This window comes from Falco cherrug, chromosome 4, assembly GCF_023634085.1.
Source record: "Falco cherrug isolate bFalChe1 chromosome 4, bFalChe1.pri, whole genome shotgun sequence".
NCBI lineage: Eukaryota > Metazoa > Chordata > Aves > Falconiformes > Falconidae > Falco > Falco cherrug.
Genome location: NC_073700.1, coordinates 66,274,648 through 66,418,826, shown reverse-complemented (window position 1 = coordinate 66,418,826; position 144,179 = coordinate 66,274,648). Strand labels below are relative to the sequence as shown.

General features: G+C 40.5%; 1 protein-coding gene across 1 annotated transcript; it reads right to left on the bottom strand.

Annotated features, from left to right (window-relative positions):
• Nucleotides 1–26,928: 26,928 nt before the first annotated feature.
• Nucleotides 26,929–141,675, bottom strand: NRP1 (neuropilin 1). Its single transcript, XM_055707233.1, is given in 19 exon segments — nucleotides 26,929–30,454; nucleotides 30,457–30,711; nucleotides 31,952–32,011; nucleotides 33,611–33,704; nucleotides 34,209–34,480; nucleotides 38,343–38,480; nucleotides 45,660–45,719; nucleotides 48,717–48,821; nucleotides 51,767–51,911; nucleotides 56,374–56,705; nucleotides 58,332–58,476; nucleotides 61,310–61,465; nucleotides 78,839–79,005; nucleotides 81,689–81,844; nucleotides 89,534–89,761; nucleotides 94,442–94,623; nucleotides 137,377–137,551; nucleotides 140,838–141,354; nucleotides 141,523–141,675. Coding segments are annotated over 18 exon segments (2,778 nt in total). The 5' UTR covers nucleotides 140,905–141,354; nucleotides 141,523–141,675; the 3' UTR covers nucleotides 26,929–30,413.
• Between the last annotated feature and the right edge of the window lie 2,504 nt (nucleotides 141,676–144,179).

Here is a 144,179-nt window from a genome sequence, read left to right as displayed (position 1 = left end):
CATGAATCCACAGCCATCCACATGTGGCCCATGTGGCCGCAGGGCTGGAGAGAGCATACGAGATTGTTCTGAATGAACTGTGAAGAAAATGTCTAAATGTGATGTTTCTGCTTTGCTCTGGCAGAACAGGTGAGTGTGCTGTGAAACTGAGGATGTTTTGAGTGCTGGTTCACAAGCTACTGTGTATGTGATGCAGTGCAATTAAACAGACCTCGGTGTTTTTGAATTAATGCTGAAATTTTCAGAATATTCTAGGGAATTTGAATAACTAGCCCCAAAGCGCTCATGAGAGAGTTTTCTATGCTTTTCCTCCCAGAACAAATAGAAAATGTTCTTATTTTCTGTGTTCTCATTATACACAGAAGTAAACCCCTTTAGAGCTGGTGAGTGTGGCGATGAGCTTTCATTCCAGGGAAGCATAAACTACAGATGAGCTCCTTTGGGGCACTAGATAACTGAAACATATAAACAATATACAGGCACATTGAGTGAAAACTGAACTTCGTGGCTCACATAATTTCCACAGGAATAAGCATGGGGGCTAGGGCTTTAGTGGGAAAGAAAACATCATGGAAACAAAGAGAGGGAAAAAAGCCACAGAGGAAAAACAGAGTATGGTGTAGGAAAAATAGCTGATGGAAAGCTTTCCAAGCAGAGAGTTGGCTGAAAGGAGGTTTGGAGCTGTGACAGAAGAACGTAATTCCTTTTTGACTCTTTTTCTGTTCAGGAAGACAGGCAGTTATATATTATTTCTAAATAAGGAGGCTTGCATCATAGGAATACTTTATTTTCCCCTTAGAAAAGAAGAAAAAAAAATCCATGTAAGACTCCAGTTTGGCTCAAATAATTTAGGTCAAATAGATAAAAAATATTTATCAAGGCTTTGCTACTTGTGTCTTTACAGTGTGCCCTTGCTGGGGTTTATCAATGCCAAGAGCATGTTATAATTCTAGAAGAAGGGAGGCAAGGGAGCCCTAATAAATAAGTTACAGGGAAATTTATGCTTCCAGCCACCTGCTACCCAGTCAACTGTGTTAATGCCTGGCAAAATCGAAGTCCCTGTGAGATTTCCTGTCTCCTGAATATTAGTTTCCCCTGTAGTAGGTAGATACCTCTCTAATGGGTTTCTGGCCACCTGCAGACCTGTCCAGCTGGGTAAATTGCATTGCATGGTAATGAACCTGCTTAAGCAGCCAGGAGGAAAGTTGAGTCAAAATTATTTCCATAATGGGGGAAATCCCCCCCCCTCCCCCAATTAAAATATTAAGTATCAAATAGAACCATTAGAAAACTGAAAACACTTAATAGTAGCTTGCTTTTTTGTCCCATCTTAAATGGTAATGAATGTGGCCAACGATACCTATTGCAGTTCAGGACATACTAAGTTGTGTGATCTGTGTAGTGAGACATATGGGGACATTGCGGGCATTATCTGGACATGCTGTTTGGATATTTTATTAAAATAAGTTTTCTAGACATTTGTTATGCACCTGGAGCCTAATGTATTCATAGTTAATAAATTCTAATGGATATATAAATGTGCAAAGGAGGCAAGGTCAGTGAGAAGGTAGATGTGCCCTATAAATAGCACACTCCAGAGACTTTTGTCGATGAGATGACAAATTTCACCCTCCTTTCCTTTTCACCCTCCTCCCTCTAAAAATAACTCTCATGGGAAAAGTAGCAGGGGGATTCAATGGATATGTGACTTATGGAAACATCAAGGAGGGATGGAAAGGATAATAACCTAGTTTTTCACATTGCAATGTGACTTGTCACAGAAAATGAAGTGGCAAACCCTGATAGAAAAGGAGATTTTCCCAGCATGGCAAAGGTGACAGGCAGGGACAGCCATCTCTAACCATAACAATTTAGAAGGTGTTGTCCTTTCTGGAAAACCCCAGCCCTCTGGGTGAGGAGGTGAATAGCCCAGCCTCACAGGCTAGCTCCTGCACACAAGCAGCGAGGAAATCTTGACTGCCAAGTATAACCTAGAAGGATATATTCCTGCCTTGTATTTTTCTACTGCAATTTATTATTGCAGATCTCTGTTTTAATCAGTGTATTACAAAATGAAATGATCCTTATCTTTCATCCCTATCTGTATAGTAATAAACTTATTCACTATTACCAGGTAGACACCGGGTACTGTAATTGTGGTCATTACAAATGCTGGATTTCTCCCAGATTACCACACGCTGTAGGCATGGTTACAAGTTGATCCCCCCAAAGCCTGTAGGGTAGTGTCCATTTGTCTGCAAATGCATGCTGTAAGCTGGTAAGTTTGACTATCTGTTTGACTGGACAAACTGGATTGTTTGACTGGAGAGGAAGAGAGTTTTCCACGGTCTGGATCTGGACAGCACTTCATTTGTGTTGAAATGCCTCACTGGGGCTGGGATGCTCACAGCTCCCATGGCTCTCCTAGCAGCTAAGATTTTAGGGTGTCTCTGGATAGCAGAGATGCCCTGTGAGATGGAAAGGATGTTATGTTTGCAGAGGGGAAGCTATTTTGCAACTTTTTCCATAATCATAAGAAAGCGAGAAAAAAGGTCAGAACTATGAGCTCTCCTGAACCTCCTGTGTGGCAAGATCACCTTATGACCACAGTAAATACCTGCCTCTTCTGTGTGTTATGTCATTGCATTGGAGCTTTTGCATTTGAATTTGGCTCTGGTTGAGTAAATATTGTGATTCTGTCTGGGCTTGCCATCCGTCTAGCTTCTTTTGAGTTTTTGAATGAACCTCTGTGTTAAGGCATTGCTCACTGGGCACATACTCCTGAATGCCAGAATGAAACAGTCAGCAGTTAGTGATAGCAATTACAAACAAAATCCATGCTAACTGTGGCTTTGAAAGTTAAAATATAGCAGCTTTTGCTACCATTTCTGAGTCTCTGCTCCTTTTGTGATCTTCCTACAGCTACATGAAATGTGGTTAATTAACCTGCCATCACCTTCTTTTATGTGAATCCGTAGTCACACTATCTACTTACTATGCTGAAGTTTTCCAGTGATGTATGTTCCTCCCTGTGCTGACATTTTATTTAACCTCTTCATAATCTACTATGTTAATTCAGCTTTGCGTGATTTTTTTTTTTTCTTGTATGCTGGTATTTCTAGTGCTCCTGGTCTTTCTATTAATTTTGAAGTAGATAACCCACATTACTGTAAGGTGACCCAAATGGTCATTCTTTCAGTTTGATTCCTAGCCCTGGTCTGGACTTGGCTATGCTTTTGTAGAAGGTTAGGCTTCTCTGTCTTTGCAGAATATACCTTACAATGGGAGCTCACTAATTAGCATTTTTTGGTTAGATAGTTAGTTTGTCTGTTATCTTAATTTTTAAAGGTAAAGGAAAACTACAAAAGGAGAAAATTTGCATTTAATAAAGAAGCTATGAAAAACTGAAGCTTGAAAATGTCCTGTAGTTTGAGGCAGCCTTAGGATAGTGAAATTAATAAGTAAAATTTAGATAAAATGGAGAAAGATAGCTACCACTGCAATGCAGTGAAATGGAATTAAGGAGTCTGAGTGATTCTTTCTTGTAAAGGTCAACATCATCGACTGAATTTTTGTGAACCTAATAAATTCTAAGATATGCTATAAATAGGAGCATCTCAAGGGCAATACTTAAGTCATTCAATTGAAAAATGGGACTAAATAAATAGTAAAATGATAATGAGAAATGGCAAATCAAGTTAAAATGGTACCTTTAGACCTGGCTTTCTTGATAATACAATTTTAAAATGTTACCAAATCAATTCTTATTTATAATGCATTTTGGAAAGAGATTAACTGACTTTGGATACAAACCAGGTTTCTACACAGGTTTTCAATAACACCAACACTATATGTACTTGACTGTTTTTAAAGACTGCACTACAATGAAAATCTGTATTTACATATTTGCAATTTGATTCATATTTTAACCTGTAAATTCAATGTTTTGTGAGAAAAGCGACTAATGTTTTACTCTGTTACACTCACTACAGAACTACAACATTTTATCTCAAATTTCACTGATAAAAGTACAATTTATTAGTAAGGAGGATAATTAGTCAACAGGCTTGTAATAAATTTTGTCAAGCTATTTTTTTTAGATCAAGAATTCAGGAGATTCCAATAGATTATCTCTGTAGGAAATCAAATTAGATGTTCACAGTGGTCCATTCCCGCTTTAAACTACATTCATAGCTTTATAGCAAGTACCTCACAATTGTATATTCATATGTAATTTTTATTTTTATATAATGAATCAGGTTTCAGAAGAAGAATGTAGTCAGTGCTCAGCATCCAAAAATGTTCTGTTCCCAGCTCTGTCCTGACTGTAAAAGCTCCTTGTGTGCTTTGTCCTGACTGTAAAAACTTCACTGTCCTGAGAGAATGTCAGAGTTCAGAGATCAAGTTTGTCTTTGATGTAGTTGGGGCTTGATCAAATGATCGTGTTGTCAGGAGATGAGAAGGAGCTGGAGAAGGGATTTGAGCTGGTGACTGTTCTCTGCATCGATGTAGAGGAGACGGCTGCCTCCTGGCCTGGCTGGCTCCTCTCTGTGTTCTGCCTCCCATGGAGGACGCGCTAGTTCTGCCAGCCAGCCAGCCACACGCTACCCTCCAGCAAAACAAAGGCTTTGAGCTGGTGAGATGGAGAGTGAAAATTTGAACAAATGGTGGCAGCCCTAGGCCTGTAGATGAATGTTTTCCGAAGCGGTCTCTAGTAACAGTTTAGGTAATATTTAGCCACTTTCCTGAGCTACTGCTCACTGAACAGAGCGGTGAATTACAGCACCCAGATCGTCCCTGTAAACTGCACTGTCATATTAAGCTACATCAGAAGTAGTACAGGAACCTGTGGACATACTCTTCTGTATCTAGTACACTTTTTTTTGGTTTTGAGGTCTCTTTCATTCCCCTGCCCCTCAGATATAATATACTTCCAAATTAATGTGTTTTGACTACAGCTTCAGCCTTCTCCCACTTGTATTTTGCCTGCTGGGAGCACATGCAACAGATCAAGGTAAAGCAATAACAGGAAAGCATCCGAGCATAGATGCACAATAGCCAGAGGCACTCACATAGAGCAAGTGGTAAGGTCATCGAGAAGTCACAAGGAGGGCAGAACCTGAAAGAAAAAGGGACCAAAACAGGATACTTACACAGAAATAATGCTGATAGCATCTTCATCTGGTGTTCAAGGCACTCTGCCCCCTAACAAACAAGAGCAGCATGACTCGATGCATAGGAAATAAAGGATAAAAGAGCAGCAGGTAATGCAGCACTGTGGCCCTGGGTGTCTGTAATTCCTGCCTAGCAGAAGCCAGGGTGGTGATGGATAGCTACTCGCGCAGGCCAAAAGGATGCAGTATCCCAGCAGCTGTGCAAGGTGCAGCACAACGCCTGAGAGCACTGTAGGGAACAGCTGGTGTGGCTGTGGGTGTTGCAGGAGTAAAGAACCAGGACCAGCAGCTGGCAAGTAACGAGCCAGGTGAAGAGCTGTTCCTGCAGCAAACCGCACCAGTTAAGCTGGCTCTTGTTCCTCACACTGGAAACCTTTATTCAAATATATTTGACCTAATGTTGTGAGTGAATTGTACTTGCTTTCCGTCTACTGAAGGTCATATGAGGTGAACCAATGATCCTTTGGGATCTTCAGCTCTGTGAAATGAAGTCAAGGGTGACTGAAACAGCAAAAAAAGTGGAGTAAGTTGTTAGACATTAACCTTGGTAGGCATGGTAGGCAGCTGCCTACACAGGTGCTTGCTCACCCCAGTGCCCCCAGCAACATGGGAGGAGAGCATCAGAAGGAAGAAGGTGAGAAAACTCGCACACCGTGATGCAGGAGTACAACCAGACCCCAGGTACCTCCAGACCCCAGTGGAGTTTGCCTGTTATATACATCTTGCAAAACAGAAAAGAAACCACTAAGAAATGGTCTTTTTCACTTTTGTAAAGCATTAGGAAAACTTGTGGATTTCTTTCAACATCTTTAGGACGGTTTGCAATGAGATACTCTAAAGAAGAAACTAAATACTCAAACTACTCGCTTTTGGCATGTATCAAGGAATCTAACAGTCAGAGCTGTGCTCTATAATTATGGTATCCAAGACAGATGAACCGAAATAGTTTTTGTATAGATTTCTGAAAGATCAATATTTCTGCTGCTTTTTTAAGCCTGTCTTATGACATAGATAGATACATTGCTGGAAAAGTTGTGTATTTGGCTGCTGCAGATGTGGGAGAACTTCTGACAGGTTCCCTGAAGATACTGAAAGAAACAGAGGTTTCATTATATTCTTTGACATGTAGGAGTTTAAGATGTTACCTATAAATGTAGCATACTAGTTTCTTTTATAAAAGCGGTCTAGTTTTTGGAGGAAAAATAATCCTTTAAGTGTTAAGTCTTTGGATACCTGAACTTGTAACACATAATTTGAAGGGGTATGTGTAATGGTGAGTGATTTCTTTTCTCTCTCACAAACCCCAGGAGCAATAGAAGTGAAGGTCATCATGGCTATAATGAAGACCTGCTCTTATTTCTGAGACCTGCTATTACTGACATATTTTCTTGGGCTCTGAATTTTAACAACAAACTAAAATGCAGTTTGAATGGCACTGTTCTTTTTCCCTCATAGGCGGAATACAGAAGACCAGAAAACAATGTCAGGAAACCCTTGCATTTATTTTTAGACTTATTCGTTAACAGTTTTGCCTCTTCCCTTCCAGACAGACTCCTGTTGAAGTCGATGACTAAGGATTATAAGGCCTGTCCTTTTCTTGTGTGTTTTGCTTTTGGTGGAACTGAAGGCTCGGTGAAGTTCAACAGTTCAGTGAAGCAAATAGCAACCCCTTCCCCAAAAGGGTAATGCAAGCGCTCACACGAAACTGTGATTGTGATTAAAACAGAAAAGTGGTAGCTGGAAAGAATCTAAATGTACATTTCTTCCTGTCACTGTGCGGTTTTTGCACTTACCAGCCGGCAGTTTCATGCACACTCTAAATCCAGCCGTGTGCCCTGAGGCCAAAAGAGGCAGTCCCGCCTTTCCTCTATGCTCCTAGCCCTGCTCTCTCCCTTGGGCAGGCATTATCTGATCTGCCTGAAAACTTACCTTACCAAAAAAAGCACAAAACTGAAAGTAGAGTTGTGGTCTGGCTGACCATATAGTTGCATAAGCGGTAACGACAGTGCCAGCAATGGGGTGGGAACATGCACCCAGGGATGCTGGGATGGCAGGATAATGCTTTCTTGGGGGCTACATACCCTTCAGGGGGCTTAAACCATTTGTGAAAGTACATCCTGAAATATATAGTCAGGTAGAGAGACTTAGGAGTTGGTGATGTGAATTACTGGTGAGGTGAGTAGTGGAAGAGCATAGCCCCACAGGAATTCAAGAGTAGATGCCAATTAAAGGACCAAAGAGCAAAGATTCAAATTAGGTGATGATATTTGAAACAGAGAATTATTAGAATGGTGAGGTGTTAATATATGCAGCTGGAAGAGAACTTTAGAGAAGTAAAGGTGAAGTAAAAATAATTAAAATTCTATTTAATGAGGGAAGCAGGAAAGCAGGTTAGCACTGTTTGCTCTCCAAGGAAATGAGAAGCAAGATAAATGAGAGTGAATAAGAAGGTAAAAAAGCAAAAAAACAGTTAATGGGGGAAAACCAAAAATCCCTAATTTGTTTTCTTTGTCTAATGGTATTATAAAAAGAAATAAGAAAAATATAATTATGACATTAGGGGAGTTTCGTATTCCTTGATGATGCATCAGTCTTAGTTCCAGCAGTATTTGATCATCTGGATAGCTATCAGTAGGTAGATCAAAATTATTCAGGTTTAAGCAAGCAAGGTTTAAAAAGCTGTTCTATAGAGGCTTATCTGTAGTGGAGGTAAAATTTGCTTTCTCTGGCTGTGTAGCACTGTATTTCTGCCAATATGTTGTGGAAAAGCATCTGGCTTATTCTTGCTCACAGAGAAGGACACAACAGTGTATTGTATTGTATGGTGAACTACTGACTTGAGCATCTGTTACAGTTAGCGAGGAATTTATTGATATATTAATATCAACACCATATGGCATTTAGAGTTCCTTGGTCTTAAAGTTACTGGTGTTTTTATGGGGCTGGTCAAATGTAACCAGCGAGTCCTTCCAATTGTGCAAGCGTTACAATCTTCTGTATGCACGAGGAGGGTGAGAGCCCTGAGGAAATGCCAATGGCATGGAGGGAGGCAGTGCCAGAACTGGGAAAGAACTGGGAACAGAAAGAAAAGCTTTCGATTTCCTGGCTACAGTGTTTTGTATTAACCAGCTACCTTTCTTGGGAAAATAATGACAGAGATAACTGGGAGGTACAAACAGCAAAATCAGCGCACTCTGATAAATTTCAAGTTATGAGCATGAGAAGCCAGTAGGAGAAATGTCAGGGGGGGCCAAGTGCTCAGCTGTTTGCACAACGTTTCTCAGAAGAGTATAAAATCCTTCTTTGCAGACACACAGAGGGGCTCACGTGGCTACAGACACTCTTCTGTAGCTCGTCCCTGTGCTCCTAATAGCTCCTCACACCCTGGAGTCTCATATCTGAATACCATCTGAAGAAGGCATCTTATTCATCAGAGGAGACCATGAGTTTCAAGGACTGTCTGGCAATATGCTTGGCCACAGACAGTGTAATACAGTTGTTGATGTATGCATGAGATTGTTCAGTATAAATCTTTAGAATGTGCATCTGTTTTTTTCCACAGGCTAAGTAGCTGTCCTTATCTCCTAAGCACCAGAAGGCTCTGCAGTTCAGACTTCCAGCAACATGGGCTGACAGTTCTGCTTGCCAGCTGGGGAGCAAAGCAGGAGCATGGCAGCCTTTACAAGGACAAGTCCTTTCTGTTTTATTCCACAAGTTTCTGTGGAGGTGGCTGGTTGTCTTTTCCACACTCGTGGCAGCTGGCCCTGGTGCAGAGGCCGCTCCCAGGCTAAGTCTGATGTCTTCAGAGGAGACCTTTGATGCTTCTAGGCAAACAGCATACATGTACCTGAAAGGTGGTCATCTACATTGATCTGTTTGTCCATTAAGAACCAGTGTGTGGGAGGAGGGAGAATAATTAACATGAAACTCATGAGGCACTTTACTTGAGCTCTGCATTTATATTTATCTGGTGGTTTCCTGTCCGTGTGTTATCTCATGCCTTTAGGGAGGACAGAGACCAGCACAACATACTCCTAGCCCTCTTAGCTTCAATAGTGTCATAAAGAATTTATAATTTGCATGTTTTAAAATACAATTAAAGATCCAATTTGATCTATGGCCTATCTAGAATCACTATGTCTGCAACAGAATAGTCTTATTAATATATTATTAATATTAATTAAGGTAGGTTAACAAAGAAACAGTTTAGGTGTTTAGGTGAGCCTGAAGAAGCAGAATGCTTGCGAAGAGAAATTTATTATTGTCTTTCCTGATAAAAGGGCTTGTCGGGTGTGAACACATCTTGTCACACAGAAACACAAGTTAACAAACAACAGCTATATACACACATGCGCATATATATATACATATGTACAGATAGGTGTGAACATTTTCAGAGATCTTAGAAGAAAAATCTGCAGTGTAACTTCCTGTTTAGAAGTAAGAGAACTAAGAGACTATCAGACAAATATTTTCAATTTAAAAAGCCCCCAAAGAGTATCAAAATAGAATAAGATGTTTTATAATTTCAGACAAAATTTGCAGGAAATATTAGGCCATATTAGTAATGTGAATTGCACTGTGTACAATTACGTTATAATGTTGGCACACTGATGCCTTCCTATAATTTTAGCTGAGGTCTTAAATTTGGATCTCCTTGATTTTAATCCTACAGGAGGATTTCCTACTCCTTATAGCTGATAACTGAATTTGTCTTGTTAGATTAAATAACCTTTACTGTGTTCAGAAAAAGGTAGTGAGAGAGCGTTGACAGCTTGAAGATAAGATGGTTGTCTCTGTGTACAGTTCTACAGCTGCTGAAAGTCCGTGATTCTGCTAGTGATAAAGCAAAGACTTTTTGATTTCAAATGTGTATGTGCTGTAAAGGGTATGCTGTTATTGCATATGGGGCATGTTACAGACCTGAACTAGTTTGTCTTCAATCTTTTGCTGTTACGGCTCTGGATAATATTTTTATAAGGTAGACTGTGCCACCTGACTGTGAGAGGTTTCATCTCTTGTCCTCTGAAACTGCTAATGTTAGCATTTCTCAGAGACACAGAATACCAGACTAGATGGAAAAACAGCAACAGCCAGGTCAGATCGGCCTATAAACTTTGCAAAATACAGTAGGAATATTTTTAGACAAGCTTCAGCACAGCTTTCACAAGTGCACCCATAATACTGTGTGACAAAAATTAGGCTTGATTGCAGTTTCTATTTGTCGTGACACAGTTTTTCATGTGAAATTTTTTTCAGATGTGGAGAATGATGAACATAGAATAATGTTCACTTCAAAATAAGTTTGCCAGGGAGAGAGGGAGGTTGTTTCCAGGTCTGCACCCTTGTGAAGCATGACTTCTTTTGTGCTCCATTTGGGACAGCGAAGTTCATCCCATGAGCCGTCAGCAGTTCTCTGCCTTTCCTATGTCTCTTTCCATGCTCCTGGTGGTTCTCTTAAATGTCCAATGGACACCGAATCATCTTCTTATTGAATCTGGCTTCCATGCACACTTCTTGCATGTTCCTGTTAATGCATTTATTGGCCTTTGGAGGCTAAAAGAGATGCAAGTAGCACATACAGCTTTTGGCTGTAAATTTTTCTATTTTGGCTCTGTCTAGAGCAGGGTTCAAATGTTTGAGCTTGCACTGAATCAACTTAGTATTTACTGGTAATAAAAAAAGTAAAACAGGACCTCTAATCTCATTGTGCTGACTTGATTGGTTTAAACAATCAAGAGGCTTGTTTTTAATGAACACTTTTTGATGCTTTTCTGAGTCTTCAGGTGCAAATTCTTTGACTTTCCCAGGGTTTCTTCTCTGCAAAGACGGCTGGAAATGTCCCTGTGCAATGTCTGGAGTCCAGCAGCTGAACTCCTGGGAGAAATGCCAAATGTACGGTGCATGGTAAAATTGTGAATTGGAAATACTACTAACTAGGCCAATCTAATTAATATCTCCTAAACCCAAGAGTTTACAAAATGCAGCATGTAATTAGAAGTAATACTGGTCCTTTGAAATCCTGGCCTTGAGAGGCGGGGATGTTATGTGGTACAACTACAAACCAGGATTGTGATCATTAACAATATTCCTAAAAGAAAAGACAAGGCGGTGAATAGAAAGGACCAGGCTTAGGAGTCTTTGATGGTGGTGGGTAGAAGTGCCTAACGGTCAGGAGTCCTCGAGTCTTGTGGCTGTGTTCAATGAGTTGTGTGGGAGCCAGTATGAGGCAGCGGTTTCTGCGTGTCTTGAGCCCCTCTTTTACTACTTAAGCTATGAACCTTCAGCCTGAAAAATATACGTCCCGGTTTACAGGGAACCTGTGCGCTTTGACTTTATCATCTGGAAGGTGCAACAGGTATTGCTGGCAGGAATCTGTGGCATCCTTCATAGCTTCAGTATGATTTCATGGAGGCAGAGATTCCTTCTTGGACTGCACAGGCTTAGGCTACAAATATTTGAGGGGCAGCAAACTGGGTCAAGATTTTCCTTTTCAGGGAGAAATCCTGTTGGTAGGATAATTCAAAGTGGAAATCACTGGCGCAATGATATTTTCTTTTTGACATCTCTTAGCACATAGCCTGCACTTGGCTTCAGTTTCCTTGAAATGGCACGGTAATAAACTATGCACAGGAAAGCCCTATCTTAGGCTGTCTCTGCTGCAGCATCCTCTGTTTCTAGGATGCATGGAAAATACAAAAAGATGCAAATGACCATGAGCTTTTTCTCCTCTCTTAGTCCTTGTGTTTTCCACACCAGATCGCCTCAGTTCAAAGACCTCCTGCCTGTCTGGTCTAAAAGGGGAGCTTTGCCATTAACTTTCCCCGTGCAGTTGCTTGGCAACACAAGGTAAAGATCTAAACAAAAGGACAAAGAAAAATGATTTAGTTCATAAAACAGCCTGAACAGCTTTGGAGGTAGTTGCTTGGTAGTAGGCTTTCTGTGGTTTGGCTTAGGCTACAAAATTTTGCTCACAAAACAGCGTGACACCCTCAGTTATCACTGGTATGCTGAAAAAAAACCCCCTTGCTGCAGACACACATATGTCTACAGAAAAGGGTGTTTCCTGGCTTGGCTCTTGCTCTTTGGGGAGGAGGTGTGAATAGATCAACAGGAAAATGCATCTTGTTGGCATATGTTACCCCCACCCTGGGGGCTCTGACAGAAGAGTCCTCAGCTACTCTGCGCAGAGTCGCACCCCAAACATGTCTGCTGCAACCCCTCATGTCCCCACTCCTCTCATCTCTGGCCAGGAGAAAACATCGGGGGCCAACTCATTCATGTCAAGGATGCTGTCCCCAGTGCCAGGTGACATGTCCCATTATGTACCGTGGTGGCAACTGGCACTTCCACTCAGTGCTGGAATGAGATGCAAGTCCTCACAAGGCACGTAATGTATGCGCTATTGGTGCCAAAGTGGAGCCTATCTCTTGTAAAATGGCTTTGATACATCAATAAATGGAGCTAGCTGACAAAAATTCCTTAAGAATGAACTATCATTTCAAAGCCAATATTTTTTTAGAGTGCTGAAGGTACAAGGAGCCCTAATGACTAACAGAGGATCGTTATGTATGCAGGTGAAAAAGAAAGATGACAAGGATTTTAAATCAATCTATCACATTATGCATTTACCTGCCAGCAGCGAGTTTTTCACCCCTTTCATTTTACAGTGCCAAATACCACAGATTCAGGCTGGTAAGCAGAGCATTTGGGGGCAGAATTTACATTAAAAATGAACCTTTTACATAAATTATGACCTCTTTTGTTTCCCTGCTGACTGATGCACTTTAGCTGTCACATGCCCATTGTAGAGGGACTATTCTTTCCCTGATGTGTGCCTGTAATTCTCATTAACATCAAGGCGACTTACAAGTACTCATTTGGGAAAGACAGAACCCAAAGTGCCTCTAAATGCTTATGACAGGGGTGCCCAGATTGCCAGGTCCTGCAAACTGCAATCCAAAATTTTCATCTGGCTGAGAGACTCTCCTTCCTCTGAGTTCCCCTCAGCCACCCTGTGAGTCCCACTGCCCTAACCCAGGCGTGCCCCCAGACCCTGCTGCAATCCCCCCCACGCCTCCCCAAATCCTCCCAACAACCTGAACCCCTCACTGTCTCTCCCAAACTCCCACCTCTCCAAACAGCCTGGGCGATCACACCCGGCAGTTGCCAGCCCACCACCGCTGCTGTAGACCCCTGCCCACTCCCTGCTTCCCCCGTCAGTGGCCATGGGCCGTGGGCTGCAGCAGCACCTGTGTCCCCACAGTGCCACATGCGTCCTTCTGTCGGGCAGTGGGCAGCGGCACCGGCATGTTTTGCAATCTGCTGGCTCCTTGCATGTCTCATGGAACTCTGGAGCTGGAGAAAGGCAAATGTGTGAATCATCCTTCCTGCTTCTAGCAGGCCTCCATGAGCAAAGGGGCCTCCTTACCAGCTGCAGCCTTCCCCGTCTTGCGGCGTGACCTGCTGTTCTCCCCCACAGCTCTAGCACATCTGGAGTAAGAGAATGAGAGCAGGCTGGGGATGCCGGCAAGCTGCGTGTGGATCACGGAGAGCTGTTTGGCCACCCTGTATTGTGGTCCTGAAATGCTGGGACTGCAAAGCGAAGGCGCCGCTGTGGGAGGTTACCTCGGAAAGAGAGGAGGCTATTTGCACTTCGAGAAGTGCTTTCATCTTCATGTGTAGCTAGCACGATCTCTGTGTTAGGCTCAGGCAGGGAATCTGGCTGTCGGTGGCTTCTCTCATTCCCAGATCCTTTTGCGGTCTTAGTGCTGTCACAGAAGGTGTGGGATCAAAGCTGGGTCTCCTGCAGGCATGGTGGGATTAGTAGGTGGGGAAGGAGGGGAAAAACTGCATAGTTTTCCCAAAAGCAAGGGAATAATGACTGATGGTAATTTGATGGGACTCATGTTTAGTGTCTGTAACTTGCTTATTGGTCTTGGTGGGTGAAAGCTCACAGAGACTTCTTAGGTCGTCATTTGATTAGGGCTATCAGTTTCTCCTTTGTGACACCTCCCCATATCAGTACAAAATAAAAAACAGCCCAGCTAACAGTCAAAGTAATGTTAAAGGACCTTAAAGAATAAAAATAATTCTAAATCATTTATCTCTAAGGGGCAGTTAGCCCCTATTCTAGCCTTCCAAGAAGCTGAAGACTAATCACAACAATAAAGTGACTCATGAAGTAACAAGATGTCTGCAGCTTGATATAAAGGCGGAAACCGCCTCACTGAGGAAAACAAAATTGACTGCCAGTGGCATTGGTATTTCTTAAAAGTAGAAGTTATGAAAGAGAGAAGTATGGCAAACCCACGTTCGTTCACCTTTGGGAAGATGCCTCCAGTGGCTGTGTGCAGAAGGGAGCAGCGAGCTGACTGCTCCCTGGACCACCTGGTTGCATACCGAGACCAGGGCGTTTCCTAGCAGCATGGCGTTATTGGGAACTTGAAGTTTAGATGACTTGAGAAGGTGCTTTTTAATCTCCAGAATTTGCTCGCTATGAAGCCTTGTGGACCTATCAGCTTTTGCAAACCCTAAATTAACACAACAAAAAAAACCCATGCCTCTGGCTATTTTATAATTTTCTATAAAGATGAATCTGGGCACATGCAACTTTGAGTTAGCCATTTACCTCCTGCCAGCTAACTGAATGCATTTAGTTTCATAATGTGCCAGAGTCACACAAGTTCAACAAGCCTAACAATGCACATTATAGTGTGCTTTACTCCCTTCTTATGCAGTTATTTTCAGTAAAAAATGCTTTTTCTTCCCCCCCCCCCCCCCCCCTCCCCCTTAATATATCCTTCTGGGGCACTAATGTACTTTGTCTGGCAAAAAGTCTTTTTAACAGCAGGACGGGTAGGCAAACCGGGAGTGGCGAAATGCTCTTTGCAGAGAGTGAAACTGGCAAGTGCCTGACAGCTTGCAGCGGTATTATGTGGCACAACTTTCAGGCTGGTAAACATGTGCATTTCTCAGTATTTGCTTTCATGTGGGGAGGGGGTGTAGTCTCAATATTTCACACATCTCACCTAAGGGGAAACAGAGCCATCATACTGGTACAGGCTGGTGTCTGTGCTGAGACCAGTCTGTTTTTCAGTAGTTCTAAAATACAATGAATCACATGCTCTGTGCTTTCACCTTACCGGCAATATTCTCTCTAAAAGTTCAGATATCTTTCAACAGTTGTTTCCTATGCCTGAAGAAAGGAGTAAAAAGATAAGCAGTAACAGTTAGATGTGAGACAGGATTAAGACTGCAGGAGTGGCGAGTGATGCATATGTTTTCAACTCAATTAACTAAGAAGCCTTGAGTCGGTGGTGGCGTAAAGCTACATGGCTGCTGGAGCACACAGGGATTTGTCTTTTACTAACATAGGCAACCAAGAACTGTGAGCTGAATTGCAATCTGGAGATGCCCATCTCTACTTACAGAAGAAAACTAGCTGGCTGGCTTAGAGTTCACTTTTGGATGACTAGAGAGGATGAAGATGAATCCCACTGCTGTGACTCAATGCTTTGTCTCTTTCTCTGGTGTTTCGCAGGAGGATGTTAACTCACTCCTTTCAAGCTGCCTTCTTCCAAGCATCTTTCCTTGCTTCCTCCTACCCTTGTCCTCTTCTCTTCCCCATGATATACCTGAACAACTCTTTGGCAAGAGACAGCAAATGACCAAGGCTTTTGTTTTTAGAATAATGTCAGGGCTTAAAATTCATTGCATGCAGTGGAAGAAAATGAGACTGCCATTTTGTGTTGCTTTGTTTTCTTTTTGGTGAGAGAACGATAGCCTGGAGACTGTACTTACCCACATGATACTTACCCTTTCCACCATAAGATCAAACAAACTGTGACCTTGGGTCACAAGCAGTTGTTCGCCACTACTAGGAGGCTATAGATTACTGACATGGGAATTTTAATAGCAGAAGTTTTGTAACTTCCTTGTTACAACCCTGCCCTCAAGAAATCTTCTCTGAGAGCTTTTGTGTTTAACTAGTTACGATTTTCAAAGACGGGTAAATGGAGCTGCAAGATACTGCCCACCATCAATACATTCAGGGTTTTGGTTTCACCCTCTCTGCTACTCTGGGTGGGAAATCTCTGTCTCCTCTGTAATTCATAAGTCACCGCACCTTATATCAACTTGTCCAGTACAATTCTGAAGTGAGAACTTGGATTTTGCTCGCAGTGCAGATGATGCCTTTCCAAACTAATTTTGGTAGTCTGTGCTGAGCTCCATGCGTGGCTACACCATCACACTTGGTATGGGATCAGTGTGAACACAGCTGCCTGCCTCAGACAATTTGAACATGTAAATGGTGTGACACTTTAGTCTTTAATAGTAGCTTTGATGTTAGGTCCCTTTTATGCAAGAGGCTTTCTGTATTTCAGGACTGCACTCAATGAAATGAGAGAATCACTACAGCAGCTCAATGGGAGCAGGCAACGATAATGTCTGGAGCAAGAAGGAAAGAGAACTATATCCAATTGAATCCAGACAGGTGGACTTGTGCCAAGCTAGAATTTAATTAAAACAGTCTGATTAAATCCACTTTTCTAGTAGCACCCTCTTTCATTAAGTGCTTGAAGGCAGCAATATGACTAAGCTGTGTATCTTCTTGTTAAGCCTTCAGTGCAAAGTCTTCAGAAAAGAGACAGCTGAACCTGTATACTGAATGGTTAGAGAAAGCGGACAATTTGCCACAGCCAAATGCTCTGTTTCACTGAAAAGGCTACAGCATTGGTGACAACTGGTTCTATTTCACAAGCTAAAGAAAAGAATAGAAACCATCATCTGTAGAGAGATGAAGACATATGTTAGGAAACTGCAGTCACACTTTTTGCTTCATGAACTATTTCACTTTTATTTAATCATTGTCTCCATGTAGAATATAGGGTCACATACAAAATATACAGTATTTTAAGTGCTCTTCAGCAACTTTTTCAGTATACTTGAATTTGTGTTCTAGCATTTTTCAAACCAAGCTTTAAAAATGTTCTCACAATGCCAAACCCCTGCTTTGGGGGATTATTTCATCTTGATTGGCTGATGAGATATATTTTTATTCAGTCCACAGGGGTAGCTTGTTTTAAAGGGCTAAAAATATCAATGATCTTTGGAATATTAATTTTCAGAATTGGACCTGTGTTGCTTTTCAGTGTTTGGAAAAGAGTGAAGTCTTTACAATCAAATGATAATGATGTATCGGAAGGTGGAACTTGAGCTTCTATCAGCTGCACTGGAGTTCAATTACTCTAGAGATGAGACGGAATTTAGAAAGACAAGTCCTGTCACTACCAATGGCCATCAAATACATTTTACAGTCATATAGTTTTGTTGTGTGTGGAATATTGAGATAATGCCAAATGTTACAGATGCATTTTAAAGTATTACTTATTTATGCTGCTGCACACAATGGCCACCAGGTTCTTTGGTCAAAAATCCTGGAGAGATCCTATATGCATGTTAATCAATTGCCTCTGTTTTCATTCTTTCCAGTGAAATTAAGAGCAGAATAGTTCCAAGAGAACAGAAAAACTGCTGAATGATCATAATGTTTGCCAGCAGCAAACAAGCCAGCAAGTTCTTGAGACTTTGACTTACACTGAAGAGTAATTTACAGCAGGAGCTGAGCATTGGAACTCATTTGGGGGAGAGGAGGAGACTTGTCTTCCAGTGTTCTGTATTGAGAGGAATAAGCTCTCACAGACAGTAATTCAGAACACCTAAACCGGACATTTACTGAGTTCTGTGAGTTGGGTGCCTGAAGTGAACTAGTGTCTGCATGCTGTTATGCACCAATGTGTGTAGGAATCACAAGTTGTTTCAACTGCCTGGGGAATGAGGAGTTACTAAATTTAGGAAATGATGTAGAAAGTGGCTTTATGAATTTGTTAGCAACAGTAGTTGTTTGAAACTTGCCATCTGGGTTTGTTTTACATTCTGAGTGTATATTATGAACTTACAGGTCCTGGTTTTCATACAGTAGCATCAACTGCTATACTGCATTTAATGTAAAAACCAGTTTCAGTACTGGGAGCTATATCTAGGCTGTAATGATAAAAGCTAAATTTATGTTCTGTGCAAAAGATGATAATGATTATTTCTTATCTGAAAGTCTGTGTGAATTACTAATGACCAGTTTTCTCTGCTTCTGCAATTAGTTAACATTTACTTTGCATTTTTCAACTTTTTCTACAGTCTTCTGCTGCTGTGGCACTTATTACTTCTATGCTAATAGTCCTCTAAGTCACTGGCATTGTTTTTCAGCTGGCAACAACGGACAGTGGCCCTGAACACTTCTCCTTCATACAGAGCTCCATCTGATTTTCTGGACTGTTTTACTTGAGTCAGGCCCATAGAATTGGGTCTGGAAGCGCTATTAGCAGGAGAAGCAGGGACATTTAGATTGTGCAGTGCTTGCTTCAGCTACAGCATGGCTTAGCAGATTTCAGCATATCTGATTACTCATATTTAAAGGGCTTGGAAATGATGAGCTATTTCCCATTTCTCTATTGTTTGCACATTTTGTTTGTGCAATATCTTCTAGCCATTTGATAACATGCATCTAAGGGATCACAGCTGTCTCTTGTATGCATTCATACTTGTTTCAGAACATGCACTGACCCAAGGCAATAATCATAAAAGAAAAAAGTATTTTTTTAGAATGATTGAAGAAAAACTTAAAAAACCTTTATCTTCATTCATATGCTATCAATCATGTCTTCCAAGTGAAGATGAAGAAACACAAAATGTGTTTGGAAGGGATGAAAATCAAAGAATCTGAAACGTAAGGATTCCTAAATATATTGAAGAGTAACATGAAGATAAATATGGATGCCTCTGTCTCTTTGGTGTAGCAAGTACTGAAAAATCAGAACAAACTTCACCAAGATGGTGATTTACGTGGCATATACTGGGTCCTGTCCTGTTTGCCAACGTAAATGCGAAAAGGAGGAAGGCATGTCATAACCCTTTTGTTAAAATGTATATTCAGATAAGAAATACGAATTTTCCTAATAAAAACTAATCAGAAAAGATCTTGAGGTTCACTGCAAGCACAGTGGTGTCAATAACAATAGTTGTAACAATGCTTGCTAACACTTCTGATAGTTTCTTCCAGGTCATTTCAAGGTTCTGTCAGGTTTCATTAGTATGTTCACTAGGACTCCTTTTGCATCAAAAGCAGACAGTGATTTTGGGTCATCCTTCATGCTGCCTGTCATGGACATAAGTGTGTTTCTTGCTGAAAAAAATACTTAACAAAGCACCTAAAATTAATAAAAAATGCATGGGAAGTTCTGAAATACAGCTGTAAGTTGCAGAAATTTGAAACTTCCTAAAGAGAATGAAGAGCTGCACTTCTGAAATATACGCTTTTTATTTGCAAAGTCACAAGGGGTACCAGAGAATAAAATTGTAGGTAGATGACTAAGACTGCTCCCCCCCGCAACCCCCTCAGCATTGTGTGAAGTTATATATGTAGAACAGAATAAACCAAAACACAAGATCCAGAAGTGAGAAAATGAATAGATGACTGTGAGGTAGGCAATGCTCAGTCTAAACTGCAGCACTGTAGCAATACAGTATAATCAGCTTGTAGCAGCCAGAGCAAAAACAATTGAAGAAGCAAATTTAGCAAGCCTATAAAATTCCAGGTTTAATGCTTAGTTCTAGACCCTGAATAAAGACGTGACCAGACACAAGTCTGCCTAAGTGTGAGGGCAGGATAAGACTTCTTTCAGGAATATCATAATTCTGTAGGCAGCAGCAGATGACACAGTGATAAAGGAGACAAGGTTCTACCTACTTTCACACTGCCTGTTTGCCTCCACTGCTGAAATCGAATCAGTGGGTTTTAAGAGTCCTGCTGTAACCTAAATGGTTAAATTTTGCTTCTGCTAGCTGGTTAGCAGGTGGATCAATGCTTTCAGATGTCAAAAACAACTACGATAAATATCAGTGAAAGCTGTTCATATCTTTGTCCCTGGGAAAACCAAACAAAACCACTGCTAGTTTGTTCATAATTAGAAATAGGAAATTTGACTAATTTCATTTCACCCATCTAAAATATAGACTTTAAAATCTGAACTATTAATTTAAAGTATTCTGTAGACAAAAGAAACTGATACTGTAAGAGGAAAAGTCATCCCATCCTCAGGTAGGTGTTTGAAGCAGCGGATATAACTTGCACTTTGGAGATGATGTCCAGCTTAGCTGGTGGTAGATAAGCTGAATGCTACCCTTGAAGGCTAATTGACCACATTTGTAGTAGCATCACATACTTTTGATGTATTGATCATAAAAACCAGTAACAGCTCAGGAAAATACAAAAGGCAGAGCTGGCAATAAAGGCTCTTGATGAAGATACTGGGTTCAGAACCATCCACACTCACAGCAGCCACATTACAGCTCCTGTCTTTGAGGCAGGCATGTGCATTTTCTGTATCTTTTCATGTTTTGCACTATGGGACCACATTTTGTTATCCTGTAGGTGCTATCACAATATAAACATGGAACAAAAATTCCTTAACTTAATAAATATTATATGCAAAAAGTAGTAGGAGAAATTATTAGTGGAATATTAAAAACTCTTTCCTTAGCCTGCAGAATCTGAGCTAGGAAGCAAGCTAGAAGAGCAACATGAGAACAGCCTGAAAATACTTCTGCCTGTAGAGATGCTCTTTGCATTTCTAAGTGCATTACACTGTCACAAGGAATCACTAAACCTGACTAAAACCTTCAGATGTTTAATAATCACACAGACCTTTACCTCCAGGCAAACTCTCTATTCTAGTACTTCTAGTGCTTCTTCACCTTCTGTTCTAATCATGGCTGCATCTCAGGAGACATGTGTGCTTACTATATTTAATATACACACAATGTGTTATTGGTTAAAATGTATATATTGGTAATCATCAGCAGCTCCAAAGAAAGCTGGTGAAAAAGCTGAAATCTCTATCACCATGGGTGCTTAATTAAGTGCCTCCAGCAAGTATGTGCTGATATGAAACCACAAAGGTCAGTCTTGTGCTGAGCTGTGCATTATATTTGAAGCCCAGAAGAAATGGCAATCTGTATTAAAGTTCACAACCTGTCTGAAATGAGACTGGATTAAAATAATACAAGTTGTTAGCTCTGAGATAGCTCTTTATGTGAAAAGAACAAAACTCACCACACATAACTGTGCAGTATAAAAAGCACTGAAATCTTCTCATGTGCATTTAAAGCAGTGCTTAGCACTGTAATAAAACACATGGTTCAGTTATAATGTGGGGTCAGTAATGCAAGGAGCAAGAAGAATAGCATTAAATTAAAGAAAATGAGAGCTCTGACTGACTATCAGTTTAGCCCTATTACTCATGATGAGAAGTAAAATGAAGTTCATGACCCCATCTACTCTGCCTCTACTCTCTGCTCCTTCATGTCCTTCATCAGAAGGCACTTCCTCAAGGAGATTCATAAATCCATAGTTTTCTCCAATGAACTAGCACATATTTATTCTAGCTGTTCTACCCACCATACTTCTATAAACAGAAAAAGAAAAGCTGCTACTCTAAGGCAGGTTACTACATCCTCTGCTTGTGACTGACAGATGTTTAGTATCTTTCTCTTAAACTAGGTCATGACATCTTCAAGGAATTTCTTCAATCTGTTTGTCTTTATAGTGCTGTGCACATTTACATTATTACATACAGTAAGTACATAGCAAAGAAGAACCGAACAGTGCTCACAATGAACCTGCTTATTACTGGTAGTGGTAAGCTGGTAGCAGTTCACTTCAGCTTGGAGAGTAACCTGATCTTTTCCAGAAAGCAGCTACCACTTAACTCTTCATAAGCAAGAGTGCTAACAGGATCTTTGGTAAGACACTTATGCTATAGAGAAATCCATCTTTTCCAATAATAGCTATTAAGAGCCATAAACTAATTGTAGATAATGGCCCACCCTTCAGCAGCAGTAGTTCAGCCACTTTATCAAGATATATGGATTTAAGTTGACCACTTTAAGACCTCAGTATGCATGAGGAAAAGGGAATATATTGTGAAAAGACTTCTTAAAAGTAGCAAAGATGCTCCTGAGTCACCTACACATTTTGGCATTGAAATAAGAGTCTAGATTTCAAGGGAACTTGCAGTGACCTCCTATTGCAAAGAAGGTCGTGATGCAAAACAACCCGCAGGCTGGGGCAGCGGGGCAGCATCCGCTGAGTGAATGGGAGGTCTGGCCCCACGCTCGGCTTCCTCAGCTGATAAAGGGCAACTGGGTTGCCCTGCACCATGCAAAACAGTCTGGGGAAACATGGGTTATTTGGCAGGCCTTGTCTTAAGAAGAAGAAAATGCCAAAGAAATTGAAAAGGTAATATGGCCTACAGTGAGAAAAAAATACATTTAAATATGTGAGCAATGGGTAGTATCACTTCCTGCATTTAACAGTCCAAAGGACACGCAAAGGAGTTGGCTCTGGGGGTCAGAGATCCTTCAGACAAAGGGTGGTGGCAACTGACTTCTCCTTGCCTCAGTCCCAGAGCTGTATGATAACGGTAGACACGAATTAGTTAACATGAGCGGCCCGTGGGACTGAGTTGTAGTTGAGTTCATTCCTTGCTTTGCTTCCCACCTTCTGAGGACTAATTAAAAGAGAAACTAGTAGAACCTAGAATAAGGAGGCCCTTCCTGATGTACTCTCAACACCTTTTCCTGCTTTTCTTCCATTTTGTCAACCATGCTTGGGGTAACCCAAAACCTTCCTAGCCTGCCTACTTTGATAATCCTGTGCTCCCATCACTTTGCAGAGCTCTTAGGCCTTTCCAAATGTTACAGGACCATTTTCAGGGGGCTCCAATGGCTGTCTCCTTACTGCTTCTCAGACATCTCAAATGCCACCTCCAACCAGACTGGTGCCTTTCCTCTTCACTCCACAAAAATACATTTCAAAATAAAAAGAAATTTAATTTTTTTTTATATACACAATGTTTTTTTCAGTCACACAGATAGAAAGTAGACACAACTATGCCTTCATTTTAGGTTTTCTCTTTTTTCTTTTCCTTGCTGATAAAGCGATGGGAAACAGAATCTGGTTAGAAGGTTAAAGGAGAGAAAGATAGAACACCAGAGTCTAGTTAGTGGTCTCAAAAGGCAAAATGAGAACGATCCACTCTGGTATGCCAACATTTATGAAGCTGGTAAGTAAATATTTAGTAGGAAGTTGGATATCAATATTTAATTAATGAATTAATGCAAAGATATCAGGCCTGATGTAGAAAACATTGAGGCTTCCTGAAAGGTAGATTATTTATTAAAGGCATAGCATCTGGGTCCCTGACATGGTGAACACAGCCCTGGCAGGGATGTGGAAGAGGAGGGGTGGGATGAAGTGGGCTTTTCTCTCTTCTGACACAGGGTATGTGTGACACCGAGTGGGGCTATTTCATGCTATGCATGCCTTAGTAATGCTTAGGGAGATGTTTAAAAAAGTTTTTGAGCAGTGAGGGCAGCATAAATTGCACTAAGGAAAAGTATAGTAACAGCAGGAAGTCATAAAAAGCAGTAGTTCAGCCCAGGCAATTAACTTCTGAAACAAATGGCATAAAAACACATGTTACAGAGGAAAGGGAATAAAGGTGCTCAGGATGAAGATGATGCAAGAAGAATGCCAATCTTATAGTCTTGAGATGCTGCCTGGCTCTTCAAAGACACACATCCACACCTGTTGCCTCTTTTTGAGTGTAGAAGTCCACCATTTAGGTTCAGCTAACAGATGGGTTGGTACCCCCACTCCCTTCTTCCATGCCTGAGGATTTAAAAGTGCATGACAGCTGCAAGAGACATTTCTGTAATGCAGACATTTTTGGAGAATTGTGAAGGGCTTTTTTTTTTTTTTTTTTGAGGAAAAAATGAAGGAACTGAACAAGGGAGTTTTCTGTTAATTCCCTTTGCAGCTCATGTCACCTGAAATACTTGTTTCCTCAGGCAAGCCCTTCATCCTCTCATTAAATCCCTCAGTCTTTGTCACGGCAACATCTGCCAAACCCTGCCAAACCTTCTCCTTCTTCTCCTAGCCTTGTTCCCCTGAGGGCACCACCTGACCTCTCTCTCTCTGGTATCAACAGTGCTCCAGTAAGACTGCAATTCCTTTTTCAATTGATCCCACCTCACCCACTATGGAAACACAACTGTCGGTAATAAAACACAGTGCATGGTGCATAGTGATGCTGTACAATGACAGGGACATGAATCAAATTTCTGAAAGACAAATAAAAACAATATAAATTTAAATAGGAGAATATGATTACTGAAGGTGGAATTAGGTTTGGACACATTGTAAGACTCCATCCATCTGTGAAAAATGCTGGAAGATTTTTTAATGAGATTTTCAGTTATAAATGTTGAGACACCATCAGTCCTGAGGTGATAAGATTAGAGTTTGATTGTGTGTTGCTATGAGAAGAGTATGTAGAGAACTGACCTACTGTAGAAAAGCAATTAGGATCTACGGGGGGACTAATCGGCAAATGAAATAGCTATACAAAGTATCCCGTGGCAAAAAAAAAATCAGATACATTCTGTTATAATTTAACAAACACTTGTAGATAAAATTGTTGTTATGGGCTACTTGAGGCACAAAATCGTATTAAAGGAAGAAATTAAAGCTCTAATCTCTAATAAATTAATGTTGCTTGAACTAATATTCTGTTAGGAATAATGCATTGCAAAGGACAGTACAATTAAGGAATGGAAAGGGAATTAATTCTGTGATGTAAGGACTAGACGCCATGATCTGAAAATCAAAACCAGCTTTGACATTTGACTTTAGCAAAGTGGGCTGGGAGAATTGACTTAGAAATGGACTAATTGTACGTAAGAAAAGACTTATGAGGGTCAAATTTAGAGCTATATTAATATGCACCTGTTAAGTCTTCATATGCCTCATTAAAGGTAGTTTATGAGGACTGATGAGCCTTCATCACCACTGGGACTGGCAGAGGGAAAGTTTGTATGGGCAGGCACTGCTGCCATTTCCATGATGCCAGCGGGCCTTACCCAACTATACGTCAGCTGTTCTGCCCCTGCCTCTCCTGTACATCTGCCTTTTGCTGTGTAATTGTATTTTACATCCTGCCAAAGGCAAGGAAATGGGACCGGACTCAGCACTGTGACCGCATGGCAGGTGGCTCAAGGCTGGTACATTTGATGAAATAATAACAGGGTTTGCTTGTCACTACCTGCCAAAGACCCTTTTCACAGACCATGACCCTAATATCTGCACCTCACAGTTACGCACTTCTGGCACTGGATGTCTGTAGCTGACCCATCTGTTACTTCCATCTGCTCTTCTTTTTCTTTCAAGTTTACAAGTTATGCTCTGAAATGTTATTCAGATCCCATTGCACCATTTTTGTCTTTGTCAGCTTTTTGTCAGCCTATCCAGCGTGGAAAACTGAAGGTTCAGTGGTAAGTACTTGTTAGCTTCTAGGCTAATTAATTTCCCCTAAATGAAAGAAAGAGACTTTTCTTAATGTAAGATATTTGTGACTCTCCTCTGAACTTCATTCTCAGTGGATTCACTTTATAGATTCTTCTATTTTTCACTAATTAATTCCATTGCCATTTATTTTCCCTCAAAGAGCCCCCCACGGCTGGTTATCACAGAACCAAACGGAGTGCAATGAGGTACATAACATTTCTAAGGAAGTTAGATGCAGTGATTGTATGGACAACGACCATCACAAATGTCTTTTGGCAGCAATCCTTACCCTGACCGCAACGCAGAGTTTTGCTCAGGTGCCTTGCTGTAGTTAACATCTCATATTTTAAACCCACAATGCTGCTCTCTCAAGGAGGCAAAATATGGTGCTTTCTCTTCAAGAGTAAGTCATCAAATATGTGGTAATAAGTACAATATTTTTCCCAGGAGTAGTAAAGTATCTATCAGAAGTAAAATGTTTGTCCATGAATACTCAGCCTAATGACATACTGACAGTACGTGCATCGTTCGTGTATTCAGCATAAGGAAAGGATTTCACAAACTTTAATGTGCAGAGTGATCAGTGTTAAAAAGAAACAAATAAGCAAGTATTGCATAAAAGAGGAAATGTGCAATCTAAAGTTTCTGATCTGGATGCAAACCTCTTGACGGACTTCCTACCCACACTCATATGTTCCACAGATGAGTTCAGCCCCCAGCTGAATGCAGAATTAGGCCCAATGGGCTGCCCTTGCAGCATTTGCTCCTGTCAACAACTTGTGCTCTGCATTGGGAGATCTGGGTATGTCCTGATAGCTTCAGTGGAAATTGGAAGGGACCTCATCTGTATCAACCTTACTACCGGAGCAGAGACACAGTGGGGAACTTGTCAGAAATGGACGTTACTCTGCAGCACATCTCACCCTACTAAGAGCAACAAGGGGCACATATGACCCACAGAGGGTGTGCAGCTTGGGCTTCCCATGGCAGCGAGGTGAATTACAACCTAAAAGCATTGGTGACAGATTTCTCCTCTTAAATTTCTGCTGTTTAGCTACAAGTTAGGAATGTAGTGGGAGTGTCTTCCAGCAGGGAGAAAGAAGCGGGGGGCAGGCAGAGGGTGAATGCCTCCTTAAACCATGAATGGTCCCACCAAGGTGCTTGTTGGAGTTGCCTACCAACAAATGTAACCATGATTAAAACACCGTGCTTGTTGCAAGATGCTAAACAAAACCAGCCATTTAATAAAACCAATCCATTTTAGCATAATAAAATACATCCGGTATGGGATATTTTATGAAAATGTTTAATTCAACTGTTTCTTTGGAATGTAGTAGTCATAGTTTGAAAATTTAAGTTACAGTTCAGTTCTATGTGGTTTTTTTTATGCTACTCAGTGTCTGAGAATACAAATGTCATTTAAAGTTAAGGCTTCGCTGTTCATTTTGAAACAACAATTTACAAGTGTCATATTGTCATAGAAAATAAAAATTTCTGTAAAAAAAATTTGCACAAAGTTTTATGATGGTACAAAACATGAAGCAATAATATACCAGTAAAATGAAATCATTTTACTACAGAAGATTTTTATAGTTTTTCAATAAAGAAAAAAATATGTTATTTTACACTTTAAAAATTATGAAACAATCTAAAACAATATAAACTGAACATTTTGTAACACTGCCTTTACAAATTAATAACTTTATAAACATATAATTTTTTTAAATATATTTATCAGTGCAAGATACTTTTCAATGTAAAGTTGCAGTATCATTTTTCCTTTATTGAAGGGCAACTTTCATTCTATGACCTTCAGAGAAATCGAATCTTCAGTGCTAGATCCTCATTATCATAGTAAGGTCTGAAGACCGCAAAGGAGATATATTTCTTTTTACGTTCACTATTCTCAGTATGTTAAAAGAAGGAAAAAACCCACCAACTACCAGCTTTGCTCTTCAAATAGATCAAGACCAAGAGCTGGCCCAGAATCTATTGAAATCCATGTGAATATTTCGAAAGCTTGGGCTCCCCAGTGGGATTTCCTCTTCAAGGCAATATATGCATGTAACTCTCAAGTTAGTGGACTAGAAGTTTTTCCCACTGAGGAGAACAGACCCTAACACCTGGATCACACAGTGGTGGTGTGCCGAAAATAGTTTTGAAAAAAACCTTTTTTTCTTTGGGTTAATTAACTAGCTGCTGTGATACCATTATGGTCAAATTACAGTGTTAGATACAACTAAAATTCTACCTCTGCCAAAGTGAGTTTGTCACTTGGGACATTTCATGGACTAACTTTTAGGCAAAACTTTCAGGCCCTAGGTGCTCTGTCTCGCCTTCTGGAGGACCCAAGGTCTAGAGCCTGGGGAGGTAACTCATCTAATTTAGGCATCTAAGGCTTGATGACCTGAAGTGGGTGTTTGAATTTTCACTATAGTCTTTGCCTTTAGGACTCCTTTGAAGTAGCAACTGTCCACTGCTTTTTTTCTTTTGGGTCTTCCTTTAAAAGATTTTCAACTTCAAAACTCATATTTTTACCTTCAGTCTCCCTCTCTTTTGTTCAATTTCTAGGTTACTGGTGGTTTTTCTGCAGATTTTTCTGGTTTATGGTTTATATTGGTGAGATTATGTGCTTCAAAATATTTAATTGATAAACAGGGGTGGATTCTGTTGCTCTGTGTAATTCGAGGCTGAACTGGCCCTTCTTTAGCCCTAATCCTGGACAGGATACTTCATTTGCTCTACTGCAAAACCAACTTTGGAAAAGACTAACTCAGAAAGCCACAGTCTCTTCCCTGACTCTGTTTGGAGATTTCAGTGAGGAAAAACACGAGTTCAGCACTTTGAGGGATGTCCCTTTCCCCGTGTTTGCACTGGTTTTACCTGCTAGTTGGTGGATACCCAGGGGAAGGTTAAAGCTGCCTTCTTCCACTGCCCCCCCCCCAGTTATGGCTGTGCTGTGTGTGGGTCACTGCAGAAAACCCAGGGGCTCCCCTCACACCTGCAGGAGGGGAGTGATCCCTCTGGTCCCCCACCTCCTTCTGTGGACCCCTGTGGGAAACATACTCTTGTTTCCTTTTACCCTGTTGGACCAGCTGCATAGGCTGTTGAATATTATTTGTCCAATAATATTTGTCCTAAAATGTTAAAAAATTGCCACATAATTGTCAGACACATTTTTCTGACAGCTTACATTACTCAGCTCACTGAATCTGTCACTATCTGCACTTCTGGTCAAACAGAAACCTCCTGCTATGAAATGCCAATTGGATGTAACAGGATGGTAAGAATATACCCTACATACACTGTGGGATTTTATTCTGCCCTCAGTACCCATGTGTAAGCTCAATTAGCATTGATTAGTATGAAAATGCACATTCACTGAGAGAACAGAACTCTGGGTTCAGGTAGGGGCAGGAGGAGGAAAGTTTCTTAGTTTAAAGGCAATCTTTTGAGTAAGGGAATCGTTTTCCCCGGTGTAATTAACAGGCAAGCTGTTCAGGATAAACGACATGGTTCATGACTTCAGGAAAAAAGATACTGTCACTTTATGCTGTTAAGAAGAAACCCAAAGTTCGACTTTGGAGGGTAAAGTTAAGAATTTTCCCTTATTTTTTAACACAAACTCTAATAAAATCCTTTGCCATTACCAGCAAGTTAAAGCTGCAGTTTTCTTTCCTTGGCAACGGCAAATGCTTATGCAATCTACTCAGAGAGAGAAAGAAAGAGAGAAAGAGAAGAGAAAGGGAGAGAGATTTTACATTTGAAAATACATTCTATATGAAAGAACAATAAAAGGGGATATTGCAGCTCTATACAAAAGGGTCAAGAGACATGAAGTTGAAATACAGGAAGCAGAACAATCGAGCCAGGTTGTCAGATCTGATTAGCCCTTGCCTTGCTGAGGCTACTTTCTTACACTAAAATATACTTTTCTTTTAGTCAGTGAGCCATCAGAATATGATCAAAGACAAGGGCCTAACTGCAGAGAAGCAGAGCTGTACTTAATGTTAACACAATGAGAAGCAGTACAAACAAAAAGGCACTTGAGAGGACATACACTAGCCAGTGCCAAGGACTTTTTTGTTTAGTTTTTAGGCAGTACACTTGGTTACCAGTTGTGTCTGATGATGGCACATATTCTTTTATGGAGTTCACAAGCACAAAATTTAGTACAACACTGAAAAACATCAATAAAATTTGACTGTATTGCTTCGTAAACAGAGCTGACACACTATATTGGTACTGATGCAGCAGTACTTTCAAAAACATCCTAACCCTTCTTTGCCTATGCACAACACGAGCAATTATACACAAATACAGGTGCAGGAGTCCACTAAATTGCTGTTACTCCAATATGTTCTGGGCACTGAGCTACAGACAGCATGTCCATCCAAAGGACCCCACTGAATACATTTTGTGACAGCATCTTGGATTTTGCACAGTTAAAACAAAATTATCCATTAAAGGAAAATGAAAGAGGGAGAGAAAGAAAGACAAAATGAATTATAAGTCAATCATACTTGGTCTCAACACCAGCATTTGATTATTTCAAATAAAACCAACAGAAAAAGCAGACTGTACATGATTCAGATTGTTAACACAGATTGTTGTCCATGTTTATCGGTTACACACTCATTGAAGCTCCTGAGAAAAGCTTGGCTCAGTGTCATCAATGCACTTTTCAGCCTGTACAGTAAAAGAAGATCAACAGTTCCCCAGCATGACCGAGCTATGTCCTTCCATCCCAATTCTCTGAAACTTCTCCAGTCGCTTTATACCTTCATGCTTCTGAGTATGAATTCTGTGTGTTTAGTTTATCTTTTTTCAGTTTTACACCATCGACCAGTTCAAAATTGTAGTTCTCCAGTGCAGACAAGTTCCTCTCTGACATCCCATTGTGCCAACAGGCACAGTACAGGACGACTCCACAGATGGCTCCTAAAAGCACCCCGAGTGCACTCATGGCTATGATGGTAATAAGGATTGGATCTAGGGTCTTCAGGACATTGCCTGGTTTCCTGGAGATGTTATCATCGTAGTCCTCGCCTGTATGGTATGGAGGTGTAAACCCTGAAATGGAGTAAAGAATTGCGAAATTTTCAGAGCCGACTCTGGTTAGAAATTTGTTTTACGAGTTGTAAATTTGGAGAAAGGACATAAAGTTTTTGAGATGAGTTGCTACATAATTTGAAAACCTAGCTTCTTGGAGGTAGTCATAAATAGCTGAAAACTATAATGGGGCCCAAACAGTTGATTTTTTTTCAAACCGTTCTCCAAACCTTGAATCTGCTGCCGGTTAGTAGGGGTCTGATTCTGCCTTGGATTAAGTGGGAGTCTTGGGAATGAATAACCAGACTTTTTGATTATATTTTACCAGCTTGCAGTAGTTAGTTCAGAATTATTAATTAAATCTTATTCAGCTCGGTCTGGATGTTTATAGCCTTAGATATTAGCTGGGAATCTCCAGCCATTTTGCATCCATCTCCACTTCACTGACTTCAGGATTGGACCTTGAAATGGAAACAGTGGCAAAACTGACACAGAAGAGCACTCTTTCCCCTTCGGTAAAATATTCACTGGGTATGATAATGTTTTCCCTCAACCCTTTCAGTTTATGAAAGAGATCCAATAGGCTTGCAAATCCTGCTAACTGTTGCAGGAGAAGCCAAAAAGTCTTTCTGGACAAACCCTGCTGTCGCTGAAATCAATGATACCAATCCTGTTGACTGTAACAGAAAAAAAATAAGCTCATTGCCTGAAAAATGCAAGTATATTTTATTATTGGGACAGTATGACAATTATGATCCGTTTAATGATCCATTTACAGCCATCACCATAGAAAATGATAATGCTTTGGTAGACTGGTCATAAAATGACATTTTCAGCCAGGTCTGTGAAACAATTAGCCTGAAGAGTTTTGAGTTTAATTGTGCGAGTCATAAATGGTAAGATATAATGATAGCTGTTTCCTCAGCTGTGGACAAGCCTTCTAGATAACAAAATATTAAGGAGCTATAGTGTGCATGCATATATATATATACCATATACCAAATTATGTATATAAAATTTGGAAGAAATGAGACAGGTATAAATAATACAAAGTTCATACGATTATATAACATAGAAGAATAAGACTATTACATCCATCAAGTAAGTGTAAGCCTCTTTAGCATCTGATCTAGATAAAGCAAAAAACTGTGATACAATATGCAGTTAGAGAACTATCTACAAATAAATAAATGGAATACACAAAATCACAAGAAAATACATTTTAAAATTAATTCCTTTTTAACAATAACACAATTTTTACCTGTTTGATTACTTTCTGGGTCGTCTTCTTCATCTATTTCATTCTCCACATCAGTTGACTCTAATGAAGCAGAGAGAATTGACATTGATTATTAGGGTTACAAACACTGATTGACTATCGTGCTGGCAATAATGGTATAGCAGATTTTCCTGTGTCAGAGCATCATTATGTCAGCTTGACAGAATTGTTCATTATGATAGGCTCTGAAAATTAATGGAGAAAAAAGAAAGATTTAAAAACTCCTCTCCGCCCAGTCTTGGCACAGTTTTAGTTATCAGCAGGGGTTTTCCATGCCTGGGAAAGAGAAATCAGTGTAATGAATTAGCATCTCATTCATTGTATTTACAATTTTGGAGCCCAATTCCATAACACTTCATCAGTGTAGGCATAGTTAATCACAAGAACAGTTTCACTGACTGCAGCAAGATGACTTGTGTTTGGGTTTCAGACAGCTTTTGGCTTTAGCTCCCACAGGCCAAAATCTTTGCTCAGCATTCAGTTTGAACAACCAAAACATGTGGAGGTAGGAAGGAACTTGTTTCCCTCTCTCATTCTGGAGCCACGTAAATACAATCGCTGTGGTCCCAGCATCTTTCTTGTCACTGAGGGCACTGCAGGAGGACCAAACAGTGTGTCCTGCCTCTCTTTCCTGGTAACTGTCATTCTGATGGTGTACACTGAACCACAGAAGATGGACTGTGTGATAAAATGAGACTGTACAGTTTTCTCATCCTGCAGTGAAACTATCATGTAGCTGAAGTCTGACATGTTACTCTCCAAAGGATATTAACTACAAAATGTGAGGAACATCCTCTATTATTGCTCTCAGTTGTGCTGCCAACTCATATGGCATAAGTTTATCTTTCTAAAGCTGAGGGTTCTCAGTTCTGTTCCGTCTCCTACATAAAAGTCATTGCTTCATCTCTGTCATGAAGGACAGGGTTCAGTTGCTTGTTTATCTGGGGTTGCTGCTGCCAAATTACATGCAGTATGCAATGTGTGTATGATCAGCAGTGACTGGAATAACTCAAGACTGGCCAGAAATAAAAGGACTCAGATAGCATCTCAGCAATAGCCTGGCTCAGGTGTGGAAAAGGCTATGTTCTAACATTACTTTGTGTCCTGTATGTCTGGGAGCTGGTGACTACAGCAAATGAGTCACAGAAAACTCAGAATTACAGGACAGCAGAGGACAGAGAAGGAGTTATTTTACCTTGCCTGTGTATCCTGTAAGGGTTTGATATGTTCCTTTAAAATAGAAATCAAGTAGGCCTGGTAGTTAAGTAATCTAAAAAAGGTGAGGAAATGAAATTGGATCTTGAGCGTTAGGTAAACCAGGGAAGAACATTATAAAAACCAGAAAAAATTAAAGATGGAAGCAATATGAACTGCAGGGAGAGATGTGAGAATGTGAACATGCTGTGACTCGTGTCAGTAGGATGCCAGTTCTGATCCAAAAGACTGCAGTTGCTGCAGTACTGAGATGATACCAGTAGCATTTACTATGAATAAAGCTATGGGCCAGATCAGGATGTTTTCAGTGCAAAACTTCCTATATAGCTAATAATTATGTATCCCTTTCTCACAGATAAAAAAGCTATCAAAAGAAAATAAATGTTTTTGATGAGTTCTCTGTATGTTTTTGCTGTTCATACTTACTTCGGCAGTCCTCCTGTGCTACGTGATTGTCAATTTTAATATCATCCACAGCAATTCCTCCAGTTCCTTTTCCAATTTCTCCCTCAATAACCACCTGGCAAAATAAGATAATGTTCACATTGTTTTCATGTTAACACACAATTGCAGCATTCAGGACATCTTATTTAGTTGTTATCACACATCTTCACTTGTCATGATGCCATAGCTACATGTACTTTGATTGTGGCCTGCCAATATGCCCTGCATGCCTTTATGAACTTGCATATGCAAATGTGAATTTATATAATGTCATAACTTCATTAAAGACTGTTACATCAGCAGCAAAATGGTGGCAAGGATGCAGTTTTGTGACAGATGAGAAATCATTTCTAAAGTATTTTATTTGGCCTTTGATAACAAATTGCTTGTATCACTGTCATCTGAGATACCATGAAATATGTCACTATTATTACCGTCACAGCAACAGCACCTCATCTGTAGGTATAGGTACTGTCTGAGTAAATCCTTCAGTGACATCTTCTGCTATGGTGTATAAAACATGACCAGCCAGGTCTTAGTGGCCTCAGTTCTGTTAGTTCAGTGAGGTGCAGCCACTCACCTGATAGTGTTTCACAGACTTGTGAAGAAGAACACGTCCTTCCTTCCAGCAGTTTGCTTGGTGCCCGCTCAGGGTCCACAGCACCTGGTCGTATTCATCTGGCTTTTGGTACCGCAGTTTGATCTTCAGGGTGCCGACGTGTGCACCGGACATGTGGTACCAGAAAGTCATGCAGTGGGCAGAGTTCTGCGAGTAAATCACAGGGCTCAGCAGTCGGGCGACTTTGCCTTTCTGGCTTTCGTCAGCTTGTGAGTAAATGAAATTGCCATCTCCTACTGTGACAGAAGGACTGTGTTAGGAATTGCCACCAGTTTTCATTTGCTTTGTTTACCGAAGAAGCCCCGGCCACCCCTGATCATTTTGCTTTCTTTCCATGCTGGTGGGTCAAGCCTCACAACCAAGAGTCTCAGAGGGTGTTGGTTTGGGAGCTCTAGGAAAGCTGATGTGCTCTAAGGAGAGGGCCACAAAAATGATCAGAGAGATGGAGCACCTCTCTTAGGAGGAAAGGCTGAGAGGGTTGGAGCTGTTCAGCCTGCAGAAGAGAAGGCTCCAGGGAGACCCTACTGCAGCCTTTCAATACTTAAAGGGGGCTTATAAAGAAAGAAGGGGACAGAATTTTAGCAGGGCTTGTAGCAATAGGACAAGGAGTAATACTTTTAAACTAAAAGAGCATTGATTTAGACTAGATATAAGGGAGAATTTTTTATGATGAGGGTGGTGAAACACTGGAATAGGTTGCCCAGAGCGGTGGTAGATGCCCCATCCCTGGAAATATTTAAAGTCAGTTTGGATGGGGCTCTGAGTAACCTGATCTATCTGAAGCTGTCCCTGCTCATTGCAAGGGGGCTGGACTATATGACCTTTAAAGGTCCCTTCCAACCCACACCGTACTATGATTGTATGATTTCCTCTGGCAGTCTTCTTCATTGTTCACTGGGGTGCTTCTTGCTAAGAGTGAGCCATAGCAACACGTACACTACATGGCACACACAAGGCACTTGCTTTTGTTCAGGGAAGGAGGCAAAAGCATGTTTGATGTGACAGCATATGTATCATTAGCCAGTGTACACCTCCTGAAGGGAGCCAGCCCTAGTTCAGCAGGCTAGGCAGAAATCTAGGGCCCTACTCTACACTAATTGTGCAAAGAGCTATTTTTAATCTCCCTTTAAGGTAATCTGTGCTTGAGAAGGCAAGATTAGTACGGGAAGAACACTGGAGGATGAAATAGCTTTGAACAGACACGGTCAGAGATCAGGAACTGAGATCTAAGCAGTGCTTCTAAATAGAGTCTGAGCATTGTCACAAACGGTGCCAGAGCTGTTCCCTTGATTTTTGTAATAATATATTGGACTCTGTATATTTGTGAGCTGTTTCCTGAATGGAAAGGATTATGGCTGGTATTTTCTGAAGAGCATAATGGATTTATACACGTTGAAACCTGAACGCCTAATGCCCTTAACTTGGAAAATTACTTGCTTAATCACACTGGGAGAGGAGCATGAGAGGGTGGGATTAGTTTGGTAACAGAAAATTGCTAAGTAAGATACTGACTACAGAGAAGTGCTTCTGATTTACACCACCCAGGCATCCATTCCAGACAGCTTTTGAACCGCTTCTTTGCACAGAATTATGATGGAAAAATATGAAGTTCATACTTGTACGTGTAAGAATAGATTGCACGTGTAATGCACTCACACAAAGGATGGAGACAGTGTTTACTGGCATGTGTATAAAGTTATTTTGAAAGTAAGAAGGAGAAAAGTAATAATAAGAAATACTACTCCTCAAATGCTGAAATAAGTATACGTATCTGTTTATATCAATGTTTAAACATAAGAAAAGTAAAAAAAGGCAAAAAGGTGTTTTGAAGTGTGGTGTTTTATCAACATTGGTTTTTGCTTACAGATGATAGTCTTGAATTTCGTTTGAAATAATGTATAATTGAGACTTGCTGGATTGTAATGGTATAGTCCTGCACCAATGAAGAAGAAAGGGTAAGTGTTGCTACTCTGGGAAGCACTGGAAGGACAGGGCAGTAAATAGTGAACCAGGAACAAAGATGAGTAGGGTAAACCCAGTGGCCGGAAGGAGTGGGCCTAATAAATGAGAAAGAGAAATATTGCTTCTAACATGAGGCAAAGACACTTTCTTTGTTTGGATTTTGCTGCGGGTAGTCAGAGGTACTCTGGCCAATATGCACATGGAAATATCTGGTCATTGAAAGAATTCTATAGGGGAAGACGATGTTAAATTGCTGAAAAAAAATTAGGCTTTTTTTTTTTCTTTCTTTTTTTTTTATATCTTACTGTAGTATCATCTTGTCCAGCTTCTTCAGCAGGACTGCTTGTGACTGTATGTTCTTTCCAACTTTGCTTCTATGCAGAGGGCAGCACAACATGTGCAAATCTCATCAAAGAATGGTGATAGGGAAATCCAAATGGAGGAAAATAATCACAGCATCAGGATGGCTGTCTCAGTTGGAAAACCTAACTCTGGCCAGATTTAATCATAACATGTATAATTTGAAGTGACATAAAGCATATCCCACTGTCTTAAAGCAATTGCTGTTGAAGATCACTTCTGTGGAGTTCCTTTAGCATTATACATATGCAGCTGAGAGCAAGATACGCCTGGGAGTTGCTTTTTGTTGTTCTCTCAATATATAGGGTAGCCTTGCTGTGTAGCGGTGACACTGAGGGGCTTGTTTGGGACATCAGTGCCATTCAGATTGCCCGTGGTCTGTGTTCACACCCAACCCTACTCGTCCCCTACCTGCTGGCAGGTGAATGGCAAACCTGGCATGTAAAGGTGCCCTTGAAGTTGAAGAAAAGATTTGAAAGAGTTCAAGGAAATTTTTAGAAAATATTGAAAGTTAGTGCACTATGGAGAAAAAGGGGCTGCCTGTAAGACTTACTGACGCTACTGCTAATGGAACAAATAAGTCTTCTGCACTAGCAGGGCCCATTGGAACCAACAAAATCTCATTTGAAGAATATCATTTCTTCACCTCTTGATTGAAGACAGGTTCAGTCTCTCTATAATCCTTGGTGGCAAAGTGCAGATAGCTCTTATTTCCAGAATATTATTGCAGTGCTGGGTCAGGAACTCTGTCTTCATTGTCTTAATTAGAGCTTTACTTATGCATGCCTTTTAAATTTTGTCAGTCTCTGGCTAACATAGCTTTTAACCTCCTTTCAATGTCAGATCCTACTGAGCCATTTCACTTTACTCTACGTCAATTTTTCCACCATTACAGCCTTCACTTCAGCTAACTGCATTTAGTTAATTTGATGCCATTTATTTGTACAATGCCATTTATAGTCAAAGTATTATAAGTTTTTTTTCCCTGTAACTACTGTACTTGTCTTAAGATTCAATTGAAAGTGTCTCAGAATTTAAAAAGTCCAATTTTGTCTAATTTCCTTGTCATTCTCATTAGGCAAAGGGGTTGCAGAAGTGGGAAGGGGGATTCATCTCAACACATTTGATTAATCTGCACGTATGCAAGAAAGAACACTAAAGCAAGAGGCTGTGCAGGTCATGCAGCGCCCTCCCTTCTCCACTAGCCAGCAGCATATTTACTGCCTAATTATGCAGAGCCATGAGTTAGGTACTACAAAACCAACTAATCAATTTCCCAGGGTGATATTTCTGGAATAACTGTGTGAGTAAAGGGATGGCTATAATCTCCAGCTGGAGAGGACGAGGGCGTGGAATTACATCCATCTGGGAAGTTTCACTTACAATACCTTTCTGTGGTGGGCAGTCCCTGTAACTACAAACAGGAATAATGTGATATTTGCTCACAACTGGCTCACTTGGTGAATGATACTTGCAGAATATTTGGTCATTCAGATTTTTTTTTTTTCTACCCCAGATGATGGTTATCCAAAGACAAGTCAGGGGAAGGGAATATCTTCAGTTCCTGACAATAAATGATCTTTATTCCCCAACAGAAAGGACAATTATGGTCAGTTGTGACTACATATAATGGATTAGATTGCCTAGAGAATCACTGTTGTGACTATGTATTTTAGGTATAATTCACTCTTCTGTGGTTTTGGAAGGCATGTTGGTATTAAACAGAACAACCTCTTCCCATGTAAAATGGCTAAATCATGAACTCATGATTACCTGTGTGGTCTTGAATCGGCCCAGTTTTGCTGGTCAGGATTGCCCACTTTAAATCCACCTGGTTGTCGTGCTCCCAGTGGCACAGAGTCTTTTGGGATCCCCAGCCAAAGGCACAGTTGAAGTTGTATAGTGGCAGCTCTGCAAGGAAAGAAGGAAAAGGAGGGACAAAATATGATGATTAATTGTGTAATTCAGATTTTGTACTTCAGAACCAAATGCATGCATTTGACCGTTAACAGAACCATTCATCCTTGAAACTCTGAGAATCCATAGCAAGAGCAGCCCTGCTGGGAAACAGATGAAGACCCATATTTTGGGATTTTTTTGTGGTTTGATTAATTCTTCTGATTTGCCCACATTAGCTGATAATTGTGCTGTAACACATATGACTCAAACCAAAAGCTCTAGCTTAATGATCAGATACATTTTCTGGTTGTTAATATCTACTTGTACCATAACAGTGCAAGGTTTTGCAACAGCTCACAATAAGATTTGGACAAAAATAAGAAAGGGCTGAAACGCTAATGGAATGTCCTTGGCAGGGAAGGATTTCTGGTGAAATGTATAGTACGTGGCTTCAATAAGGAACTTATTTCAGGATCTTCCAGACAGTTAAACAGGCCCACAAGATGGCAGCATTGAAATGAACAAATTGAGACAGAAAAGGGACAAATGTGGCTGATTGCCAAATGAACTCAAAATAAGCTTCAAAACAAGCTCCACGTAAAACAAGGGAAGTCTGGTATTATGGTCAGGATGAGATCATATCTTGTTTTCAGCTTCTCTTAAATTCTGCCCAAAGGTTTAATACATAGTAGCTTATTTTCTTCAATAGCACTTGGAATTTGAATGGAAAGATTACACAAAGATAGCATATAAATCTCTTGCATTTCTTATTTTCAGAAGCAGTTTGAAATCTTTTGCGCTTTTGGTTCCTGTCCCACTGGTATGAACTTTTACCTCACCTTGAGCACTGACAACTCCCAGTAGAGCAGTACCCTTCCCACAGCAATGTGACCAAATCCTGAAGTCTTTTCTCAGGCATGACTCACGCCTTATTAGAGGAATAACTTAGGTTTACTTTTAATGAGTACTTTGTGCAAGTATGAACTAAGAACAAAGGACTCTGTGCTCCCATCAATATCAGCTCTGGGGTAAGAATTGTGTTTCTTGCCCATTATTAAAAAAAAAAAACAAAACCACAAAACAACCAGGAAAGATAATGCAACCCCCTAGAATGGGTTTTGTTTATTGTGGGAAAATATGGAGAAATATGGGAAGTCTGTTGGGACCTGTGGCTGGCCAGAGGTGGAACATTTCCAGCCTGAAGAGGCAAAGACCTCCTCCACATAGTGAGCTGCCCAGGGAAGGTGGAAAGGCTTTTGAACTCACAACCCAGATTTTAATGGAAAGTAGACTAGAACAATCATTTTATCAACACAGAGAAAACCTCAGGTGAGTAGGTTGAAGACAGAACGGATATAAAAAGGGTTCATCTATCATTCTCTCTTTTCCTGATGTCTCCTTGTTTGGCAGGTCTTTGCTCCCACACACAGTTTTAACAACTCACTGGATCCCTGTGTTGCAGCCCCTGTACCCCATCCCCTCTGGCCCCTAGAAAATTTCTTTCTGTCAGCACAGAGGTCTGAGTGTGCGGCAGCTCCTGCCCCTCTTCTCTGCCTGTCAGTACCTCAGCTGTGCTGCGGCATCTCTCTGCACTGAGCCCTCATTCTTCACTCCCTCCTTTCATCTGCCTCATCCCGCCTGCCGACCCGCTCCCTCCTGCTGGCCTCCGGAGGGGTCTACTCCACATTGTCACGAATACAGCATCCTAGCTGGGAACAAATGAATTAAACAGATAATGTCTGGCACAGGAATTCAATGTGGAGAAAACATGTTTCCTGGAGGACCCTAGCCCTTTCTAGGAAAGGGCCAGATTGCCGTGGATAATCTCTCTTTGGACTCAAAATGCTGAAAAAGCAGGACTCAGCCTGTGTGCACATGAGTTGTGTGACATGCATGTGCACATGCAGAACGGCAATCCATTATGGTTCTTTTTTCAATATATGTTTTTGTTTTTTCTAGACAATGGGGTCATGATCAAAGGCATCTTGCCCAAAAGGGGACATCTGAAAATAAAGGGGAGTTTTTAAAGAAACAGAGTGACATTGAAATTAATTAAAGGGTTTTAAGTTTGTGAAAAATAGCCTTTAATTGTCAAGGAGGCCTAGTGAGAGCTATATTGCATGGCTTTGATATCAGAGCCATGAAACAGAACTTTAGAAAAGGTCTTAGGAAACATAAAGCAAAATTAATCTTATTAATCCCAAAGGTTTATATCATACAAAGCTAGCGATAGCCGGTGTGGTATTCAAACCACAAGCAAGGAGAACAGTGGTAGATAGATCACATCAATCTGAAGATATCACACAGAATAAATGAGCACTTAGCACAAAGAGACTGAAAGACTAGTATTGTTCAACATTGAATAAAAATAAATAGCAGAAGACACAGGGTAAGTATGTAAACGGGTGAGGAATCCAGAGAAGGAAGATTACAATATTCTATTTTCTCAATTTCATAGCCTGAGAACTGTGAGATATCCAGTGAAGTTCAACGTGGATCAAAGGAAAAAAATTCTCATGTGATATGAGCGATACTTGCTTCCCTTGTATGGGAAGCAAGCTGCTAAGGCTGAGCACAATTCAAAGAGAACTGGACACTGAAATGGATAAGGACAATATCCAGAATGTAATTGTTAATTCTAAAATGCAGGGAGTGACAAAAGCCTTTTGCTTCATGGTCTGAAGCCAGCTCTGAACATTGGGATTAGAAGGAGGGTTTCAAAACATAGATAAATTTCACAGTACCATCTAAAAAAGAATTTCTTACACGCTCATTTGACATATAGTCCAGGAAACTGGCAAAGAGCCTAAGTCTGATATGCTTTGGCCATGCCTGTGTTCCTTGGCTTTGGACGCACAGACAACATGGTGTAGCATAAAAATGAACTTCTTTTCCATGCAGAAGACAGCAAGAATCCCCTGAAGTTTAGAAGAATTTGACCACTAACCTGCTCTCAGTTAGCTATTTCTTGCTAGGTTCCTGTTGTTTTCTTAAAAGTGATTGTGTTAATACATTCCTTAGACAATCACAGCAACAGGATTGAAGGTCAAAGGCAAGGCATTTCAGAGTGCTCTTATTTTATGGGCTCCTTAAACATGCCATCTCTTATTGTCTATTCTTATATCTCTTCCAATGCTTCTCCCAGGGACTCATAAAAAGAAAAAAATAGACCTGCTAGCCAATTAATAATAGACACTTGTAGCATCAGGATAGGTTCATTAGTTGAATGGACAATGGATCTGCCCCAGCAAAAGACAGAAGAGTTCAACGCTTCTATTAAAGGTCCCCAGGGAGCTGGTACAGTAGCTCGCAGTAAGCTACAGGCGATCTGTCCTTTTCTTTGTCCTTGAACTATAGCTTGGCATCTCTGGTGGAAGGAAGGAAAATAGGGCTGAGTAGCATTTGGTGGGCTGCCTCTGCAGTGCTGGCCCATTCCTCTGCTAGGATAATTCTCCTGCCAATAGGTGACTGATCTCTGGGTTTGTGTGTATACAGAAGATGAAGAAACCCTGCTATTCTGTAACCAAATAGCAGCAGTTCAGATGAGAATCTGAGAGGGAGGTGTGACGAAATCCCATATGTCTTTTTCAAAATGTAGGGTACGTGATACTGAATTAAAACAGATTTATCCTCTCAAAGAATAACCAACAGCTGTACTTTTTGACCACATCTTGCTCACAGCTGGAACCATTACTGCACATGAACAAGAAAGTAATTTGAAAATCTAGTTGAGTGAGTTTCTTGCAAGTCCATTAATCTTTCGTGGCCCACAGACTTTGACATATTTTTATAACTTCTCCAACAAGAGGCAAGAAGGAGCATGATGGCATTAAAGATGCTATGAAAATTCTCTATGGGATGCCCTTGCCAAAGGGTTAATCAACACTAAAATGGGAAATTACAAACATAATTTGGACCACTTTAAAGTAGCGTATTGGGTCTGATTTGTATTTGCTTTTCACCTTTTTATACCACTCTGTGCTGGTATAATTAATTATATAATTCTGGCAGCACAGAATTACCTTAAATGATAATAAAAGATAATTTAACTCCTTTAGTATCCCTTTATTGATGCAAAGCTGTCCCACTGTAAATGAGAATCAGACCTATTCTACCTTTAAACGGATTCTTAGCATAGATTTTAACCTCAGGATTTCTTAGTTATTTTTTCTGAAAACGCTGTTATATATGTGAAAAACAAGGTATTTCTTGAACAGTCTGCTTTACAAAGGACTGAGTTTACAAGCTGAGAGCACATAATGTAAATGAATAGCTTGCTCTGTATGTAAATAGCTAAATCAAACACTTCAAATAGTCCTTTAGGATCGAAAACGCTGTGTTCAAAAAGACTAGATGTTGGTGAGTCTTAGAACTGAAGCCCAAAAGGTATTTAACTTGACAGACAGATTTGGTAAAGGCATCTTTTTTAAGTTTTAGAAGGAAAGTAGATCCTCTCTTAAAAAAAAAAAAATCCAAACCTTTAAACATTATTAGCAGTTTGAAATCATGATTCTTTTTTATTTTCTTACAATTCAGTCCCCTTGAAATGAACTGTAAAAGTCTCCTTGATGGAAAGCTTGTTTATACATGGAGGCTTTCCAGCTATTTGCTCTTAACTGTTTCCATAGTGTGTGAAAGCTGGCTGGAATAGGATAATCTCAGGCTTTGACACACACAAGCATGTTAGTCTGGGATAACAAGATTAGGGGTGTTTGCAGGCTTGAATGCAGGCAGGAGGACAGTAATACATGGTGTTAGCACCTATTGCAGAAGCACCTGTGGCACAGCAGGTGCTGCTACTGAGGGGGCTGGTAAATCTCTGTCCCCAGTCACTGTGGCACAAGCTGTTGTGGCCAGCACTGGCACGGTGTAGCTCATACAGGGTTACCCACTGGAGCCTACAACCTGCAACTGATCTGGAATAGCTCTTTGGCTTGGAGTTCATCATTTACCTCAACGTGTATTAACATCTTAAGGTAAACCAGCCCTTAAAGGGAATTAAGGCTGAAGCTGAAGGCTCAGTCCTTGCTGTGTTAAATTCATACCTTGTTCAGCTTGAGAATAGCTGAAAGAGCTGGAGTGCACTTATCCTCAGCCAGCTGAGAGCTAGGGGGGCCCCTGAGCAGCTCTGTAACTACAAGGCCAGTTTAAACTACGTTATTCGTGGCTGCTGTAGCACACGCTCGCTCCCAGCCACATGGCCCTTTGCTCTGATTTGCTTTGTTATGCCAGCCAGGTCCAGCCATGCCCCTTTAGCACTTTATAGCACCTTCATGCCAGGAAGGGTTTCTCTGTGTTGAGGGGAATTTCTGTCTGCCCCTTTTTGGGAGTTTTCTGGCTGATTTTCAGTGAGGGATTATGAAGCAGCTGGAAGCCTTTATGTCTTAAACTGGAGATTCTGGAAACCTTATTCTTACTTATTAACATCTGAATGATCTCTATCTATGATCTTTGTAATGTGCTGCCATGTGGGAGCCTGGAGTTTGGGATGTGAACTTGTCCCTTACTCCCCGGAAGGAAACAGTTCCTACCAGCACAATGCAGGGAAGTTACATTGGCATGGTCTGAAGGGAATCTCAGAAACTCCTTTACTAGAGAAAAAAACTTGGCTCATCATGGAGTAAGCAAAGGTGGTGCAGGAGGGAAGTAAGGAGAGAAAATGAGGATATCTTAATCTCTGGCAGAAGCAGTCAGTCTGTTACTGGAGAGTCCCACCCAAGCCAAGGGGATTAAACATAACCTGCAAATGCAACTGGCACAGGGAGGAGGGAGGAAACTGTGTTGCACAGAGGCACTTAATGAATTTGCAGTTTGTTTAAACACATGAAGATAGTTAAAAACCCTGTAAAAAAATTCCTTCATTTCAGTAAAAAGAGAAAGCTAGGTCATTTCAGACATAAAAATTAAAATGTTTTACTCTAAAACCACTGCACAGCATCCTTTCTTCCTTTGCACCCCCCACCCCCTTCCGAACTGTGGGATCACCAGCAGCCCCCTAGCCCTTCAGCAAAGCTGACTGTGGAAGAGCAGTGTGGAGAGGTGTCCCATGAGGGTGGGCCAGCCTGCCGTCACGTTTCTCATTGCATGGTACTCCACAACCTCCCTCTGCTCATAAAGCAGGGCAGAGCTAGAAATAGTGTATGCTGACTAAGCCAACTGGATGACCCTGGAGACAAATTCTGAGGGGAGTAAGAGCAGTTGCCTCTGCAGTACCAGAACGCAGAGGCAGAGTGGGAGCAACGTCTGAGATGTCAGCTCTATCTCTTTAATCAGGTCAACACCATTAGTCCTTTAGGAAACTTTTACATTATTAGATACTTTCTTTTGCTTGAAGCAAAAGTGGATTGTGTCACATGATTGAGGAAACAATGATAAACACTTACCCACCCTGTTAATAAATCACTTGCAAGACTGTGCCTGACTGTGCTTTAATGGAGGAAATGGGAGCAACTGAAAACTGACCTTTTACTGTTCCACAATTACTAATGCAAAGGATTTTAAACTGATGCTCATACGTTTTGGAGTTTGGGTTTTCTGCCCAAATCTATCCTCTCCCTCACTCCCTGTAAATTGTACAGGATATTAAAAAATGCTATGAAAGCTGTGGAAGCAGCAAACTAAGGTTTTTTTAAAGCTGCTAGTTATTGTATTGATTAAGTAGAAAGGACCTGCTGCCAGTGACAACTTGTTTTTTACTTTTTCAAGTTCATGGTAGCAGTTTATGTAACCCCATTTTGAGAAAACTTGCTAGAAAACAATATTGTAAAACTGCCAGCTCCCTGGTGGAGAAACCCAGCAAACTTTACTTGTCTTAGTTTTGTAAATCCATGGATATAAATGGTGAGTGGGCCCGTGTGGTTCTGTTTTTGTTTGCCTGGAGTTTGCAAACACATTTTGTGTCACTGACATGCCACATTTAAACAGAGTGCACTGTGTGATTAAGTTTAATTTTGTCAGCATTTGGCATTTGCTGATGTAGAAGGAAAACTTGTTCTCTGCTGTGTCTACATGTGGATGAAAGGAATAAAATATTTACTGTACAGAGCTGAGAGACCAGATGCTTCTTTACTTCAGAGACTTTTAGGGAATGGGAAGTCAGGAAGTGCTGCAATTCATTGTTTGGTCCCTGGCATGAAATTTGGGTATGGAATTTATTATGTTTTTAATAAGAAAAAAACTTTTTTTTTTTACCTGGTTGTAATGTATTGTCTATTACTGTTGGCTTTTCTGTATTCAGCACTGTAGTACCACCTGGAAAAGAAATTACGCATATCATGATACATGGGACACAGCAAAGGACACAGCAGTCATTAGGAATACCCTATATATAAATCTGAAATATTACCATCTTTATTAGACATGTAGGTAACTGAGTATGTGAGCTTAAGCATGAAAATAGGGCATTAAAGATCTGGTTTCCTTTACCAAAAAATAAAACAAAACCTCACTATTACATAAAGCTGTATATCTTTGGAATCCTTGCAAACACCAGCTGATCAATCCTTACCATGTCCCTCTGGCCATCCTTGTTTTATAGACACTGATTTGCTCCAAATCACACGGGAAGTCAACGACTGATCCCCATAACAGCTCCTAACAGTCACCAGTTTGTGCATTCACCCGTGAAATGTTCTTTCTCACACCAGGGATGTGAGGTCCTCCAACCCCTGCCACTCTGGGTCCTCCCTGTGCATTGTTTTATAGCTGCGTTGTGAGACCAGCTCCCAAGAGCAGTGCATGGGAACTGCCTGACTTTAGGCTGTAGTCTAAGGCAGGTTTCAGTTCTGTCTCAAAGAGCAGGAGGAATTAAGGACTTCCCCTTTGTCTTCATCTTCAAGCAGATGAACAAGAGGTGAGCGAGGTCATGGTCCTCTCCTAAGCTCACTAATTGATATTTTTAAAATACATGACTTTTTAAAGCAAGCCTCATATTGATAAAGGAAACAAAAAGTAAATTAGCACAATTATAAGTGCGCAGTGGGGTGCTGATTACCAGTCAATGGCTTTTCTTTTCTCCAGCAAGCAAGTGCTTAAAGCATTATAGAAAGGATGACTATGATGACTTCCAATAAGAACGAACGCCCAAGCTATACCAGCTTGATGTTTGTGAGAATGATCTGATGGGAAAAGCTATACGCCATGCAAATAGAATTGCTCTGTATGGGGTCCAAATAGAGCAGGAAGGAATCTGGCCTATAGCACAATTACAGTTAATTGCAAGGGAGTCTTCATTGTGATACTCACATATGTGCAAATGCTATCAGGGAAGCGACTCTTAAGAGTCATACCCATGAGAATGCGGGCACCACACTTGCATCGGGAGTGGATAAAAGAAGGTAAGGCACTGATGAAATCCTGCCTGCACTGCCCTGGTATCCCTAGCGAGCCACGATATTTACATCCTTCTATGCATTTTGGAGGAAGAAAAGAATGATTACAATGAAATTATTGGTAAAACCACTGCTGTGCATTTTAGCATTACAAATAACATCATATGTACAATGCAGTGTTTCTACAGTGTCCAGAACAACCGGGCATGCACTGCTCAGAGTTTCTAGATGGTGTAGTTTATAAATTATGCTAAAGTCTCTGCATTTTTGTAGAAAGGTAATGTAGTGATTTTCAATTTTAGCACTGAAATAGGTTCAGTTCTCCAAAAGAGCGCGTGTGCAGGAAGGCTGGTGTCTGTTCCCTTGTCTTAGAGATTATAAACTGCTCCCTAAGCACCACCTGCAAAAATTGGCAGAGGGAGTTTCTTCTGCTCAATAAGCTTTCCCTAAGGGACATGTGGGATGCAGTCCTGAGCTCCCTGAAGTGCCGAGACTATGACTAAACATGGAAGGTGCTTGCATAGATTTGCCTCCTTCCCCTCATGCAGCTTCTATCTATGTGAAATATGTCTCTACCTATTGGGCTCTGCAAGGCAGCCTTCAGTGTAGGGCTTTGCAGGAAGCCCCAGCATTTCCTGACCTAGCTCTTTCCTTCCAGAAAAATAAATAAATTACAATATTTAGTAACGTTGAAAACTTTCTGAGCTACCTTAACACAAAACAGACTATTTATCAGACTCCTTGCACAGCTGATTTCAAAAAGAGTAAGATTCATCTGGGACACTGATTTGAAAAGCAGTGACAATGTCCATGCAGTGTCTTTTCCACTCAAGAATTATTTTTCAATTTATGATTTGCAACATGCATTTACAGTAGACTTTGGCAAAGCTCAGAAAGGGTTTGATGCTGAAAATGCATTTTAATTTGTGTCTGCTGTCAGATGTTCTACTTGGCTCCTTACAAAAAGCCAATCTCTTACCTAAGGTTTCTCAATGCCCTCTTGGACATCTATTGCCAGATTTTAATGCTATATTATATCATGGATATAAGAAGAAATAAACATTTATTAGATAAGCACACCAGGGAGCAGTGATGAAATAACTTGTGTCACTATGTCCAAAAATAAGCTCAGTTACTGTAGATGTATGTATCCGCTACAGGAAGAGATCGACAAACAGGCCCAGTGCTCTGCGGAGCAAGTGACCTCCAAGAAGAGATCAAAAACGTAGTGGTGCAGTGTCAGCTCTCTCAGAAGGACAGCGGTTCTGTGCAAAACCGGGAGAATATGAAAACTAGCAAGCTTCCTCTGTTCCAGATGAGGGCTATGTTATGTCTCTCCCTTTTATTTTTCTGCTAGAGATGGCAGCTTGGAGAAAACCAGACCCTCTGTGGCTGTAATGCAACGTTGGTGAGGATGCCCATAGAAATATTTCTGGCTGTATATATGTGAATATGCTTTGATGAAATAAATCTGCTCTGTTTCTGTCTGGGAAAGGTTTGAGGCTGAGATTTGAGTCCTATGCTAAATTTTAGGGATTGAAGCATACACGTATCTTGAGCCTAAATAATATTTCATTTTGAGTTCTTCAGTTTCAGACTATAAACCTCAAAAGGTTTGTCTAGCTTTTTTTCTTAATAAGAAAAAGTTTGATTAGACACAATTCCTGCTCAAAAAAATTGCCCTCTCTTCCAGCTAGTCACTATTATTTGCTTCAAAAATTACATAGCTGAGAAAACAATCAAAAGTATTGTCATATGTAAAAGGCAGATGCCTATGTTTTGACAGCACTGACAATACAAACTGCATAACAATGTCCATTTATGCTGAGGGATTAAATCAGTGCAAACATTTAGCTTGTAACTGGTGATGGATATGAGCTACAATGAAGCTGCAATGGAATGAGGATGGTTTCTGCACCTGTCAGTTGGTAGTCATCACCTGTGCCACTGTGACAGTTTGCCTGGTCGTCATCACATTCATCCACAGGTTTGCCTTCAGAAACCGTAGGGACAGCGGTAGGAACTGAAACAAAATCCAGTCATTTAGTTAAAACATATGCTGGAGAATCAGTATGCAATTGGCAGTATCATTTTGATGAGCACCATATGCTGTCTTCATGTGTTGTATCTGAGGAAGGAAGCTGCAGGTTAGTATTTCTTTGCAACGGGATGTATCTGTTCTGCTTCCTTGCACTAAGGCACTCTGCTGTATCCGAGCTCAAGGGCTGAGCGGAATTGGGCAGCAAAGCTCCGGACTGTCTGTTCACTGGCTGATGGGTGTTTGTTGTTCCTACCAACAAAGAGTGAAAGCCTGGCAAGGCAGAATGGAAGTCTTGTGGGGGTGAAGTGAGGTAGAAAACCCCGTCATTTTATTGTAGGCCAAAGTGCCTGTGAGTGGGCCTGTACAGCAGAGCTGCAGGGGTGCATGCTCAAGGTGGTAATTCTGCAGCACCCACCACCTTGCTGAAGAAACTTCTCTGCAGAGCACATGTAAGAGAGGAAACGTCTGAGCAGAGTCCTGGTAACAGTGGGCAGGAAGGCAGTGTGATGTAGAATCACTTTAAGCTTGATGAGGAGATCTGGAAGGAGTTTCTTTTGTTTTTGTTGAAGTTATAAATAAATAAGCCATCAGTGATGTCAGTCATCCCTCCTGGCCACCTGCCTGTTTCTCATTGGTGATGATTTTCCAGTAGCTGCTGCACAACCAGTAAAAGTCTGACCTTTGTTATTGTAGTTAAAAGCTTGAGATTTGTGCAAGATGCCAGAAAATACATCTATACCTCAATATTTGCAAAACATACATCTGGAAAATCGGAATACAGATACTTGGTGTTATGTTTAGATTTATCTTTTATGCTGCAGGTATAGTTCCCTGGCTTAAGATAACCACTCTGGGAATGTGATCCAGGTTTTTGTCTGTTCTCACCTACTGTTATTTTCATTAACATTCTTTTATTCTCATTATAAGCTATGCAATAATGTATCCCTTTCTCACATTCTTCTTTGCTCTTCAACTGCCTCCCAAGCCTGCTGGCCACATAAGATCACATGCACTGACTTCTCACCTGAAAATGTCAGGAGGACTGGTAGTTTCTGAAGTAGCTATATTCTGGGATGAAACATGTCTCTTTAGGACCCTGACCTGTGCTTTACACGTACAATCTATCCCCAGTTTAAGAAACAGTTCTGTACCTCTTATGAATTATGCAGAGTGTTTGTTCCCCAGATCACTTTAAAACCCCCTCTGGGAGCTCCCTCCAGCTTTCTACATCCAGTTAAGTTTCTTATCTTGATCTTCGTGCCCCTGTACAGCCTCAAGGTTGCCTATAGCTCTGTCATCATTTCACATAAGCCCCCCTGGGATGCTTTGAGCACACAAAACTTCCCCTTGCTCATTACTGCTGGAGAGCTGATTTCTACTCCTGTCTGTGCTTGCCTCCATGCTTCTTTTCTCATCTCAACTCCTTTCTTGCTCAGTAAATCTCAAGTGACTTCTCTTCATTCAACTCCCTCCTTAGATACAGTTATACAACAGGTTTCTTATTATGCTTCTCCCATGGGTAAATGGGAACTGACCTCAACTGTCCATGGGTGACCTACGGGTGAGCACCCTTCAAAAGTACACCGCAGCAGAAACACAAATGTAAGAAGATGTGTCCCAGAGAAAAATTGTACTTGCTGTTGCAGTTTGCCTAAAAGCAAAGGTGTTTTGCCTGGTCAGTCTCCTCTTTGGCTCCTCCATCTCACTGAACAATGTATAGTTGTGAGATGGTCCATGAACTCATTCCTTGATGTCTAGGTGGCTACAGGAGCCCTGCGGCCAAAGGACTTTGCCCACAGGTTGTGAGTTTACATAAGGCAGGTGCTGAGTTTTCTTTTTTCTGAGCAAGTAGCACAATAGTCTGCAGGAACTAAGTATTCCCACAGGAAATGAGGACTTCCTGCATGAACTAAGAAGTATTTCCAACTTCCCCACTTTCCGGGCCAAGTAAATAGCATACTTATTCAATTTGGCCTTCACTAAAAAAACAACACAGAACTCATCAGTTCTCACAGCAAATGCCTCCCACTCTTCCGCCTTGGGGGAGAAATGGTGAGAAAGAAATGGAGGCAGAGCAGTCAGTTCCATTCATCTTGGGAGCCTGTTGAGCTACTTCTATATGAGGTATCATATGAAACCCTGAATAACATGGTTTGTTATTCGGTGTATTGTTAAGCTGTGTGGTTTATAAGCCATGCCACTATACCATCATCCACCAGATAAAATTTCGAAACTCATGTAGTATTATCTGTAGTTATCTATGAAGTTAAATAATTATTGTTTATATAACAAGAATCAAAGCTTGACTTCATGTCACAGTCCAAGGATAAATGTCTAAACTTTGCTTTTCCTGGTCTTTCATCTCCTACATACTCTTGCAAAAGTAAAGTTTGCTAAGGAAGAAAGAGGCCCCCTTCACCCCCTAAAAAGAACCAGCACAGACACAATCCAGCAAAGTAATCATTGCCCACCGTATGGTCTGGTGTGACTTTCCATATCCTTTGAAGGAGCAAGGGACATAATTGCTATATTTAGTGCAAAGCTCCCTCTGCATTCTCAGAAAACATCTCTTCCAGGGTTGTAGCATGGTAACATAAAAATTAAGTTCCTGTCTTTACTCTTTCCTAATAGCACTATGCTTCTCGAAAGTATAATCGTAAGATTACTTAAGGGAACAGAAAACCATGTGAACAATATCACTGTGATTCAATGAAGGCATGGGAGAAAGAATAATATTTGTGCCTTGGGCATATTCAAATATCTGCAGAGAAGGAACTGATTAGGCCAAGAAACAGCACTAATGGCAGTCATGGAAGTGAGAGTCCAATGTCCTGCTTGTACAGACACAGCAGTGTTCAGCGGTAGTCCAAGCAGAGAATGTATTTATGAATATAATAAAGTGCATTCATCTCTAGCAGAGCAATTACCTTCGAGTTCACAGCCCAGCAGCTCCATTCGCAGCCCCAGCCCTCCGTGTGTGGCTCTCTCAGGGTAGACGCGGATGAATCTTGTCGATACAGGTTCAAAAGTCCGCAGTTCAGGTGTGTCATAGTTGGTGTTGCCTTCAAAAGTCTGCAAAGCATGAAAAATGCTACTTGTTAAAGAAAAAAAAAAGAAAAAAAGAAAAAAACATTTTCAACAATCATCTTTTTTCCTCATTCTCTAGTCTTTGAATTAGGTGAGCAGTAGGCCAGATTCTAACTGCTTAATAAGTGTCAGGCACTCCTGTCCTAAATGAGAATGGAAAATATATAGTTAAAGCTTCTTGGAAAAGTAATGCATTTCATTTTTCATAAACTCAGTAGCAACCAATCCATCAGGGTCATAACAAGAGCTGAGTGTTTAATGAGACATGTTTTTAAATGACACTCTGATCTGCGGTTTAACTGGGTGACATTTTCAACACTTCTCAGGGAAAAAAAATAGCTGAGGTGAAGATCCTGTCACCTTTTAAGTGGTTACAATAATAATCCAACTATTCAAGAGAAAATTTCAATCTGATTTCCCCCAGTGACAGAGTTTCACAAGTTGTAGTTATTTCAAAAGGCATAAATTAAACTCCAGGAACAGTAGCTGCAAGAGTTCTTCCAGCGAGCCTGCTATTGAGTAAGAATAAAAAGAAAGAAAGAAAGAAAGTAGAAAGCTGCTTCCTGACAGAACTGCAGTATAATCCAACAGGCAAGGCAGGTCAGCAAATGTACATTTCAGACAAAAATCTCTTCTCTGAGGTGCACTCTGGGTTCTTCAGCCATAATGCAGCTCTCAATGGCATTTGTTTGATACCTTCAGCTTCTCTTGTCAGTGATCTGTTGCATATAGAACAAGTTATAATTTGTACTTATAGCACACCCCAGGTGCCTCCATGGAGATGATTGGTCCTTTGAATGAATTAACTGCACAAAGAAACAGCCTTTGCCTTGAAGAGTTTATAAACCAAGGCAAAAGGAGTGATTTTTACCCTATTTTATGGTAAAAAATTACTTTGGAATATCATGTATAGAACTCTCTTAAATACAAAATATGAAAATGTATATAACAGTGAAGTAAAGGTGAAGTATTTTCAACTTTTCTATGAATTAGTTAAATGGCAAAACATTAAAAAATATCTTCTTTGAACTAGAGCTCAAATTTGGGATTAGAATCACCATAATAAGGTACTTCCAACTCATAGCTGCAAAGCTTGAAGCCTTCTTCATTTTGAGTGAGAACAAAACCCAGCCTGCAATGGACTCCTATTTGTCTGGGCTGGAGAAAACAGAGGACATGGGAAAAGCTGGCTGTATTTCCCAAGGCACAAAACCAGCACAGGTAAATCTGATTGCTGCCTGTATTTTCTGCGCAGTCCTGAAAACCTTGCTTGTTTTTACTGTACACCTCTGTATCATGAACCAATGGTCCACAACCACTTCTGGCCATTGGTTAGAGTGCTAGTCACTAAAGCTAATGATAATAGGAGGCTATGGCCAACTAAATTTAAAAAAATAATTTCAGCATTAATGCTTCTGCTCCTTCTTCCTAGGGGAGATTGTACCTCCAAGGTGGCTTCAAGGGGCACTGGCTGACCTGGTGTTCTGCCAGTGCTTGGAAGACAGTTGTCAAGAATTCACATGTAGATGGCCTGTCAGATCTAATCAGCATGGAATGACATATTATTTTATTTGAATAGCAATATAGTGCAAATGATCAGAAAAGGTATCTACCATATGAGAGAGAATCAATGCCATTTTATCTGTAAAAATTAGACAGACATGTATCTGAGAAATCCTTGCTGCCTTTTTAATAGTAGTCTTAATAGCAACATATAATAATGCAAACTGTTTTATAAAAGACATCAGTACTAGAGTACTGACACATAGACATTAGAATTCAATAGGCATCTAGAATTATATTGAATCATTGTCCTTTGTAGTGCAGAGCTGCCTGTGATTCAATTCTGACTGTTCATTTAAAACATGTACTGATACTCTTTGTGGGGGAGGAGAGAGGAGTACACAGTAAAACTTCAGTTTGTGAGTGTCTTTTACACAGGCTCTGTCACAAACTGCTTTACTTCATTACAATTAAAAGTTATGTAATAATACCTAAACAAAAGAGAAGCTGAACTGGTGAGAGGAAAAAAAAATCTTCCTAATATGTTTTAAAATCTAAATAAACTTTGCTGAAAAGATTTAAAAAGGTTGTTCCAAATGGCAGGATATTCAGAAATTTCTTGTACCAGAAATGATGAGAGGAGATGTATAAAAACCAAAAAGAAAGTGGAAGGAGAAAAGAAGTATGAAAGGAAAGATGACTTTATGGAATAATCTTGAGTAAGACTATGGACAAGAAATACAGATTGGATCTTAAAATGAAAATGGGGTTCTGCGTGGTTGTTTGAGGATTTGTGGTGTTCACTCCTTTAAGTGCTTGAGCTGGGCTAAAGGGGGAAACATTCTGCAAATTCAAAAATATCAGAAATTGGGTCAGTCAAAGAGGAAGGAGTTATGGTAGTCTTAGTGAAAGGAGCTGCAGGCATGGATGACAAGATCATGTTGAGAAACAAGGTGATGTTTCATCCTTTGGACATATTCTGTTGTTTTGTTTAGCTTGTCACTGTTCTTTCTTTTCCTAAAATGCAGTTGTTTGTTTATTGAAAGTCAAGACTTTAACCAAGTGAAACAATGTGTTTCATTTCATGTAACAGGGCTGTTTCTAATCCACATTCCTGCTGTGACTCATTATAGCATTCTGTCCCATCCAGCTCCACTTACATTTAAAAATACTACATTCTAGTATTAACTTTTTAAATCCCTCGGACTTCCAAATCATTGGATTTATCTGATTCTCTTTAAAGAAAACTTATGCTTTGGAAGAAAGTTTATTAAATGTCTTGAATTTTTGGGAAGGATTGTAATTATGCCACGAGAGATTTGAATTCCAGCCCCCTCCATTCCTTTAATCTTGAAAGTTAATTTCTGGTAGTGATGAAAGCTGAGGATGGGCTCAGTGTGTTAGCACACTAGTTTTCTTGTCAAACTGCTAACTTCTGACAATGATGGCAAGTGCTTGTATTAGAAAACAGAAAGCCATGCAGCAGACGGCGCACTGCTTTGAAAGCATATGGCATTATTTTTTTCCATCGTTGAGCCACAGTGTAGAAGTACATGTCAAAACAACATCTATTTTAGAAAGAAAATGGTTAGATCCCATTGTTGATTTACACTCTCTTCACACTTTATGATGAAGTCAAAACTCATGGTAACAAGAGAAAGGAGCTGACTGCAAAGGCTGAATTAATTTAGTTTTAATCCCCAAAACAAATGATGAAAAGTGAGAAAATGCAGACATATTCAGTGAGATTAAAACAGGAGAGAATGAAGTCCAATATTTACCAAATGTGCCTGGAAAAGCTACATTCGTGGGCCCACTCAGCTTTCCCTTTAAGGAAACACAGGTTTGTCCAATGGATGAGTCTACATAGCAAAACAGCTTTTACATCTAATTTTCAAACTAAGGCAGCTGAGATACAGAGCAACTCTCAGGATTCCCATCTGCCAAGCACCACACTGATTTGCCTTTTGAGGGCACATTTTGGCATATGATTCCCTGGTCATCCCAGTACTGCGGCACCAGTTCATGAACAGGACTGTGTGTCCACTGGTTTCCTCAAGGAACAGGGTAGGACTAAAAAAGGGTTGTGCCTTTTGAGGCAAAAACACACCTTGTGAGCAATCATAGCAAAATGGAATGGGAGACTTAATGAATGGGATCTGGGGTAAATAAGCTAAACAGTGCAATCTACGTTGTGAAAAGCATGCATTCAAAGACAAACCAAAATAGGTTTTCCCAGAAACTTTTCTGGGTCACACTCATTTTCTTTTCCTTGGCATCTAACCCAGCAGTTCATTTGGCCCTTCTCTGTAAATGTCTTGCAGTTGCTGGCTGAACCTATGAACCAGCTGCCCTTTATGCCCAAGTAACCTCCAAGATGCTTCACTTATGACAGTGCAATAGTACTTTTCATTTGGGATGGGATAACAAGTTAAAAACTTCATCACTTTCTTTCAGAGGGATTTGGATCACACCATTCCAGAGAGCCTGTGAAACCAGTTTATAGCAGTTCAGAAATCCAGCAGGTACCCCACTGAGTTAAATTCAGTGTCTCAAATGAGTTTGCTCACTGTCAGTGGAAAATCTACAGAGGAAACACTATTTATTTGGCAGTGTTGCATATTACCATTGCATGGGATTTTGCAGTCACCTAGGGCTCACAGAGGCACACCACACTTGTCAGAAATCAAGTCCCAACTAGCTGCTGAATAAACAAAACCTTTGCCGTACTGAGGCGAATGTCTTAAGGACAGCTCCTACCCTCAGGCATGGGACAGTTCCCGCAGCATCCCTTCAGGGTTGCTGTCTTATGAATCCTCCTGCTTGGCTTCATCCCAATCATGTGCCTTTTCTAAGATCAGACATAGATGTGTAGAAATTAAATGCAAGCTTTTTTTTTTTTTTTAAAGGCAAATTTTTTATGGTGCAGAGCTTTCCTCCTTACCTTTATCTTTTTCTTGCTGGAATCCATGATCATTTTCCAATCTGATCCATTGTTGCTGTAGCCAATTTTGAATTTTTTCATGAATACTTTGTTTTCTCGGTGCTTGCCTCCTTGGACTATTATGCCACTCACTTTTTTTTCTTCACCAAGGTCTATTTGAAGCCATTCATTTGTGTATGGATGAGTAGTTGGTGGCAGTGCCCAACCTGAACGGCTTGTTATGAGGCGAGCATTTTCTGGGATCCAGTTTCGATCAACTTGAGTAGATGCAGTAATCTGAGAGTCAGGAATAAGCCCAGACACCATACCCAGCATCCCAGAGCAAGGATAATCTACAGAGAAAAAACCAAATAAATAGTTAATCTGAATAAGCACCGAAACAGAAACAGGACACATCAGTCATTTCAACTATCATAAGCAATTACTTCTTTCTTTCTTATATCCCAAATAATATCTTTGGATTTGTATATAATTTTCATTTGTTCAGACTTGCACATCCTAGTTTTGGCAGGAAGTACCAAAATACCACAAGTATTTCTGGCTTGATGGGAACCAAAAGGATCAGAAAATCCTATTCTATTCTCGTTTTCTATTTTTCATGCTAAGGCAAAGAATGCAGGGTCACATCTCAATTTATGAATATTCCCCTAGAGAAAACTTCCAAAACCAGCCAAAACCTGGTGGCAGATTACTTAATTTTGGTGACATTGTAAATGGAAAACTTTTATACATTCTGTGAAATATGATTTATTGCTGTACTTGAGATTTTCCTGTTGTATTTCTTTGGTCTCTCAGGCTTTTCCAAATGACACAGAAGCTAAATAGTTGCTTCTTTTATGAACTCAGATAAATATTAATTAGAAGATGCTGATAACAAGGAATGAAAATTTCCAAATATAGAATGTAATAGCAGTTCTGCTGACATTACCTTCATCTAATCTGAAAAGATCTCATAGAAGGCCTGGAATTCTATTACATAGTAATCAGTAATCTTGTTTTCCTGTTGTATGGAAACAAGTCCTAAGAAATACTTTCAACACTAAGGAAATACCTTAAGAGGAAAAAAAGATATCCCTAGAACTATTAAAAATGAGTGCCAATGAACTGTGTTAAGTGCTATAAAATGACACAAGATATTTTTTTGAAAAATCAGCTTTATGAAAAATATTAAATAATTCATATTTTCTTTAATCTATGAAGTTGTATTTTTACTTTACATATAAAAAGCCTCCATTTTGTAGGAATTGTAGAAATCCTAAAACTAGAAGTAAAAAGACTTCTAAAAAAATTCCTGCTTGTGCCTGTTGGTTGTTTTTTTGGTTTCCAAGACAGTATTTTGATGATAATGAATGCCTTTTCCTGTTACTTCAGAAAGCACTTTGGACAGTTATTTTAGTAGTTAACTGTGTAATATAAAGGAGTTACAATCCAATACTGATCACTAGCGGGAACCTGACTATGTATGTTTAGTTGCTTGAATAGGCTTCAAATCTATGTGTTTTGCAATGCTTTTAAACCTAGTTATGTATATTTGTTCCTTGGGAAGCCTGCTGAGAACTACCTACAAATAGCAGGCATGAGAGAGAGGGACTGGAGGGTTAGGAAGGAAAAACGGGATGGAAATTTGCAAAATATCTGTGTGTCTCAGGTATTTTACATGGAGCTGTAAAGTAATTGCAAGAAAAGTCATTAAATCTTATTTTTTCCCCGCTTCTTAAAGCCAAACACCTAAAAGATAATGGCAGAACAACAGTCAGATAACACTGAATGTTTGGGTTGTCGTGTTTTGTTTTCTTTATGTTGGTGTGTTTTTGCTGGTTTTTTTTTGCCTTTTTTTTAAAAATTTCTACATACAGACCACAGTGGAAATAGTGAAGATGCAGTTCACTCACAAAAATAAAACTCACAGCACAGACACAATAAATTCCCTTGGTTTTAAAATCCTTCCCAAGACTTACCTGTTATCTTGCAGCCATAAACTTCAAATCTTAATGATACTCCATTTTCCCAAGACACAGGTCTAATTCGCACAAACCGTGTTAAAACTGGTTTGGCAAAAGGTCTGTAAACAACCTCGGTGGGATTGCTATTCCCTTGAAACACCTTTGTGTGGAAAGAAAAAGGATATATTTGTTAGGCTTTCTCTTAAATGGTGTTCATAATTCTGTATTTTACAGATAGTTACGATCTAACCAGCATTATTTTGGGGGTGGGGGGGATGAGACAAAAGACTTGCATGGGGAATGATTACATTAAACTCCTAACTCAGTTTTTGCAGACAGATAAGCTTTCCTTGGAGAGGAAAAAAGAGTATTTTTAGGAAGCTAAAAAATACTTGCCACCTGCAGAGTGCCACAACACACCATAAGAGCAGGCCAGGAGAAGTCAGGACTACCTTGATATCAGGAGCTTACCTGAGTGCAACAAGGGTCCACTCCCTGCCTCTTTTGAAGTCCTCCTAATGCCCAGATCTATATGCAGGAATGACATACACTGATCTTTGTCAGGCATGGACTGCCATTGTCCTGGGAGAATCCCTCAATGCCCCACTAGGGCAATTTTATTCCTTGTACACTCGTAGATGATGCAAAAAGCTACAGAACCTCAGGCCAAAATTAAAGGTTTGTATAAATAAAAATTATATATGGAGTAAGAATAAAAACATTTATTTTGCTGTCCTTGGGCTTAAGAGTTTTGCAGAGTGTATAGTGCAAACCTTGCTTTGTTATCTTGAAGTTTTAAAATCCTTTTAAACAAGTACTCAGACTTTCTTTGTCCTTGCATACTGAGGTGGAAGTCTATTTAAAATCTATGTAGCAGGCTCTAAGATTTTCTCTGCGTCCCCTGAGGCTAACAGTCAAATTAGATGAACAATGAGACTTCCACAAGAAGGGACAGGTTTGTGATGTGCTTTCATGTTGAGGATCCTGCAGACGCGCTCCTTCCTAGCAGAGCCGAAACCTTGCAATGTTCTAGTCCAAAGAAGGTGATTCAGCTTCCTGCTTCTTCCTCACATAGAGAGGACCAGTTTCCTGTTGTTTTCCATGGATGCAAACCCCTCTCCTTTTATGGGAGATTCTCCCATTTCTTCCACACACTGTCTACTTTCCTGTTTGCGACTTGCAATAACTGCACTGATTTGGAGCAGAGGCCAGCAGCGCACAGCTGTCAACTGATCAGGCTCAGTTCTATCTCAAGTAATTTGGTATAGGGGTTTCATATCTAGCAAGATATTTTAAATGGAGCTACAGTTCTCTTCAGCAATGTTTTTTTATTCTGGGAGGGCCTGCTGCAGTTTTCTCAAGGTCTGCACCTGACAGGGAAAATATTCTTTTCTTAAAAGTACACAGCTTCTTATATGTGGTTAGCGCAGCACTTGTGTGATGCTGCCTTGAAGAGATGTGTGGCAGCCTGCTTTTGTTGTTCCTTCAGTAGCCCAGGCTCCTTAACTTTTCATTTGCATGAAGATACCATAGGGAGACTGGTGCATAGTTTTTTCTTGTCCTGATCAACAGCAAAATATTGCCATTTTAGACACCTGATTTTTTTATAAACTCTTTGAACTGATAACACAGGTTTCGGAAGTCTTCTCACTAGTTAAGGACAGCACGTACAGGAGAAACTTACATAAAGTATGCTCTTGGAGAGTTTACAAATTGAAGCTGGTAATGAAAATCAGGCATAGTCTGATTTTGAAAGAGGTATTTGTTCTGGTATGGGAACCAGAGTCAGGAAACCCTGTGTCTCATAACAGCCACTGCATTGTCTCCTCTTGTGACTTTATGCAAGTCAGTTATTGTACCTTTATACATCATTATACAGTGTCCACATTGTGGCATTTGACCTTCTAAAGTCCCTTCTCTGTAAAACCAGCATAATACCTGTCAAAAAGAAGCTTTCAGAATTCATTTTTTATTGTTTTACAAAGTGCCTCAAAGAAGAAAGATGTAGGCCTGCAACACAGCTACCATTTTGATTAGATAAATGTAGTGGACTTGGCACAGCACTCCCAGATGAATCAGGGACAAACCAGTAACCAAACATTTAAAGCTAGATATGGTTACACTGATAGAGTTTAATATTGCATTGCTCTTTTCGGTCTTCACAGAAGGGGAACAAAAAAGGTATTTTGAAGGGAGGTACCACAAAACCATTCCAGTTGCATCAGCTTTTGGCAGCCTCTGGGGATGCTGCTCCCAGGCACATCCTAAGCAAGGTGAGAAGGGAGGCACAGCCTCACTGGGACTACTCGTGTGAGAGCTGGAGCAGAACTGACTCCTCAGTAACGAGCTTTATGCTCATGGTAGTGGATAATGAAGATTTTTCTTATGAGTGTCTGAAGCTGTTTCATTGAGAGGTCACGGAGAGCAAATCTGCTGATAAATGGAAAGGTGATAAAAATCTATAAGGATGGAAAGATGTGCCTAATTATCTGTCTGCATGACCCCCATCACTGAGATGCTTGGAAGTCTAACAAACTACTAATCACTTGCTAGCACTCCTGCAAGACAGCAGGGTATGCATGGGGAGCTGAGGTGCTGACACACTGTTATCCAGAGTTTCAGTGCAGATAAGGGACCTACATATTTTTTAAAGATTCCCATGTTTTTCTCAAGCTCACATAGAAAATACCTGGCAAACTGAAAAACAGCAGCATACTCCATGGAAAAGACACAAATCAGTCAAATTACGGTGGGTACAACAGACAGGGCAGCACCTTGCAGTATTTTCAGATGGTCTAGGCTTTGAATAAACAATTTCTGTGGCCCATTACTACTAAGACAATAGCTATTTTTCAGATTTGGGATATTGTTAACCCTAATCAACCTGATTAAACCTGTGATACCTTAGTCCTCTTTTCTTAACAACTGGTAGTAACTAAATAGTTCAACAGCCTATTTCTTGGCCAAAGAGAGGTAAAAGAGAAAAGACTTACAACAGGCTTGTTTCCCTCCTTCAGTGTAATCCAGTCCTCTCCGTTGGAGCTGACATCTACACGATACGTTTTCAGATAATATTCTTTCTTTGTTTCTTTTGAGATGGCTCCTTGGGTTCCAATTCCAGAAACAAAGCGGAGAAGGCCTAAATCTACCTGTTGTAATGAATGAATTGGGACATGAGGACAATCAGTTCAGAGCATGACAACACTGCAGAAATCACACCCTCTCCATCCTCAAGATATTTTACAAAGATAATAAGAATTTTAAATAAAGGAAATTGTAACATATTGTTGATAATAACATAGCCATAATCTCTTCTTTTGTAAACAGTGTCATCACAGGAGATATTTGCCTAATTAGCCAGGAGGGCTATTCAGATGCCAGATAATTATCTTTCCTCTGTGGAAGAGGAACCAAAGACCCTGTCAGTGGGAGTGGGAACCACCAGACTGCAGAGAAGTTACTAGAGAAGTTCCTCAAGGACCACTCTGATGAACAATCTTACTTAATACTTTCATTAACTACCTTGCATAGATGCTAATGAAATTCGCTAAGGACACAAAGCTGCAAGGCATTGTCAATACAAAAGAGAGTCATGCAGCGAGAACTGAATGGCCCTGAGGACTGCAGTATTAGGAATGGGATGAAATTTAATAGTACAATATCAAAGTTGCACATTTAGGAAATGATAACAAGAATTCGGCTAAAACCCAGGAGCTCATCACTTGTGAACAGAAGAGGAGAAAAGAATCCTGTGGTGCATTAGTTAGTCATGAGACAATTATGAGTCACCATGTGATTTTGTTGGGAAAAAGGCAAATGAGTTCCTTGTACCATATGATGTATTGAAGAAAAGAGAAAGAAGCATTAGCAGAAGTGCAATAATTCTGTTCCAACTGTCTAATGTAGTAAACTTTAATCATTAGAAAATACTGACATTTTGAACTTGCTGGAGAAATGAATGCTAGGGTATGCACATGAATGTGTTAGAGGCCTTCCCTCTTTTTCACTCATTCTCTCTTTCTCTTTCTCTCATGAAGCTACTTTGCAACCAAATGGACAAGTGATTTAAGTTAAACACACACACACACACACACACCAGGTTATTTATTTGTCATCCAGATCTGTATCCTAAACCAGTTCATCATGTGGCAGCACAGAAGATGCACAGGCATAGCTGGGAGGATGATGTGGGGTGCAGGAGTGCAGTTACTCAAGTCAACTCTGCTGGCAAAAGAAACCTTTGTCCCAGTGGACAAGTCCAACTGCCAAACAGCTGAAACTAGGCACAAAACTTTCTCACAGACAGGTTGGTGACCACAGCTTTGAAATGCCTGCCATTTCCTTACAGCCTTCTTTAACCATAACAACAGGCCAATTAAAATCAAACTCATCACCCTTTTTCTCTGCAGCTAGAACCTTCTCTTTGTTTCCTAAAGTAAATAATTTAAGTTCAATATAAAATTACACTATTCACAAAATATTAATCAGACTAATTTATACCTCTAAACTTCAGTTGTCCAGACTTCAGTAGGATAATAATAGGTTGAATTAACCCTTCTCAAGTGAATGTCCCATGACCATCTCAGGCTTTTTCATTATTTCCAAAGTATGCAGGATGCAGAATATATGTCCCCTGTGTCCCACAGGCATCCTTCTTCCTGGATGTATGTCATATATCCAAAGGCACTGGAGCAGTTAAATCAACATGCTCTGCATTCTCTCAAAAGGCTGAAGGAAGTGCTATTGAGGATAGACTGGCTGCTCTCTCAGTGCCCGTGTCATATGCAAGGCATTTTTTTAGTCTTTCAACACAAGAATAGCGGCCTTGTGTGTGACAGATAGAACCAGCTTTCAGGGTGAAGCCCCTTCCCCTGCCCCAGTTTTTAAGGCTGGTAAAGTCTATATGTCACATTTTAGCCCTTGTCTTTAGGGGTGAAATAGTGCAACATTTTGTTTTGTCGTGATAAAAAATTCAGTCTTAAAAAAACCCCATATCCCAGCACCACCTTACAAAAACAATCAAGTGATTTAAAGTAACTGGAGAGTCTCAGATGTTAGATTGTTGCAATCTGAAAGTTAATGGGGGAATCTGGGCATCATTGCGCTGAGCAATCTCAGCTTAACTTCAAATGCTCTCCAAACTGTACTCTGCTGATTGTAAAGTGTGCTGCACTGAGTTGTGTCCAATACCACATTCACTTCCAGGCTGAAGTGCACTTGAAAATCTGGAAGTCTGAGGGAGTGCAGAGCTAAGTTATTTAAATGATCTGCTTCTCTTACAATTTGAAACAGCTCTTCAGTTTTGAAATGATTAGGGTCCCAAGCCTGTACCGTTCCAACTGATTTGAAATTATTCTAGTAGGGGCTTTTTAATATACAGTAAGTACTTCATTGTGAATAAAGTCAAGCAATGGCCTATTACAAGAGTTCTAGGTATTTGAAGCCAAGTTAAAATTTAATATCAGGGGTTTAGGGGAAGGTTTGAGTAGTTGATGCCTGAGCTAACAGTTACAACTACCAGTCACTGACCGTTCAGGTGACTCAGGCTTGCCCCATCAAAGAACGTTGGGCCTCCAAATTTTTCTTAGTCCCAAATGCTGGTATTTAATACGCTCCCTTAACACTTGGGGAATGGAATATGCATCTATTCCACTGCCCAGAACTAAGTCTTAAACACACAAAGGATATAGACACCTACCTTCATGCCTAAACCCCGGCAGTATTCAAGAGGCAGGCAGAAATTCTCCTGCCAGAAGTTAACAGCTCACTGGGAGAGGCAGAGGCTCTGAGAAGAGCTCTAATTTATTGCCTATAGGTAGGGAAGAGGCAACCTCGTTAGCGCTCCCGGCTCTAGTAACTGTCTAATGCAGTACGGGAGGAGGGAGGCATCTCTTGTTAGGGAGAGCATCTCTTCACCTTGATGTGCTATCTCTGGATTGGCAAATCTTTACGTGCTTCTTGAAAACTGGAACTATGTCAACAGCAGTCCTCTCCTGGGGCACCCAGAGGCTGAGGGCTCAAGTGTTCAGCTGTGTGCCACAGCTTTAAACACCTTGCAAAGGCGAACTGTAAGCCCAGACCTGCTGCATGCCAAGGGCTGTTTGCTCACAAGCTGATAGAGGAAAAAGGAATAACCTTTCCCTGTCAGTGTTTAGTGAGAAAGCAGCAGAGAAATCAAGAAATGTGGGGCTAAGCAGCAAAGGAGCAGAGGGGTTGGAAGTTTTAGTACTAACTGTGTCAGCGCAGAGGTCCAGGAGAAAGGTAGAGCTTTCGGCATTTTCCTCCCTTTGACAGTTCTCTGCAGTGGCCTCTGGAGAGGAACCACTCCTCTCCAGGTGCATACAAACAGAACTGCAACACCGAGCACCCTGCTGCAGTACCTAAATATGTTTGTAAATTAAGCTCTACATGTACCAATCTTCTTCTCTACGTAAGGTGATAAAAGTAAATTATGTAGAAGACTACCTTGGAAACTGCATGACACATTTTAGCAGGCTGCTAAGCTCACCTGCATTAATCACTTTGTGATGTATTTTGTTTTCTTTCCAAAGTCTTTTAAAACTTTGCTTTCTGTAAAATGCAAAAGTGTGCATAAAATACGCATTCTAAATGCCACAGGGACTGCTCAGCATTTAGCTCAACATATGAGTTAAACCATATCAACTGCTATTAACAAATGGAACCTGAAGGTACCAAAATGTAGCTGTGGTAAGACAGAACTCTTCTGTACCATGTTATCCAGAGGAATCACTGCAGAGGGCTGTAGTTGTAGTACAGCTGTGTCCCCAAACAGATAGGAATTCTTATGAATTTTGGAGGCTTATGCTTATAGAGTCCAACTGCCTGTGTAAGTTCCAGTCAACTAGTATGTCCTCCCCACAGAGGTCTCCAAGTGTTAACATGACCAGAGGTAACCCATTTTCCTCAGATCCAGTCTCCTCCAGCTGAGATAGTAATACAAATCTTTAATGACTAGCCTTTTGTTTCGGCCTTTTTGTCCTTTTTGTTTCAAGAACTTATGTTTCACGTTAAAATGAACTGTGGAGAGAGGTGGTGATGAAATACAGTACTTTTGAAGATGAACATCAAATGCATTTCCTTGCAATGATTTGACATTTAACTTTCTGCACATATGATAAACAAACATCTGGTATTTGTTTTAGAGGATGCAAGCGATTTTATAAGTTATTGCATGCTGTATGGCTGTGATCCGAGATAGGCAGCTGTCTCCAAATCTGAAATCTTGACATTTCATTTCCATTACCAGAGTTTCAGCTTTGACTAACTGCAGCATGTTGCTAGTTCTTTTTTTCAAATTTTGTTCACTTTCATTCAGATTAAAAAGCATATCTATCTTGGAAAATGATGCCTTAGGGCCTTATCCAAAAACACAGCCTTTGATAACTGCCTGTGCTGCAATGTGACTGCCTTTACTCATAACTACAAGACTGGGAGCAGACTTCCCTACAGGAATGGGCCCCTAACTTACCAGAAGTGAGGAACATCTCAAGTGTGTATTTTTTTTCCAGGACAGAATGTTCATGTGAAAAAAGCCCCAGTTGTTCCTACTTCTAAAATTCTTTGCCACAAGAACATGTTGCAAGACACTAGTTGTTTCTACATATGAATTACTTCCTCTCTATTTATTCTGCAATATTTTTAAGCATCCAGGAAAAATATTTTTACTGCTGTCTTACTGTCTCCAAAAAATGTGAGTGGGTGACACATTGTTAAGACACAGATATGAAAGCAGTGGCATACGCATTTTGCTAGAGAGCAGTTAAGGAGAAGGAAAGGGAATAACATTTAGCTCTGTACATGTATCATGTAGCAAATCTTAGCAAACTGCTGGATAAAGAATAACATAAAACATACATGAACTGAAATTAATACTGGTGCTTCCTGTTGTCATACATAAACATGTCATAGTATGGAAAACCTTATTTTTGCAATGAAAATCTGCCTTGCTAAATAAAATACAGTCATTAAGGGAGATGTAGCAAGGGAGCAGTTTTACCAGCTTTTAACACTCCTACTGTAGGTCTGTTCAACAGCCTGAGAAAATAAAAGACAAAGTGCTGGAGTTTGATTAACAACAGGAAGCTTTTTGTTGTGGGCATCTCTTGTGGCTTGAAAAGCTGTATAATCCATCACTTGACACAACATACCAAAGTAAATATTTTTAGAGAACTGTGTCATTTCCCTAGATAGCATACAGTGTTCTGAGTCATATTAACTGTTGTGACACTTCACTGTTCTTCTGTCAAATATTTAATTAAGTAAGAGTTGATCTTTTTTATTAGATGTTGCTGTTGATTTGACCAATCATGCACTCCCATGATGTATACACAACTGTCACTTAATTCCTTTATTTATTGAGCTTTAAGTAAAGAAGATTATAATGCTAAGTAAAAATGGTACAAGCTCTAGTAGAAATTCTGAAAATAGTCTAATTAATTTGGTTGGAAAATTACTGCCAAAAGTCATTGCCCTTGAAATGAGTAGTCATTACAAGAGCACAACTCCTTGATTAATGGCAGGGTGTAAATATTCATACTGGGTTTAAGTGAAAATAGTTAAGGCTGTAAACCATCTCAGATCTTTGTGCAAAAATCTGAGTGATATTTGTGGCAGCTCCATAAAGAATGTGAGGAGAAAATATTGCTGCTAGTAAGATCTCTCTTGAGTCACTGAAGTCTTTCTCATTGACCTTGACAGCAACATCCTAAAAGCCCCAGAAGAGAAAGCTAATCACACACTCAACTTCTAGTCTGTGCTAACAACTGTCCTCAGTCAGTATGCTTTACTGAACTGATGCTTATGTGACTTGGCAAAAATGGGGAAGCGTGAAAGAGAGGATGAGCAAACATTCATGCCAAGGAAATAGGAATGCTTGGCAGAAAAAAGGAAATTAACTTTCTTTAGCAGTGGAAATATTCCTCACGGTCTTCACCTTCTGCTCAAATCCTTTTCTGCAGCAGAAAAAACATAAATGTAAAGATTCCCCCAACTGAAAACAAAAAATAGACTCAAAGGACACTACCACATTGAGATACTTATGCTGGGATTGTGGTACTGAGTACAGTAATTTTTTGAGAGGCAGATCAGCCAGTTTCTACAAGAGAAAATTTAAGATGAACATGAAAAACTCTGACTGATAAACATAAAAGAACCTCAGTCATCATTATGAGGCTGGCTCAAGAAAGAAAAGATGCAGAAAGTGTAAGAAAAATGAAATCCAGAAACAAGAAGGAAAAAAGAAAAGACAAGAAAAAAATGAAAGAAAAGGCCTCTGTGTCTCTGACAGAGAAAAGATAATGCTTGTGTGGGCTGTGTTGCATCTGGATTCATGGCACATTCTCCCACTCTTATGTTAATTTTTTTTTGCATAAATCAGAAGCAACTAATTAAAAAAGAAATATTTAATTCTGACATGTTCTTTGAACTGGTGTTCCATCTGGTTCTGTTTGAATAGTAAAATCTGCTGTAGTTGTAAAAATTGGCAAGCAGCACTCTGGTAAAGAGAAACAAAAGAGACTCAGTACAGCAGGTTAATACACTAGCATTTCAACTTGAGACATTTCCAGAATTCAGCAAACCAAATCGCTCCAGTATGGAAACTATAAAGATCAAATGTGAAAGAGAAATGCTGCAAGTAGGCCGGGAAAAGCACTGCCACTGCTACACATTAGCTCTGTGTGATATTTTTAGTGTGAGTTTTGAAGGACTTCAGTTTAAAAGCAAGGGCAGTGCAATGCTCCCCTGAAATGGGCTCACTGTATTGTATGAAATGCATCCAGTGCACATGCAGTGATAGGGAACGATCCTTCTGCTATTCATTTGCAAGCTCCACCTTACGCATTCATGTGGTACTCTGATGTAACACGATTGTTATTCAGAAGACTCAGAAAATACCTTCTTCTTAATTTATTTTTTCACTTGAAAACTACTTAAAACCTGAACAGCAAGATACAATAAACTCTGATAACAAAGGGGGGAAAATGTAATCGTATTGGGATTTCTATAGGCTTTGGGATCTAAGTAATCAGCATCTTATGCCATTCAAACCCTCTCTGTAGCAATGAAGAGAAAGGCTGATTAACTCCCAGTGCTTTAGAAAAAGATTGTTTTACATCTTGCAGGAGCATATCTTGCTGTGAAATATTACTTCTTTAAAATGAAAACCTTTGCTTTGGCAGTACATTAACTTGCAAATGGATAACCTAAGACATGTACAATGACTTGGTCAAGAAAAGAGGAATGTGAATGGCCCCTTTCTCCAGCTAAGATACTTAGGAACCCTTGCTGAGCAATAAATGAATCAGGAACGTAATACTTTTAATTAACGTTTTCTGAATACTTATTTGTAATTTACATTTAATTTTAAACCTGAGCTTAATCCTCTGATCTGGAATGAAGACAACTATTTAGTGCAGCTTGAATGTAACCTTCCCCAGTTTGTGTTAGAAACTATAGAAAAGGGAAACTCTATAGCAATACTTGCAGAACCACTCTTTTCTGAGAGAAGGACATCATTGTAGGACTTTTTTCCCCCTAAGTGTACTGAGCAACTAGTGCACCAATGGGAAACAAGTAAGCCAAAGCTTCTCTATCAGGCTGCTTCACATGTGAATAACAGGGCTTTGGGTGGAAAACGCTGAATGTTGTCTATAAAGTTCTTCTCTAGCATTTTTTTGCCAGCTGCTGTACTGTTAAAATCAGAGGGCACAGGCAGAAGGGCTTGATTTATAATACATTTTGGTATTTTGAATGGAAGTACAATATTACACATGTAATTACACACAGAAATAACCTCTGCTTCTTCCTGTTTCGTAGCATACCTACGCTAATTGGGTAGGAAGCTGGTAAGTGATGGGATGATATACTGTGCAGAATTAAACTCTCCTGTCTCAGACAGCACGCCTTGATGGTTTAGATAGATCTGACTATGCTATCACTGTGGTCAGAGCGAGTTCTACTGAAATCACTGGAATTTGCTACACTTGGATATTTTTGAAAGTTCAAGCTTTTCTATAAACAGTAGCAACAAAATGAGGAAAAAGTACCAGTGTCTAAGATTTGATACTTTTTAAGCCTGATTTCACTGGCAATTGGAATGAGTCTATAACCTGTGTCACATAGAAATATATGTATTTTCTTGTGATCAGCTTTCTCATCTTGGAAAATCGGCACAGTCTCTTTAAATCAGTCATTCATCCACAGGAGTCTGCATTCATTTATTCTCTGTTAAATGGAACTGTCAGTTTTGTTGCACCAAAATTCGATTTTCTATTTCATACACATTGTGTATGATGATTTTAATTTACTACTGGGTCACCAAGCAAGTCACTGCTTTTTTAAAATATGAGTTTCTGCTGCCTTCTAGAAAAATATCAGGTAGCTGAGGTTAGATGGGGTGGTAAGGGTACTGTAAATGTATGGTGAAAAATGAGAGACAAAGACTGTACGTGCAAAGATAATTTTTGGTTTTTCTTTGGTTCACTTCTGAGGCTGTGATTTGGGAGACCTGCTGCTGAGAGTGGTGCTCTTGTCCCGTGCTGGTGGAGGAAGGGGGACAGCAGATGGGGTGGTGCAGGATAGTTGATTACCCAGAAAACTTCACCACCTGCTCCTAAAGCAAACCAGGGAGATTGGCTGCCTCCAGCTCTGCCCTTCTCTCAACAAAGCCTGTTCAAACTCCAGCCATGGGGGTCTCATTTCCAGGCTTTCTTTGGCCAGCTAATGGTGCCTGGTTTGCGTAACCCCACTCTGCCTCTCTAAAAGTTGCTCTATATCCAGCTATGTAAAGAGCAAAGCCATTGATTTTTAAGTGCTGTGGCTTTTTAAAATAAACACAGGATGTATTTTCTTAGTTAAGCTTATCATGGAAGGGGGCAACACTTCTATGGACAGTTAATTTTTATGGCCTGATAAGAAGATTTTAAAATTACTTTGTGCTATGTTAGCCCTTCAGCCCCTAGCTTGAATTTAATAGGATTTGCAATGGAATAGGTCTCTGTCTCTGTTAAAGACCGAAAGCCACCTTAGTCTGTAGTACAATAATCCATAATCTAAATATAACCTGTTAAAGTAAGTCCTGGTTTTATACGTGATAGGGCAAACCAATATTTTCAGCAGCTTCAGAGGATCAACACCAGAAATTAGTTTGGCCTGAAGTGTTCAACACAGGAGGCTGCAATGAAGAGAAAGACCAGACGACACAGGTACAGCTGGTTGGTGGAAGTTATGTGTAAACAGCGCTTCTCTTATGAGAAGCCAGTTATTCCTGAAAACAGGGGAACTGAACCTCAGCTTAATGTTTGGCCAACTGTGTTTTCTCTGCTAGTAGGTTTTGTTTATCAGACAGCTATGGAGTTTATTCTGATGCCTTTTAAAAGAGTTTTTTTTAAATCTTGAATGAAAACATCAGAGATAAAGCAAAAATGGAAATATTTCCTTGTTGAAATATAACTTTTTTTTTTTCCTTTTTTTTTTCTTTCTTTTCTTTTTCTGTGGGAAGAAGCAAATTGCTTTTTGAAGGGCAAGTATTTACCACTTGGAAGAAATCTCATTTATCCTTCCACTTTACCTATTTTGCTACTGCTGTGAAAATGTCATCTAATGGGCAGAACAGAATTAAACTGGGACAGAAAAGGAGGATGATACAAGGACAGAGAGGCAAATAATAGCTCAGCAACAGAAAATCTGCAGCGTAGATGCTGAGATGGGGAAGGGCCCATAGGACTCATGAACTCCTCAGCTTCATACTACTGTGCAGGTGTGGAAAGAGTGAATAAGAATGCACAATTGTCTGCAAAGCACTCAGCAGTACACCTATCATCTCCAGCCCAGGGCTGGCCCCGTGACAACAGGGACCTTTAGCTCAGTAACAACTCTCCTTATTATAACATGCCTCAGCTGTGTGTTCCTACCCAAGGCTGTGTTTCTAGCCACTACCCTTAGTCACTTAACTTCTAGCCTTGAGCTCTACTTCACCTGTAGTTCGACACCTGCCTAGTCTTGTAGCTTAATTTATTTCTGCTGGACACAGAAAAATCTCCTTCTGAGGTACCTTCCTTCACAACTGCAGGATGTCCTGGCTGCAGTGGAGCAGATGTGCTGCAGTGCCTTGTAGTTGGGTGGGCAAGGCTGCCTCGGTCCCCATGGGGTCTGCAGGTCATCAGGGAGAGAGCTCCCCTACCAAGCAGAATGGCACAAGCAACTGATTTTTTAGCTTGATGGCAGTTTAAAGACCAGCAAACTATAACAAATGTTTTGAATCGTGCCAAACGTGTGAACCTGGTGAATGGAGAAAAAACAAGGGAGGAGAATAATTTTGTACAGAGTTTTTGAGTGGCTTTAATTCCTGTGAAAGAAAGTAGAAGAGAAAGATGTTGTGATTTAAAAAAAAACCTTGTGGTGTTTAGTTTAAAACCATATTTAAAGGTTTTAATTTCTTTCCCTCCTGGAGCCAACTAGTGAAAGTAAGATAAATTTACAAAATTATTTTAGTAGTTGCTGAATCAGTGCTTTTGCTGGACACATTTTTAATTCTCTATCTCAGCTCTAAAGGGCCATCTGTCTTGCAGCCGTTCAGGGGATGTAGGGCCGGACTGGGAAGTGGATGCATAGGTAATTACAGAGTTATATACAAACTACTCAGATCTCTGCATAATGGATCCCCTGAAAGAACTGAAACTATTACAATGATTAGGCTGGTAGTGGAGGCTCGGAGGGGCTCTGCTTCTGCTGCTCCTCCATATGTTGCATGCAGGATTGCTCGAAGCCACGCAGGACTCTCCTCTGTATTAGGGCTGATGCTGAAACATGTCAGAGGGAGGTAGAGAGGATTTTCTTCTAAACTGCATTTTGCACCTGCACTTCTGGAGGAATAAGGCTGCCAACAGTTCTGCATAGTTCTCTGAGCATCTCTTCAGCCTCCCCAGAGTGATAAATCTATGGCTGGGAACTTTCTGGTACTAGAAGACCTCTTAAAGCACTTTGAATAATCAAAAAAACCTTCATACTTTGTAGGACCCTTTTATTTATCCCTCTCCCTCTCGTCTAATTTCAGTACTTGCCTTTATGAAACTACCATTTATTTCCATGTCAGAGTAAATAAAGGTATGAATGTATCCTGATGGGTCAATTAACCCTGGTTCTGTGCTGTGTCAGTCTGTCCTGGCTGTGATTTCCAGAAAGGAATAGTCTTTTGTCATTCTTTGCCCATGTGCAAAGTATGTTAAGACCATAAGATAACTGTAATACTTTTCCACACAAAGCTAACTCTGCTTTTTGTAATTTCTGAGGTGCAGTTATGAACTGTAAATGCCATGAACCGAAGGCATGACTTGTATTTTAAAGTGGTAGAAAAGACAAAGGACTGACAGTTTTTGTGCTTTCATGTCAGCGTGCTCCCTAATGATGGGCCAGCCCTACCACAGATCCTCTGAACTTCAGCTCTCAGGCAGTCCTTCAAAGGCTAGGAGACCTGGGAAGCCTCATGTTTAACATTATTCTTTGCACTAATATGATGCACTTCACTGCAATATCAAACTCCAAAAGAAACAGAAATAATAAGAATAAAAATAACAGCAGACATTGTTGACTTGCACTTCCTTGAGCTTTCATGTGAAGTATTTAGATAGGCTTGCTCGATAAAGTCAACCTAAACAGCTGCCCGATGTAAGAATAAACCTGTTAATGAAATAAATATGCTGTGCAGCAACATATATAAATACTGACTATATTTTTAAGTGAATACCTGATAAGGAAATAAGCTATGACACAGATGAAAGGTCAAGACACCAAATGACAAGCTGCAATTATTTTCAGAATTGCTACAGAAATAAATCTGGACTAATCTATATACCAGTTCACATCAGCAATGCATGCTCCAGGGTTTCACTTACAAAGGAGCAAATAATGAAGAACGTAGGTTACTGCAAATGTAAAGGAATGAAGACAAATGTGGAAGGAAAACTCCAGCTCCAAGGTCCCTCTTATTCTGGTGAAGCAGTGTATACATAGAAGTGTTTTAAATCAGGGGAAGTGTATTTTCCTTGCACAGGAGAGTTAGTGTTAAATAAACAACTGATATTTCAATCAGTGGAGGCAAGGGGGATCTCCCAGGCTGCTTTCTGAGGAGGGTTATTCTTACCTCTCTGGACTTTCTCCAGATCCCTAAATGCTGCGAGATGCAGAGGGAGAATTTTACACCAGATCAGCTGATATTCCTATGGCTGGCTGGTCTAGAGGTCTACAGAATTACTCTGCAACAGTCATAGATGCCAAAGGGATGGGTAGAGAACAAGGTGGAGATGGGCAGGCAGAGGTCAGAGGCAGCAAACCAGATCTGCTAACCTCTAACTCCAGCCGTTTACGTGTGATACAAGATCTGTACCCTGCTGAAAAAAACTAGCAGTACAAATTTGGGCTGGATTAACCATTTATTTTTTATTAACCAGAGCACACAATAAGGACTTCATCTTAGTGTAGGGCTGCAGAATGAGATAATACCCAATCCAGAGTATAATGTCTGTTTATGTTAACTCTCCTGCTAACAGTTTTTCAAAAATTTGAACCGTCAGAGCATGTTTATAACAGAGTAGTGTTTTTTGTTTTATAGCTGCTAAGTTTTGATTTGATACTAGGATTCTTAAAGCTGGATTTATGGTTTTATCCAAACCCAACTGTAATATGAACTGAAAATTTTGTGTTATTAACAAATATGCTTTGCTTTCTGGGAAAGCTGTAGGTCTCAGTCTAACAGCATGAGAGAAAAATTGTGCCACCCAGAAATTATCATCCAGCTTGATGGGAGTGTAAAGATTTGTGTTATATGCATTAGAAGAAACATTTTGATAAAACCCATACAGATTCTGCAGTAAAAGTACCCAGAAGGTGTTGCTCCTTGCGGGTTTGAAAACCCACACCATTATGAGGATTGATGATAGCGCAGGTTCCCAGTGACCCTAGTAATAGGCAATCAGTCTCCCTTCAAAACCACACACACGTGGGTCTCAAGTGTCTTTAGCTGATGGCACCTATCCAGCCGGGCACTCCCCCTGGAGCTCCCCCTGCTCCTGCGCTGCACTGGGGGGCTGCTGGCCATGACCCATCGGGGCGTCCCTGAGGTGCAAGGGCTTGCCAAGCACAGTGGCCTGTGGCTCCTGCTCAAAGGCTTCAGAAATAAGATGCAACAAGTTCCCTAAATATAAAGATTTCACATGTTACTCTTTCAGATGAGTGTAAGCGTAACTGCTGTTCTTAAATGTGAACATTAAATCTACTCTGTAAAAGCACAATTACTGCTGCCATGGCAGAAATCAGTCATCCCTTTTGAAGGAATGCCTTGAAAATGCAATCATAAAATCCCCGCATGTTATGGATTTCATTAACATTGTACTCCCCTAGGATTCCCAATTGCACAATAACAGGAGTTCTTTAAATTTTAAATGCCACAGACAGGAACAGTTTCACTAAAACCAGATGTGAAACCCTTGCACTGGCCTTCTTACTGGTTCTAAGGACTGAAACTGGCTGGTAATTGATACCTATTAACATGTTTGTTGTTCAGATTACAGAAATGGAAACACTATACTATTTTTCCTGTGAAAGGATACGTTAATGAGGGACAATGACTTACGTTGCAATGGCAGTTCCCTGCTCGTGATTAAATTAAAAAGCTTGTGGTTTTTTTTTTTTTTTTAATTATGTTATTTCACACTGAAGAGCAGTCAAGTGTGCAAAATGTAAGTGTAATGAACAAGTAGGTGGAGCTTAAGCTTGAGGAGCTAATAACATCCCATATGACAATAAACTAACTTCATGCTTATTTTTGGCAGCCCTTGCCTCATGCATATCTTTATTCCATTCATATTAGAAAATCCACAAACTTTATTAATGTGTTTTTAAAGAAGAAATGCAATCTGGAGTGTCTCTGTTTCTGATTATGGAGTCACTCCAAATCTCAAGTTAGTTGAGCAATGTTCAAAAGTGTGTTTGAGGGTAAAAGTACTGTGCAGACTTATGGTGTGACTGTGCTATGGATATTTTGAACCTATGCTTTGACATTTATTTCCAAACAACTAAGGAAAGGAATGGAAAAGCAGCTTTCGCTTAGCAGAGCCCTGTAAGCAGGCAGCATTCAGATGAATGCAGTAGTTGGTACCTTCTCAGCCACAAAGGAGCCATCTAGTTTTTCCACCAAAGAATGGGTTTCAGGTCCACAGATGGAATTCATGCAAATCCATTACTAAAAAGCCAACACTATTTTCCTAATTATTTTCAGTTAAATCATCCAAAAGACATCAACACCTCAAATGAGACAATCATATCACATGCCTTCTAAACGTCCTTTGTAGATACCAATCGCCCTTTGCTGATACTTAACTGAGGTTTTCTGTTTCTTTTGTCTTAGCAAAAACATTAACCTTGAAGGGAGGGGTAAAAGGAAGGGAAATGAGAACTATTATGTTTCCCTTATGCAAAAAAAGAAAGACACACTAAGGAAATTAGTATTTGGAGCTGGATTTTCAAGCTGCTTTGCCCATGTATGATTGTACATATCTCATACATATGCCTAGTTGCATATGCATATTAGCAGTTTGAAGGCAGACATCACTGCTTAACCAGCTGCAGTGTGTGTGCAGGTATGGAAACCTGCAATTGTAGAAAAAATCAATGAATACTGATATACACAAAATCTCTGCCTCAAAGAAAAGGACATATAGGCAGAAATTTTCACTTTAAAAGTTCCAAGTTCAGCATTGCAGTATCCTTCAGCACAGTTTTTTTCTGTTGAGTATTTTCTAGAGTTCTTACACCGTGCAGCAACAATCCATTTATGCTGTACTGCACCAAAGCAAATATTTCACATAAATGACTAGTTTGCAGTAGCTTACAGAACAAAACAGAACAAAGTGGCCTTAGTCCTTCATATACAAGTGCCTTCCTCCTTTTATAAAATATGGCTTGGTTTTTTTTCAATGGGTAATTTCAGAGTATTTTATCAGTTACATGGTTGTTTGTCTGTATGCTTTTATGGAGATGAACATCTGTTCCTGGGGATATTTGTACAGAGGGAACATGGGATTTCAATATTTTATCCAGATACAAACTTGCAACATGTGCTTACTGCCAATGGCATCAAGAGTTTGTAGAATGTGGTAGTCTGAAGCACTTAGCACCCATCTGAAGATTGCCAAAGTAAGTTTAACAGGAAAGCATTTAGAACATGTTTGGAAGTTTGAATTAGTGATGTTAGTATTGAATTATACCATAATAAATAAGTATGAGAATATCCTCCTGACACAAATGGAACCAAAGATTAATTAAACCCTTGTGCCTTGTGAAAATCCCGGGGATATCCAAACTAGCTTGGTTGCTTCTGCTACATGGGTTGAGTGGTAGAAACGACTTAAAACAGTTCTTCTGCAACACATGTTGCCTATTCAACGAAATGCATTGTCAAGCAAGACTTTCCAGGCTCAGTCCTGCAAACAAGACCCAGCTCTGTAGCAAAGGCTGCTACAGCTTAGTTGCTCTGTCAGGAGGTCTGCCTTGGGAGTGCCGGTCCCTCCACATGGGGCCAGGGCAGTGCAGGAGATGCCCTAGGTCTCAATTGCTCAGGGAAATGGTTCATGCTGCCTTTTCCAAACCAGGGGCAGGGTGAAGTACGTGAGAGCTGTGGTGTGAGCAGTACAGCATACAACCAAACGACTTTTTGGCTGATGTGGTAGCTGGAGGCAGTGTAAAACTGCTAAAAATTATGCTCAGTGGTTGTTTCAGCCCCTGAGCATCCTGGTTTAAGGCAGAAAGCAAAGGAGGATGAGAAATTCATAGGCAGGAGGCCTGAGGTACCCTGAGCTGTTTTAAGCATAAATCCCAGAGTAGCTTGGATTCTGTTATGTGTTTGTTATTAAAAAAGTTAATGGTTAAAAAAGTCCTTTGAAACTTTTTCTCAGAAAGATCTAGTTCTAAGTGAAAGGATTAAGCTCTCTCTATATATATGTAGTCATCATAACTTAATAAAGTTAATAAGCACACAGAACACACGAATGAGATTTGACTAGCTCTCTTGTTTTGATTATACAGTCATAAATGCATAAGTGACAGCAGAAAAGAAGGAAATAAAGAAAAAGTGGTGGCCCTCTGACCAGATGAAACACATGGAATTTGATTCTGATGCATTCCACTCTTTTTTCATGTGCATTCCATGGATTGCAAGTGGCAATGATTAATAACAAGCCTTGCACTTAGATAAGGCTTGGGAGATTTTAACATTTATTCCTAAGTAAGGAAAAAGGATCAACAGATATTTTTTTGCCACTCTGAAGTCTGATTAGGTCCATCATAGATGATTACCAAGTTGCCAAGAGCTCAGGATGTGTAGGGGCCCCTAAGCAGGACACCTGAGAGTCCCATTGTGTGCCAAGGATCAGAAGGGAAAGATCTCCCCCTCTTTCTTCTTTACTAACTAGTGCTCAACATGTTTTTAATGTTTCTTGCAGACAGCAAACCTCACAGGGAAACGCCAGTGTGAGCATTTGTGTGGATGGCTAATAAGGCATTGTTTTTATATGTCAGTTAGTAATTTCCTATGGAAAACAACAGAAGCCAGAGGAATGTTTCAAATATATGAACAAGTTTTCAATATCAGTAATATTGATCTAATATGCTCAACCCTTTCTCTTAGCTTTTGCCAACAGAAACAGAATCTAGGTTGCAACTAAGAAGTCTGACTACGACTGAGATAAATCAGTGTTTTTTTTCACCTAATGATACTAACGCTTGCCTGCTAGTATACATTATTTGTGTACAGTAATTCATATGAACAATCTTAAACTGTTCAGGAATCATGTGCCATTAACCTATGTACTTGATAACAAATAGCAAACAAGCCCAAGCAGACTAGCTGAACTCGAGGGGTCTCTTCATGGCGACAAACGTTTGCACAATTTCTCCTGTATTAACAGAGTGAAGCCAAGGCAGCTGATCTTTCTTTCTAATGAATGTTGTGTTTCAGGATGTGGAAGAATAGCCACTAGACAGAGACCATTGAACTCATTTCATGACTAACATATTCTAGAAGGGACTTAGGTCTTCTGAGGTGAAATCTGAGTGCATGAAAACACCATGCTGTATTAATGCTTAGCTGTAATCAGCTAGAGACATAGCACATGCTCAGTTTACTGGGACATTCCACTTTAAGTGCATGTTAAACTAATATTGACTTTTCCACTAAACCAAAATCTCTGTTATTTGTGCTCAGAAGACTGAAAAAACAATAGATGTGGGAAGCAGAACAATTAATCTTCCTGACCTTTTCTTTTTTTATACCTTTGGGAGTCAGTCTTTTTTTGTGTCTAATAGGGAATGTGAACGATTCACTTGCAATGATTCTTAGATTATGTAGAAGTACTTTACTGTGTTTTTTTCATTCTTTCTTTTGCATTCTCCACATTCAATAAACTCCACAGAGTATTATTAATAATATCTTTAAAACATTATCTTTTTACCTGTATCCATTCTCTGATAGAATCTTCCCCTGGGGTCCATCCATTCTCAGGGTAATTTAGCCGGGACCTTTCTGAAGACCAGATAGCGCTGTACTGGGAGGAGACAGTGATTTGATCAGAGTGAATTTCTCCTGACTCCATACCTAGTGGTTCCATGCACTGGAAATCTGAAGAAAAATAAATTACCATTGTTATTATGGTCAGCTTTTTGATATAGACTTTGAATAATGAGAACGTTTTCCTGCTTTGAATATGAATATCTAAAGAATTTATTTTTATGTGACTTTGAATTCTTTAACAACTTTAAGTGAGGCAGTGTTGGGCTTATGGTGTCATTCTTAATACCGTCATTCAAGTTACCATGGCAATTCCTGCAATAATAATTCTATACAAATATTTTTAGCCCAGCATTGTAGCCATTTCAATATAGGACAATAGATTTCTCTTTTCTAGGGTAGCACAGGCACTTCTGTGGGTTTATAATATAAATCAAAGTATGTTGAACTCATAATTATGCACAAAGCCAGGAAAGACAGACCAGATGACTGTATAAAATAATTTTATTTTAAAACTATTTACTCTAGTACAAAAAGTATAAAATGTTTTTTAAATATCATTAAAATTCCAGCCATTCTCTGTGGATCCTGGCCACTGGAAAGGAACAGATCAACAAAATTTGAATCCAGGCTAGAATATTACTAACCTAAGGGAATTACCATGTTTTCTGTAACATGCAGTATTTTAAACAAGCTGATCATCTCCATGCAATCTTTCCTTGTTGCCATAAAAATTACCTAGATAATTTAGAATCGACACCCTAGTCACTATAGTGAGTTCAAAGGCTAATACAGCATGAAGACTAGTTCTTCTCTCACTCTTCAAAAATAAAGGCTCCAACCCCCACTGAAGTGAGAGAGGCTGGTGTCTTTAGATGGATCCTCACACCCAGCTGCTCACGCACTGCCTTGTCAGAAGTTTACCAATCCTATTGCAAAAGCAGGAGAAAATAACATGTGTCTATGCTTCTCTTCAAGGACTTCATAGTATATAAATATAATTAATTCCTTCATTAGCAGTTTAAGGTAAAATAGCAGTGTGTGAAGCAGAGGCCCTGACATTTGGGTACAGACCCTTTTTTATCACACCTTCTACAGAGATGACATATCTCTGTCAGGGTGGGTGGGTGCTGAGCTGAAGGTCTGAAGCTTTCAAAATCTGTGAGTTGGAAAAATGAGCTTTTAATAAGCAAAGTTCTGATCTTTCGATGAAAATTAAAACATTCTGAAAAAACAGTATAAATCTTTTATGACAGATCCCAAAACTTCTATTCAGAAATGCTGTCAGGGTACCTTATAGGAGTTGTAGTTAGGGTGTCCCATAACTGAATTATCAAACTTGTTGCCAAACCACATTTCCCATGGCATACCACCCTTTCCCCCACTTCTGTGCTGCTCCAATGTATTGGAGCCTTGAGTGAAGTACTGAAACTTGAACTACGCTGGGGTAAAACTCAAAGTAAAATTAACTACTGCTTGGAATTGGAAGGAGAGCCGTACATAATCCACTAAAGAATGCAAGATATGGTAGGTGGGAATAATTTTAAAATATCTAAATATTAGGTGTATAGTTTTATCTGGACATGTGGGCTTTCCCTGTAGTCTACTGAGAGAGAAAAGTACCTCCAGGGCACACCTCACATGTCTGAGATAAGTAGGCTGAGCTGGTCCCTGGAGGTGACCCCTTCTCTATTGAGAGCACAAAGAGGAAGGGTGGGTGAAATGAGGTGAGGTGAATCTCTCCTGTGTCTAAGCCTGCATCCCAGCATAGCAGATACTATTAACTCTGGCTTCAGTGTGATGACACCTCCCTCTATTGCCGAGGGAGGATGACTGGAAGAGGTGGACACATTGCTTGTGCTAGCTAATGAGGGGGCAGGAGCAGCATGTACATAAGGAGAAGCCAAACTAGCTGGAGATAAAATCTGAAAGAGTTGGAGGAGGATGCTTCCCATTCACAGAGACTGGGTACGTCCCATTCCTTCTTCCTAGCTAGGCAACATGCAAGAAAGCTATTAAAGAGGCACGGGGCAGAGGAGAGCTGGAGAGTAACATCGATAATTTCAGTTTACTCAGTTTTCTTTGGTTTCTTCTTTGATTAAACAAGTGCCTCAAATCTGGGTGGATCTGCTCAAACCTCAGTAAGTTGCAGAAAGGAGAGAGAGTTTGATTTAAAGTGTGTGTTCTATTATCAAGCAAAGCAAGGAAGTCTGCAAGGACATGGTGTAACACAGCCTGTTATTTTCCTGTGTCTCCCTCACTTTGTTTCATTCTCTGTCCAAAGGGTAACTATGAAAATGAGGCAACTGGGAAAAAAAATACGAGACAAAGAACAAAGCTTAGATAGCTTATGAAATAGTTTAACAAGAGCACATATATTAAATGGGTCCTTTTTATTCAAGAAATCGATCATCAAAGCTTAGTCCATGTAATAAAAGAAGGCTTTGGATAGCACATTCATTGTTCTTGTTTCATTGTTTTAATGCAAGCGTTCAATTGCTCCGCATTCCTGTGTTTCCTTGGTCAGCACAGTTTTTCACAATAATTATTCCAACTTCCTGGCAATACTGTGGAATTAAACTGTAAGAAGAATTCTGCTTCTTGCACTGCTTTTTAAAGGGCAGCTGTTCTTTAAAAAAAAAAAAAAAGAAAGAAAAAAGAAAAACAGAACCAACCCTTCCCCACCATCTTATTTATTTAATTTTCCTTTAAAGTTTCATGGAACACCTGGTCTGCAAGAAGACATAACAGATAATATTTTCCAAGAAGCTCTGCGGGATACATAAATACTGACCTTCTGATACACTGCTCTGCGACACGCTGTAGTTTGCTGAGAATCCCTCTTTTGCTATTGCACTGTCAGTGTAAAATACCATTGAAAGAATCCCTGTTGAAGACCGGACACGTCCTGGGTTGTTCTGCCCACAATAACGCCCTATATGTGGGCCAACTGCAAAGAAACAGGATATAATAGTAAACTACCAGTTCTGCTACAACAAAAGATGCCAATACAATAGCCTCCTAAAGACAGCCCCTCAGGAGGAAATAGTGAACCTCTACAACAGCTCAAAAACACAATCTTATCAATAACATAGCAGTGAAGAATAAGTGGCTTATTCTACCCCAGTAATGTTACTTCTAAAATGTTCCAGCTAGCACTCCATAAACCTCTGAAAATGTAAAGAACCAGGATTTCAAAAAAAGTCCTTTAAAGTGTGCAGAGGGGGCAATGATGCACAAAACTACATGTACAAAACAACAAAAGTATTTTCCAAAGTGTGACTGAAGCACCTATTTATGCAAGCAACATCTGAATGGTCTGATTTTCCCCACACGGTCTACCAGATGCTCTTGGAATAAGAGTTCAAACAGCACTTTCCAGGTTTTATGCTCAATACTGCAGTTAATCTGTTAATTTTACAGCGCCCTTAGAAAACCTTTTTGCACACATATTGAGGCTATGACCAATGACTCTTTATCCCTTCCTGTTTATGCTTTCAGCACACCTTCACAGATCTTTTGCCCATATGCTTAATACTAAAGAATACTGTAAAAGGATTCAAGAGGAAAATCTTAATACTTTCCAAACAGTGAGGATTTCTTAGGTATATCTTCATGTCACAGAACACACACACATACATACATACATGATCTCTCTCAATGTTAACTATAAATCAGTTCCTGATATTTTTCTGGATTTCCTGTCCAGTGAGATAATCCTTTTCCTTAATTAAGCTACTCAATTCACAGCCAGCATATGTGGCCTTCTAGCACTTAAGCATTCCCTGCAGATAGGCCCCTAGGTGGTTGAATAGTGGTACATCTGTGCTTACAAACAATAAGAAAAAATAACGCTAAAACCTATCCACAAAGTCAATCATGAAAATAATCATAAGATATCATTCTAATGCTTACACCACTGGCTTTCCAGGCTGAAATTGACACCTTGTCATTTCTCTAGGAAGTCCATTTCACTTTCAGTTTAAAATAAAAAATGTTTATATATCCTAATTATTCACAGTTCAAAGAAAATCCTCAGCTAACATAAATTTGTAGTCATTTATTGGCGTTTTGCATCAAGTAAAACAGTTCCAGCTTGGAATAACTTCAGTATGTAAGCTACACATTTCTGTAAGACCCTAGAGTTGCCAGAAAGAGGGAGCTCAGATGTTGTAGCTCTTCCTGCCAGCATGTGCTTTTCTATCCATATTTTGGCCACGGTTAGTCTTCAGTTGCCTTGGCAATCCCATGGCGTTTAAAATACCTGCCTGTTCAGTCCTTTTCCACCATGGATGTTCAATGCAGTATTGATAGCATGAAACACCCTATAGAGGATATCAGTTGAATTCTTCCTCATCCTAGAAATCATTAAAGCTTTACAGTTTTAGTATTTGGAGTGAGAAAGTTGTTTTAGACTTTTTTTTTTTTTTTTTTTTTTGCTAGTAGTGGCTTTTGAAAAACACAAAACAATGCCTCCACTTCAATTGCTGCAGGGTTATTGTTGCTGGGTTTTTTTTTGTTTAGTTTTTCTTTTTTTTTTTTTTTTCTTTTGCATTTTCTGTGTGCAAACAGTTCTGATTGAGCTCTTTCCCTTCATGGCTTTCAACATTATAGCTGCTGATGTTGCTCTGAACTGCAAGAAAATAAGGGGGATAAGGCCACCATGTTGTGGCACTCCGAGCCTCCCTCCTCCCATTTCCTGTAGGGAGGCCTCTTTGAAATGACAAACAGAAGAGAACTTTGTTTAAAGCAGACAGGCTTTAAGATTCCCCATGACTCACTGGTTTATAATTTTTAAGACATATTTAGTGATTCTGCATTTCAGTCTTCTACAGATTGGCCCTGCTATCACAGTACTATTCCCTTTGCTAGCTATGTAGATGCAAGAGCCAAAAACTTGCAGAATATGATACAAAGAGGTATTGAATTTTTTTGCACAACATGTAAGCTTTAGCCTAGTGAGCTAATACAGTATTGATCTGAGCAGAACTGGATGAAATAGAATTTCTTGTTCTTCTTACACAAATAGCTAAAGCAAAGTTCTTTCTTCCATTCAAATCTTGAAAACTTTTGAATGACAATAACTTATCAAAAGTTTCAGGAGTCACAGTCACCACATCACAGAAATGCTATGTGGGTAACACCATCTGAGCAATCAGTCATTTAGGGGATGATACTGCTGTCTGCTTAGGTAGACAATGGCACCGCTTTTTTGTAACCATCTTCCTGACCCTTCCTCAAGAACCAAGATGGGCTTTCATAATAGACCATGTACAGTTCCAAATGGGAATTTTAGGGCAGCAGGTGATGAAAAATCATTAAGCCCAGAAAACTCTTTGCAGCCTCTACCTGTAGACCATCCTGTCGTTTTGCCAGCATCCCCCAGGAAGGCCTACTCCAGATATGAGTCACTTGGAAATGTCCTTGCTCAAGGACACTTCTCCATTACCCACAGAACAAAGGCATTTTGGTGAGCCAGCTGCTTCATTTGACTGCCCATGCTGTAGCTATTTCTGGGACCTTGTTTCCTCTTTCCACTGGCATAGTATGATATAGTGGGAAACAGTAACTTTCAGCTTAAAAGTTGGAGGGGCAACTAAGAAACCTGTCTTGCAAGCTTTTCCCAAAATGCAGAGTCTAATTCTACAACCTGAATAAATCCTTGATTATTCTTAATATGTATGTTTGAAGGTTTACAGATCTGAGTATGGAACATATAGAACATAGCTGGTGATTTAAGACTAAACAGAAGCCTTATCCTTACTAATTCTTCTTTTCTTTTCTACTGTTTGCCCTTCTGGACAGAGTAACTGTATCAGGATATTTTGAGACTTACTGAAATACACATTTGCCTACCCAGCTGAAATCGTTAACTTTTGGAACTCAGTTTAAAAAGAGAAAAAAACCACAATAAAACACAAGCAAGGAAAAATGGTATATCAGACTTCTCAAATATTAAAAGAAATGTTAACTAGCCATTTTGCAGAATTTTAAAGCTGGTCTTTAAAAGTATGCTGTTGTGCTGTGGACAGTGTTTTCACAGCAGTATGATAGTTATTGACAAACCACTGGCACAAAACTTAGGATGCTAAAGAGAAAAGAATTGAAAAATGAGTCCCATCCTTACAGCCCAGTACACACCTACACTGAGCTTGTGCATACTATTATATCTTAACAGCTTCTTGAAAAAGTGTAGAAAGCAACCACAACAGAGGAGAAACACATTTAGATTAATAGCAACCTTCATTTGCAGTGATGTTAATGACTGAAGTGTTTTGTTTTGCTCTGTAATTCAATGGAAGCTCTTGTGGCATTGACCAAAACAGCAGTGCTTAGCCTGTGGTTCTCAAACCATAAGTAAACTTCTTTAAATTACTTTTGAGCCCCTAGTAGACAGTTTCTAGAGCTTCAAAGAGAGCTGCATGATGAATATGTGCAATTCATCACTTAAGCTAGTCCTTATTTTGAGTGGGCTATTTTTCTTCAAAGTCATCAATGGGCTGTTCTCAGCTGAGGCTGGCTAAGGTACGTTTGTGCCTTGGACAGAGATATTTCTGGTGTCTTGTTTATTCATGCAAAATCACATATTTCTATTTCATGATCTACTCACTCTCCTGCTTTAATCCCACCTGCTGTCTCCTTCAAACCGTGGTACCTTTTCTGCACAATATTTGCAACGTGCACCTGTAGTTCCCGAATATTCTCCACCAGGGTTTCTTTCACTTATTGCTTTGTGTTAAAGAAGAGACCAAAGGGTGCTCTTGATATGCAGTTATGCAGAAACAAAACACCGGGTTTGAGGCATTACTGAATGCCTAACATTCCCCTCCTGAATCAGCAAACACTCACACCAGTGGTACTTCAGACCCGTAAGTGTCCTTGGTGAATTCCTGTTGAAGTCAATCGAACTGTTCACGTGCTTCAAAGATAAGCACATGTTTTGCAGAATCAAGACGCAAGTACTCAGCACTTGCCAGATTCAATCCACTAAAAGGACAACCAGGTAGGCTGAGGACTCCATGATTGTGACAGAGCATTTCAGGATTAGTGTCTTTGTGAATGACTGTCATAGTTGTTGTCAAATTGTCTAACAGAAAATTGTTTTCCATCAGGAAAATGGCAATTATGTAGAAGCAAAATGTAAATGGAGGCATACTGATTTTGACACATCCTTTTAAACATCAGTGTGAAAATTTGTTTAAAAGAACATTTCTCTTTTTTTTTTTTTTTTTTTCTGGGGGAAGAAGGAAAAAAAATCGCAACTGTAGAAAACAGCAGATTAATTTCCTGCTGATCTCTAGTGACTGTAGCTGATCTAATTCTACAGTGAAAACATTTTCCACTTATGTTGGGTTTCATCTGTTCTATCTTAGGTATCTTTTTTAAGTTTACATCTGAGTTAGTGTTCCATAGCTCTCAGTACAGTCAATGAGATAAGAATCTCCAGAGGTCCACTAACTGCACCCTGAAGTAGATGTCTGAGACAGATCAGTGAGGGCTGCTGTCCTCTGCTGAGAACAGAGGTAGTGAAAGTGCCTGGCTCAAACATTGATGCCTGGTTTCCAGAGTTGGGTGAGAGCAGCATGTTCAGGGGGTTGTCCATCTAATTCTTCCCTGGTTGTGGCCACAACTGTTTTCCATCAAACTGTTCTCTGTGACCTATTAAAATACTGCCATCATCCTGGCACACCACAGCTGTGTTGCTGTGGAGCAGGGGATTTGAACTGAAGGATATGGGTTTTTTTTCCAAACGTTTAATAAATCTTTCTGCTTCATGTGTAGTGCATCTGTAGTGCAATGGTGGCTTTACTCTCTGACACAGCTGGGTATGTGAGCAGCAATGCAGTCTAAGAAAGCAAAACAGCTTCCTTTTTTATGGCTATGTCCATATCACTAAACAGACCAGGCCATGGACCACCCTCTGGATCTGCAGCCAGTAGCCAGGGACTGTTCCTGGATCACACTAACAGAGTGACACAGCTTGCTCCTGTAAGGCTTTTTCCACTGAAGCATGACAGCTGCGTGCAATGTGCCTGTTTGGAATGATCCCCAGCTTTCACTTTCCTCCAAACCGTGCTAAGGAATTGCTTGGGAAAGTGCAAACTGATGTGGGCTGAAGTTGTGCAAGGTAGTATGTCAGTAATTAGGAAGTACACACAATGATGCCTTGGCCCTGTTTTAGCTAATAGTGTAGATGTAGCTTCAGAATATTTTTTTCATGGACTAAAGGGAAATGGACAAATGGCTGAAAGACACCCTGGGTGAGCCTTTCTTCATCAAAGGCAACAACACTGTCTAATGTTTTTCAGAAATGTACTACTTCCATGTGGGTGCAAATTAGATTTATTTTGCCTGACTTTCTCCTTTTTTTTTTTTTTTTTAAGATTATCTGGAAACTCTTATTTTGATATGTAGAAACTTTTAATTTCTGCCTTCAGTTTATCGCCAGGTCGTACCAGTGGTTTCCTGTGTCAGCTTTGCTCTTTGGTTGAAATAGTTCTCCCTCCCAGGGATTAATCCCGTGATGCATTTATAGAGAAGCAATCATGTTCTCTCTGCCTTTGTAGTGTTAAGTTAAACAAGAGACTGACTGCTGGCTAAGGATTGTCCTACAGTGAAATGATGCAGCAAACATTTCCCTACAGCCACCACAACCTCCAACAGTTTGTATTTAAGGAAACATTTCTTTCTACAAATTCAGTTGAATATTTACAAACATGTAAGCACCCTTGTGGGATGTCAGGACCATTTTGAGTTCAGACAGTTTGTGAGAGAATTGAAAGGCTGATAATGCCTGTTGTTAATTGCTCTTCAGTATGGCTCAGTCACTTTCTTGAACCGGGAAATTACCGTTTTGAAACCCTCTGACACTAACAATAATGCATTTCTTTTTGGTAATATTACACATAAATTGATTGATTGGATCATCTTTTCACATGTCAGTTTAAATGCAAGTTCTACAGGAATTCAGCTTGGACAGATTTGGCCTAAATACAAATAAACCTATTATTAAATGTTCCAGACATCATTATTGTAGTGTTACAATACTGTTTTCCTAACTGAGGCATTAAATACTAAATAGTCTTTCAGCTACTGTTATGGCTTTTTCTTCACTATTTATTGGAGTGGATTGAAAAGAGCCAGGATAAACCCATTAAGTATAAAACAAAAAGGAAAAATAACTATATGTTAAAAATCTTGTACCTATTTACTGCAGCATCAATAAAAGCTTTAATTAAAATTGTATCAGGAATTTATCTAGGAAAAAAAAACACAAGCAAGTTTAAATATGTTACTAAAGTATGTTCCTTAAGTTATATGTTTTCATTTAAATGAAATATTAATGTAGTATTAGCATTTTATAGAAACTGCCACTGCTGTTCATAAAAGCAAAGAAAATATGTATTAATCTGGGTTATCACACCAGTGGAAAACTGAAATAGTTGTAATTAGTGCCCAACACAAACAACATAAATCTTCAGTTGCTGAATTTTGCTACAAGTCACAAAATTAAGAAGAAAAAGGACAGCTTCAACATACTTCTCTTTATCAGCTTATGCCATACATAGAAACAGTGAAAAAGGCATCACAATCGGTTTTACACAGCCATTTGCACAATTGGTGTAGGTGATTGGGCACCCTAAAGGTTAGGCATTCTACTCGAACAGTCCCTTTTAGACTGGAGCCACAGCCTTTCCAACTGGGGTCCTTGGTGAACCAGCACACAGCTGCCCAGCCTAGAGGGGACTTGGACCTTGTGGACCCATTGCCGTTTATGAAAAAAAACCAGAGAAATCATGCAGCTATTTTATTCATCAGTCTCAGTGCAAAGCTGGGTTATGAGATCGGGCAGAGGGTGAAGTGAGGGCTCACAGGCCTTATAGTCTTTGCTAATATCTAGCTATGCACTTGGTGAATTTGCACAAGGTCAAGCGTGGCCAACAACCAAGCGGAAAATTACTGAGCTGGCAGACAAGTAAGTTCTAGAAGGTACCCAACATGTGTCCAGCTAATCAGAGATTATAAATTAACAAATTAAGATAAAACTTTTGGATTTGCTGATACTGCTGGAAGACAGAGCACTGTAAGGGAGGAACACTGCAGTGCCCATTCACTGAACCCACCTGAATGAATAACTCAATCACTGTTCACTGTAATCTTTAGTCTGTATGATTTCCATTGTATGGACACCACGTTTTCTCTGGCAAAGAAATTCTCCAATTTGACAGGTGGTCTGTAACCCAGATCCTTCACAAGCTGGAGGATTAGTTTGTGCAAGTTGTTGGAAATTTCTGGACAATACTCATGCGTTAGCTGTGCAAGTTTGAGGACCCATTACAAAGCTTCATATTTAATTAATTTTAATGTAGGGGTCTGTCAAATATCCCCTCTAAAACCAGTTTTTCTCCAAGCCAACTGTTCAAAATTAAACATATTTCATTAAAATAATCACTCACACTGTGATATGCTTTACTGTATGAATTTACAGAGCATTTTTCCTATTTCTCTTTAATTCAACTCGTTTCACATAAATCAAGCAAGGACCTCTCTACTATGACATTTAAAAAAATGAGAATATGCCTTCTGCAGCCCACTACAGAGTAATGGATATGCATATCACAGTCCATTTTTCTCTTACCATCAGGGAATCCATCCCAGATTTCCAATCGGTCATAGCGACAGAATGCTCCCCCTGGAGTATTTGAATCAGGTTCTAGCTCAAAGCTTTCAAATTCCAGTATAATCTCTGACATCTTTGGTGCAAAGATAATATAAGTGCATTCAAGGCTATTGGGGTATTTTTCAGGGAATCCAGGGGATTTTATCACTCCGCTTGATGAAGTAAAGTTTCTGGAACATTCAGGTCCTGCAAGAGAAAGAGAAAATCACCAGGGTTAACACTATGCTACTAAGCAAAGTAGTTAGCTGGAAAACAAATTAGGTCATACTGTCTCTCCAGCAGCAAAGGTGGTTTTTCAATGAAACACCTCATTTTAATCGCTGCATTAATCATTCAGCCAGCTTGTTCCTATTATTGATAGTCAGGTTTTAAAGCACAATTCACATATACTGTCTGATGTCCAATTTTCAATTTGTATGGAACAATATGAAAACTTGTACCAGCTCTAGAAAAAATTATGACAAATACAAAGTCATGTGGGAACAATGAAAGTGTAAGCTGCAGAAATCTCGACAGAGCCCTAGAGAAATAATTATAGCCCCTTCAAGCTCAAATCTTTAAATCTTATAGCTGACAGGGATTTTATTGGTGAAATAGAATTTTTTACAAAAGTGGGTGAGTGAATTCAGTAGAGGGAGTAGTGGTTTCAGATTCCTGGAGCACTGACTCAGTAACTCTGCCAGATGTGACCTATGCCTCCTTGACAAACTAAATGTGAAAGGTAATTCGTACATGTACCAAGGGTGAGTGACTCATTCTGAGTGGTGTTGACACAGGTGCACCAGTAAAATGTTGCTGTTAGTGCAGGCACGATAAACTGTGTGATTACAGGCAGTGTTGCTAGAAGTCACCTAATGTCAATGTTGACACACCAGCTTTCCCCAATGTCCCCACCATGCCATAATGGGATGCTCCAAACAGTGCTTTTGGTGAAGCAGGAAAGTAGCAGTAAAGATGCAAGGGTATAAAAGGCCAGATCACTGGATTTGCCTTTGTGAATACAGGGGACTAAAACTGGAGTTCCTCACTTGTTGACAGATCGCGTTTCTCCTTTTTTTAGGTCCCTCAGGAATCCTCTCTGTGTATCCCACATCTGCAGGTGTGCTTCGAAGTCAGCCGCAGGCACTGCCCACACATCCTCCCACAAGGTCAGCATAGGTACCCCTCTCTGACTTTTGACACTCCAAAATTAATGGAAAGTGATTTACAGGATTTGGGGGATTGGTGGAGAGCAGTTGACCTGGGGAGTTTGAGTAGGATGACTCAGATGAAGGTCTTCAAACACACAGTAGAGGAAGGACACAGGCAACAGTTTGGTTGCAAGAGGCAGGTCTGTGCTGGAGGATGAGCATGTGCGAGGTTTCAATTTGGATGAGGATGCACAGCATCCTTAGAGACCGTAGCCAGAAGCCTTACAGGATTTCCAATGCTGAACACTGATCACTGAAAGAAAACAGTCTGGCTTGTTGCATATATGAATACTCTTATTTCAGCACAGAAAATGTTTTCCTTGTGAATGTGCCAAATGTATTACCCCCCACAGATCTGGCCACCTCCCAGCTAAATTCAGCATCCAAGAGAGAGGTCTGAACGAATTTAGTCAGTTCAGGTATTTTTGTCCTTCAACAGACACTGATAGGAAATGCTTGATCTATCGCATCAATATTCAGAACACTTTGTGGCATATTTTGGAAGATGCAGATATTAATGCTCACGTAACCTGACCCATTCCAATTTGGGAAATTACATTTTGCCTATAATTAAATTGCCCGCTTACACATTGGTCGGATATTTCTCTTCTCTCCCTGTCATTCCCTTGTCTCCTTGTCATGTATGGGAGGGTTATATTCTGGTTGTTGCCTCTTACTCCCACCGGTAGCTGCTGTTCCAGGATAAAATAGCTTTGCTATGCCATTCATAGCAAAAAGTGCTCTGTACTCCTCTTGGAATCCAATAAAAGATGCAATATAAAATGTAAGCCAGGATCATTATTGCTTTATTAAATACAGCCAGATCCTGGCTCTGTAAGTGCATGATCATCAGGCTCCTTACACTGACACATGGTATCTCAATACCGGCTTGCTTTATTTTAAACATGTTCAAGTCAATCTGGTGCAAGAAACAAAACCTGTTTTCAGAAGAGCTGCCTCAGGAAATTGCCCTCCACAGATTTTGACCCTTTATTGACACTGAGAAGAAGCTCCATGAATTAAATCAACACTGAGGCTACGAGGAACTCCATGGTGCAATCTTCATGGAAAACTGGCAGAAAAGATTCTAACAGAGAGCTGACAAAATAGATACTCCTGGGAGGGAGAAACTACCTGTGTGCATGTGCATGAAATAAAGGAAGATAGATGAGCTGAAGGAAAGAGAGAGAGGAGGCAACAGAGAGAGCAAGGAAAGAGAAAGAGATGACATTGGGTATAATTTCATTCGCTCGATGTAGGTGTCACTGAGCCAGAAAGTCATTTGCCTTCTTAGCTGACACTGCCTTTTCTTTCAGTTTACACCATAAGTTTAGTCAACTAAAGTCAGGAGTGTTGAAAGTGTACAGTATAGATCCTCATGTAGTGAGCAGACCACTCATCCACCCTATGATAGGCTGGCTGCCACAGCCAAAATGATGAACATTTCAGATGGGCTAAATGCTGGGCAATATGGGTTTCATGATTTAGTCTAGAATTCAACTTCTTCATTGTCTTTCTGGCTAAGGAGCTGGATGAGAAGTGAAGGCAGCTCCTACTCTCAAAACCCATATCTCTTTTATCACAGTCATTACGTGTATTGGTCTCTCAGCTTAGGATGCAGGTAGTGTAATGCAGTTTTTCTTTTCAAAAACTAAGGATGCTTTCACAGGAATCATGGGCAAAAATATAGTGTGTGCTGAAATGCAGCTCAACCTTCAGCTCAGCAACACAGGACCTAGGGCTTGTGATCATTTTAATACTTCTCATACCTGGGAAATGATGAGCTAAGATGTGAATATGCTTGAATGAAGCATATTAGTCTGGTGTGAGCAACTGAGCTTCACCTGTGTAACAGGGTGAACTGGTCAGCTTTCTTTGGTACAGATATTAAAACTTAAATTTGGAATAGCATATACGCATTAACTCAAAAGTTAAAAAGTGCTGTGTTCCCACAGAAACTAAAACTTGTATCCTTTGTGTACACACAGCATTTTCTAACACTGTACCTGGTGATAACTTTTCTGCCTTAATATACGGTTTATGTGGAATGAACTAGAGTTAAAGTTGCTCTGGGAGCCATAATTTGGAGTTTCCTGACTTCTGTGTGTGTAAAATCACTTTCATAATGCCATCTTAATATGGGTAATGTGTGTCATTGAGACATGTAAATGACCACACAAGGAAATAAACACAACATTGCTGTCAGAGCTCTGGGTTGCCACTATACTATCAGGAAATAAATAAAAGCTTTTTTCTTGAAAAAGCTCAGTTGCTAAAATAGATTTTTTCACAGGTCATTCTTTCACTTCTTCTTGTGTTTCAGCCTTGTTTTTTACAAAAGGTGGTACTGTATATATAAGTACTGAGAAATTTCAGGGCACAGTTTCAAGAGTTTAGCCTCCTAAAGCCATCAAAATAAATAGAGATATGTTTTCAGGAAATCTTGGTGTCATTTGGATCCTGAGTTCTTTCAAAAAATGTGACCCTGAAGGTCACCAAAAGAATTTCTGGGAGCCAAGAGTGGATTTACAGACAGGGAAGATGGTGAACGAGAGGTCTGTGGCCCCAATTAGCACTGTGCAGAGCAGCAATAGCTTGCAATAGGAAAGACACTTCACTACTGTGCTTCTCCTCATTAACAGTACAGCTGCCACCAAGTGTGTGTGCTGACCGCAGCTGAAAATCTGGCTCTAGTGTAGGTGTGTAAAAGGAGCTTGAACTGGTTTTGAAAATGGGGTGCTACCTGGATGTGGTGTGAATTGGAAATTCGAAGTTTTTGTTTTTGTTTTTGTGAGTATAACCCTAAACTGCTTTTGTGAGTATAACCCTAAACATTGATGTTGAAGTCAGTATTTTTTTCTACAAAGTTAAGCTTATTGTCTTTTTATATATCATGACTTTTGGTCCTGTATTCTCCAGGCATGGAATATATGAATTTATCTCCATCCAGCTATAGGGAAGGTGTATGCCAAAATAAGATGATCTTACTGCCCTTCTAGCTATTGACTCAGAGAATTATCAGAGAGGGACTGTCTACAGGTCTGGTTAATCCTGGACTGTTTGTTTCTCTGGGCTTTCTCTGTGCCCTGTACAGCAACCTGTGCTCACCAGCACTGAACTTCTGGCACCAGCATCCAGAAGGTCATGCCTGTGAACAGTGTAAGCTTCTCCCCTCCTTTACCTCCCAAACATGATTTGTGAAAGCAACAGCAACATCATCTGCTGCCCATGTGTACTCTGGTCCTTTCTGAGCCCACAGCTACCTCTTGGGAATGCAGAGCAAAACACTAAGCAAAATAAGTCAGGGACTCAGAAGGTTACAGTGCTGTTAAGGCAGTAACATTGTAAATCATACAGTAATTATTATCACAAAAAAACCCCCACCCAAACCAACAAAAATGGAAGAAAGCTAATGGTTTTAAGATGGTTGAAACAAACAGCTGATGAAGATCACATTACATTCAGAGGAGTCAATCCTCAGATGCAGCTGACCCATTGGACTGATAATGATTTACACCCATTGAATACATGCTCCACCTTGGAATGACAAGGGTCATACAATTTTCTCTTTCAAGAATTTTCATGCATTCCCCCCATTCCAAAGAATTATGATGAACTTTACAATGCAAGCAAAAATTGCAGGTTACCAGCTATATAACAATGAATTGTTTCTCACCTCTTTTGAAAACTTCGTAACGGATAGAAAATCCGGCTCCATGTGTCTCATAGTCGGAAACAAATTTAATAAAAAGGTATGGTCCCGAAGACACTAAAGGAGGGGGAGCAATTTTTCCACAGTACTTTCCCCATAAGCGTCCTTCAGCATTATCTCCATCAATCACTTCAACATAATCATACCTGGTAGATAAATGGAAGGAAGAAACTTTTAACTTCCAGGAAAGAAGGAGACCTAATTAATTTAGAAACCATAACACAACATAGATAATCAAGAAAAATGCTAGCTTGCTTGGAAAATGCATTATGCTGAAAGATGTAAGCAAAATGAAATAATTAAAATGGACTACATTATGTCTGTAGACATCATCTGGCAACATGGAACTATTAGGAAGAATGGTGTCCATTATGCTTGCAGACAATGTCAGCTAAAGTAACCAATTAACAAAAAAAAAGGGAAATCTCATGAGCACAATTCTGTATTATTAAATTGTGTTCCTTTGTCTGTGTAGTGTTGTTATCAATACATAATGCATAGCATTCTTTTCAAACTGTGAAGTTCTGTTATGAATTCAAAAATGTCTTTTTGGCTGAGCTCTTTATGAACAATACTTTGATTTCCATATGCTGTCCTCCAAACATATGTCCACAGAATAATAAATAAATCCCTAAACATCAGATTTTGTTCAAAGCTCCACCACGTTTCAGACCAGCGGTAGAAAAATCTGTTATTTTCCTTGTTAGCTAGACAAATAGTTTGGAGCAAATCACAAAATCCACACGTCAGTCACAGCACTTGTTTTTTCTCAGACAAAACTTGCTTCATTACAAATCATCTTTGCTTAGGCATTTGAATCAAGAAGTGCACGTTATCATATTTGTACTCATACAGCAGGTGATTACTGAACAGGCTGGGCTAAATCCTCCCCTGGTTACCTGCTTTATTCCTAAGGACTTCATAAGAAAAAGCACAGAATAACGCAATAATGACTGGTAGTAAAAGTTTGCCTGGGAGCAACAGTTATGTTAGGGCTCCTGAGCCCCGTCACCAGAGATGCCAGTGCGTGGGGGCTGCTCTGGCACCTGGTGTCAGAGGGCTGAGGACAGCCCAGCAGCCTGGTGTACTGACCTGCTGAGGGAATACAGACAAGAATCAAAGTCACAGGGAGGCAGAAGCTGCAGGTGCAGATACAGGTCTGTTTTTAAGTGTTATTAGCAGATGATTTCACTTGACCCTGGACAGAAAGGAGGAGCAGACCCAATCTGTGGAATCATTTTAATCATCTTCTAACAGGCGGTGGCATTTGGAGCCTGGGCTGTGTTCTGAGCCTCTTTCGGACTGTGTCAAAAAGCTTCTCTCTGCCCCTGTGTCTTTGTGTCTCAGCCGTGCCGCTGTTTTATTTAACAAGTTGCTGTTAGCCAGACAATCTCATTTACTTTTCATTATCCTACTACAACTGACATTAAAATGTTGCCATTAATTTGTTTAGGCCTTTATTCTTTTACTGTTATGTTCACTGAAATGTTCCAAGCATAATAATATACAAGGAAGAGCTAAAAATGACAGGACAATAAAGTGCATCTGACATTTTTAAAGAGATCAAAGGAAAAAAAAATGTCTTCATGATGACCAATGTAATTTTTAACAACTCTGCTCCAAACCGTCCAGGGCACATTACTTATGTTTACATGAAGCCCCGTGAGACAACTGCAGAGATGATATCACTAGTTAAAGTGGATGGCTTAAGGCTCCTTAAATTAAAAATGACATTACCTCATCTGTTAAAATTGTGTGCCAGCTTTGGTGTATATCAAGTAGAAAATAAAGCTGACACTGATGGAACTGTAAGCATTAACATATGTGAAATATTGTGTTAACTGCATTTCCTCTTATATATTTGATTTTTCTAGTAGCAATTGCTCAACTAGTCAGCTTCACTGTCCCATTTCAGATTGGGGGAAATAAAAAGCAGAAATGTTAATTTCTAAGATAATTTTACAGATACTTTAGGTAGCCTGCATTTTTTAAAGTTAGACTTCTGTTCTTTCTATAATTTCTTTATGATATATGTATAACAGGATTTGAAAATTAAGAGGAGAGTTGTAAAAAGACATAAGAATTGTTTTTCTTTGGATTTGGGGTTGTTTTTCCTTTAGAAATATCCTTAAGAATACTGGCTCTAGGTTCTCTGCAAAACCTATTGGAAATACTCAGGGATGCAGGCTGCTAGTTTTTAGACTTCAGGAAAAAAATGAATGTTGAGAATTTTTAACAAGACAACCTTTCTCCAAATAATTAACAGCTCATTAAAGAGTAAACATTTAAAACTACAACATCTGAATGAGTCTTTGCTCTTCTCCCCATGATGACTTTATTTCACGTTTTCCAGGCACCATTCATTGCTTAAGCCTCAATAGTAGATAACTTTTCAAATTAATATTAAGAAGAACCCTATTTATGAATTATTAAGTAATAGGAAAAATTTTAACTAATAATGTTAAGCAAGTTTTTACATGCATTTTTACTTCATGTACAAAAAAACCCCAACAAACCAAAAGGTTTGAATTCAGTATTTTTATTCTGCTGCACTTTGAAAATAGTCTTCTATAGTCTTACTCTTTCGTACACAGCCAAAAAAAAATTAATATGTAAGTACCGATTTTGCTTACACACATACGCATTTATCTATCTATCTATCTATCTATCTATCTATCTATCTATCTATCTATCTATTTATTTATTTATTTATAACTTTGCCAAAAAATATGAAAATTAGTCTATCACTCTGCTAGGTTTCCTCCTTTATAGTGATAGCCTGCCCATACCTTTCCATTGTCCCTTATAGTGACAGAATTGTAATTTATGGTGCTCTTTCTGGCTGCTGTGCAGTTGTAAATGACACAATTTGGTTACTAAAGGGCTGTCTTCTAATGGATTTTGCAAGTTATAGGTCATGCAGCCCTGCAGAAGATTGGAGGATTTATCAGGTTTTTTTCTTTTGTTTTGAATAGTTACTGACAGACAGAAAAGAAGTTTAGCTGTGAGACAATAAGTACGAAGTACAATTTGAAAAGAGGAAGCTTTAGAGATCATTCCTATAATTTTCATATTCTGAGGATCATGTCTTTCACTTGGCAGCTAACAAATGGATTTGGATTCTCCCACACTGGTGGCAACATCTGATATCGAGGCTGCAGTAAATGAGTATTTTTTTTTTTTCTTAGGGAAATGCAATTACTCTGGATTTTACTAGCTTATACTTGGAAACCAACATCCTGCTGTCATTTTTCCACTTTTCAAAATCCTACCAAAGACCATAGTGTATCACAAACAACTGTTCTTGTAAATAGCAGAAAGTACAGTCACAACTTGAAAATGGAGTTGCTGCCAAGGAAGCTCAGAAAGCAGCTTGCATATCCCTCTGGGCTTGGTAGCAGTTCTTCTCCATAAGTTTGTCAGGAGAAGATGCTGTGCCAGGGATGCAGTTGGCACATTGGCATCCCTGTGAGGAGACTGAATGTGTCACCTCCGCAGCGCCCAGACAGTCTTGGCATGCAGCCCAGACTACTGAGTTTGCAAATTTGGATTTCCCACTTGGCAGTTCTTCACTCAGTTACTGCTGTCAATGGTGTGGCAAATATTTCTTGTAATGTTATAGTCCTTTAGGGTTTATGGCACAGAGATGTAAATATAAACATGGCACTAACCATCGAGTGTAGTTTCAGGTGAAAGACTAGAGCACAAGTTCATGTGCGAAAATAGGAGATGCATGCCCAGAAGAGAGGGTAATCGGTGGATACATTCATGGAGCCACTATGCCACAATGCAAAAAGCCTTCCCTTTTTGCTTGTCTGGATATTCTGGATAAACCATTTTTGTTTGCTTTCTGTTTGCACCCTCTGTGTTGTGCAAGGACCAATGGTGGCTCTTAGGTGGGAGCTGCTGAAGTGCGCTGCAGAGCTCGCACACTCCCACTGCTCCTCTCAGCTGGTGGCTGAAGACACCTTTACTAGATGGTCCTAATTTTACGGTTCAATAAAACAATGTCTGGGACAGATTCCCATTGGAAAGATGAGGGAATCTAGAATTCTTCTACAAATTCTTGAAGGAATTGCAAAAAATTTGCTCTTTTTTTGGAAGAGTAAGTTAGGGGTTCAAGGAACAGGCCAAGCAAAACCTATTAAATGAGCACTGGGCAATGAAAAACATAAACAGCTGCAGAATACAGATTTTGGTGAATTTTCTACTTCTACTTTTCAGTAGGTGATAAGAGTGCTTACATCTGGGTTCGGTTCTGAACATGCTGGTGACCCCTGAAATGCACCATAGCATGTTGTACTGCAGAAAATGAAATGAAAGTGCTAGAAAGCGCTGCCTGGTGCTGAAGCCAGCCACTCTGGAAACTACACTCTGCTTCTACACATTTTCCTATTATTAGAGCAGTTAGATCTTAAGCCTTTTGCCTAAAAAAATTCCTTCCAAGACATCTGCAGAACTCAGCTGAAATCTAAATATCTGCCATTTAACCTTATGAAACAATCAGTGAAGCGTATACAACTGTAATTTACATCTGAATATGCCATATTTTTCTGCAGCCTACTATGTATGATATGCATCAATACAGTGGTTATGAGTATTTTGGTTATTCACCTGTTAGAATGAAAAGATCTTCCACCTCTCTGTTTCATTTATTACTCCAGTTCCACTTCCACCAAGCTGCTAAATCTCTCTGGGGCCTGAATTATCTATCCTGAGAATTTGCTTCTTAGTATGTATGTTTTGCCTTTGTTTTATAAAGAATTTATTTTTATGCCGTGCAAGGCTCCATTTCAGCTGAACAGAAGGCGTTACAAGAAGAAATCTAAATAAAGAGTTTCAAGTTTTTCAGCACTGTGGATTTGTGCCCCATTAGTGACTGAGGGTTAGAGGTGTGGGATTTACTGCAGCGCTTGTGGCACAAGGCAATCTGTATCCCAGAGCTAAAAGCTTAAGAGCTGCAGGCACTCAAGGGACACCAAACTTAATCCCATTTTATTAGCAACAAGAAAAAGAAGTACATGCTGTTAAAAATAAAAGATTAAGCACAGCCCCAAACAGGCTGTTTTTCTGTCTGTAACCTCATTGTCTGTTGGGTTGCTCTCCATCTGAGCCTCCGTGCAGCCTGACTGCTCTCCGTGACCTCCTGTGCCCTACCCAGGCAAGGTGACCTGTCTAACGGGTACTGGAGGGGCAGCCCCATCCTGTGGAAGCTGGGACTTTCAGTGCAGGTATCTACATGGAGGGAATATAACTCTTCATGCATGGGCCTCAAAATGCACCTTGATGGATGTGAAAGCGGCATGTGGCCCTTGGAGGATCCTGGGTAGCTGCTGTGTCTGCAGCAAGCCACCAGGCCTAAGCTGGGCACAGCTGCTCCCTGAGCACTGGGAGGCATGGGAACTACAGGGGACTGTGGAGGTTTTTTGCTTTTTTAGCCCCTTTGCAGTGTGTTTGGTGCCATGGTCCTGCACGGTGCATTCCTGCCTGGCTCCTATCACACACCACAGTTTTCTCAACAGAGAAGTCTTTCTTTATCCCAAGCAAGTCAACTGTTGGTGTGGACGTCTTTGACAGGATGAGTGAAGTGACCTTTTTTTTAATCCATCCTTCCTTCCTTCCTTCCTTCCTTCCTTCCTTCCTTCCTTCCTTCCTTCCTTCCTTCCTTCCTTCCATCTATTAAAAAGCCCAAAAGATCATTTCTCCAAGTGTGGACACACATACAGTTGAATTAGTACCAGCCAGGCAGTGCAAGCTCTGTGAGAAAGGGGGACGTGGGAGTGAATGCCATGGCAGGAGGCTTTTGAGCTGGTTTTGCTTGTACTGGATTCATGGTGCAGATGAAGCCCCCTGAGGGAGACAATATATCATACAAATCCCACAGTTCTCTGAAGTGCTGGATATTTAAATACACAATTTGCAATCGATTAATGATTTGTAATTTACTGAAATCCTTGTCAGTTCGGGGGGCCTTTGTTTCCATTGGTCTTTTGTGAGCTGATGCTTTTATGGTCTTCACTCAGGGCCAAAATTCACTGAAGTTACTCATACAAAGGTCCTGTCAACCTAAGAGATTTCTGGGAATAAGGCCATTGGGATTTGGCCACTGTTCAGTAATTTACCAAGGCCATTAACTGACATTGGGTCTCCATTAAGAATGAACTAGTGAGGGTCTATTTTAGTACAAGACAATGCTGTAGTGAAAAAGAGAAAAGATGTAACAAAGACATTGATGAAGATCTACAGTTACCCACTGTAACAGTTTGATTGTGACTAATGTTAGCAACAGTTTTGTTATTACACTGGATTCTGGAATCATCTAATGCATTGGGATTTGCCCTTTCATTTTAAAATTAAGCTTTTAATTCTCTGCTGAACAGAGGAATCTGAAATACAACATACCTTAACCAATAAAAGTTCAAACCCCAGAAGTAAAAAAAATAATCACTACTATTTTAAAATCTGATTATCTTTCATCTTATCACATGGTTCTGGTTCTTTGGCTCATGCCTTTTGAATACCTGGGAATGGCAGAACTGAAAAGCTGAACTAAATAAGCAAGATTATATCTGCACTTTTATCTATACAGCTCCACTGAGAACAGTAGACAGATCTTTAGCTGCTGCAAATGAGATTAGCTCTTTATGTCAATGGATCTAAGCCAGTTTACACTGATATATGGCTAAAGAGTGTGCAAGTGGTGACAGAATATTTTACCTTGTATTTACTTAGTTCTACCCTATTTACACCAAATAAAACCTGGAAAATTCTTCAACAGAAATGTGAACACCAGGATTCACTCCGGGAATGAATGTTAACAATGTCATGCAGAAAATGAAGAAAAATCAGAGGCTGTGGACCAGGTTTTGCCATTTTAGTATTGCAATGTCCTAGGGGAAGTAAAAGCAAAATTCTTCTGCTAAGGTCTTCAGCCTATCTATCTGCAAAAAGCATATTACCAATGAAAAGTTTTGTTCTTGAAGTTAGGGCAAACTCTACTGATTTCACTGCTTGCCATATACTAGAATAAATTATAATATAATCAACCCAGTATATAAAAATGAAAACCTCTTCTGGGAAGAAACATTTAATTTTAAACCTCTTCAGTACGGAACTTCAGTTCATAACATTCTGGCATAGAAAAATGCTATCTTTTCATGGAAAAAGGTTTCTGTCTGTCAAATAAGACAAATTTACAAATCCATGACTTCCACTTTAAGTGGGGGGAAAAGAAACACTTAGCAGTTTAAAGACTTCAGAGACGAAGGAGCTTTCTAGTGTCAAACTGGTGAAGTTTAGTATTTATAGGAAATTCACATGCCTCTAATTACTCCAAACTCAGTTCCCAAGTAAAATATGCCATCTGGAAGATATTAGAGTCATTTACAACTTGTTCACCTCCCTATTTCACTGCAAAATCTTACCTCTTGCCAACTTTCCAGTGTTCTTCACAAAATAAAACACCATCAGATTTTTACTGGTTGTTTCATAGTTACTTTATCTACATTGAGGCAGCTAAGGGCTTAAGAAACTGGGTAAAAAAATATGGTTTTAAAAAGTAATTTTCTTATTACTCACTATACCTCAAGCTTTATATTCTTTCATATGGACATTTCAGGAGTGAGGGTTATGCCTTGGCTTAGCTTGGTATATAGCCACTAATTTGACATGGCTAGATTTGAGAAGATATTCTAGGTGATGAGAAAAAAGATGGCACAAGTAGTCATCTTGCATAAGAGTAGGCTCTTGTAAGCCAAAAAACATTATTTCCGAAAACTCAATCATACAGGTTTTTTTTTGTTTTTTTTTTTTTTATGACCTCCCAGGAGACACCCATCAATCAGAAAACTTCTTGTTAGTTAGCAAGTATGCCAATCTGTTTATAAGTGAAGCTTTGCAACATTCCTCTGAGGTAAAGTTGTCATTCTCATCTTACATATGTGGAGACAGAAGAGAGAGACTGAGTGCAAACAGTCTCCCAGAAATTTTACAGACAGCAAGGAACAAAGCCTAGATAGCCAGATTCTTTATTTTAAATATAAGAGCCCAGTCTAGCATCTCCTGAAATAATGGAAAGATTCCTAGCAGCTTCTGTGGGTTTTGAATAAAGCTTCTTAACAGAGGCTTGAAACTTGGAAGTTTTCTTAAGCCATAGAACGACTGGAAGAAGGGGCTGATAAGTCTCACACAATCTCACAAACACATTTGTGTGATTTTTGTAGAACTAGACTAAGTTACTTGCATTCAGACTCATGCATATATACACACACTGCTGCAAAGAGTCAAACACTAACTGTATGCCTCTATATCCATTAAACATCATTTTCATGTGCCTAATGACTTGTAGTTGGATTAGTGTTGTTAGTATGTATTGCTGAGTTCACAAAAAAGCTTTCTTAATTGCTAAGTTATAGAAGCTTCAGGTTTACTTCCTTGAATGCCTAAAGGACAGAGAAAGAGTTGTATCAAACAAAGATCAGAATCGTTTGTGATTTCTTTTTCTTTCCATGAAAGTAGAAAAGGAATACTTTAAAGTGATGGCAAACTTATAATACTCCATTTGGGAGTTCTGAACTACTGATTAATTTGTAATTATTCTGTTGGGATCTATGTGGCATATTAATCACAACCTTAGAAACTTGACTTTTTAAAGTATTAGGTAGATGTTAGCTTTTCACAGAATCTGTGAAAGTTCAGAACATAAAATAAGTTCCATGCTTTTGAAACTCAAATATTTGTCCCTTGTGGGCTGTCTACAACCTCTCTGAGCAACACCCATAATTAATGAAACGAAAAGAGGCTAAAGGAGAAAGGAAATTGCAGACAGACATATCAGCTTTAGAACACAAGTTATGGCAATTTTCTTCCATGGCAACCATGTCCTGAAGCTCTGTAAATGCAGTAAAATGATGGGTATTTTCATTTATTTCCAGTTAGGAACTATATTAAGAGAGTATTAAGGATGCAGTGTTAGGCACTTGGAACTCAATATTTCTCAGTGTTGTTCCCTTTGTTCTGATTTCTGCACCCCATTCCCTTTGGGCAGACTGTTGGCCAAGTGAAAAATCCACTGTGTGATTACTGTCTTCACGTACCTAGTCTGTATTGATGTAAATGATTGTTATGGGTCTTCCTTCCCTGAAAAGCATGACACATGTAAATGAGTGGATTGATTTTTGCTGAGGCTGTATCTAAAACCTGTATATAGCCACATGACTAGGCATATGTACAAACAAGTGGAGTTATTGGAAAAAACGCAGCTTTGTTGCTGAAACTTTTGACTTGTCAGTGTTTAATCATGTACAAGTATTAGAGATTTTCCTGTGGTTTTTTTAATGGGGGGAAGGGGGGCAGACTCTCTGAAGCTATCACCAAGGAAAAAAAAGAGTTGGAATTACATAAAGGACATAAAAACTTTCAAGGCTTTTCTGGATTAAATACAGAGTCCTAAAGTGTGTGAAATGTGTGGCATTAATAACTACATATTCTCATAATTGTGAGAAGACCTTTGGCAGTCTGTTGTAACACTTGAAGATGAAAACCGTCTCTCCTTACTTCTTTCATATAATACAAACTTGGAAAGACAAAGTGCTTGTCCATAGCATCTAGAAGCACTCTCTGGCACAGGAGGCACACAAAGCTGAATAAGAAGCATTTGTAGCTCAGAAATCAACCTACTCACGATGTCTGCATGTTTCCTGGCGAGCCGTTATCTCACCACAAAATCATCTGGTGGTGTACATTGCCACTTTAACAAACAACCCTTAAGCAGCATGAGTAACATGCATAGCCAGCAACATTAAAGAAGCCCTGGCTTTGTGAAATCTACATGATATTTCATAAGGGCAGTGCAAGGAAAAAAATTTACTCATGGATGGTGCTTTCAAATTTCAGCCTTCTGATCTTAGCGAGTGTGGTTGAAGAGCTGCCTGAAAAAGTCCCACAGTTGTTCTTCTGTTTTGCAACAGGGACATGTGTATGCACGTATATGTGCGTGACTCTCTGCGTATATTTTTATATTCTTTGAACAAAAAAGACCTGAGTCATTTTAGCTGTCTCTTTCCAAAGTTCATTATCAAGCAGAAGAGCAGCCTGGGAAACTTTAAACTTGGAAGATGTGCGTTGCAGAACAACTAAAGCAAATAAGAACAGGGAAGCAGAGTGGAAACCTCTATGCAAATTTAACTATAGTAAATGCTACCAGTTCTTTTTGATTAATTTGTTGTCCAATTTCAGTACAGACATTATGAATAAAACTCCTATTGATAACTTGGTGTGTTTCCTTACAGGTGTAGTTGGTTTTGCACACATGTCAATCCAGCATGTTAGCACAGACCTCTCAGCGTTTCCACTCTTGAAATCTACATTAGGAAATTCAATAGCATCCTCAGCATTATTTTCTTATAAAGTATGTGAATACTTAACATTTATTGCAAACAGATCACTATTTCTCTTAAACTCAGTATCATACAGTTACAGTACATTGCTTTTGTAATAGAGCTCACAGTTAAACCGTACCAATTTGAAACATCAGTATATAAAAGTTTGTCCCATTGAGCAATTTTATTACCATTTTATTGTGTATCCTTGAACAAAAAAGTATATATAACTTCAATGAATGTATTTATATTATGATAAAATATACCATAGATGTTTAAAGCTGCTAAGCCTGAAGTTAGTTCATTTGTATCTTGCATCACAAAGAATGCCACAGTTTTTATGAGTTTTGTGACCTTATGATTTATATGAGTCTTGAGAAATAACTAAGTGTTTAGAATAGAGGAAAACAGTGGCCAATAAACATTCCCAGTAGCCTAAAAACAGGAACAGCTTGTTAGCTGAGGTCAGCCATATGACCCAGCGCCTAGTGAAACTACATTGTTATAGCTGGAGCATGGGGCAAACCAGCCACACAAAAAAACCCACCCCAGTGATCCACCTCTCATAAAAATGTCTTTCTTAGAAAGACAGGCATGTGATAATGACTTACAGGAAGGAAAATGTGCACGGCAGATCAGCATCATCCCTGGTAAAAATTTACAGAGTTTAGTGGAGTTGCATCAGAGGTGCATTGGCCTACACTATGTTTAAATGGAAAACTAAGCTGAAAACCTGTCAGAATTCACAAGTGTCTGCTAAAGAATTTTGCATAGTTTTCTTCTGGTACTAAATACCTACTTGTGAAAGCAAGCAGAGTAATGAACATACAGACAACACAAACACATACACAGCTCGTGGGCTTCAGTAATTGGGACCATACAGCATAAATACGCGCCAGCTTAAATCCCCAGCGGGAGCTGTGAAAATGTCAAGGAAGCAAGCGTTCATTAGATGGGACCAAGTTTGTCTTCTTTTCACTTCCTTTTCCTCCCTCATCAGTGCAACTTCTTGAGATATACTCTCTTAAATCTGCTGAGCGTTTGGACCAGTACTCTTGCTTAGAGCCACATGGCTGTGAGATGATCCCTGCCTTTGGAATCACGGCAGTACAAAACCTAAGTCAGGACTAACACGCTCACACAGAAATTGCTGCTTTTGAGGTCAGCAGTAATGTTCTCCTAGAACCACTCTCTCCCATCCTTGTCCTAGCTGCTTTGACAGCTGTGACCTGGAAAAACAGAGTTTTCAGAAAAGGGCTGTTACTGGGTCCGAGAAATTATGTGTTAATGATGTTGATTTGTCTTCTGCGTTTCATGGGTCAGGCTTCTGTCCTTGCTTTCCACTCAGGGAAATGGACAGTGTGACATGGAGCTACAGTAATGTATTACCTGATATATCAAGGGGACCTGTAGTAACTCAATGAATTGCAAACATAAATGGTGTTGCAACTTCTTTCCTTTTGTTGCCCATAAGAGAGTGGTGCTCCAAGTCTTCATTAATCAATTACAATAAATAAGCCTTGAAAGGCAATAAACCATTACATGACTGATGAAAACACCTACTCTGCAATTAAATGGATAAAATCCTGATTTGATGGCTTTTGTTTCATTTACACTTCTAGTCAGGTATCTATTAACGTTTTTACTTTTGTTTGTCTACTTAGTAGTGATAAGCATACAAGAACAATCTGTATAAGACTCTGTCGTATTAAGCATTGATTCTTTCCTCTCCTTCACTCACGGCAAGCAGCACACTAACCCAGACAGACAAGCCGTGAAATGTATTTGGGACAGATTCTCTTGTACGTGCAGAGAATCTGAGTGAGATAACACCATGCTTTCCTCTGTGGTTTAATAATGCAAAAGACAGGCTTTCACACACTAGGGAGAACAAGGTTTGTTTGCCTTATGCATTCTTAAAGGTATAAATTGCCCAAAACAGTAGTAGGAAGTCTGGGAAGGAAATGAGATAATGCCCCATCCCTTTCCTCACTTTGAGCCCCCTGAGATGGCTTACAGAGATGTCTGCCTTGCGCAGAAGAAATCAGGGACTCCTTTTGGCAGTGTAGCCTCCATCCTCCTGTTCCAAACCCTCCTGGCACTGCGTCTGAGGTGATGCAGCTCCCAGGGCAGTGCACTGCAGGTTGCAAGGTGCACTTCTGGAGCCATCCTCCCTCTGCCAGCAGTACAGCCAGACACGGTCACCTTGTAGCACATTAATGAAAATGAAACCTGCAGTTTTGCTCTCTCAGTGCTAAGATACCCAAATAACCAACATCACACCCAGCTTTGAGCCAGATGATATAGGCATCATGTTTATCCCCTACTCTGAATGAAACAGTTGGTACCTGGCAGGGGGAGGATCTGTACCTGGGGGAATATAATTTTTTTTTAGCAAAAGCACTTGTTTTTCTCAAACTGAAACATTATTTTCATATTTTTTTAAATACAAAGGCTTCCTGTCTGAACAGCTCATGTGTTTCATGCCATTGAGACTAGGTGTCAGCGCACAGTCCCCTTTAAAATTTTACAATGTAACATAACCTCATTTGTTACATTGTAAACATTTCCAAGATACAGGATCCTGTTTTTTATTACAGGGGTGAAATGGTAATAATCCCCCCTCTTTCCTGAAACATGCAGAAAACCCCTTTAACAAATTAAATGTATGCATTCCTTATTAGCTTTAACCTGAATTTGGTCTCGCGGGCACTGTAAAGCCAGTCCTTCCTTCTCCTTTCTGAACAAAGGGATGTTAAGAGACTAACAGACTATTGGAGAGGCAAAATCCTGCCTGACTCACAGTACCAACACATGTTGAGATGAACAGATTCCTGAAACAGCTCCAGTGAATTGAATTTTCATGTGTTTGGCATATAACATCCCATATTTCAGCTTTTCCTTAATTACTGCACTTTTCTCCTCAAACAGATACCATGAAATGTCCTCTGCCCTTGCGTGATTGCTGCATGTCTAATGTAGGAGCCAGCCAGACAACTTTGAGAAATATTTCAAACCTCTGTCCCTTCCCCCCGTGAAAATTCCACATGGGAATTCACAAACATCAGAACCAGCAGAGGGATAAGAGAGAAACTGATGAAGGATTTTCTCTTTTCATCCCATAGGGATAAGGATCATGGAAGAGCCTCTCATGCCAGCAACAAGAGAATATATCAGCTGGAAAGAACTTGAGTAAGGTTTCTATGCAGCATTATGCTATGGGAAAATCACAGTATTGCTCATTAATGTTGCTGCTCAGAGCAGTGATAAACTACCAAAAATTGCTATTCTTGCATTTGGAGATGTGATTACAACACAGGGACACATGTCTGAATGATTTTTATTTAATTGGCTGAGGTACTAATAATGTCATAGACTCTGTTCAGTGTTGAATGTTCCCACCAGGGACAATAAGACCTATGCCACCATGGCTTTGCCACTAACTGGGTAAGGATTTGGCACCATTATGGATGCTGCAGTCATATCTTTGACTGCAGCACAGATGCAGATGTCCAGCATAGCAGGTTGAAAGCCAGGAGTCATTCTGGTTTTGTGAGACCCAGTGTCTGGGAAGGCAGGAGCCATTGGAAGGGAGGTAGGCTGCCCTGGGGGTTGCCTATTTAGTCACCTGTAAATTTTCTGTGTTGTTACAGCTCTGTACTGTTCAAACAATAGCTAACAGGACCATAAAGTTGTGAGGTCAGAGAGAGAGTTGACATTACATACTTCAAATGTGAGCCTAGATGGCCCTCTGTGTAATGGGGCTTAGTTAGGTCATTTAGGGAGATGGGACATGATGGGAGAAAGTGGGCAGAGGCTAGACTGGATGGCTGAAAGCACAGGCTTCTATTCTTGTGCTATTTCTATTCAGTGAAGCCAAGTGTTAGCTAACGAACCTGTGCCTCAGTTTCCCAGTCTGGAAAATCAGATATTGCTATTTCCCCAAAAGAGTTTGAAGGCATTGGATGAACTGAGATAGCTACAATACTAGTGACATTGACATTACTTTTACGATTTAATACGTCTTTTGTGTATATATATATTTGACAGCTCTGCATTCTGGCTGCTAACCCTTTTTAGCTTTGATTTAAAATGTTTGCCTTTGTAGATGGACAATGAACAAGAAGGACAAAGAGAGTTAAAATACTATGTATTTTTTTTGAGCCTCCATTTCAAAACGTTCATAGAGCAATATGGCATTTTGCTGCTCTTGCCACTACATCAAACCTTGTTCTACTAAGCACATTATAACAAGCAATAACATTTCTTTATAACCCAGAAATACTCATAGATGTAGTCTTGTCTGGATGTACAGGGTTATTAATACTTCTAAGTATTTGAGTATTATTACTCAAAAGTATTTAATAAGCCTTCTGCCATAGGTGTGGAAAGAAGCGACCATGTATCCCTAAGCTCCTTAAGATGGGTATCTAAAAGGAGCCCAAAGAACAAAATATTTGGGGCAGAGTCTGTTTTTAAGCAGAAAGTTATTGGCTGACATCTGAGGGACCCAGAATTACTCTGAATTACCCTGTGCTGAGCATCCTGCTGCTCTGGAGAACTGGTTATCTGAGGGACACGCTGTGGTATGTCACGGTAGGGTGCCCCAGCAGGTTATCGGCACTTGTTTCAGTCTTGACTAAACACATTGGACAAATGTATTCAAGGGATTTCTTATCTGAAGAGGAGTATGCCCTGTACCTGAGCTCAGGTGTGAGATGTTGGCCACCTTTCCTCCAGGCTTTCTAAGTGATGATGGTGATTATTCTTCAGTCGGTAAAACGGAATAGAAAACAAGATGTGCTACTTCCTTCATAATCCTGTCAGTATTTTCTATTTGAATCTCAGTTAATTATGCTTTTTCACCCTTTGATAATCAGCATACAATCCCATAATTGTGCTGTGGGGTGGAGTCTTTTCACATAAAGTTATTGCAAAAAATGTCTCGCATAAAAGCCTTAGCTAAATTGTATACAGGATAGATTACATACACACCATGAAGTTGTCAAAACATTGTGATTTGATTAATGAGGCTGTTAATTTTCAGACCTGTCTCCCATACAGATCTCGAGTCTCTTCAGTCACATCAAGACTTGTGAGGTTAACGATATTCCCTGCCAGCCTTAGCATGAGTCTGTCACATTATAAATGACTCGTTTTGCCATGTAGGAACTGTCTCAGATACCTGGGGCAACATGAGAGGAAGTGAGCACATTAGCAAACACTTCACTATGGCAAGTCATTCTGAACGTGAAATGCCTTTCATCCAGCATGACCAGTGCCCTTTACACCCAGAACGTAAGCTTCCTCTTCTCCAACACCAACACACGTTTTATCTCCTGATGCTTTTAATCCTTAAGGTTGCAAGTCTTGCTCACTTCAGTTTTGCAGTCCCCTGCCCATCTACCTTAAGCCAACACACTTTGTGAGAAGAAAATCAGGGAGCTGCTAGAAGGTAAGTGAAAATGATTTCATATGAATTGAATCCTAAAAATAGCCCATCCTGTTTTCCTTAATCTACAATATCTATGTTATTCTGTAGAAGAATCCCAAAAAGATTAAATTAAATAAGGAAGACAGAATGGTACTGAGATCTTCTTTTCCCCCATTTCAGCCCACCCTTCAGACACACAGACACACAGACATGCAAATCCATGATTAGGAGGCATGGTGAAAACTGCTTTTAAGTGTGGTCATTAATCATGTGTATATTGATGACCCTCTCTTTGTATTTCTTTCATTTTAAGCACATAGTCTTGGCTGATTGGTGCTTTATTAAATCAGTACTATCCATTAGTCATATGATTTAGAAACATGAATTACTCCATAAACTGAAGAATTTTAATATTCAGCCAGTCTCATATTCAGGCCATATGCTTCACCTTACAAAATCTGAGATAAAAATGACAGCATCAAGAATTATTATGTACACCACACATGTATTCTTAAAATTAGACTGTACAGCCTTGCTTCTGCTGATGTCAGTGAGACTACTTGCGCACAAGGATTTAGCAGCATAGAGGTTGCATGTAGAGCTTGGGAGTAAGGTTTTCCTGTTCTGCAGTATGACATCAGGTGGGGACAGTATCTTCCTGTCCACATAATAGCCAACATTAATAACAAGAAAAAATATCTACTTATATGGTTTTAATGATTTCAATTGTTGGAAATTAAAAAAAAAAAAACCCTCCACCTTTTATCATATGTATGTGAATTAGAAATGTGCAATTCTTAAAACTGAATCACTTAACAGAATTAGAGATAAGCCTTCTTATATTCCCTAAGTGCTTATCGGTCTCACCTAAGGCAGCTTTCTGTTTTTTCATGAAATTAGTTTTATTTCAGTCAATACTGGTTAAGAACCTGTTACAAATCCTCCAGCTTCTACATGATTCAAATACTTTTGAATACTACGTTGTTTTACAAAAACATGTTTTCAAATGTTGTCCACAGCGATGCCGGAGAGCAAAAAGACAATTTCTACATGTAATTTGCATCAGCCTGTCAAAAACAGCATAAAGGGAGAGAAGAAAACAGGCTACGTGATGTGTTTTGCTATTGTTAAAAACAAGAGGGCATCTCACCTAATAATTTAAATAAGATCCTGCTGCCCGACATTTTTAAAGCCTTTTGATCTCTTTCTTCTGGTTCCCTGGGTTGTGGCTCTGTAGGGTGAAGTAGATGGAAAGCTACCGATTAAATTTTGTGTTGCCTATGACCCACTTTAATTTGCCAAAACCCCTGTTGGTGGGCAAAATGAATGTTTGCTTTTATGAAGCACCACTGTACTGGAGATGGTGGAGAACCACCTTTACTAAACTTTTTAGACACGGGCCAATCTATAAAAATGCCAAGTTCAAATTTTCTGTTATTATCAAGGCAATAATTCTATGGCCCTTTGTTGAGATGATTTGCCAATTTTGTTTGCCTAAATTAAGGACTGAGATTTAATCTCTTGTAATCTGATTTTGAAAATTAATTTAACACACACTGCACCCCAAAAATAATGTAGAGGTAATGCATTTGTTTTGCAATTTGCTGCGCTTGGATATAATGCTAGGAAATGACAAGTTTTATCTTTCCAGAGCAAAGACAGAAAGAAACATACATTATTATCGCTGGTTCAGTGCAAGCGGATAAGCCTGAATAATTTGAAGATAAAAACCTTAGCAGAATATTTAGAACTTGAGCCACACATCTAGTTTATGCATTTTGTTACTGAATGCAATGTTAACACATTCATTAACTTTGATAGTGGGAAGAGATTTGTTAAAAACTTAGAAATATTAACCATAACAAGAAATTTGTAAAAATAAATATGAAACAGGCATAAGAAATTGTGGAGATAGGAGCAGACTTTTTCGCTGTTGTAACCCAATTAGTTTTGAAAGAATTAAATGAACCATTACTATGGTCCCTTAAATTTCTAGTGGGTCAGATTTAGCGTAGAAGATTGTAAACTGCTTTGTGTCAAACAGCTCATAGTATTTGCATTCAAATTACATCTAGAATATGTAACATAAGCTGAGAAGAGGCTGGAAAAGTCCTTCCAGAGAGCTCAATTTTATCTGTACATACGCATTAACACGCAGTGTGTCTGTGGGATAAGTAGGCTCATTGGTTCGGGAGAAATGCTTATTAATTATTCTCCAAACCAGCTCTGATAGAAAAGTGTCACTTCTAGCCTTGACTGCCTCCCTTGACAGCCTGCTACTTTGCTTAAGTGATCTCACAGTTACAACATTTTTCATAATATTTAACCTAAATTTTCCTTGCTGCAGATTAATCCCACTCCTTCTTTTATCAAGTACAATAACTTCACGGCTCACAGCTAGTATTTCTAACATGAAACAGGGATCCCAGTGAGGGCTTTCTCTTAAGAGTACGTGATGCCAAACTGACCTTTGACTCTCACACTTTAAATACATCTCTTGGCATCCTGTGCAAAAGAAAACAGACACCGCTTGTTTCCTAAAGATTTTACAACTAGTTTGGGCTAATTAATCAGTCTCCAGCACGCATGACTCTGCGCTTACCTGTCTGGAGGAAGTGCAGATCACAGAAGCAAAGCAAGGTTTCTATCGTTCACCAGGTACTTCATCAATTACTGAACAGACAAAGCAAACTATTCATGGCTGCTTCTTCCTTGCTGCTACTGTGCAGCAATCCCATTACCCATTTGGCTATTTCATTATACGCAAAAGTAGATTTGGTTCCACGGCCTATTTCAATTCCTGGTGTAGTATAGCCAAAGCCAGTGAAATTCCAGTAGGAACAATTTGGCCCACTGTGTTTAAGTATTTAACCATCTGCACAAAAACCACAAAAGAGATGCTCAAACCAAAACCACTCATTTACATAATAAGGATGTGAACCTACTACAACCATGTGAAACTATCATTTTTCACATGTGCTTGTGAATCTTTTCCCAGGCTTCTGCAGAGGGAGGGGCAATCTGAGGGCTGGGATACATGAAGTGAAGAGAAATGTGTGGGTGGGGAAAAACAAGGGGTTTCATTTTTTCCCCCTTCTATTCTTTAAGAAGTATGCAGCAATTACTTCTGTATTTTAAAGAAATGGTAAAAATACCCAGAGGTTATAGATTGATGCTTTTCCTTAATGTTTATACAAACATAAATACACAGTTAGAATAAATACAGAAGCAAATGGAATACACCCACCTCTACAATTACAAAATCACTTTCCCATGGGGAAATTTCATCGTATCCCCATCTGTTAGAACTTGGATTGTGCCATGAACCATTATGGCTTATATTCCTTAATTATTTTGTATCATATGAAATGCAGTTGTGGATATTCCACATCTTGATTGCAAATCCTTCATTTTCTTTTGTAAAGCTACCTATGTTCTTGGCCTACTTCTGTGTTGTGGAAATGAATTCCCAGGGCTAATTAGGTGTAACAGAGTAAGCTGCAGTCCCTATCCCACAGCCTCCGCATAAGTTAAATTCTCATAGAGATAACAGGATGTTTTCCAGGCTAAGAAAAAGAGGCGAAAATGCGCCCATGACAGTCTGCCACATGGCTGAGACCAGGAGCTCCAAGGGAGCCGCACAGCAGCTGTCCTGTGCACAGGACCATGGCAGACACCTTACCCAAGAGGGAACCCAAAAAACCTACACTCTGCAATCACGCTCTCCTCCCTGGCATTTTGTGAAACTCTGCAGACTTTGGTAGCAGAGAGCATGGCAGTATGCAGGTCGTGCTGGCAGAGCCAAATATTCTCAGGAGGAGAAAAGGTGTTACCGACTGAAGAATCTCAGCTCTCAAAGAGCAATTTGAAATCTGCAATTTGAAAATATGTCCAAGTTCTTCTCACAGAGCTTTTCTGGTCTGCTTGCAGGACCTGCACGGTGCCCTGTCCTGCTCTCCAGCTCTGCTGAAGTTCAAAACTGAACAGCTCTATTAATAATGTCAGTGGATACAATTTAACCTACTGAGGTCTAGCCCAAGGCAAGTCTTCCTTAGTAAATCTATAAACATGTAGCAGTAGGTACACTTAACAGCTGCTTTTATACCTTGCAGCTGATAGGCAGTTTCAAGTGTTCTTCCTCCAGTGAAGAAACCACAATTTGTAAATTGTGGTGGTTTGACAAAACGTGCATAATACCAGAAATCGCAGACCTCCCTATGCATCCTATGAGCAACTGCACATTCTGCTTCTAGAGTTTGTATATCAGATTCCTAAGAGCAAAAAAAATCTACACTCCCAGGTAGTATTCCCAAAAGAAATACTGCTTGTGATATTACCAGCTACTGAAAATAACAATTTTGTGATTTTTACTTGAAAACATGGATTTTGTTATTTTTCTGACAAACACCACTGTTTCATGACTTTAAACTAATGCCTGTTTTACAGCTATGCCCATTTTTGCATACTGTATAGCTGTTTTGTCCTCTTGGTCAGAAAGGAGGCTTATTATGTCAGACATGAAAATATCATGAAGGTATTTTCATGATGGTTCAGCAGAAAGCCTAAGATCCTCAAATCCAGAGGGATATAACAAAGAAGACTGACAGCCTCTGTTTGAATTACAAGGCCCTCCTGCCAGAAAAAAGGTGATGGATTTCTTACACATTATTTCTTACTAAACATTAGATATCCTCTAACAGACTCACAATAAACTACAGCAGGTGTTTGAAATGATCGTAATTTGCAATTGATTATACACATATATCACAAATCAGACATTGTATAAATAATAGTTGCCTTGTAATCATATTGCTTTTCTGAATTAGAGATTCAACTATTCAACCAATTGTCAAAATTTTATCACCAGTCTTCTACAGTGTCCTGGTTTCAGTTGTGATAGAGTTAATTTTCTTCCTAACAGCTGGAGTAGTGCTGTGCTTTGGATTTAGGATGAGAATAATGTTGATAACACACTGGAGTTTCAGTTGTTGCTAAGCAGTGTTTACACTAAGTCAAGGACTTTTCAGCTTCTCACCCCACCCCACCAGTGAGGAGGCTGGGGGGCACAAGAAGCTGGGAGGGGACACAGCTGGAACAGCTGACCCCAACTGACCAAAGGGATATTCCATACCATATGATGTCGTGCTCAGTACATAAACTAGGGGGAAAGCTGGCTGGGGGGCGCTGATCCAGAACTGGCTGGGCATTGGTCGGCAGGTGGTGAGCAATTACACTGTGCATCATTTATTGTGTATATTATTATTATTATTAATAATAATATTTCCCCTTACTTCTCTGTCCTATTAAATTGTCTTTATCTCAACCCACACATTTTATTTTTTTTTCCCCAGTTCTGTCCCACATACCAGATGAGAGTAGTGGCATTTGCATTACTTGAATTTCACCTGCAATTCATTACTTAGCATGGGATCTATTCAGGTATACGGCTAAGATGTGGTAAGGAGGAGTTATTCTGTATTGCAGTCAGGTAAGAAGGGAAGCCAGTACTGGGTTTGGCCTCCATGCCTTAATCAGATGGAGCAAAGGAGAAGGCTCAGAGATGGAAACCCAACACCAAGAGCAGAGTGTCAGGCTGGAAGGGTTTGAAATGAACTCCTCTGAGCTGCTTGAAAGCTGGAAAAGGAAAGGAGGGATTCTTCTGAAGATTTTGAAAAGAAGAATAGATGCATCATGATCACTTCAGTATTATTCACCTACTTTGACACAACCTTTGTCTCCTTGGTTTGTTCCTGTCTGCTTTCACATGAACCGAGCAGTGTTGAAAATATACAGACATTTCCACACAAAAGAGCACAAATACATCATTTGAATGTGAAAGAGGTGCTAAACAGTGCTCTCATTTAAATGATGCCTAAAGCCAAGAGACACAGGGTCTAAGATATATGAGAACAAGAACAAGACACAAAACCATCTCTACCATGTTTAAAATCACATTTAACTACTCCATGCTGAGATTATGTTCAGCATTTTTCCCTAGGCCTGGAGTTACTGAGACAGACAGAACATAGGTGACCTTTGGAGTGGGATTTTTGTAAAATAAACAAACTGGATGTCAGAGTATAAAAGTTACAAACCTCTTCAGAATGCCATATGTGAAAATCTTGTAAACAGTCCATAAATATCACCTGCTGGGTAGGACTTGCAGAAGCTGCTGCAGAATTCTCTGCTAACATCTTCGCCTCTGAAACATTGAACCATCTGGTAATGACAATTTATTCTATAGCTTTTCTGTTGGCATGTGCCTATAATTATAAAACACGTTATTACCAACTTCAGTCTGTAAGCAACACCATTTCATGGCCTGGGATTAGAAGCACTGACACTCTGACTGAAATGCTGGGGAAGGCTAAAACACCCACAGTGACACCAGCACAACATTTGTCTTCCCGTCTTTGGAGGGAACTTTACTGACATTATAAATGAAAATTCTACCAAGTGTTGTGATTACCAAACTGAGCTCTTACTTTTTCTTCCAGAATTTAACTGCCTCATGAGGAAGTTAGCATTTCATCTAATTACCACTGAAGCAAATGTTTTTTTTTTTTCCACTAGCAACAGAGATTTGGACCAAGCTCAACTGTGCAGCAGTGGTTTTAAAACTTGGTAACTTGTTTGTGACTATCTCTGCAATAACTCTTTTTCTGAAATAAAGGCATTGACTGCTTTAAGAGTTAATTTCTTATTGAGTTAATTTTTGAAATAGATTTACTTTTCAGTTACAGATCCACAAAAAATGTTTTAAGACCTTTTTTTATGTGTAAAAACTTCTAAACTACAAAAATTATGTCTTTTTATTTTAACAAATTAGATTTAAATATTCACTCCTTGGTTGACTTTTATCCTGGGAGTGAATTTTTATGGCTGGTATTTAAATCCTTGAAAGCAGGGGCTTAGAATCTCTGACACACTTTAAACTACTGCGCAGCAGTCCTGGCTGGCACTGCTCTAGTTAGCATGCCTTTTAATCTACTGTTTGAATAGTGCTGAAGAAATGCTTTAGATTTTAGTGGACAGAATAGTTGTGGATCCTAAATGACTTGCCATGAGAAATGGAATTAAGAACAGTACATATGGTTTAATAGCTTTATCATTATGAACAGGCACAAAGGCTGACATTTGAAAGTCATTATCCTCTTGCACAAGCTGGTACAATTATACTTTTGATCAAGAATTTCTACTTCTTTTGTTACTTCCTGCCTTTCCGAGTTCCTGTGATATACAGTTCCCATTTTGGCCTCATCCTGTTTTGCCCTGCTTCTTGTATGTTAAGAAGTCTGGCTCTACTGTAGGCTAGCCTTTTCCAAATGCAGCAGCATACAATAAACAGGAAAGATTCCCTTAGAGACGCTGTTGGTTTTAGCGGATCAAAAGGCCATTCTGGCATCCGCTTCTTGCTCAATAAAATATTATTTAAGGAAAAAGAGAAAGAACTTTAGCTTAGCATTGCAGCCTTAGCTTGGCTAAAGCCTCAGCAAAAGAAAATGATGGCGTCATTACTGCTTAACCTATTGTTGCTTAAGTCCACCTTATTTTAGTTAAATAAGGCAGGGACTAGGCAAACTGACTAAACTCGGTTTGTAAGTGAAAATGCAGTGTCCTCTATTTTCCCTGCATTTTAAACTACAGAACTACTTACTACAATTTAGCAAAACACCAGGAACTTAAGGACACTGCCCTGACAGTCTGCCAGGAGTCTATAAACTGCATCTGATTTGCATGTTTCAAGTCTGTGGGAATTTTGCAGCAACAAGAACTTCAGGATTTCAGCTTCATAACTTGGTCTAAGATACAGTCATTGCTTTGACCGTGATTAAGAAAAAGTTTTGAGCTCAGATCTAAATGGATGCATGTGATCAGCCTTCTGAACAGAAACATTTCATAGTGCCTCATCATCCATGCGGTGCGGTCTGCATTGATTACAAATTCAAGCATGCAATGCTCTGTCTTAATAGAAACAATCTTGTTCATGTGTTGAAGCAGGAATATTTGGGCCTTAATTCAGTCATGTTACTAAGCATATGCCTAATTGTAAGCACCTGTTGGCTACATTAAATTAAGAGCAGTTCAAGCATATGTTAAACAGGGCTGAGTGTGTGCTGAGAGAATGAGGAAGCTCAAGTGAACGATCTGCATTTTTGCTGAATTAGGCAGTCTGTGTTGTGTGTGCTTATACTCTGGTGTTTTTCTTTCCATTTCCTTCCACTTCAGGGATGTTGCCCATATCCTTATGTCCTATCAAGTATCTTCTTTGCTACAGAAGACCTCTAAGTGCTGACCAGTGTGCTCCTGAGGTGCATGTGCTCTGAAGGAGTGACACTGAGTGCCACAGACGAGTGAGCACAGGTCTGTCAGCCTGCCCCAATGAGATTCAAAAAGGCTTTGAGCCAAGCCACAGAAGCTGCAGGTAAAACCGCCAAAGAAAATGCAGTTTTACATTGTAAGCACAACAACATGTGCCATATTTTAAGAGAACAGTTTCAGTTCTTGAAGAAAATGTTTACTTCTATATGAGCGGAACACAGAGGTCTTGTCTTGTGCTCATTTTCTGTTTTCATTTTCACTTGTAAATCAATTATAGTGCTTGTTGTGCATTGAGCCTGTGATATGGCAAACAATTTCCAAACAGTTGCAAGATTTTTTTTACTTCATTGGTGTGGGCAAGACTGTAGCAGCTCTGGCAATCAGCTCTGTGTCCACCATGACATAAATGAGTTTCTGTAGCTATCTAAGTCTGCCAGCTTTCCTGTCCGCTTTGGGTAGCCATTTCTGAGGACTTTGGGTGGAATTTATTTCACCTTACTGTAGTTGTCAAAAACCCAGGGAGATACTCTGAGCTAGTTATCCCTTGGTAGTCTGGGGAGAAAAAGAAAGGCACCTTGAAAGAATGATTTATACTGGTGATCAGTCTTAAGGTGGGATATATTTTTGCTGGAGGTCGCTCTCCACATAAGCCACAGGAGAAGCCGACACATCCAGTTTAAAGGAGACATCCAGCTTTTGGAAGGATGAATTAGGTGAAATTAGGTGCTCTTTCTGCACTTTCTCACTATTTTTCTCATAATCATTTCTAAATGACACTCACTTATCACTCTTGCTCATACCTTGCACTTCCAGCAACTCTGCAGCAAATACAGTGTGTTTACTTCCTACACACATGCCAACACTGCTTTCTGCTACGTGTTTCCTCCACATAGTAATTAATACTGTGCAGCACTTCTTTTGCCAGGAAGAATCCTCTTTGGTGGGTCTCTCTTTCTCAGCTCTTTAAAAGGGCATTATTAATCTCAGTTTTGAATTGCCCGATGAAGACAGAAAATTGCAAAGGAAAGTCAGGCATAGAAGTTGTAGACATTAGCAGCGATCTTCTGAAATTTAAGTTGGGAGTGCAGTTATAAGGGTGGATGAGAAAGGTGTCAAATGAAATTTAACTTGTAAGTTTGGCTTCTGGCTCAAAACTTCATGTGTGCACCATACAGTTACTAGACACCTGTACTTGGGACCTGAAACTTGGCTGGTTGTTGCATCCATGTGGTGCAAAATGGCATAGTAGACTTTGATCTAATCCTGTGACCTAATCTTGCAGGAAGGAAAACTCTGGCCCTGATACTCTAGGTCTGGGCAAGCTAGTGATTTTTGTGGATGAACATGCAGCAAGTTCAGAGAGTTCAAAAGTGAGGGTAGCTGCTCTTTTGGACAGAGCCAACAAAGGCAGGCGCTTGGCAAACACAACAAATTCCTGCCTCTCTTATCTTTGACATGCTGCCACGGCTTTACAAACACCTTTCAAAGGAAACATGTTGCAGTCCGGCCAAAGTAGCAGTGTGTGCTTCCACTGGTTTTGGCTCACCAGGGTGCTGAAGTCGTTATGCACGTAAGCATGGAGGATGCTGGGCACTCCCAGAGGAGCACGTACTTTGCATGCATCAAAGGAAGATGAAACCCAGGAGCTGGCCCACAAAGCATGTGTTCCTGCTGTTTGTAGCCGGCAGATACCCCCAGACAACTGAGGTACAGATGTGGGAGCTCTGGTTCATGAGACAGGACTCCAGAACGGGTCTTTCAGATAGCAGCTAAAGAGATATTTAAAGTCTGATTTACTGCAAATTGGCTGTTTGTTGTTTGTGTGTTGCATGTGATCAAAATGGGTCATCCCTGCCAAGGGAGGCAAATGTAATTCTGTTAAACAGCATCTAAGTGCTTCCTTTTCTAAATGGAAACAATTGCTTCTCCTCACTTCACAGACAGCTCTTCAAGTTCCTTAGGTGGCAGTGACACACCTCACAGATCAAGCATGCCAGTGCTGCTAATATTAAAGAAATAACTGGAAGGAAACATAGGAGTTCTGCCCCCCTCCCCCCCCAAGTAAAATTTTAACTTCTACTACAAAGAAATATGCAATAATGTTACCATCTGTGTCACTTTATTCAGGCCCGATCCACATTACAGCTAGAACAGTGTTCCCGTGCTGAAACGCTGCATCTTTATTAGCAATTACCAGCATAGCTCCATTATTAGCAATGGGATGTCTGCAGCCACTTTGCATGGTCTGTGCTGCTTTTATTTATTTTGGAGAAACAATGAACATTAAATGTTTCTGCTGGACTCTGACATGGTGTGTAAAAAGGCAGACGTCTGTTGCAATCTATGGGGCGGACAGGGAGGAGCTCAGCCACTGAGTTACTTTCATCAGTGTTTCCTTTGGCAAAGACTGCTCAGAAAATGCTAGGGAAAAGGTGGGAGAGAGGTAAAAAGGAGGGAAAAAGAGGGAGACAAAAAAAGCTGAAGATGAAAAGTGTTTTTCTTAGTGTAGTCGGCTCAGAAGGTTTTTTGACAGATAATTGCTAATTATTTGAGCAAGATGGGCATTTTTCTGCAGAGAACTGCCTCTCGTGCTTTAAAACCCTGTAGAGTTAGGCTGGAATAGCCTTTAACACCTACTTAAAAAAAAAAAAAAAAAAAAAAAAAAAGAACAACTAGAAACCAGCAGACAGAAAATGGTCTATTTAACACCTGGGAAAAGTAGATACACTGCAAAGTAGATACACTGCAAGAAAATATTAATCTCTGTTCAAACACGGATGATTCAAGAGCTTATTTTTACTGTGCCTTTTAACTTAGACACCAATTCAGTTTTCTGGTTACTGGGTCAGGATGCTTAATGGCTGTGTCAAACACAGGGTGACGCATAAGTGAAGTCCCTGGCTCAATGGCTAGGGTATGAGATCTGCTTTAACATCTGAGCACACAGTTGTGACTGCTTCTCTTCAGAATTTGCCAAGAATGCACATTAAAAGAGGCTGCAGGGTAAAAAACTACAGCTGCCTGACAGACAGGCAGCAGCCTCATTTTACACAACTCTTGTCTGTACTCCACTGAAATAAAAACAACAGGCTGATTCATAACTTCCAAATTATCCATGCAAGAAAAGTGGATTTTCCCCTGCTATAATGAGAGTATAGGAGCCTCCTTCCTCAGCACTGTGCTGGGGAAATGGTCCACTATCTGCCCCCTCGCTGCAGCTGATCCAGACCATATGCACTAAAACAGGCTTTAACAACTCACTTGTTAAGAGCTTTTTCATTGCATGTGCTTGATATGGTCCTTAAAAAAAAGCCCAATTTTGATCCTTTTCTCCAGATCTCAGTCTTGGGCTCAGATACTCCAAGAGGGTTTGTCATGCTGGTTGTGGCCATGACCACATGCTTTCACCATGGACTTGGGGTTGCTCCCCAGGACAGGGACTGTCAGAAACCTGCAGCCTTGGTGAGCTTTGGGCAAAACTTGCCTCCACTTGGACCAAAGCTGGCTGTTTTGGTCCCAAGCCCTGCCTGCCCTGAGCCGTGGTACTGAGACTGCTCACCTTCACGGTTTTTCTTTAGAAAGGTCTTTTCTGGACTTAACTGAGATGGCAGACCACAACCATGACACAGGGGCCCTGCAGCCAGGCCTTCTCCTGGGGTGGGTCAATGCCACATGATATTTCCATGTATTTTAAAGTGGGAAAACAGAAAGGGAACCTTCTTTTCAATAAAAGCATGCAATCTAAAATTTTAAAATTAGTAAGGAGAGCTGGTGAGAAACTAGTATTTACTTGAGCAGAAGGGCTGGGATAGGCCATGAAATGAAGTTTCTGAAACATCCTAACTAGGTCTTTGGTTTTATGGAAACATTTAGTTGTACATGGATTGCTTGATTTTGGCTTTTGTGTTATATAAAATGTAATTCCTTTGAGCAATAAGTTGGATGAGGTGATTTCCTGTGGTCCCTTCCAACCCTATGATAGAATGAAGCAAATTTAATACAGCTCAGTAAACTTTCATTTTCATATAAGAAACAAAGATGAATAATCAAATTAAAAGATGTTTCAACAATTTATTAAAAAAAAATTAACAAAATTCATGCCAAAAATGGAATTGAATGTCACCACTTTGCTTTCTGGGGTAAGAGAACTGGACCGTTTGAATTTAAGCCATTCCATGGCAATTGGCCTCAGAGCCAGACAATGGACTTTGCCGAGTTTATATACTGCATGTTTACAGTAAAACTTCCTAATATTATTTGAACTATCTTTTCCCATGAAAAATACTTCTACAAAAGTCTTCAACTAGAAGCAAACTGTGTGCATATTTCAGTACAGTTCCCACACAGCCAAAACCCACCAGCCATTTCAGCAACACTTTTGCTGATTCTGAGACTGAACTCATCTGGAAAACTCTTGTATTTCTAGCAAAAGCTATATAAGATTGTACTTTACTAGAAACGCATTTTTCCTCTAGGTTCCTTAGTGGCAATACAGAAAAAAAGGTGTTCCTTGGGATACAATAAATAAGCATGTGCATGCATATGTGTGCAGATGTGTGAGATTTCTCCAGCACAGGAACACACAGTTGAGGTTACAGCAGTGACAGTTCCATTATAATCCCATTTTCACGTGCTCAGAGCTTTCTGAGCTGTATTATTTTGTCACAGAGGTTTACATTTGGCTCCTAGCTTATAGGTGATATTTTTCTGAGGTTTCACAAAATCTATTAATACGTTTTTGAGTTACCGGAGGGTAAAGAAATGCTTTTCCTTCCTCTTAGATGCTTGTAGTCCTGTTATGGCATTGATTTTTACACAGAACACTCTGCAGAGTTTAATAGCAATCAGCAGCCTGATGTGCCTTAATGACTTCCTCTGTGTGTTCAGAAAATGGTTAAACTTGACAAGTTGAAACCTTCCAAGGGGCCAGTGCTCACTGAGTAATAGCTCCCAGGTCAGTTTGGGATTATTATTTTAAAGTAATAACAGAATAAAGACATTAAGATTTCCCTGAGTTTATAACGATGTTTTGAAAATTAATTTTGTCCTCAGAACAGCCCCTGAGTTTAAAGCTATATAGCCACTTCTCAGCTTGTGCACATGAGATTAGACCCACTGCAGTTATTGTAACTGCAGCCGGAAAGGATCCGAACCGTAAAGGAAATACAACACAACTTCACTGCCTTCATTAGAAACATGCAGACATAAAAATGATATAGTTAGGTGGAGGATGGGACTCTTAATGTCAATGTTAGTTATTTTACACAGTGGTTTTGTGTAATTTTTGAAAGAGAACAATCCCCTGAAAACATAAGCCTGCACAACACATAAAAGAACATGGCATAAGAAAGTTTTTTATATGCCAGTCCGCCTTTTTATCTGCAACGTGCTTGCCAGGGGATAGCAGTGGGACAGTGTAAGGATCCTGCAGCAGCTGGTGTGATCTTTGTCCCAAACATGTCAGTGAATTGCAGGTCAGGGTCTTTCTGAGCCAAAACTCATGTCCTTGTGTTTAATGGCTTTCAATCAATTTTCTTTTCATTGGTACAAATTGGCTTTGAAGCCAAGCAAACACGTAGCCTCCATAACAATAGGACTGCTAATGCTATTTTATGCATATTCAGAGAAAAGGGTGGTAAACTCAGAGGGTTTTTTTGCTGAGATGAATTTTGCTTTCTGAAAGTTTTGATCATACAGTGAGGGGTGAAGAAACATAGCCAAACAGTGAAATCAATATAAATTAATACTTCCATTTCCTTTTGGTCCTATTTTTCTTCTGTAAGTCTACCACTGGAATGGGAGTTTCAGGGCTGTGACTAAGAACAGAAACAGCATCAGGAAGCTGGGACTTTAGCAAGAATCCAGCAGTGCCAGCTCTCATGATCTTTGTCATGAGTCTCATGAAATTTGGTCACAGATTTTAAAGCATCAGTTGCTGGTATCAGGATATTGCCAAACTTCTCATTTAAAGCAGAGGAATTTTCTGCTATTATTATCACAGAGGAAACCCCCTAAAATATACTAGACAGAAAATGAAAAAGAAATCAACAGTAACTTTTGAGATATAAGGATTTTTATAAACTTTCACAATTTTCTGAGGCCTAACTTACAATGTCCATAAATTGGGAGTGGACAATAGTGAGAAAGAAAACTGCTATGTTTTACTCAGGAGAGCATGAGCTTTCATATCACTTACAGAGAGAAGATACGGAAGGATGAGGCATCAGGTGGAACAAGCAAACCACAAAACAGCTTGAAATATTCTGAAAGGAGGTTAAGAAACAAGGTAGATGACCTAGCACAGTAGTTCATGCATTACGTGTGTTCTAGCAACAGAAAATAGTTTGGGTTTTTTTTTATTATTATTATTTCATCATTGTTCTAGTAGTAGAAATGCATTTGAAAACTCATGGGCCTCTCTGCTCCCCTACACGCACTGTATGCACTGCAAGGAAAGTAATGTCCAAACTGAGAAAAATTCTATGAGATACACTGGCACCCAGAAAGTGTTCTTTAAAAAAAAGGGTTTTCTGGAACCTAAAATATATTTTTTTCAGTCCAAGCGAGACTGGGGAGAAATTTTGCCATTTTCTTGAAGGAAGCCAGAATGTCACCTTATATGCAAGGATGGGGACACCACCACCACGACCACCACCACCCCACCCCCCGTCATCAATGCACACAAGAGAAGGCCCAAAATCTTTGTCATCTGCTTCCACCCAATAAAGCTTTATAGAAGTAAGTTAAGAATGAATAACTTAACAGCTGCCCAAGGCGGCTCTAAAGCGCTGCTTTCCCTCACTGCACATGAGAAGCCAGCCATTAGCGTTGCTGCTGCTAGGTTCACTACTCCTCAGGGGACACTGCATTTGCAGAATGGCCTGGTTTTGCACTGGCAATATGCACACATTTGAAATTGCTTGCATTTGGATGCTGTTTGGTGCTCAGTTTTGAGTTAGTGCTGTGTCTGTTACAGATTCTTCTCATCATGGATAATGTGTCTCTTGTGAGCATGAGTCTTATTCTTTATTTTTGTTTGGATAACACTTCTCTATGAAAGTCAAAAGACTGCCACATGCATTTTTACACAGCAGTATATTGTTAAAAAAAAATTATCAGCTAGCAGATGAAAAAATACAAAACAATGGCAAATAACTATTACACTGCACTACATAACCACTCAGCAGTCTCTAAGGACTTCACAAACACTAATAAGTGCATCCTCAGATATTTGCAAACCAAAGAAATATCATCCTCTCTAAGGAAACTGAGGCACAAAGTTGATGATTGACTGGCCCAAGATCAAGCAGTATGAGAGAGTTAGCGCTGTAAACAGCCACAGTACCCTAGCACCCAATCCTGTGTACTTGTTTAAAGCTGTTAGAGGAAAGAAAGGTTTATACACATGACAGAAGAACTTTTGCCTTTACTCCACCTACTTTTAAGAAGCTCCTACCCATTCTGCATGAGTATTAAAGTCTGATCTTGCTGAACGGCAAAACTTTAACTGACTTCATTCTGAGTTAATGCCGTTTCAGCTACAATACTGGCCTTTCTTCTGAGAATTTCTAAGGAAATGTAGAAATGTAGAGTCAGCTCCTCACTCAGCTGATATTAGTTAGTAACTGGTGCTCCCCTAACTCCAGTAGAATGATCTTTGGACAAATTAAGAATATGGCATATGAAAAGAAGCTTACTTTCTCTACATATTTAAATGAAAATTATCTGCCATCTTTCAGACGATAAAGAGCTGAAACTGGGATGTAACAGGGAAGGATACATTTTTCTTTCTATGCTGAGCATATGGGGGCATGCAAAAGTTATTCAGTGATCAGATGTTTATTTTCAGAGCACTCAGAGTTTGATTTCAGAGCATTAGCTGAGCTGTGGTTACACCTATGAGCATATTTTTACTTTGTAATGTCAGGGGTGGGGGGAGGAATAACTAAGAAACAGGATACACTACCTTGCACATCGTATGGAATATCACGGGGTGAGAGTGTGCATACGGACAATTTCCATGGAGTAAGCGAGGTGCTTGAAGGTCACACCACAGTAATTTATCTAGCTGCCTAGTGAGGCAAGTTCAAAAAAAAAACCTTCCTGGAAAGCATAAGTTACAGCAGGCAGAGGGACTGCTTAGCTTAGATTAGATTGCCTAAGCTTTTGTTCAAAGAGAAAAAGCTGGGAGAAAATGGATGTGTCAGTAAGTCCCCCAACATGCACATACCTATGTCTATATTGCAATTCGCAACTTGCAGTCAGTAAGGCAATCAGATTAATTTTTGCTAATGAATTTAAATTATACATTCTCCAAAAACCTCTACGAGCATTTGTGACAAGTTATGTAACGCAGAAATAAGTCTATATATTCTTGTTACAGCCACTTTAGCTATACCAGTTCACAAACCATTACAGATAAAGCAGTACAGCCCCCGCTATAAACTGCTGACACTAGCAAGGTTAATTTCTGCAAAAATACTGACATAAGACATCTTCATACTAGAATATGTGTCCCCAGTACGTGTTGAATTTTTTTAACTATACACAAACAAAACCATAATTGAAATCATTAAATCAGTACAAAAATCACTGTATAAAGACTAGGCTTTAGAAGACAAAGATTCAAGTCGCAAGGAGTACACAGGTATGGTTAATTAAAAAGTGTAAAAATGCACAAATTAAAAATGTAATAGCTGGTAGAAGGAGCTGAATTGTCTGGGAAATGTCAGACTGGGTCTTGGAATTAAGTTTTAAGTTTAGTTTGAGGGAGAGCTATTTGTGTGGGAAAGGCTGAAGAGCACTGGTTTCTTGAATAATGACATGCTATGATGGGAAGAATGAGAAGCAATTTGGGCACTATGAGCTGCACTGTTCAAGAGTAATAAGGAGCTTGAAAATGATGTCAGAGAAATGAGATAAAGACAACTATTATACTGTTTGAAGGCCATCATCTAGTGAAGGATAAATGAAAATGGAAACCAGTAAGGAACATAATACGATATGCTTATGGTATTTTGTGTTTGAGCTATTAGCAGGTGCAACACTATTGCCATCAGTAGAGCTGTCTTCACTTGCATTGCAGCTCGATGTGGTGCTGTATCTATTTTATATACCCAAATTATATAGTGTATGTGCTATTGAAACACAACAGAAAACTTTTGAAATGCATTAAGTTAGACTATACAGAGTGGTTGAAATGTGTACCTGCTTTAACTGCTTTCCATCTGAAATACAAGGAGATGAACCTAAATTTTCTTCTGTAAATGCATGTAAAGAAGTTTCGGATTTAAGCCCAGATACAAATATAGAAATAGATAAAGTTTAGAGAATTGTGACACAAAGTCTCAGAGGTTTTGTGGAACGTCAAAAAACACTCAGCAATCAGAACATATGCCTGCCATGTTAATACATCTTATGCCTCTGTCTCCAAAACAGATTATGGAGATGGCTGTGAAACAGAAAAAAGCATTTATTTAAGAGCTACCTTTGCATATTTTTCCAGACTTAACTAAAGCTGCTCAAATGGAGCGACAGCCTAGGATTTCCTCTAAGAACATGAGGGATGGAAGTCTCTCATTTTGCATCTGGCAAAGTGGAGTGATCACTATGGAAATAGGCAGTGTAGCCTACGTTCTTCATGGTGATCATGCTAAAGCTTTTCTAAATTACTGATCTGCTTCCCTTGCTACAGATGAATACATCAGAGGAAAGTCAGTAGAAGTTGTCTGGCTTAATGACAGATTGGCACAAGATCCTACAACAAGGCAAACTTTGATTCTTACCCATGCACTTAGCAACTTGTTCCAGACCTTCACTATTACAAGCTAAGATTTGGAGAAGATATGATAATTTATTTATGGTAATTTATTAATTGAGGGGACAAAAAATAACAAAGCTTATTTTTCTACTCTATTGTAAATTACTCTGCAAGCATCTGAAATCCATTGTTATAAAAAGTAATTATTAATTTGTATAGTGCCATAAATGTATGTCCTAGCTATTAGCCCTGGACAAGCGAGTCTCTTGTTTTAACTGACTTCAGCAGGACCGTTGATGTGAATAAGATGAGCAAACCTTTGGCTGTGAGGGAGCATTTCTCAAAGCTTGAGGCTTTGAGAAATAATCACATGGGTGTGAACAGACCTCTCTATTTTTCTCTAGGTTACTAACTTCCAATTTAAGAACAAGTGTTGTAAGAAAGAAAAAGAATTATTTGTACCTTCTTTTCCAACATGAAAAGCAGTGGGGCACAGCCCCAGCACAGGGCTGAGCTGGGAGGGCAGTGCATGACCCCACCTGCAGTGGGGTGCTCCAACCCCCACCCCACCCCACAGCTATGATGAGCCGTGTCTTCACATGGGGGCACAGAGCAGCCCACAGTGCAAAACTGTAACACAGCCCAGGCTTCTGGGAGTGTAAGGAAGGCATGAACCCAGGCTCTCATTCAGTGTGAGACTCAGCCCATCCGTATTTAGGGGAAGCATGGGGCATGTGGCCACTGCAGCTCCACATCAGTGTGGAAGGCAGCGGACAACCGCCTAGTTTCTCCTGTAGAACAGCAGTTATTGCGCTTCTGGGATGTCCATAGTTTCTTATGGAAGAAATCACCATGTCAAATGGGTGTCTCTTCCACATACGGAGATATTTTCTCAATGGTCCTTTGAGTCGTCTAAATTCTTCATTTTACAGCATTACGTAAAATACTTGTAATGCTATTAACATGCAAGATGAGTAAATATGCACAGTCCTTTCCTGTATAAATGAATTATTATAAAGCTCACACAGTCCACAACCAGCTTTGTGGATCACAGAGTTTTGCAGTACCTTATGTGTGAGAAACAATCAGAAATTTAATTTTTTGAGGTTATGTTTTTAAAAACCTTTGATATTGCCCATGAAAATCAATTTCCTCCATGGACATTTAGAACTTGGGAAGGGGGTTATTCTCACATTTTAGTGAATTCCTACAGAAAAGCAAGTGACCTATGCTCCTGAAAAGTTGGCAGGTGACTTATTAAACTTCTCTCAAATCTCCTTCAGGAAGTTCATTAAAACTCTATTTGGAAATGGCCAGGTGCTTGCTTCCCACAGTGCAAGAGGGAAATTTGTCACCCTGTTTAAAAAATTGTTTGGTTACTTGGGGTAAGAAATAATCATTATACCAAGCTGTGTGGTTTTGTGATGGAAAACTGTAGCTTGGTGAGAAAAGTGCCAAGGTCAATGCAATGAAAGACCCACAGTGAACTCAGACCTGATTTCAGAAGTCAGTGGTGGATGGAGGCCAGGAGAACAAAGTCTTTTCTGTGGTTCACTTGAAAACACTTTTTAAGATTCTGGATAAAAATAACTGTCTAGCTTCAGAGAGTTTTTAGCTTGAAAAAAATATCATTAGGAAAGATTTTTATATATTTTATGAGGATAGCTAAGGCTGACAAAATTACCTTGTTTGACACTGGATCCTGACCTAAATACTACGGCCAAGTCAACTAACAGGAAAATAGTAGGGCTAAGCCTTTTTCATTCTTTATTCTGCCAAACCACTGCCTCTTGCAATCAGGATTGATTACAAACACCCAATTAAGAGGCATTTGGAACATGATCTGAACACTAATCCTGTCTCTTTTTCTCTTTATACCTAATTATCAGCCTTAAGATGGGTATTAGCACTTTAATTAGTAGATTTACTTTAGGAACTTCTACATAAACTAAGGAGTCTATCCTACATGCATAAATGTCTGTATATATGCACAGTCTTAATGAGATGCATGTAACACATGACTATATCCAAGTAGTTCTGTGTGATATAGAAGTCTAGACATATACATGTGAGTGCATGTATATCCTGTTTTCAGACATAATTTCATTCTTTGGAAATACTACAAAAGAAAATAATTTAATTTGGTTTTACATCAGCTGCATAAAAATCTCTATAGTGTAATTATCAAATTATGATCCAGTGTTATAGCTTGCAATAAGCTATAATTAAGAAACTAATTTTCAGCAACACATAGGTTTTTGTTTTAATTACATTAGCACAGGAGAGGGGGTGGAAAGGACAGCCATGTGGAGTTGACTGAAACCATTAAGAGTTTCATGAGGCTAATGCCAATGACTCAGGGTTTCCATTTAGAAAGGACTCAGCCCTCTGCTCTGATTTGTCTGTCTCTGTCCACAGGCAGGATGAAGGATTAGGCTTGCAGGAATTCATATTTGACCCTCAAATTTTTTCCTGTCTGAAGGGCACCTGCTTGTAGCACATCAAGACAGAATCCTCCCCACAGTTCACTTAACTGTCTGGATTAGTAGAAACACCTGCATATGACTGTTATTATAATTTTAATGTGCTACTGTACAGACCCAAATTCGAGACTACTGTGCCAGGGAATGCACCCGTACACACAGAGTGCAGAACCAGGCTCTCCATCCAACACCTCAGCACTAAACGCAGGCCAGCACAGACTCTCTAGCTATGACCAGGCAGTTTGGTCATGGTTTCCCTAATACCTTTTCCTGAGAAAACTCAAACCCAAACCACTACTCTAAAATAAAGAATTGTTAAACAGTTTGACAATAGAGATTTTCACAAGACTTAACTGCTTGGATAAACAACAAAAGAATTGGGTTATTACACTGTGTTGTCAGAAAAACAATATACTTTCCAACTTCTTTCAACTCTTATTTAGTCTCTAAAGCACAATAAAATAACAGCATTATCTTCAGATACTTGCATCTGGTACTTGTGCGCAAATACATGCTGAATCCTGCAGCAAAAAGCACATAGTTGTATATAGTTTAATGATACAGAGCCTTTAAGTTAAGGAAAAGTTTTGGGATTTTTGTGTGTAGGAGGGGTAACACGCTCCATGTATACTGCAACAAGTGTCTTCTGCTTCCCTGATCCTGCCCAGGCTCTGGGCTGATTCCTTTCCTTGGCACAGTTTACTGTAGCCTTCCAGAGTGTATCAAATAGCAGTGGTCACCAGCAGGGCTGACTGGAATCTAGCAGCATGCTTCCTGAGAAAGCCTTTCGTGTGCTTTATATAAAGCAGAGAAATGCCCTTGAAGTGTACCCAGAAACATGAGATATCACATGACCCCCAAACCCACTGCAACGACTCATCCTAAACTACGCCAAAACCACTCGTTTCTTGTTTTGGGGACAGAATGAAGGATGGTCCACTTCATCCCTTCAGTAACTCCCAAATAATCTCTCAATAACCCCAAAGAGGTTTTGAGGGATAGATTTTTGAGGGAGACAACGGCATGGAGATGCTGCCCCTTGGGCCCAGGTGCGTTCTTCCCGTCAGGACGGTGCTGGGCCCCATGTTCTGCTCATGGCTGTGTTGAGCCTGGCTTCGACAGAGAGGCATTCGGGCCTTTGCCAGCCTCCTGCTGTGAAGTCCGCAGCGGCCCAAGGCGTGTGAGCTGGGCGATTTAGTTAATTCAAATCAGAGCAAACACGGGAGCGTGGGCATTCCTCCAGCTGCCCTCAGCAGGGAGGAGGGGGCATTCCCCCCTCTCCTGGGTACCTCCTCCTGAGGCAATCCACTAAAAGCTGAATGCTGATGCTCAGAGAAGCAGGGCCAGGCCATTAAAACCATATTTCTGCTTGAAAGCTCAGAGGCCTTGGCTCCTTCAGACTTCTCTGCTCAACCATGGGCAAACATGGTCCCTGCCTCTCACAGGCCTGAATGAATGTGCTCCTTTGCCAGCTCTGCTGCTTGCCTCCTGTTGTCAGCTGCGGTCACCTCACTGCCCGCCCAGCTCAACAGCAGCGGTGGTGGAAGGTATTAGGAAGCTCTGACTGACATTTGCCATCAAAACAACTGATACAGTCACACACCAATTCTACAAGGCCCCTTCCCTCACAGCCTTAAGGAATAACAGGAGACAGTTCTGTGGAAGCGGAGGGGAACATTCCCATTGCTTCTTATGATGACAGGCCCACGCTGGGCCCAGACCCTCCATTAGAGCTGAGATACCCTCGGTGTGGTTTGCAGGAGCAGTTTGGGGCTGGCAGGCCTAGAGCCAGGCTCTAGCTGCTCCTCTGGGCAGCCAAAAAGCAGCTCCAACATGTGCAGCCGCTGACAGGACCCCTGTGAGAGGCTCGGCTGGGCTCGGCGGGCAGCCCAGCAGTGCCCTTCACCAGCTGCTCCCCTCCAGCCGCGCAGCTGGGGTGCGTGCTCCCACTGACCCACCCCAAAGGGCTCAGCCCGCCCCTATGCAAGAGAATCACAAGGCACAAAGAAAACTCTTCTGCACAGAAGATTAGGACCCAGGATTTAGACAAAAGCAAACGAAAGCTTAAACTTTGCAGAAACTAGAGAAAGGCCGAGTCGTGGCTTGCCTTGCTCCTGTTTATTTTACCAGCCTCAGTTTGTTTTACCTACAGATTTATAGCATAAATCCATTGACATTATTTAGAAATAAAATGGATGGATGAATTTCTAATGTCATTAAGGTCTATAGGAGTTCCATGGGGGCTACAGTTTCACTCTGTAGGCCTGGATAGCTACACTTTCTTCCTTATTTAAGAATCTGGAGGAGCTGTTTTCTTCTATATAAACAAACAGAGGGTGTGGGTTTTCTTCTCTGTATTCTATAACTGATTGCAATTTCTATATGGCTCTAATCTTATCAGTGTAACTAACACCTGGTAAACACAATATAAAGACTAATTATCCATGACATCCCACCTTCTACAATTTGAATGTTTCCAAAATGGGCAATTTTTCCATTCCAAGTGATTTGACAGCATTGAGTGTACACTCTATAATTGTCAAGCAACAATGATATTTACTCTCTACATCTATAAATGATGGCAAATAAAACAATTGTGCTCTGTGGTATATCTATGAAAACCTTGTAAAACAATACAGTCAAGTCTGGCAACAAAGTCAATAATTTGTCAGTAAGGAAACCACTGTTGGGCTTTCTCTACCCAAGCCTCCACCTTTCTTAAGCCCTTTTCTTCTGAAGCTTCACATTCATTTTCTTAATGTTTTTAACCTAGTGTCTGTGAAATTTTTATTGCTCCCTAGATAATGACATCTGATCTGAATGTAACCACACACCTCTTTTGCTCAGCAACATTTGTCACAAACCATTATAAATTATCATGCTGATAGTGTGCATTGCTGGGAAACCGGAAAAGTTCCATAAATTCAAAGTACTGTATCAGTGACATTCTTGTTTATTATCTAGGTATAAAGTTTTACTAGGTTCAAGATGGCTACATTTACACAGTATGATACTTCAGCAACACGAGACTTGTACAGCTTGCCCCAAGTGCTGAAAAGCGTTTACCACATGCAACAAACACTGGAGCATTTTAAATAATATGTAGCCATATGTTTTGTCTCTTCTATTAATTTTAACCATGTTCCTGATTCCAAAAATGCATGGCTATTACTGGGGCTTACTTGAGAAAAGGCAAAACGGCAAACAGAAACTTCTTTCTTAAAGTACAACCATAATTTCTGTTTCTTGGCCTCCTGAAGAGGAGGCATAATACTCATTAAAGTTAAAAGTTAAAAAGAGACCGTGTGTTTTTTCATTATGTATGTCCTTGATAACAATCTGTGGTTGACACGATTGTATACTTCCCGTCGAGACCCAGTATTTCCATTATGCTGCTTCAGTAGTTCTGGCTAGAAGATTTTTCATTAGATGAACCTAGCTTGTGTGAACATATTTTTAATTATTTGCCTATCTTTATTCTTCAAAACTGTGAAATTTGAGTCCTTTGGAATGCCTCCAGAAAAACAGGAATTTTCACCATGTTTGGTTGAAATTTAAAACAACTCAAATGCTTCTGATAATCAGAAAATCATACATAAATGAATTTTATTAGCAGACATTTGAGAAATACTTATTCATTAAAGCATAGCATAATAAGTAGGTAAATGTAAAAGGCATATTTTTATAATTAATTCCAAACACTAACATACAAAAAGACTGGGAACATAACTGGGAACAGCTTCATGCTACAGCTAATGCTTAAATTTGCTGCTTTTGATTCTCCCCAGAGAATCAACCTTTCACCAGTTTTACATTTCAATACATCTAGCCCTCTATACAGAGTAATATTTTAAAGAGTTAGATAAGGTCTCTCAATTTTCTTGTTGGCACTACAGAACAAGAAGGTAACCCTTCCAAAGTCACATTGTTTCCCTCCCTGGGGTCAGGGGGTCCTTGTTATTAAAGTTGTTTTCAACTCTAACTAAGGTCTAAGATGCAATGAACAGCATCACAAAGAGGATTTTGGGAGCTAGGCCAGCAAGCTAATCTTCTCCCCTAGTCCACTCTAATTGTATGGGGCATTTTTTGTTTCCAGACATGAATTCCCCTATCTCTCATTTTCTATCTGCGTTTAATATTTAAGTGCTTATTAATTTTAAGTGCTAAACCTTTCAATAGAATGTAACCTAAATTGCACATTTCTAGATCGCAGACTGAGTTTCTAATAAACTAAAGTATATTAGGAAATCAAAACGTACTTAGCTGCAAAACTAAAAAATCTTGTGATATGTTTTATTGCATTAATCTTTTGTTGTAGCCAATATTTGGTACACGGAATGTGAATTTTGTAAGTAGACACTGTAATTTCAAACCACAGAGGTTGTTGACAAATTCCTGTTGCTGAAATAATTTTCTGTTATTCTGGTCCTAAGTTTTTTGGCACAAATACAATCCCTCTCAAGTTAAAAAGAGCAATTTTCAGTATAAGTGAAACAGCAGCTGAGTAATTTCACATAGCCTAGGAGATCAGCATTTCAGCATAGACCAAATAACGGTAAAGTCATCACCATCACATACTGCAAAGACAATGCAAACAACCTTGTTTAGAGACTTCCTTCCACCCACTACCATCTCCTTACTGCACTGGGCCCCTTTCAGGGAAAGAGATAATGCAGGGGGGGGGAAGCGGACAATGAATATTGAGAAGGGAGCAACGGAGGGAGGGAGTCAATTTCTTCCCTGGACCCAGTTCAGCTCAGTCTAGCACTGTTTAGCACAACACCATGCCTTGTTCTTTAAATAATTGTATGCTGTACACCATTTTACCGCTGTCAAAGAGCATGTTGGTTTTACAGCATTGAAAAAACATGTATTCTAGTGAGGAACAAAAAGGAATTGACACTGGAATATGCTTGATTTAATTTCCTAATCTCTATCTAAGAGGCAGAGACAGACATTTTAAAGCATTAGCACTGTCCCACAGAATGAAAGCAAAACCTGTATCAAGAAGACATGGGGAAGTGAACCATTGCCTGAGTACAAATAATTAAAAATTAAAGAATGGGAAGTCAGCGTGTGAACATATGGTGTGAATATGAGCTGCAGCTCCAGCACCACAGTAAAAACTCATTTTAACGAAAAGTCAGTTTAGTTTTATGAGCATAGGGTTTTCCTGCATTATCACTCAGCTACGGTACTAAAATGCTGATACATAAGAGATTATAAAAAGCAACAAAAAAACAACTAAGCACCACACTGCATCATTAAAAAACTCAGTTTTAAAGGAAATCAGTAACTGTAATAAGTAATAACCTTATAACTGTAATAAGTGATCTGAGTAATCCATTTATTAAACAATAGGAACAAAGATGCGCACGATAAAATTTAATGATTGAGGACAGTTGCTCCCTTTCTCTAAGTTCAACACTCTAACCTCATGGTCTGTTCCTGACAATGCCAAGCATCATTTTACAGGACCAAATCCTGTAAAATCCTGAATACTCACATGAAATGCCAAACACCAATGACTACTGAGTTTAATCTTTCTGACATGCAGAGAAAACCTTGACTGGTAGCATTAATGAACAGTAACTCTCTCTTGCAGTTGTCAGAAGGGAATGAAAATCTGTGATACTCCAGAAATTTTAAAATAATGAATCACTAAAATATTTTCTTCATGAAACAAGTAGGCTGAATTTAGACGGCATGTTGAAGAGGGGCTTGATCTGACCATGTGTTGCCTTGTGCAAGCTATGTGGTATACAGACTTGGGGAAAAGTGGAGAACAGCTGCTGGGAGGCTCTGACTCCCCTTCTCACTCTTGGAAATAGGTGGTCAAAGGTAATTGCCCTGGTTTCGGCTGGGATAGAAGACAGGACCGGGACAGGAATGCGAGGACAGAGAAGCAAAGAAAGCCTCAGCTATCCCCTTCCTCCTCTCAGGGCATTACTTGGAGAGCAGGAGGAGGGGAAAGAAGAGCTACTGGCTATAAATCAGCAGCAAAGGGAGAAAGATGGAAACACCACTATCAGTCCTGCAGTCCACTGCCCCTTAACGGGAGAGAGTAAACGCTGGACTAATTCTACATTAAGAGGATTTGGCAATTTATAAACTGCCTGCTTCGGCCATCAGCTGTTTGTAGCGGTGGGGGTACAAAACGAAAAGGAACTAGTTTTTATAACTCTAGAGACTTACTCAAAACAGCAAGCAGTCCAACAAACATGCAACGGCACCCCACCCTACCAGCACCCCCATAACCTGCCTCATCACCATCACCCACTTGCACGCTCATCAGGCAGATAGAATTCAAATATAGTTCATAAAGCTCAAAAAGTTGCAAAGATCTTTTTAAACATCGCAGCGCCACCCCCACCACCCACCCCCACCCGCTCCCCGCACGGGCCGCTGCCCGTGGGCAGCGGCGGGGAGCAGCCCGGCCCGGCGGGGGACCCGCGGGCGCGGGGCGGCGGCCGGCCGGCAGGTGGCGCCGTGGTGCTCCGGAGCGCGGCGCCCGCACTTACTTGCAGTCGCGGTCCTCCAGGTCGAAGTGAGGGTTGAAGTTGATCAGGATCCTCTGGTAGGGCTCCGGGGCCTGGATCAGCCACTCGCATTTTTGGCTGGGGTGGTAGGACTGAGGGTAGCCGGGAGAGGTGAGGTATCCGGGGTTTAATATTTTAATCGTGTCGCCGCACTTGTCTGCAGGGGAAGAAAACAGATAGGCTTTTCTCAGTGCCCCCACAGCAAGCGCCCCATTTCAGCCTGCAGCAGCAAACCAGTCGACTGCCCTGGGAATGCTCTGTGTGTGTGTGCATGTGTGTGTGCAGCCTTCTTCAGGCAAACTTTTGCTGCATCCTTGTGCATTTTACACAAAGGCATCTCTGCCACACTTTACCAGAGGGAAGAGGCCTGCCTCTCCATGCCCACCCTTCAGTCCAGCAGCTGGAGAAGCAACAGAAGATACTCCATTTCTAAACAGCATCCTTTTAAAAATCCTCCCGTCCTGAGCAAACAGTGCCCCTTACAGTGTTAAAACCTTGCATTCTCACAAAAAACGTTTATGGTAGCTCAGAAGGGTGTCTGAGACACGATTATCTCCAAAAAGTGTAATCTTCTTAAGTATGAAGTTTTAAGGAAAGCTGGGAGGTGAGCTATAAAGATGCCATTTGACCCCCTGCCCAGCTACGGGATAAGCCTGGCCTGTGTCACTGACCACTGGGATTGTCTTTGTGGATCCCAGCTCATTTGCAGCAGACCCTCCTTTTGTTTTATCAGTCCATAAATCTAGGCAGGTTGAAGCTATCTGTGCTCTTTAAACCCAGGGTAGCAGAGAACAAAGTGGTTTTAGTGAAGCAGAAATCATCCACTATTTATTCCTTCAAGAAAGTTTGTTCATGCTCAGAGACTGCATCTAAGTAACAGAGCAGAACAATATCCTTTCCTCTTCCCCGAGTCCCTTCCTCCCCCCAATAACAACAAAGAATCATTTCTAATGGCAAAATAGTTGCTAAAGTTTCCAGAATCACCAAGTGTGATGCAAAATGTGGTATGCTGTATCTTGCTCCTTTGGCCAGCATTGTCAGGGCTGCATTTTAAGGTTTATAGGAAAAATAAAAAGGGACAAGAAATTCAGCCTACATGGTAACTCACTTCACTGTCCAGTGCAGGTTTGTGTTATCACTTTTTTTACTACTATGGATTTCTTTCTGTAGACCTTCAGGGAGGAGAAAACTTCTTCCACACATGGATTTTTTAATTTTGAGCAATAAAATATGACAGTAAACTACAGACAGGAAGAACGTCCACACTAAAAAGCAAGACTATATATCACTGTGTCCCAGGAATGGTATATACAGGCTGCAGTGCTGCATCTAATACATTCCCTGTGAAAGCAAAATGGCATTTCTTGCTCTCAGCATGAATTTATAAATGTACGGGATTTTATTGTGGGAAAAACAGGTCAAATGGAAATGAATGAGGAAGTGCACATCAAAAATGCATAAAGCTACACTCTTTAGAGAAATTATTTGCCATAAATTAGGAGGGAAGGGGATGATAGGCACTCAGCTGTATGGTCAAAACCCAGATATTGCTAAGCATGTTGCTGGGAAAGGCTATCTTATTATTTTTTTTTTGCTTTGCCTTTGCAAAACAGGCTATTTTGCTCTGACCAGAACAAAAGGCATTGCAGCTCAAGGCTTAAAAGCTGTCACTGGTGATTTTGCTAATCTGCTGTCTGGGGCTCTCAGGGAATCTTGCTTTTTCCTCCCTGTGTAAGCACACTCGGAAAGTGATCCTGTCTCATTAAGCCCACTCCAGCCCTGCAAACAACATGGCAGAGTCTGGCATCTGTTAAATGCCTGAAATAAAGCAGTGCTGCTTCCAGTCACTTGACAGAGTCACTTCAGAGGACGCTGAGGTGGACTCACTACCACCAGCGCTCCTTAATCTGCGACTTCTGGGAAAGTGACAGTGTAATAAGATAATGCGGTCTGCTAGACTCCCTGGCTCTGCGCAATCTCTCTCACACTTGATTAAGAAGAGCAGTTTCTAATGACTTTGGACCATTAGTTCTAAATAAGGTTAATGAATTAATTTAGCAGACACTAGTACTGCATGTAGGTGAAGGTAGCATTAGTAGGTCTGGTAGGTTACAGAGGAGGTTAATGGCCTTGGTGACTCCAACAGGGCCACCACATTAACCACTTATGCTGGAGGCTTCTGCCGAGCGACCCACCCTGCTCCCCTTCTTTAAATGGGGAGAAATGATCAACAAGAGCATTGGATTCCCCCACCCCCCACCCCGACGCTGAGGGTGCAGGACGAGGAGCAGACCTGGTTTACGTGGGTGCCAGGGAGGCAGCTGCCCGCACCCCTCACCTGGGCTGGGGGGAGGGCGAAGTGCACCTCTCGGGCATCCCCAAGCCAGGCTAAGTGCACACCTCTAGTGCCTTCTCTCCTGCACCACAGCACTAGAGGAGGCAGCTCATCCCGATTAAATTAAGCAGCCTTCTCAAAACATATTGGGAAAGAGATTAACTTCCATCATAAACCACACAATTTTAATACTCTCTTTCACGACACTCAACTTCCAGTCCCTTATTAAAACAATATACCAGCGTAAGTAGAGGGTGTTCTCTTTTTTTTAATTACTTTGATTGAAAACCCAGTCAGGCAAAAGTAAATATTTGATAATTAGTTAATAATAATTGCTCAGGATTTGTCAGGATAGGAAAACTCACACGAGCTACTTCATGTGTGAGAGTTAAACATCAAGTAGTCCCACAATTAGACCATCTTTAAAAATGCATCATGCAGTGAAATATTCACAGCGCTCTGGTATTGTTCGCGGAAGGAGGAGCACGCTGCTTTTAATTAGTTATGTTTTCAAGGGCTGCCTGATAGTAAACTAGCTACATCAGTCATTCAGTTACGGGATTTCTTCTCTTGGAAGGGAGTCTTGAGCCTTCGCAGAGAAGCTCAGCTTCTCTCTTGGCACTGTGCAAGTTGCACGTACACGGCAGACTTGGGAAAGGGGTAGTCTAGAGAGCTCTCCGTTTGAAGACTACTCGCAGGTATACACACAGCTAGTAAAAAGCACTATAATCCGAAATTTTACGCACTGGAAAAAGAAAGGAGGGGGAGATAAAGCCTTCCCTTTAAAGTGTTCATTATCCTTCAGATATCGGAGGCGAGACTTATTTAATTGCCTATGGGAGGAAACATTATTACGATAATTGGCTGTCCTGATCTAGCGAGAACGAGCAGCCTGCTTTATATAACAACGCCGAGGAGCAGGAAAGGCAGCCGGGCGGCAGCGCCGGGCGGTCGATCCCCGGGCCGGGCCGCGCCGCCTCCCTCCGGCGGGAAGTTCCCCCGGCCGGGCTCAGGCGGTGCCGCCCCCCCCGGCCCGCACGGGCAGCCCCGCAGCCCGGCCCGCAGCTGCCTGCCCACGCTGAGCCTCCACGGCCCCCCCGGCACTTACCGCTTCGCAGAGCCCTGGCGAGGGTGAAGGTGAGGGCTGCACAGCGCAGGAGAAGTCCCCAGTCCATTTTCCCTTCTGACAGCAGGGAAAGGAGGGAAAAAAAAAAAAATAAAAAACGCCCTCCACGCACAACTCTTCCTAGGTCTTAAATCCTCCAGCCGGAATCAAGAGCAGCAAGCACGGTCCGCAGGGGCAGTCCCGGGGGCAGAGGGAGGCTGGCTTCTTTCTGTGCCTCAAGTCGCCCGCATCCTGTCATTTAGCTCCGGCTCCCTCTCCCTTTCCCCACACTTGTTCCTTCTCCAGGCGCCGCTGCCCCTACCATTCCCAGCGAGACTAGAAAGCCAAATGAAAACGAGGGGGGAAAAAAAACAACAAAACCAAAAAAACAAAAACCAAACCACAAAACCAACCAAAAGCCAACAAACACACAAACAAGACAGACAAAAATCCTGGCGGCTGCTGGCACCTCGGGGAGCGCTCTGCCGGGGCAGGCTGAGGGAGACGGGGCGTGCGTGCTCTGCGGAGAGGAGAGAAGGGAGGGAAAGCGGCCGTGAGCGGGGACCAGGAGGGCGCCGGAGTTTGGCAAACTGCGTCCCCTCCCGCCTGCCCCGCTCTCCCGCGGCTCCCGCAGGGCCGGCAGCCCCGGGGCGGTGGTGCCCGGCGGTGCCCGGCGCCCCGCACTCACCTGCCCCGGCGGGAGGCGAGCGAGCGCGCTGCCGCCGCAGGGACTCCCGGCCGGCCGGGGAAGGGGGAAGCGGCCGGGCGGCTCCTGCTCGCAGCCTGAGGAAGAGGAGCGCAACTCAGCGGCAATAAGAGAGGCCGAGGAGCCGCCGTCTCCCAAGCCCTAGTCCCCTCCCCCTCCCCGCCCTCCTCCTCCTCCTCCTCCTCCTCAGCCCCCCAAGACATCGGCAGCGCGGAAGAACCAACAAACAATCGCGGCAAGCCCCAGCCCTGACACCCAGCCGAGGCGGGGGCTGGCTCGGGGCGGGGGGTGGGGGGTGCGGAGTGGGAGAGGGCGGGCGAGAGGCGGCCTCCCCCGCCGCGGCAGGTAGAGCCGCTCAGGCGGAGGCACCCACCTGCGCCCCGCCGCCCCCGCGGGCTGCTGCGGCCCAGCAACCCCTGCCCTGCCGTGCCCTGCCGTGCCCTGCCGTGCCCTGCCGTGCCCTGCCGTGCCCTGCCGCCCCCATCGCCCCGGCACGCACACGCACCCCTGCCCCCCGGCCCGCTCCCCCCGCGGGCACCCACTCGCAGCCTCCGCCGGGCTCCCCCTCCGCCGCCCACCCGAACACTCTCTGTTTGTTTCGTGCGAGTGTGCAGCCGAGCACCTGGCCCCACGCGTGTCCCTCGGAGTCCCTGCTGCCCCCCAGTGGGACGCTGCCACCCCCTGTGGTCCTAGGGGCTGCTGGCTGCGCTAGCGTGGGGTGAGCTGTGAGGACCCCGGGGAGAACTGACGGGCACCCGTAAGTGACAGGCTCTCCCGGACCCACCGCTTCGTCCCCTTTGCCTTTCTGCTGCTCTGATGGGTCTCCCTGAGCCCTCTTCTTCCTGACACTTCCCACCTCCCTTCTTGCCAACCCTGGCTGTCATTCCCGCCTCTCTCAGCTTCCCTTGCGGCTTTGCCCCCCCTCCCGAGTCTGTCTGTCTCTTATGAAGCCTCTTGAGGGGCTGAGGAGCTGCTGGGGTCCCCCGGGGCCAGCTCTGCTCCCCATGGAGGCTGTGCAGCATGAAATCCCCACTGGGGTATGTGTGTCTCCTTCTGAGCAATCCCTCCCGCGCAGCACCAGGGGAGACACACAGAGCAGGGACAGAGTGGGCTCTGAATCCTGTTGCTTTGGCTGCACGCTCTGGTGCTCACCAGCTATGGGCCTGTCCCTTCCTTGCCCCATTGCCCTGCCTGACAGGCTGTCCCCGCTCGCGGGGAGCGATTGCCTAGCCAAACCTGACTGCTTCTTTCACGTGGCGCGCTTTGAGCTCCCTGTGTACAGGCAATCCAGTCGCTGGGGTAGGGGTTAGAGGAAGAGCTCTAAGGCTGAGAGCTGAAACAGTGTCAAACGGTCCCCAAAGATGGGTCTGTGCTAGGAAAATGACCTGCGGCCAACGGTGGATGTCAGCCACTCTCATCTCCCAGAGCAGAGCTTGAAAACAATTTGTAACTGGTGCACAGCCCAGGCAAACTCTTCACTCTTCCTCAGGAAAAAGGGCTGTTAGAGGACCTACTCCACAAGGAGTGTTTTTGAGGAATGCAGAGGGAAGAGTTGAGCTTTGCTGGGGGCAGTGTCATCCTCCAAGTGTAGCCGCAGCAATAAATCCCTGTTCACTCTGAAGATGTAACTATGTTTGAAATAGTTTTCAAACATAGTTGTAAGTCTGCAGACACACAGATTAACTACAAATGTGTTACATCTGTGTTCAGAAATCATACACAGATTCAGCCTCCTCCATCCCTTTGTCTCCAGCCCCGAGCCTGAGTCTTCCACTCTCACTCTCCCTTGCTGCCCTTTTGAAGCCCCGACTTTAAGGTCAGCTGAAGTCTGGAGATTAAGACTGTAGGAAATCTGTCTGCTGGTCTCATACTGCACACTCTCTCTCATCACTGCTTTCTGAGTTTTCGCCAGACATTCCCCTTCTCTTCCATGATTGCAGTTCTGCAATATCGAGCACTAAACTGCAGTTTGATCCTGTTATACTCTCTGTACACTTCATGCTTTCCTTCCTTAGCTTCTGTCACTGCCCTTGCCCCTGCTCCTGCCCATGCCTGTGTCTGCAGGCAGGCTGGAAACCAGGCAGTCTGGAACTAGTCAGACTGAGTTATTGGGTTCAGTCTCATTTCCCCATCTTTAGGCAGTCTCTGGATCATCATACACAATAGTTATGCATTTCTTTGATTGATTGAGATGTATATTTTATGGGTAGCACATTAAGCCCCCTGTATTATTTTTTTTTCTTTTAGAGGAGTTCCCAGAACAAGGGGGAAGGGGAGAGTTAACAGTGCTTTCTGATTATTAAAGCTCTTATGCTGCTGGACAGTCCTTGAGATAAATTGGTTCTGTCCTGAAGCACTTCATAGTCTGTGACTGACTGAGAGACAATATAGGTTTTAAAATAAAGTACATCTATTTTTGAAAACAGAAATTACCTGCTGATAGTAGCTTACTGGGGGGTTGCAGCAGTGTGTACATACACATTTATTTTAAAAACTTAGTCTCAGAAGCCAAGACTAATTCTGTAAGTGAAAAGTAGCAAGCAGATACCCAGAGAGTGTATGTATCAAAAATCACACTTAGTGCATGACAATGATGGCTTTCTTGCTTTGGGATTAGCATTGCCTGTCAGGTAATTTCT